The sequence below is a fragment of the Gobius niger genome, assembly GCF_951799975.1.
Source record: "Gobius niger genome assembly, chromosome: 4".
Classification (NCBI taxonomy): Eukaryota; Metazoa; Chordata; class Actinopteri; order Gobiiformes; family Gobiidae; genus Gobius; species Gobius niger.
The window spans coordinates 10,912,003-11,038,785 of NC_136855.1; the positions used below are offsets into that span (position 1 = coordinate 10,912,003).

The 126,783-nt window shown below is 41.3% G+C and overlaps 4 protein-coding genes across 7 annotated transcripts in view; 3 read left to right on the top strand and 1 right to left on the bottom strand.

Annotated features, from left to right (window-relative positions):
• hdgfl3 (HDGF like 3) overlaps window positions 1-3,233 on the top strand; it is a 6,403-nt gene extending 3,170 nt beyond the window's left edge. Inside the window, exons 3-6 of one of the 2 annotated variants that reach the window (XM_079555735.1) lie at window positions 13-151; window positions 326-481; window positions 2,110-2,229; window positions 2,473-3,233. In XM_079555735.1, coding sequence (XP_079411861.1) covers window positions 13-151; window positions 326-481; window positions 2,110-2,229; window positions 2,473-2,499 — 442 coding nt within the window. In that variant the 3' untranslated portion in view covers window positions 2,500-3,233. Of the gene's footprint in view, window positions 1-12; window positions 152-325; window positions 482-2,106; window positions 2,230-2,472 lie in introns of both variants that reach the window. The other variant, XM_079555734.1, reaches the window with a different exon arrangement.
• Window positions 3,234-6,997: 3,764 nt separating this feature from the next.
• rbbp7 (RB binding protein 7, chromatin remodeling factor) lies at window positions 6,998-14,089 on the top strand. Of its 3 annotated transcripts, none has more exons than XM_079555627.1 (12): window positions 6,998-7,168; window positions 7,711-7,855; window positions 7,962-8,107; window positions 9,172-9,348; window positions 9,508-9,623; window positions 9,701-9,861; window positions 10,827-10,953; window positions 11,073-11,150; window positions 11,805-11,881; window positions 11,973-12,030; window positions 12,106-12,216; window positions 13,484-14,089. In XM_079555627.1, exons 1-12 carry the CDS (start codon window positions 7,153-7,155, stop codon window positions 13,550-13,552), a joined length of 1,281 nt encoding a protein of 426 aa, XP_079411753.1. In that variant the 5' UTR covers window positions 6,998-7,152; the 3' UTR covers window positions 13,553-14,089. The 3 variants fall into 3 exon arrangements, with proteins under 3 accessions (XP_079411753.1, XP_079411754.1, XP_079411752.1); XM_079555628.1 differs by having other exon boundaries at window positions 9,175-9,348; XM_079555626.1 differs by having other exon boundaries at window positions 9,175-9,348; window positions 11,973-12,216.
• Window positions 14,090-16,530: 2,441 nt separating this feature from the next.
• Window positions 16,531-23,243, bottom strand: txlng (taxilin gamma). Its single transcript, XM_079555759.1, has 11 exons — window positions 23,170-23,243; window positions 21,969-22,077; window positions 21,704-21,812; window positions 21,307-21,398; window positions 20,871-21,041; window positions 20,228-20,422; window positions 19,778-19,897; window positions 19,288-19,362; window positions 19,071-19,163; window positions 18,893-18,988; window positions 16,531-17,426 (listed from the first exon to the last, which is right to left on the bottom strand). Exons 2-11 carry the CDS (start codon window positions 22,059-22,061, stop codon window positions 17,088-17,090), a joined length of 1,383 nt encoding a protein of 460 aa, XP_079411885.1. The 5' UTR covers window positions 22,062-22,077; window positions 23,170-23,243; the 3' UTR covers window positions 16,531-17,087.
• Window positions 23,244-50,617: 27,374 nt separating this feature from the next.
• ccdc102a (coiled-coil domain containing 102A) lies at window positions 50,618-112,084 on the top strand. Its single transcript, XM_079555038.1, has 10 exons — window positions 50,618-50,760; window positions 69,044-69,488; window positions 70,888-71,256; window positions 76,979-77,181; window positions 78,941-79,049; window positions 87,022-87,138; window positions 87,629-87,838; window positions 103,616-103,786; window positions 104,845-104,948; window positions 111,762-112,084. The coding sequence occupies exons 2-10, from the start codon at window positions 69,129-69,131 to the stop codon at window positions 111,886-111,888; spliced, it is 1,770 nt and encodes a 589-aa protein (XP_079411164.1). The 5' UTR covers window positions 50,618-50,760; window positions 69,044-69,128; the 3' UTR covers window positions 111,889-112,084.
• Window positions 112,085-126,783: the final 14,699 nt, after the last annotated feature.

The following is a 126,783-nucleotide window of genomic DNA, read 5'->3' on the forward strand; positions in this document are numbered from 1 at the left end:
ATTTTTCCACAGTGCCTTTCTGGGCCCGAAGGATCTGCTCCCGTACAAAGACTACAAAGACAAATTTGGCAAGTCCAACAAGAGGAAAGGCTTCAACGAGGGCCTCTGGGAGATCGAGAACAACCCCGGAGTCAAGTTCTCGGGATATCAGGTCGGTCTAATGAGTCCGAGCTGCACGGGAGAGGGGCAGAGTCAATACACAGAGCGCATTATGTCTGACAGGGTGAAGTCTATGTTTAGCATGTACTTCTCTGACTCCTAGACACCGAGGGTTCACAAACTTTATGGAGCTGGGATTTTTTTACTGTAACTCCTGGCCCCACAGGTGATGCAGAGTTCATCAGAGCCAGAGGACGGAGGACACGCCGCAGACGGCAGCAGTGAGGGAGAGGACGGCGACTCGGTGGAGGAGGAGGAGGATTCAGAGAAGATCAAGTCCGACAAGAGCGGATCCAAGCGGAAAAAGACCGGCTCGTCTAAGGTTCGCATACGTTTATATCAGATGACATTGTATCACACCCACCGCACCGCGCAAGGTAGTAGAGCCATGTCACAAAAGCAACTGAAGTGTCTTATAACTCAAAAAACAAACAAACCAGCGCAGCCAAACTAATGTGTTTCAACTTTTTGCTTATGCCAGCGACATCTCGAGCTGGCGATGCCCCACTCCCAGCAAAGTTAATAGATTGACTGATGTATTTAGTTCAAATTTTTGCAGACATATTTACATCAAACAAAGTTCAACTAGTTTATGAAGAAAAAACAATATGCAAAATTACCAGTCAGGACTGATGAAAGACTGCAAGAGTCAATGTAGATATAAATAAAAAACTCTATAATAAGAGTATTAATAGATAGAATAACATATGAATATAAAATAACATCTGTCAAGAATTAAAAGCTTGTATACTTCACTATTCGTTGAGTGACATTTGTTCACTGTATGGTTTTAATGGTAGAAGGTGTAAGAGAATAAGCCACACGGCAGACCTCCTTTACCCCTAGAGGAATATTATTCATACAGTTTTAAAGCCTGGAGTATATTGGTCTCCAGGGGACAGTGCATCATACGGCTGAGTCGTGCCCTGGGGCTGTGAAAATGATGATCGAGTGCAGTCAGACCACCTCCACAAAGTCAAAACTATTTATTAATCATGTGCAATAAATACCGCCTCAAAGCTAACCCGACAGATGTACGTATGCATTCATTTAGCAGGTGCAGAGCCAGGAGCTATGATATATCTGATAGAATGTTCTAGTAACATAAGAGCCTCTCTGTGAACTCCATCTCTCTGTCACTTGCTCCTGTGCGTGTGTGTGTGTGTGTGTGTGTGTGTGTGTGTGTGTGTGTGTGTGTGTGTGTGTGTGTGTGTGTGTGTGTGTGTGTGTGTGTGTGTGTGTGTGTGTGTGTGTGTGTGTGCGTGCATGTGTGTGCGTGTGTGCGTGTGTGTGTGTGTGTTCTCCCATTGGTATGGCTCCATTAGTTTAGTAAGGACCCTTGTTCTGTGTGCGCTCATGATTCTCTGCAGAGTACTGTACCTCCTTTAGTGGAAGCACCGCGGCAGGTCGAAAAAGTCACATCTCACTCCTCTCCTAGCAACCACTGTTGCCTGGCAACTGGCTCCATTGCACACTGCACATGTGGTGCATTCAGGGACATGTGGCTGGAGCTGTACCATTCCAGTGCAGCGAGTTGAAGTGTCCCAGGAACTTGTGCCAGAGGGAGATGTTGGCCATTTTGAGTGTGAGACTTTACGACTCACATCCACAAAGCTTCCTCAGTTTGAAGCTGCATGGGTCAAAACTGGATGGTTTGAGGGTGGAGTGAAGGAAGTACGTAGGCCAACGTAATATTTGTTATAAAAGCGAATACTACATCAGATAAGACTGCAGATGTGGTGGAATACTGTATCAAGCATTGTGGGTTTGAGTCCTGGCTTCAACAATTTGCTGGATATGTTAAGCCTATGGGCCAAAAAGTTCTTTAAAAAAAAGTGAATACTATACTGTACATGCATTCATTACCTCCTACTGCACAGAGAGTCAGACCAACTCACACTTAAGGTAATTTGTGGATTTCTCCTAACGGTCACATGTGATTTACAGAAGTCGTTGAAGCAGTCGCGTCGCTCTGAGGAGGAGGATCTGGAAAAAGATGGTAAAGAGGACGAGCAGAAGAGCGGCTCAGACGGAGAGCAGGACAACGACCTGGAGAGCAAAGACAGTAAGGTCGGTGATTTATCGATTTAGTGATTTGATTTGATTTGATTGATTGATTGCTTATGGTACACTCCGCACAGGCCACACACTTCAACACAGTACATGACTCAAGAAGTCTTTATACAGGGGTTAATTAACAGGGATTAGAAGAGCACTGTTCTTTTGTATCCTCAGAAATCTACATTTATACATTTGCATTATAAACTTGATGACTTGTCTTTTCTTAATATATTGTTTCTCTCCCTCCCTCAGAACAAGCTGCTCCTAGAGGAACATTAGGGAAAGGATCTGGAGACTGAAACTTTGTGTAGCTCAACGGCACCTGCGTCACCTTCATCTGTCCAACTTTTTCTCTTTCTTTCTTTCCTGACAAGTGTCCAGTATCAGGTAAAAGCTCGTCACGTCCCTCCACATGTGCCGCACGTCACGGTGAAGCGAAGGGTAAAGACATTCAACATCACGTATTTCTTTTTTTATCTCTAGTTTCACTGAAAGTACATTTCCGTAAAAGCAGCTTATGTTTCTGAAAGTTACACCTTGGAAAGCTTCTCTTACAAACTTAACAAATTTGCACTGATGCCGTAAAGGAGAGGCGAGGGTAAATGTCATGTATTTTCTCACATCGCCCAGTGCTTACAGTTAATCCCATTCGTGCCAAATCCCCCTGAAACCATTTAGCTGCAATGAGAAAAGAGGAGAATGTCTTCAGTGGACAATAGAGATTTCATATTGAGGCATGTTAGGCCAGCACTTTGTTTTTGTGAGGGAAAAATTCTAATAGGTTTAGTCGTGTATCTGTTTCTGACACTGGAGTCACACAAGCTTCTGTGCAGGTCTACTGCCTTTTTAAATAAACTGCGATTTCTGTTTAAAGCTTTACAATGAATGTATTACCAAAAGCCTTTTTATGTGAGCAAAAACAACTGTTCTAAATTTCACAACACAACTGACCGCTGTGTCAACTATTATGAAAGTAGCAAAACTAATTTATCAGATTTTATCCTGTGGGTGACCTTTGACAAAGTTTTTTTTTTTTTTAGTTGAATGAAATGTGAATCAGAGATCTAAGCACAGGCCTGTCCCAGGTTGATAACATGCACTTTTGTTTCTTGAGTGGTTATTTCCCCCCTGAAGTCCTGCTGACAATGACCCAGTTTGTTTTTTCATTAGGCTTTGTGAAGTTGATCATTTAACATAATTCAGGATATTTGTATTTCCGTTCATATCCCAGGTGTCCCCCTCCACACAGTGTAGATATCATCAGTGTTTAACTGGTCTGTGCATTATAACTATTACCACAGTCATCACAGTGTCAGTGTAAACCGCTTTGATAACTCACAGTCATTCCCTATATACTCTACTGTCTATGATATATGTTGGTTATTGCAATGTACTGATCACTAGTTGTAGCTTGGATTGTTTTTATAATGATATCTATGGGAAGGTCTTATGGAAAATTACAAATACTCTTTTATGTAACCAGACAAATGGTAGATAATGTTGTGTTGTGCTCAATCGGGCTGTAACCCAGTATTAATACTGCATAAACGTAGGTTTACTGTAGAGAATAGAGTACTTTGGACTGCTGTAAACAGCTCATTTTATGGACACGTGATACTCATCCTCTGTGTATCTGTGAGAGGTGATTGTCTATTTCAGACTTTTAGTGGCATGTTCTTCCGCTGTGCCGACATTGGACAGTAGAGGTCACTGCAGTCCATGAACCTGCTCTATTTCTCATGTGAACATTTTGACCTTGCAGTAAAAAGATATATACGAATAACAGTGGTTCTGTATAAGAAGCACATTCTGTTCATTGTCCCCAAATGCAGTGGTTCCCAAAGTGCGGGTAGGGACCCCCTGGGTGAGTTGCAGGACACTGAAGATGATTTTGATTCTGACATTGAATTTGGTGTATTTTCCATTGAATGAAGCATATTTTAGTGAAATTAAACCAAATATCAAAATACATAAATCAGTATAAATGCTAACTACATTTTGCAGAAGAGGGTCCCGAGATGTTGGTTGAGTGATTTTGGGGGTCACGGCCTGAAAAGTTTGGGAACCCCTGCCCTAATGCAAAGAGTGAACGCTCAAAAACAGAACAATAATATCTCGGCGTTGCTTCTCTCTCTTCTTCACTGACCACAAAAGAAAAGCCTCTCCATCACCTGTATAGCCACGTTTTAATAATAACTTATGGCAGCTACATGTTCAGCAGGTCGATAGTGACGTCTACTCTTCAATGTCTGGCTCTGCACATTCTTTTAGTGGCATCCTTCATTTTTAAATTGCACAAAAATACAACTTGGTTACTCATGTTATGCCCCCATTTCTCCATGAACAGAAACAAGCACGAGCTGTTGAAGGTCTTTGGTATTAAATATTATAACCGAGGTACAAATTAAAACGTGGTATTGCATTTCCTTGATTCATTATGAAGAAAAGATGATGTGACATGGCTCTTTGGTTTTGTGCCAGTTGCCTTTACTTTGAGGCACACTGAAATTCATGAGATATAAATGTATTTTTAATGAAGTGTATCTAATAAATCATGTTTGTTCAGTTGAATTCTGCTTGTGGCCGATTCGAAACATGTTTTGCATTTTTAAAGTTTGTATTCAATGTAAACGGATTCTGATGTTTATGTACGAGACTTTTACTAATAAACTCACTGGAATGCATTTCTGTGGACATCACGATTCTTCGTACTAACATTCATTGTTTGCAGAGGCCCATGGTTTTATAATAGATCTGCAATTTGTATGTTGAATGAATGTATGTTTATGATTCATAATTTAGGGTAATGTTCCACTACAAGACGAAGTGGCCAATACAATTGATAATTTTGCCATTAGTCTTCTGGTGTATGGTAAATGCAAGCAGCAGGAATAAGTAAGCCTTTTTTCTCTGTTCCTTTTATTTGTTTTGTTTCTAGTGTGTTTGGTGACATCACAATGACGCAGCTACAATGTCCTTTGCTTGATTTCTGGACCAGGTGAGGCCTTTCTGTGTAGAGTTTGCATGTTCTCCCTCTATCTGTATAGCTTTCTTCCAAAGATGCATATTAGAGTCTTTAGTGGGATTCATTCAGAAGTGGTTATTAAAAGGCACACTGTAATATTTGGACTATACTGTTAACTTGCGACCAACACAAAACATGCTAGAAAACACTATTTTTTTCAGCGGGTTATCAAAGAATGGATTTGGCTGAGGACTTGCCTTACTTAAATTTCATATTTCATTGCCTTTTGTCAATATCCATGGAGATGTCCTCACACAAGTCAGCTCTATTTAATATGAAAATATCTGTAATACATTTATTAATTTTATTCATAGGGTGAAATGTTATGCAACGTGGCTTTAAATAAAAAATGTAAGTTACATGGGAATGTAATATAGTATCATAACATTTAAGATAAAGATGGTGATCATCACTAACAACTTGGACTTGGATTACTCAGCCTTTTGAGTAAAAGTTCCTGAGCACTGTGCAACTCAAACCTAATGTTGTCAGTCAATGACAGTCAGTTATTGCGCAAATGACACATTTTTTCACCAGTACATAATTAACAACTATATTTAAAGGAACAGGCCACCGTTTTAACATACTGAGATATGTTCTTACTTGAGCTTAGACGAGTTGATACGTACCTGCCTGATCTTTGTGCATGCCCCCAGTCACGCAAAACGACCAAAGCATTTGGCCTCTCCCAATGTATTCCTAGAGCTCCAAGCGGGGGTGAGATTAGAAGCTACCACGCTATTCCGAGGGCACGCACAAAGACGGTGGCCTGTTCCTTTAAGATTTTACTTTGTACTTTTGCCAGGTTGGACAGTTTTTATTATGCTTCACATAATCGGTCAAAAAACAACATGTCTCCATTGGGGAGGGTGTTGATATTATCAATCAATCAATCAAAGTTTATTTGTATAGCACCTTACAACAACACAAGGAAGACCAAAGTGCTTCACAGACAGATAAAACAATATTAAAAAATCAATCAATAAAACAAGTGCGATCTAAGTCTTAAAAGCTAGTTTGAAAAGATGTGTCTTCAATCTAGACTTAAAGAGGGACAGCTCAGTGAGAACACGCAGACTGAGGGGCAGGCTGTTCCACAGTTTTGGCGCTACAACCCTGAAAGAACGATCGCCCCACTGTTTGTACCGGGACCTGGGCACGTCCAGAACCATTTGATCGGCAGACCGGAGAGCTCTGCTGGGGCGATGTACGGTCACCAACTCAGTCAGATATAACGGAGCGAGACCATGAAGGGCTTTAAAAACAAACATTAAAATTTTGAAATCAATCCGAAAACGGACCGGGAGCCAGTGCAGGGAGGAGAGGACGGGAGTGATGTAGTGATATTAGCCTATCAACACACACCACTGATACCACTATGTCAATACCCTCCACAATGGCGACGTGTTGTTGTTTTTGCACAGGAACACTTCATCCCTATATACTAGATAATGAGAAATGAGGGAGTCAACTCAACTTTTCTTCATAAAATACCCACTTCACTGTAAAACTATGATTAGCAAAGGCATTAGCTATTATAATATAAGTTATTATTTGATTCGTATTATTGCTTCATGGCATTTGACGAGATATTGTCCCTATTCCCCCCTCTACACGCCATGCTACTCGCTCGTAAACCCGTCACCCGTGTGTTCCCCGTCCTCATTATCGGCTCATGAATATTCCCGCCCTCATTACCCGCTCGTGCATATTCAGCGCGCCGCTCCGGACGCCTTCCGCGCGCCTCCATCTGCGCATGCGCCCTCTGTGCCCACCGATTCCGCGCTGAAAAGGAAGAAAGGCTACGATTCAAACCGAGACGAAGGAGCAAGAAAACTGCTATATTCATCACCAGGGACGAGTTATACGGCTTTCGGACACCGTGCCCCAGCTGCCCGTACGGGAACATGGCCGACAAAGACGGTAGGGAAAGTTTTAAAGCGCTAAAAACTATGGCCTGGTTTTTCCTCGTGTGACAGGGCTAAGCGGTAACACTTCAGAGGCTAACAACACATTAGCCTCTGTCCGTGGAGCTGGGATTACGGATTACGATCACTGTTTTATGCTATAGATGCTCACGTACAAAGGGCCGTTGTGATCCTCTGTATGGCTCTCTTTAAAGCCATTACGACAGGCAATAAGAAGTAGCGGTAAATGTAGCAAGATCATCATCTATGTCCCATTGAAATAACATTGATACACATGCATGGTGAAGATACGGATGAAACACAAAGCTTTGTTTACATTTCACTGCACTATAGAGAGACTATGCATGTGCTGATGTAAAGAATATATATATAAATTTATTGCAGAACTTTGATAAAGGGATTAGGCCAGGGATTCACAATCAATTGTTGTTTCTTTCATAATATTTGGTCCTTGTTGTAATATGAAAAGCCATGCAGTTCCCAAGACAATGTGGGTGAACAATTATACCTGTTTTTCACTGCTCTTTCCCCCCTTAGTGTACGATGATGCGGTGGAGGAGCGCGTCATAAACGAGGAGTACAAGATCTGGAAGAAGAACACCCCGTTTCTGTACGACCTGGTGATGACCCACGCCCTGGAGTGGCCCAGTCTCACGGTGCAGTGGCTTCCAGACATCAACAGGTGCCGTGTTTTAACAGCGTGACAATACTCGGACGATATTCTCAATGAAACGTGCTTTTCTTTTGTTTTGCGTTCAATCCGCCGCCCCCGCTGCTGCTCCGTTCAGACCGGAGGGGAAGGACTACACGGTGCACAGGCTGGCCTTGGGGACCCACACCTCGGACGAGCAGAACCACTTGGTCATCGCCAGCGTGCAGATCCCGAACGACGACGCGCAGTTTGACGCCTCGCACTACGACAGCGAGAAAGGAGGTGAGGCGCAGGAGTTTACCTGGTTCTGTTGCTCATTCTTTGAAGCAACATTGAATCGATCAGTCATTAGTTGCTTTTTAAACCGGCTGCGATGTCAGATGAGAACCGGCTCAGGTTTTTGTTCAAGCCCATGTGGCAGGTCACCTTTTAAATCCCATTAGTTAGTGTGACTGATACAGCGTCAGTCAGTATAGTGCCTTTGCCTGTTTCATCTAATTCTCTTTCCTCTCTATTAATGAAATGTTTTCAAATCTTAAGAAATTAAAGCAGTACTAAGTAACTCTTCCCCCTAGAGGCCATAAGCGCAACTGCAGGTGTAGTAGCAAGTTCGTGATTCCATTAGTGTGTATTGGTGGCTCCGGACCGGTGGCAGTCAAGTTGCAAACATGGTTTTCTGGCCAGAGACACCAGGGGGAGATGAAAGACCCTCCAATCATCCCATAAACACTTGTATCACCCCCACAGGGACTACGAAAAGGATTTATGAAGGCAAACACGTTACTTAGTACTGCTTTAAATCTGTGCCCATTTCTTTCTCCGTTTGTAGCATTAAAGTATAGTGTTTGGGCATTAAAAAGGATTAAATTGGACATGCTTCAGCTTGTATAAACCCTGTAAATGCACCGAACTTGACTCACAAACATCTCATTACAATAATGTGTAAAGCCTTTTGGTTCCATTTTTCTTAACTACACAAACACGTGTGAAACGGCTCAAAGCTATGCAGGAATAATCTCGCTTAATCTTACCTGAATCCTAATCATTTTGTGTTTTCTCTTCCAGCAGGTATGTGGACGCCTCAACATCTACAGATTTCACGTTATTTGGATTGTTTTGTGGTGGTTCGTTTAAAAAATGTCTGCACAAAACAAGGTAATATCCAAGCAAAAAACAAACAAACACCAAAGCTCATCTGGACGAGCAGCCACATTCCTTTATCCTAGCGCCTCCTCGACAACATTACTCATGTTTCCTCACATTTCATCTGTCAGAATGCTCTCCTGATTGAGCCGCTGACACTTCATTCACAGCTGTAAACCGATCGCGTTTTTGTGTCTCCTCCTCAGAATTTGGAGGGTTCGGTTCGGTCAGCGGGAAAATAGAAATCGAGATCAAGATCAATCACGAGGGTGAGGTGAACAGGGCGCGGTACATGCCTCAGAACCCCTGCATCATCGCCACCAAGACGCCCACCTCAGACGTGCTGGTGTTCGACTACACCAAGCACCCGTCCAAACCAGGTACAGCCGCCCCTGCTCTGGGATGAACGGAGGACATTAACCCGCTCCATTCACTCATTTGAATATCGTCCCTTGGTATACTTAGAATCTCGTGAAAATCTTGAGGTGTTAGTAAAAATGTGGCGTAGACTGACGAAATGTTGGTCCTGTGTCTCTCAGACCCGAGTGGAGAGTGCAGTCCCGACCTGCGGCTGAAGGGGCATCAGAAGGAGGGCTACGGACTCTCCTGGAACTCCAACCTCAGCGGGAACCTCCTCAGCGCCTCAGACGATCACGTGAGTGCATGTTCTTCATTATCAGAGGGGATGAGGCCGTCATGACTCATCCTTTTTCCCCCCACTGTCCTCTACAGACCATCTGCCTGTGGGACATCGGCGCGGGTCCCAAAGAGGGGAAGGTGGTGGACGCCAAGACCATTTTCACGGGGCACACCGCGGTCGTGGAGGACGTGTCCTGGCACCTGCTGCACGAGTCGCTGTTCGGGTCCGTGGCCGACGACCAGAAACTAATGATGTGAGTGTTCCGGCGTTTAACGGCTTCTCCAAACTGGATAAATGCCAGAGATATTCTGTCCGAGGCCTTCACAGATGATTCACACAAACAGCAGGGACAAAACGGCGTCAGAGTTCATATAAATCATATAAATTACAGGAAAAACTGGGACGCTAAGAAAAGAAAAATAGCATAGTGCCTTATACTGACATTTGTCCACAATAAATCTGGCTAAAGATCTAATACCTGTTTTTTCTAGAAGTGGGATAAAATTGTCATCAGTGTGTTGTAAATATAGAAGTTTGTGGTAAAAGGCCTTTGTGCGGTGTGCGTCTGATTAGAAAGGACTTTTATCGATTATGAAATAGCAGCTAGATGTTTACATTACAACAGCTCCCAGAAAGTTGTACTTAAACCTCTGGGAAGAACTGGAGTGAAAGAAATGCCTTTTACAAATTTTAGAAGATTAACAATTTGAAATGTACGCTCCCAGTTTCATTTCATATTTCAGTTTCACATTTTATTTCATTTGTTTCACATGTATCATGAGTGAAAAGGAACAGAAAGAAGTAATAACTAATGTCTGTCTCATCAAGATAAGATGAGCCTTTATTGATCTCACAATGGAGAAATTTACTTCAGCTCTCAAGAACTCTCAGGGTGTGGAAAATAGACAGGAAATGTGTGAGGAAAGACAGGATAGTCTGCAAACAACTGGATAATAGAGGTATCTTGTGTATAATGAATAAAAAGCTTTAAGGGGCAGAAAGTATTAATCAAAACAAAATCATTAGCAGTCCAGTTTATTTTAGCTGTCCCAACAATTTCAAGACATTACACAACAGGATATTACTCAATAATAAACAATAAAACAGAAAGAAGTTGAAATTGTTCTTAAACACATAAATGGACTGGGAAGTTTTCATTTTACAATCGAGACTGTTGTATATTTTACAAACTTTATTCTAACCCTCTCCCCCCTGCAGTTGGGACACTCGGTCCAACAACACGTCCAAAGCGAGTCACGCTGTGGACGCTCACACGGCGGAGGTCAACTGCCTGAGCTTCAACCCTTACAGCGAGTTCATCCTGGCCACCGGCTCCGCGGACAAGGTACAGCCACACACTTCCTTACAGTTACAGTTCTTCACTTTGGGCCGTGTGGCCTCTGGAGACAAACGTCGATGATGCCATTGACGCTTGTTCATTTACCTTTCCCTTCCTGCTCATAGACCGTTGCATTGTGGGATCTGAGGAACCTCAAACTGAAGCTTCACTCGTTTGAATCGCACAAAGACGAAATCTTCCAGGTAACGAGTAACGAGGTTTGGGAATAATAGATTTGCCATAGATTCCTAAAAATGTTTGGAGAGGAAGAATGACAAAATGTTTCTCCTTATTTGTAGAATGTTATTGTCTTATTAACCTCTTACCACCCGCCTGAACCGAATGCATGCTGTCCTCTTTGGCTTGTGTAACACCTCATTTGAAAGCTAAGACCCACAAAACTGATCTTTTTCCTCGCGTTGTTGCTGTGTTGTGTCACCTTTTTTATGTTTTTGTTTTTTATTTATTTTTGAGTTTTTGTCATTTTATTGTTGTTTTTGTCACACAAAAAAATTGTCACTTGTTGGTTGACTTTTTGTCATATCTTTGTTGAATTTTTGTCACATTTTTGTTAAAATTTTGTCACTTTTTAGTTGAATTTTTGTCACATTTTCGTTGAATTCTTGTCACATTTATGTTTAATTTTTGTCACTTTTTGTCACATTTTTGTTGAGTTTACATCCTTGTTTTCTTCTAATTTTTTGTGGCTGTTTTGGTGCTTTTTTTCCCCAAGAAGCTTTGTGATTAGGGTAAAGCCAAACTGGGGAAAATGGGATCCGTTCAGATGAGAGTTAAGAGGTTAAACTTAAATATAAGTGAAATGTACATATCTAAAGTACAGATTTTTGTTTCATTAGGTCCAGTGGTCTCCTCATAATGAGACCATCCTGGCCTCTAGTGGCACCGACCGACGACTCAATGTCTGGGATCTCAGGTAAAAAAAAAGATTAAAAACTGTTGAAACGCCTACTAAATATGTAAAAGTAAAATGTCTAGGATACGACAATAAAAATACTTTTTTGTAGTAAAATTGGAGAGGAGCAGTCGGCGGAAGATGCGGAGGACGGGCCCCCCGAGCTCCTGGTACGTCACAAATACACTGTACGTAAAGTCGCGTGCATCCTTGTGCGGAATCTCATGGTGTCTCTTGTTTTTCAGTTCATTCACGGGGGACACACGGCGAAGATCTCCGATTTCTCCTGGAACCCGAACGAGCCGTGGATCATCTGCTCGGTGTCAGAGGACAACATCATGCAAGTCTGGCAAATGGTCAGTACCGCACACGGGTTCAGCAGAGCTCAGGCTGTCTGTCCCGCACTCGAATCTCAGGGTGGCGTACACTTCTTGAGGCTTTTCTGTGGTTTAAGGTCTACACACCCTCACCAAGCGTGTTCTGGTCCTGATTAAACTCTTACTTGAGCTGATAAGTGTGTCTGCAATGGGTAAAATGACACAGGCTTCGAAGCGCATTTCAAGCTAAAGTGGACCAGTGTTAATTTTGACAACATATTTTATTTTAGTTTTAGTCTTAGTCTTTTGTCTAAAATGTAATTTAATTTTAGTCAAGATTTAGTCCAAAAAAAAAAATGTCTAGTTTTAGTCGACTAAAATTGCATGTAAATGTAGTTGACTAAAATTAAGACTAATTTCGTTGACTTATATTAATAATATTCATTATAATCATATTAAATCGTGGTCCTCGACTTCATGGAGCTGCTTCACATGAACAAAGCTCAGACCTGTTCATTTGACAGTGAATTTAAATGACATGAGGCTTTTTCAGATTGTTTGGATGACTTTAGTCTCTCCCTTTCATTTTTATTTAGTCTTATTTTAGTCGACTGAAATATCTGGACATTTTAGTCATAGTTTTAGTCTCATGAGTAACTTGTAGTTTAGTTTTAGTCCAATTTTAGTCGTCAAAAATATCACTTTGACTAAAATTAAGACTAAATATTTTAGTCGACGAAATTAACACTGAAGTGGACGGAACTTGCGATTCATGATGTGGAACCAGGCCAATGGTCAGAAGCTATTGCACATGTTTTAGTGGTAGGGGAAACGGGGTACCCGGAGGAAACCTACGCAGACACAGGGAGAACATCCAGAGTCCACAAATTAAGGCCTTGCCCAGGGATTGATCCCGGGACCTTCTAGCTCTGGAGCACGGGCACTAACCGCTGCACCACTGTGCCTAAACTTTGAAAGGATGTTCTCATAACCTCCAAACACATAGTACACATAGCACGTACTATATTTCTACAGGAAAGTAAACTCACTTTATTTATTATAATACATTGAAATCAGCAGCAGATGGCACTATAGAGCGAGGCTTCAGTTTTGATCAACTTACTGACACGGTATCCAAATATCCACTTATTCTTCTTTAAAACATTGCATCTGGAAATTGAAATAGTATTAAAAGAGCACTGTCTCCAGGTCATTGTTGTTGAGCCATGTCTTGCAAAACAAAAAGGAAAAAAACGTAAACAAACATCTTCTGATCCTCACCTCATCCATCTGCGTTCCCTTCCAGGCCGAGAACATCTACAACGACGAGGAGCCGGACACGCCCGCCTCAGAGCTGGAGGCGCAGGGCTCGTAAAACCCCCCTCTTTCCTCGGAGCAAATATTTACCCTCTGCATCTACAACACGACTCGATCTCCTCCGCGGCTTCAGCTGAACTGCAAAGAAAAAGACAAGCTACTCTGTTGACGTTAGCAGCATGGACTCAGCCCCCCAAAAAAACAAATCAAATCCCAGAGACTTCGAAGCGCTGGTCTCCAATTCACAGCGGATGAAAAGTGGACGTTTTTAATCCCGGTATGAAGTACAAGAGGGCGGGCGGGGGGGGGAAGCAGTTTGCTGGTGTGTAGGAAAGTGTTTTTAAGAAATTGTTCAAGGCTAAATTAAATGGTATTTTCTTATTGGCAATTGCTATAAAAATGCTACAATAAATAAACTATTTAAACATCTAAGTTGCTGTTCACCACACACATTTCCTGCTGTATTTTTCTGTGCATTTTTTTTAAACACTGAAAAAGATTAGTGGTTTGAGACGAATTACACGACTAAGCAATCATCTTGCCATTTATTCGTAAGTGCTACGATTGTGAGTTTGACAGCTGATTCGGGGGAGGTTCAAAGACACTTCACAAAATACGCGGAAAATCTCGTATTAGTCATTTAGAAAAGATGACCAATTTGCGATTCTTGGTGCACAAAACTCTAAATTGAAGCTAAACATTTTCCAACTCATGCCCGTGTGCATCACCGGCCCTGAGACATCTATACTTTCGGCCGTAAAGTGCGAAGCTGATACAAAAAATTGGACGTTTCGTGAGTGTGGGGGTGTGTGCTTAAAGAAAACATTCCCGCCGTTTTCAGGTACACATTTTGTCAGTATTTTTTCAGTTTGAGTTTGGGCAAACACTCGGGAAAATAATTCAACTTTTTTTCTGATGTTACGTGATGTAAAATTAAGTTCCTCAACGGCATTAAGTCAAAACTGCAATAAAATTTTAACTTTTCAGTAAATTCAGGTTGTGTGTCTTTTGTGATTTGAAGAATGTGGCTGTTCAGAGCCTCATGATGCTGAGGTGGATGGAATGAGAGGGAAAGACTGATGGTACATTATACTGCACTTTGGTAATCCCATACCTTACCTTTTGTGTTGAAGTGTGGGGGATCACTTACCAGAACACAAGTAATCCTTTTAGCCATATTACAGAAGGATCATTCACAAGGTTTGTTTTCTGGAGCACACCTGTTTCAGTCTGAGTTGCTAAAATGAAATGATCCTGTCAACAAGCTACGGCAGTTGAAATAAATGTAGTTTTTGTTTATATACTTTATTCTTCAGAACAGGTTGGTAGGTCTATATTTATCCTAGGAGGTCATGGGAGAGCTCTCCAAAATCCAAACCAATCCATAACTTCATACTGATATGGCTTTACATTGTCAGAAAACAGAACTCCAAAACAATAAACCCCTAAATTGGAAAGATAAAGCGAAAATGTCTGAAAGTCAATGTCTCAATTTACTAACAGCTCATGCATATTGAGAAAGGTAAACTGAATCTCCAAAGTAATAGGCCGACCATAAGACCTGGGACCTCTTTTTCCATTACATCATTTTTTTCATTTATTTTTTATTTAATTAGTTTATTTGGTCTTGGGCTAATTTCCATCCGTTGTCCCACATTCGCATTCTCAAACACACGTTCATTCATCCCGGTCTAATGTACATGTTTTTACTGGAAACCTACGCAGACAGACAGGCCTGGGAGACCATTCAAGCCCCTCTCAGACAGTACAGAGTCATCGGCAATGGTGGGGTCCCAGAGAAGAACCACACTCTCAGCTCTGAGGCTTTCCAATTTTGTAAAGGAGGTTTTATGGTTCTCCAATCACAACAAAGAGACCTCCACACAAAGAAACAGCATTTAGAACCGGCATTTTGGGAGGTTTAAGGCGACAATCCGACTCAAGCGTTTTGAGAAAGTTGTCAACACTGGCTTGTAAAAGTTCACTTCAAGTGTCTTAGCTTTCACTGTAAGCAATCAAGTCAAGAAGCTTCTAGATTTGGGTAAAGCCTGGAACTGGAGAACATTTGTTTTAATATATATTGATTAGGCATGGCTCTGGTGAAAAACTGGGACAAAGTTTGTGTGAAACAGGGACAGATTGGTGGTTTTGGAGATAAACTCTTGGAGACATGGGACAGATTGCTCAAAACTGGGACGTCTGGTCACCCTTTAAGTGACTCACTGAAGTCAAGTTTCTTTGTCCTGGTTTAGACACTTATACTGTACATTCACCTGGGCCTTTGCGGTTCTTCAAAGGTCAAATATCTCATGAAGTAGTACTTAATGAGAAATGTTTGCGTATCGCTGATAATCCCGTGTTCTGGAGCATCTTCTTAGCCCCGCCTTTTGGTCACGCTGCAACATTTCGCAAAGGTCTACTATATATAGATTCCAGTAGCTTATTTATTTGAAATACTTTATTGTTGTAAATTAAATAATAAAAATATACATAGAAAACTGAACTGCCCCTTTAAATCGGAAAGACAATCCGAGGAATGTGTTGATCGGACAAACAATTATGAGCAACAAAGCACCAGAATAAATGATCCTATACATTCAGTTTAACACAGATCTTTAATCGACTGTAGCGTTTCCTATAATGAGAAAAAAAAATAAACCGTTTGTTGAACAGATCAAGTTAATTTTCACATTCGGGCGTAAAACAAAGAAATGTCATATTAGTATTTGCTCGATCATGATCTTTCAATGCTTTACCGAAACAAAAAGGGTGAAATCGTCAAAGTGGCATCATGTTTGAAACTGGATGAGCAGCAGCAAGCGATAAAACAAACATGATTCCCGTTTACAATCAACATTACAGTATTCGCAGTCCTGATTTTAAGTTTCATAATATTTTAGTACTTTTGCCAACATTTAGGTCAATAGTTTTGTCTTTAAACTGCTTTTTTTTTTTCTTTGGGTTTGTCTTTATTTAGCCTTGGTTTGATGAAGTAGCCACTGACAAGAACTTATACTGAGAAATGTTAGGAGGGAAAGGCACATTTCTCAACTTAAGGGAGGAGTTTGCGATTCTATGAAAAAGGAAGAAAAGGGAAAGAATAGTTAAGTGCTCACCGTGAAGCCAATAAGTTGAAAAGAGCAAAACACCAACTTGACCGTCTGAAATCTTTCATAAAGATCTGTGTAGAAATAGAAACTACAGACTATAGAAATTATGCAAATATGAATGCAACTCCTATTTTTGCTCTTTGAAAAAAAAAAAGTATGATAAATGACCTTCAAAAATTAAACTTCCAAATATTTTACTCAAACTGATCGCAATCTAGACACGTTTTTCTTAAGTGTCAAATGTTACAATATATAAACAAGTTTTTTTCCCCATTTTTGTTTCTTAAATGCGCCCCTAAATTAGCAAAGAATAATCTGTGTATTACAATTCCAGCCAACTAAAAGAGCACATTTTCATTTTATCCAATACGTCTGACCTTTTTTACTTTAACAAAATGGAAGCAGAAATAGTGCTGCATTCATATTTATTTCAAGTAGAAAAAATAGATCCCGCTCCTGTGGGGATGTTTGACTATGAAGGTTTCAGTCCTGCGTCGGGTCCGTCGTCTCCTCTGGTGTCGACGTAGCGCTCGCTGTGGTCGACGCCTCTTCGCTCTGATCTTCTGTCATCGTAACGTGCTCTGTTTCCGGGGGTCTGGGCGCTTCGTGGATCTCCAGGCCGGTCCCCTCCTCGTCCTGCGGCTCTTCCTGAGCGGAGGGCTCTTCCGGCTGGGCTGCGGGCGGCTGCTCTGGGCTCTGCTCCTGGAGAACACTGAGGCGGTTGTTCAGGTCATTTCGTTCCTTCTGCAGAGCTCGACACAGACGCTCCAACAGCTCCAGTTTACCCTGCAGCGCCTTAAAGTGACCGTCACGTAACGTTTTCTGGAATCAGAGAATATATACACAACGTTAATGAGGGGCGTTCTTAGCAACAAAGTGTAGCAGCTATGAAGTCTCTGAGCTGCTTCATTCTGTCTGAACACTGACCTCTTGTGGACAAATTTTAGAATCGCGACTTCGCCTAAACAAAACTGAAGCACCAACACAATCATGTGCAAGAGAAGTTTCAATCGTGACGTGTGGTGGTTTTGTTATTTGCAGCCTGATATTGATGTTTGAATGTTCAAATCAATCATAGGATGATAAATAAGAGTCATTTTCTTTGTAACCCGGGTCTGTGCTTCACAGAGCTCCAGTGGGCGGGGCCTCAGTCACCTGCGGCTCTGCTGCTCCAAGGCAGGACATCAATGCGCGATCTTTATATTTCATTCAGTCAGTGGTACTTATTTGCTGCTGATGCCACGCCTTACGTTTCCCTCGCCTGGTCAGCCGTAAACGCCTGCTTTTGTCTCTCTTCAAAAGCAGGACTTTGTAAAGAATAGGAAAAGCATTTATTTTGGCTGGCCCACAGCCACTTTCGCCACATGAACGCAGAAATGTTTTTATTCATCACTAATGATTTACATTGCAATTTTGACCAGAAAACACCCGTGGTTTAGCACCACATCACTCAGGTAGAGTAGTGAAACGCTCTGACCCGATGACCTGCTTTGACACACCAGTACGCAACTCACAGAATGAAGCCGTTTTTGAGACAGTCGCGTGACCAGCTGTTACTGAAACAGGCTCCGACGCAGTGTTTCGAAGCAATCTGCTTCAGGAAGAGCAATACAAGCGCCGGAGCACCGAGTCTTGTGCCGTTCACTACACAGCGCTTTTAGATTTAAGAATGACGACTAAGCCCAAATCTAAAAGCCTAAACCTAAATCTCCCCTATACTAGAGAAGAAATCTAATTTGTTGAGCCCGATCATTCACATTGGTGATGGCAAAGATCATAATTCCGTTATTTTCATTAAATCACGCCACAATTAATGATTGTAAGTTCTGAAACTCCTGGATTGAGGTTCGGCTGTGACTTGCATTTAAAAGAGCAGTCTGGTGGAACATCCAGAATGCTCCAGTTATGAACAAGTCTTTACTGTTGCACTGCAGCTTGGCCCAAAAGGTCACACAGAGACCAGAGGGGTTCAAAGGCAGTGCCCAGATCTGGGAAAGATATTCCTCTTTGACTCTTTTACATTATGTTACAATCCAGCCAACACTACACCCAAACTCTCTGAAGCTGCCTTTTGGACTGCGCTCATTTTTCTCCATGGAACACTGTTTTTCTGCCACATTCCTGACTGTAGTGTTGCAATATTTACTTAAAAACCTTTCACAATGTTTTAAACGCTATGTCTCTCCTGCCAACTTTTCTCCTCCCACCGAAAGCAAATCCAAGCGCAAAGTCCAAATCACAAAATGACATAACTTCAGATCAAAACTATCTAGCAAAGCAGAAGTCACCTCCTCAGCCATCTGCAGCAGCGCCTGGTTGTTGCTCTCCCATTTGGTCCTCCACTGAGTTGTCTCCTTCTCCAACTTCTTGATCTTCTTGGTCATCTGCAATCGAACATGAACATTCACCCATTAAGTAAAAAGTACTTCATATGTTAAAATCTAACATAAAAATCATTTGACGAACCTTCTCCATCTCTTGTCTGAACGTGGTGAAGACCTCATTGCTCTTGGCCAGAGTCGTCTGAAACTCCTCGAACTTGTCCATGTACAGAGAGAGCTGAAACGGGAAACAGTCAGTCCTCTCACTCACGTTCAAGTTTGCTGAACAAGGAAATCTAAACTCTTACAAAAGGCCTGTAAAAAGGCCTGAGATATGGAAGACGGAGTAAAGCATTTCCCACCTGTTGCTTGAGCTGCGTCTCCTGCTCTCGCATTTGTTCACATTTTCGTCTCGAGTCCGTCGCGTCTTTCAGCAGCTGTAACACAGTCAGAAGACGGCAAGGCTCATAATCCCGCTAGTTAAAACCACACCACAATTAATGATTGTAAGTTCTTAAACTCCTGAATTCAGGTTCGGCTGTGACTTGCATTTAAAAGAGCAGTCTGGTGGAACATCCAGAATGCTCCAGTTATGAACAAGTCTTTACTGTTGCACTGCAGCTTGGCCCAAAAGGTCACACAGAGACCAGAGGGGTTCAAAGGCAGTGCCCAGATCTGGGAAAGATATTCCTCTTTTTATATTATGTTACAAACCAGCCAACACTACCCAAACTGTCTGAAGCTGCCTTCTGGACTGCGCTCATTCTTCTCCGTGGAACACTGTTTTTCTGCCTCCTTTATGTCTAGTTCCTGTGTGGCTTTAACGTTCTTTCTCCCGTGTGTTGTACTGACCGCGTCCCGCTCCATCTGCTGCTTCTCCTCCACCTCCTTCATCATCTCTGTGATCCTCTGGAGCTTGGCGTCCATCAGCTGCTGCTGGAGCTCCTTGTGCTTAAACACTTTGTCCATGTGCTGCAGGAGCAAGACGTGGTGGCAATTAGACATGACCTCTGTAACTGTAAATACCTACTGTGTGAAATGGTTCTTTTTATTGAGTTTTTTTTTATTCATTCATTACTTTTGTGAGAGAATGGGGAGACCATGAAAAGCATTTATCTTTGAATTAGACCCATATTTGAGAATTTAGCCTTTGTAAAACCATCAGTGCCTTGGCTGAAGGATATGCCTCCTGAATGTTTCCACTTGTACCATTTTCTACCATTTAGCATCTTGGATTCATTTGGTCTCGGAAATTGTCTTCCACTGTTGTAACGTGCTCATTATACGTCCCTCCCCACATACCTCCTCCCTGAGCTCGTACTGCTCGATGAGTTTCTTGAGTTTCTCCACCAGCTCCATGTTTTCCTGCCGCAGCTCTGTGTTTCTGGAGCTGTGCTGCTCCATCTGAGCCTCGATGTCACTGAGGGTCGTCTGGAAGTACAGCATGGCCTCCTTCCTCTGCTCGTCGTACTCCCGCGACCGCTGCGCATTCTCCTCCTGGTCCCAACCGTGTGGAATTAGAAACATTTTTAAAACACGCAATCAAGATCTTTGGAAAATATTTGAAAATTCTTGTTGATTTTACCAGTTTCATTTCAGGCTTTTGAAAGTTTTGAATCAGATTACCATTAAAATGAAAAGAGTTAAAAATGTATAGAATAGTAAGTGTGACAATCTGGATATATGCAGTCTTATGTTTTGCAACTGTTAAACATTTTACTCTCCCTACATAACATCCAATGAGACAAAATTGGAGCACAGCATGACATTCAAAGTCACAGCAAGGTAACCCACATTGTCACAAGGTTAGATCCTCAACCCAGGTCTATTTTTACAACAAATCTAGCTCAGATAAAGCAAGCAGTCTGTATAAACCTCTGCAGTTTGAAGTCATAAAGTGAGATAAGTGACAGTTCTGGAGAGAAAATAAACTGTTATGTCGTACCTTGAGCGTCTTGTTGTGCCGCTGCTGCTCGCGGCACAGACTCTCCAGTTTGCTGCGGGCGAGGATGGCCTTGCTGTGCTCGGCCTGGAGGTGGATCTTCTCCTTTACAATCTGAGCCTGCTTCTTCTGCAGGGCCTTAAGACGCTTCTGCATGCACCGGCTCTCCTCCAGCTACGGAGAAGCACAAGCACTCGTCTACATAGAGCTCCTGTAGGCACGGTGGGGTAAAAAGTATTTGGCCGAAATCCAACTGGAAGTCTATGGGGAACTGACCAAATACTTTTTCACCCCATTGTCCGTGAGTCAACAAAAGTACAGAACTTCTGGTACTGAAGGGAAACATATTACATAAAACCACTGGCCTTAAAATGGACTTGGATGAAATTTTAGAACAACGCTCTTGATAGCTTTAAAAAGAATAAGTGCTTGTTCTCACCAGATCAGCATATTTCTTGCACAAAGCGGCCAGTTTCTCTTCCGGAGTGTCCAGCGAGTTCAGAGCCTGCATCAACAAGACCACCTCCTTTCCTAAAAACAGAATCAATGAATGAGAGGCAAGTTCAGATAGACACCAGCTGATTTACTCGAGATAAAAATGTATGCTATTTGCAAGGCCTTTTAACATGTACTAACGCCACATACAAAATACAAACACACAACACAAAGCCGGACAGACACATTTGAACGAATGGCCCAAATGTGGGTTGCCTAGATCGGTTATCGAGCATGGACAGTTTGGAAAGCCATTTACACTCCTCATTTGGCCACATGCCACTCAATCCAGTACAGTAAGAGTAGAAGCCTCATATCCTCCAGCCCTGCTAGGTCCTCACCTCCAGGGTCCAGCTCAGTCTCGCCCAGCTCCGTGGGGCTGTCCTCTCGCCCCGGAGTCTCCCCTCTCTCCTCCTCAGCGCAGCATGACCCAAAGTCTGCATCCACCTCCTGAAAACACCACAAACAAATCAGTTAACTTGTGAATTGTGAATCAGGTGCATCTCTATTGTCCCATTGGAGAATTTGTGTGACACAGAGATCAGGATGGGCTTCGGTATAAAATGGAAACAACTGCTGGTGTGCGAGAGAGCAAAATGTATTCACCTGGCAAGGGCTGTCGAGTTCCGGAGGAGAATTACTTCCTCCAACTATTCTCCTCGCCTCCACGTCCAACTTACAAACTGCAGAGGTCTCCATCAGAAAAGGTCAAACGCTACAAATGCAAAACACAAGCAAACAGACAAGGCACATGTGTTTAATAGAAAATTCCGCCCAAAATCACGATACATCGATCACATTGTTTAAGCTGAGTATTGGATTACAAACACAAACTTCTTTTTGGCTTTTATAAATCACTAGAATAAGCCGGTGTGCCACTTGATGCTATAGAATGAGTGACTAGACAAGCAGGGGACAGATGCGGACCACGTGCGTAAAGTCTCACGCCACGCGCTTGAGTGTTCCAACAACTCAATAATATCACTTCAACATATCAACATGTGTAATTGGTTGGGTGATGATGGGAACTATTTGTGTCCAACATTGTGTGGTCGATCAAAATATGACTATCATTCTTTATGAATGCCACAGGGCGGAAATACAGTGACCAAAAGTGACACCCGTTTCTCTTTTTAAAATGAGATATTTTATTTATCTGATATTTGACATAACACATTCTGACTTTAAATGCTTGATGCGTCAGGCCAGTGTTGAAATCGAAACTATTATGGAACATACAGTCGACAACTTATACCAACTTCGTAAAAGTTCACCAAGGGATATTTCCAAAAGTGATAGAACTACATGACTTTAAATCCACAGTTGACGCATGTCCAGCTCTAATGTGAAGGGTCACGTTTCCAATAAGGATAATGTATGTTGGAGGCTCGTAAAGATTGTCATGAGCCGTGTCTCCTCTGCATTTCGTGTTCTCTTCAAAAGCTCGGCGCGAACAGGTTCTGGAGCTCCGTGCACAGTATTTGACAGACAAAAACAAACATCTGCTCTTATGACATTGCATGCTATATGTGCCGTATCGAACTGTTTAAACGTATTCTGTGACACATCAATAAAATAAAAAATAAAATAAAAACATCACAGCTGCGGTGCTAATCTCGTGTAAGATGCTAAGCTACGTTATGGCTAACGGTAGAGGAACTTTTCTTCGTTAAATTCAAGTTTTAAAACAACAAACACAGCATGCACTTCGTCTGGGTGATAGCGACATACTTCACAATCCACTAAGTACATACACATTTCCTGTCGTCAAACAACACTCCTGTCTTACGGACATAAACTCCCTTACCTGTGTGTTGTTTTCACTCTCGTGAACGGGTCAGCTAGCATTAGCATTAGCATCAGGAATAAACGTAACTTCCGGTTTAATCGTTTCAAAATACAGCTCTGCGCATGCGTGCGCGAATGTCGCATTCTCTTGTTGAGGCTCGAGGTGAAAGAAAAGTAAAGGTCAAAGGATTGTGTAAAACATGGAGCTCCCAATTTTTTGGGGTCATGTTGTGTGAAAAAGTTTTGTGTAAATAAAACATTGGCTTTGTTGTCTGCGTTCATTTCATTAATGCTCTCTGCCACCAGAGGGAGACAGTGTTCCATATTATTCACCCTTACCATGGATGGACATATTTATTCGTTCTGCATTAGTTGTAAGGTTTCAACAATATTAGCTATTAAAAATGTGGTAACATTTAAAAACAACTTTTGTCAAGATTCACTGTCACTGTAAAGTTCAAGTTGGGACTGAAAGGTGCTTTATTTTCTACACATATTTGTTAAGTATTGTATTTATTGATGTTTTATTAATTTCATGAACTGGGCTGTGTACACAGTACAGTTCACACAGATTTTCCTCTGGTGCTGTGCCCAATTTTAATTGGTAGGGCCTTTCCCCCTCCAGCCAATCAACGCTGACACATGAGTAAAGTCCGGGGCATGATTGGTTGGCTGTGGATGGTAGTGGTCGCTGATTGGTGACATGCGAGGTCTCCAAATCATCTGCACCCGCCCCTTTTCTTTGGCTGTGGTCGACGCTTCATCCACACAGTTCACACAATTGAGAAAACCCCAGCACTGGACTCTACCGAGACCTGGCCAGGAATTTGGGATTTTCTGCTGCTTTTCCTGGATTAAAACTCTTCACCATTGGCAAAGATACTCAGGATTTCCACGCTGAGGGTACGTACACCCCGTTTTTCCCTAGTTGGCTGACAGTGGGATTGAGACAGTGCTTTGAGACTACGGGTGTCTTAAAATGACCCTTTCTTCTCTTCAGCCCTACTATACCGTTTTATCTAGCTCTGTATTCATGCATACTTTTTCTTATCATGGGGTCGTTTCATTGCTGTAACATGTTGTTGCTATGCGTTTATGAAGTTTACCGGAGGCGTTGTCTTTCTCAACAGTGTCCTCCTCTCTTTCTGAATGTTTCTGAGTTCTACCTGCAAAACTAATGATTTCCAGATAACCGCCTGTAGCATCTGTATTGACATACAATCTCCCACTTAAATGAGGCATTGTACAAATTTTATGAACACATATGCAGAAATCCAACCTTTTTTGCATAGTTGTCTTGATTTAGTCAGCCTCAATAAGCATGACATCAGTGTCATCCATATCTGATTGTCTCAGCTCAGAAGTTAATGAGAAGTACAAGAGAGATGGGGGATGGTTAGATGAAGCCGACTTTTAAATGTAATTAAAATGATAAGACTAGGAGTGGTCCCTGGCGTCTTGGAAGACTTCTTATCCTGAGGGCTTAATGAAGTTGTAAAACAAGTCTCTTTCCATAACATAGTAAGAAGTTGATTCAAGATTGTTGTTTTGGAATCTCCTGCATTTCCCAGAAACTTTTGCCTGCATTAATTGTTTTGTCAAGTATTTTATTATGATCAGGTCCACAACAGTAAATGTATCATTTGATTTGGCATAATGTGCTTTAAGCCAGGTGCCCTTACTGACCCCATTGTTGAGTTTGTATCGACTCAGTTATAACAAGTAGTTACAAGGACTATTAGCTTCTTCGCCTACTACGGCTACTATGAGCACTCATTGATGCACATCATAAACAAAACCAAAAAAAATTTAATAGTTGCAAGCAATATTTAGCCTGTGTGGGTGGCACGGTGGCACAGCGGTTGGTGCTTGTGCTTCACAATCCCCGGCCGGACGGGGTCTTTTTTTGTTTGGAGTTTGCATGTTCGCCCTGTGTCTGCGTAGGTTTCCTCCAACTACAGTTTCCACTAAAACATGTACAACAGGCCAGGTTGAATTAGTGTGTGAGTGAATGGTTGGTGGTAGGCAGAGGGGCCGATGGCACAGATTGGCAGCCTCACATCCATCAGTCTGCCACAGTGGCAACATCCGCCGAGTGAATGAATAAAGACAGAAACTTGGTAGCACACGTGTAGAGCTCAATACTAGTGTGAGCCATTATCAGTATTTATGTGGGTCTTGTTGTGTCTCAAACCTGCTAACCCTATACCTTTGAAGGCACTGCGTAACATTTTGGATTATACTGTTGCCGGCAATACACAACTTGCTCCTAATGACCAATTAGAAAATGTATTTTTTGCAGTGGGTATTCCAAGAATGGCTTTAGATGAGGACCTAATATGTAAATCTCATATTTGGCTGCCTTAAGTCAACATCTTCTCCATGGAGACATAACTGCTCCCAGTAAAGTTTACAGTCAGGTCTGAGAAGAGGTGAGCCGCTCACAGCAAACACACATGTTGGTTCATATTTGTAGGAATTTTTCAGTGATAGAAAATATCTGTGCTGATACGTGTATTGTATTTTCTTCTACTTTTTGGGTAAAATCTTGCACACACAAAAACATATTTCAAAACGCATGATTCTTGCAACAGTTTAGCGTTTCTATTCCTGTCTTCTCACCTGCAAATATATCAAATCTGCGTGCGCTGGATCTTGATTTTTAAAGTTAAATTGCAAATTGAATCTTAATACTTGCCTGTAATTATGTAGCTTCTTTTTTACCACTACTTCTATTACTCAAAGACTCTTAGACCAAGGACTGTGAGGGGAAAATGACGGCTTTAAGTCAAAACAACCCAATGCGAGGTCTAATCTTATTCAAGTAATGGAAGGTGGCTTTGGGCTGCCCGGTTGTGTCGTTATTATTCTCTTGTGAGTTCTAAATGCTGATTGAATGAAGTGATATTGATTTTGTGTTTGCTCCGTTGCGCCCTCGTTCTTGGCCTTCAACTTGTTCCTATTTGTGCATAACCAAAGACATAAACGTCGCTATGAGACCCTGTTTGTTGTAATTATGAGAATGCAACTGTGCTCAATGTCACGGTTTGACCTATTAATACAGTATAGCTGCTACGTTGCATTATACTCAAAGAGCAGGTGGAGCAGGACAGAAGGACAGGCAAAATGTCACTATAAGGTCTCTTAGTAACGGTCTTAGTCTTAGTCTTTAGTCTTTAGTCTTAGTCTTAGTCTTAATCTTTAGTCTTAGTCTTTAGTCTTAGTCTTTAGTCTTAGTCTTTAGTCTTAGTCTTAATCTTTAGTCTTAGTCTTTAGTCTTAGTCTTTAGTCTTAGTCTTAATCTTTAGTCTTAGTCTTTAGTCTTAGTCTTAGTCTTAGTCTTAGTCTTTAGTCTTAGTCTTTAGTCTTAGTCTTAGTCTTAGTCTTAGTCTTAGTCTTTAGTCTTAGTCTTAGTCTTCTTTGCTTTGAAATGTTACATCTCCTGTGATGTGTTAATAGTGTGCACGTTAAATGAATCCCACATTTTCAGAGTGGACACATATATAGACTTAAACATGATTTTGGACGCCTCAGCATTGATATTTTATGTCTTATCATTTTAAATTATGTCTCTGTATAGAATTAACCTCTTATTCCCCACCTGAACTGAGCACTTGATGAAAACGCAACAAAAAAGTGACAAAAAAAACGTACTGGAAAAGCAACAATAACACAATAATAAAGCGACAAAAAAACAATAACATATGAATGACAAAAGAGCGACAAACACCGGACAAAAAAGCAACAAAAAGATACGAAAGCGCAAGAAAAAAGACAAAAGAGCGACAAAAAAAGAGACACGGAAACACGACAAAAGAGCGATGTAAAAAAACGATGAAAAACCAACAAAAGAAACAAACCTACGAAAACACGACAGAAAAGAGACAAAAAAACAAAACAAAAACGCTTCAAAATCGTGACGACAATGCAACATAAAAGTTACAATCAGTTTTGTATGTCTTAGCTTTCAAATGAGGCATTACACTGCTGCTCTCCAGTCTCATAACCCTAAGCCTCAGAAGCTATTAGATTTGGGTAAAGCCGAACTGGAGAAAATGCGCTCGGTTAAGGGGTTCAATAGCAACAATGGATTACAAGGCTAGAGCTGGTGAAGACTTTGACTGGGGCTCCTCCTGCTGGCAGCTGTGGGAATAACTTAGTACAAAAAAAACTAGCTTTCAGTTTCCATTGACAGCGTGGTTCACAGCTTCAGCACATCACTAATACGCTTTAAGCAGAGCGGCTCAGAATTGTGAGTTTTAGCAATGTCGCGATTGCAACCAGGAAGTACAAAAGGAGGCGTTGGATCTGTAGAAGAGGAAACGGCTAGATTAAACCGGATCACACGAGAATTGTACTCAAAACTGCGTGGATGTAGTGAAATCCTACTCCAGGTATGTTTTTGACAAGGGAACAACATTGTTACAGGTCAAAAAAGTTGCATGATATGTCTCCTTTAAAACCTATACTCTAGATAATCACACTACTGTCAGGGAGTTCTTCTCTCAGTGGGTGCTGCTAGTTTCCCTTCAGTCGTCATCACCGCAGATCTCCAGCCCCCAATGTTGATCTCCCATCAGATTTACCACTGATTGAAACCAATATAAAGAATCCCCTTTTGACAGTGGTGAATCGCTGTATCCTTTCTTGCCTTTCCCAAACTGCATAACACTGATAATATATTGGGCCATAAATTTTCGAATATGAAAGTATTTGGACTCCACCATTGCCTGCTTGCCAGCTAATGCAAAGCAGACCTCTTTTCTTCATCCGTCAAGAGGTTTCTGCGCTATATTTTCGAGTAAACAATCACTACGCCAGCATTGTCAAACACTCCGGCAGAGGTCACAAACTCTTCTTGCCGGAGTCAAATAAACAAGGCGCTCCTAAAGGTTGCCTCCGGGGAGAGACTGGTCTGAAAATGCCTGGATTTTTTGGTTTTTAATTTGTCTACAAATCCGTCTGGGTGGTCTTAACAGATGGGGGCGAGTTCGGGAAAAAGGACTGTTTGGGAAAGTTGAGCAAAAGAAAATAAGGGACTTTCTGTGGAGTCCGTTTCAACGTAGTCAGTCATCGATGTCGTGGTTTCAACCCAGGTCGCCCGCTAATGTGCGTCTAACCTGTTTCATTGAACGCAATTTGGTGAACATTTTTCAGCCCATATTCCTTTCAGCTGCTCCCATTTTCAGTAGGGCGACCGCGGCAATCTATTCTCAATCCATCAATCCAGGATTTTTGGTATGTTTAAGGCGAGACACTGCAGGTGAATAGGGAAAAAATGTATATTTACAGGTGTCAATTTGAAACTGTTGCTGTAGTTTACTGGCATAAATGTGAGAAAAAAATACACTGCAAGTCTTCTGTCCTTTTATCTTTTCATATAAGAACAAGGTGTTTTATGCCTAAAAATGCCCCAAATTTCCCATCTTTTCGGCGATGAAATCTGAATAATGGATAGAGCTACATTCAAATTTATGGTTTCATTTTATTGATGAATGAGTTACCAAGACTTTCTCAGAGGGGATTTTGGATATTGTTGTTGTTGTCTTGTTTAGTTTTAAAATAAGCTGTTTTTTAGTGGAAAAAATTGTAAAAATGTAATTTTCGCCCTTATTTTTTGACATTCAAAACTCAATAAATCAGGCTAGGGATTAAATAATAAAAAAATCCCTCTGAAAAAATCTTCCAAATATTGTTCAGTCCAAGGCTGGAAAATTTGAAGTCTTTAGGTCCGACTGACGTGGACATAGTGTCGCCACAATGACAGAAAAATGTGTTTTGAGAAAAAGGCCCTTGAAATTGCATTGTCCCACATAAGTCTATGGGGGAACATTGAATCAGCGCAATATTTAAACATGTTATTGTGAAGATTAGGCATATTTTCTGTTTCCGGGTGAAAGCTTATATGTTCAGAGACCAATTTGGTCCAAAACCTGAAAACTGAAAACATTGAGTTTTGCCTGTAGTGTCTCCCCTTAAATCTTTCCGAATGCAACCACTTTGTTTTTTATTATATCAACAAGTACCTTAAGTGACACATTTTATTCGGGTTTTAGATAGTGAAATTGCAAAACGTATGGCTTATGGTTAACATCCTTTCACCAATATATTATCAGTTGCTCATATACAGAAGGAAGGAGGAAGGAAACTACTATGGCACCAGTGGAGTATGCATATGTACTGCTAAGACCACATTTTTGCATATAACTAAATCAAACACAATACATGAAGTCAGAAAAGTCTCCTGTCATCATGATTTTCCCTCCGCACAGTCGTCTTACGAACCATCAGAGAGCCAGGATGATCGATCGGGCGAAGGCTGCCTGTGCTGTGTGTGAATATTCATCGTGGCGGCCTCCCGGAGCGCCCGCCTGTCTAACGGCACGCTGTATCTCAGTCAAGACGGCCCCATCTGTTGGCCCCGTGCACAGCTGTCTGCTCCTCCGCCGGTCTGCGCCCCTTTCACCCATTCACCCCCAGCCACTTCACCCTCGGCGCTCGATTTATGGGCTGTGAATGGTCAAATCTGTCTCCACCGCAAACATGTGTGGCGGACTGACGGGAGAGAGGAGCGCGCGGAGTTGGGGTTGAAGGCAGAGGTTGCCATGGAAACAGGTCCAAAGAGAGGCCCAGCCCGAGTGCTCAAGGTCCAACAGCCGTGCAACATGCTTGGAGGCTTTGTCAGGAGCGAGGGGTTTTATTTATAATGAGGAAAACTAGATCTTTTAAACCAGGGATCTGATGGAAGTCAGTGAGCGCCTGTCCGGTCAGCATGCTCCTGTTTAGGGCTGCACAATACTTCAATTATTGTCATCGTAATTGTTGGGTGAGGCAATATCGCAAAATCAGAGAGGTCATTTGAGGTAATTTGACAGATTTTTTTCCCAATACGTCATAAGTATAAGTCTAAGTATGGCACTATTAAATTATGTCATTCAGCCCTATTCTATCCATGGGTTTGAAGTGATGGAACTCTCCTAGCACTGGGGGTGAGCCGAGACAGAAACTCCATGAGAACGTGACATATTATGTAATAACATATACGATGGAATATGGTTTTACTTAAAGGAATAGTTCACCGTTTTTCCATACTGAGATATGTTCTTACCTGAGCTTAGACGAGTTGATGCGTACCTGTCTGGTCTTTGTGCGTGCGCTCAGTCACGCAAAAAGACGAAAGATGTTGTGAGCATTTGGCCTCTCCCAATGTATTCCATCCATCCATCCATCCATTTTCCTCCGCTTTATCCGGGGCCGGGTCGCGGAGGCAGCAGTCTCAGCAGAGATGCCCAAACTTTCCGATCCACACACACCTCCTCCAGCTGTTCTGGGGGGACCCCGAGGCGACACCAGGCCAGCTCGGAGACATAGTCCCACCACCGTGTCCTGGGTCTTCCACGAGACCTTGTCCCACTAGGACATGCCTGGAACACCTCCCGCGGGAGGCGACCAGGAGGCATTCGGAACAGATGCCCGAGCCACCTCAGCTGGCTCCTTTCGACGTGAAGGAGGAGCGACTCTACTCCGAGCTCCTCCCGGGTAACTGAGCTCCTCACCCGATCTCGGAGGGTGTGGCTCTCCCCAGCCACCCTGCGAAGGAAACTCATTTCGGCCGCTTGTATTCGCGATCTTGTCCTTTCGGTCATGACCCAAATCTCATGACCATAGGTGAGAGTGGGAACGTAGATCGATCGGTAAATCGAGAGCTTTGCCCCGACTCAGCTCCCTCTTCACCACGACAGACCGATACAGCGACCGCATTACTGCTGACGCCGCACCGATCCGTCTATCGACCTCACGCTCCATCCGTCCCTCACTCGTGAACAAGATCCCGAGATACTTGAACTCCTCCACTTGAGGTAAGGACTCCCCACCGACCTGAAGAGGGGTCCCCAATGTATTCCTATAGCTCCAAACGGGGTGAAGTTAGAAGCGACCAAGCTCTTCCACGGGCACCCGCAAAGACCAGACAGGTACGTATCAACTCGTCTAAGCTCAGGTAAGAACATATCTCAGCGTGTAAAAACGGTGAACTATTCCTTTAACAGTTTAACAAAACGACAATAAATTGTGCTATAACCAATATATCATGTAAACATTGGGCAACTAATAACCTCTTAACCCCCACCAAAACTGAGCAGATTTACTCCAGTTTGGTTTTACTCAAATCTAAAAGCTTCTCGACTGGAGCTCACAGCCACAGTTTGGGAAATTCCACAGTTACCAGGGGGATCCGCCATCTTTGCTGCCGTTAGCATTTCATTTGACTAACATTAGCTAAAAACAGTATAAAAAGTGGAGAAAAAAGCCGTGGAACAACTCCATTATCTGCTGAGTTACTGCTGTTAAATACATCGAACTCACAGTGGTGTCCAAGTGTTTTAATGTGAACAATAACTCCAGTATTTTAACTTTTAAAATCTCCATCAGTTTACAATGGCTGCTAATCCCATCATGCTTAGCGACATGACATCACATTCCCGAACTCTATAGGCCAGAGTAACACCTCATTTGAAAGCCAAGACCTACGAAACTGATTGTGTTTTTGTCCGGGTTTTTCTTTGTCTTTGTCGCTTTATTGACACTTTTTCCAAGAAGCTTTTAGATATGGGTAAAGCGAAACTGGAGAAAATGTGCTTGTTTAAGGCGGGGGTTAAGAGGTTAACTAGTGGCACGAGATCTTGACCCATCGCTAACAAGCACTGAACAAAATAGCGCTCTGGGTGCAAATTCCTTCCGAAAATACTTAATTCTTATCTGTAAAGCCACAGCCAATTTCTATCAGTGACTCGACTGTGAATGCGGGGGCCGCATGAGACTAGAATTACGCTTCGGTAAAACTAAATTTACCTTAGGACATCAGCAATTTTTCTATAGGCATTCGCACTGCATCTGCAAAGTCAGTAATTCACTCTTTTTTCCCCCAGAAGTGATAGGCAGATAAGAACGCTGGATGATTTAAAAATTGATGCTACTGTGGTGAGTGCTCTTGGGCATTTTTGTTAAAGAGTAAAGAATATAACCTTTTCTTTTCACATTTTCAACAGTGCAGAAAGATTGCAAACCCCTGAAACTGACAGTCTTCTTAATATTGCAATCACGGCATTTCTTTAAGCACTAAACCCTCTTCCCGACATGCTTTAGAATGGTAAAATGTAGTGACCTATATGTGGCTGAATGGATTCACATTGCACAAAACCCAGACTGAGTTATGGTCTCCTCTATATCGCCGTTTCTGCTTGGTTGTATCGTTCTTTGAAGCTATAAGCATATTCCCAGATTCACCGTAACGCAAAGGGCATCGCCAGGAAGAGAATGGACCCAAATGTCAGAGCGAGCGCCGGGTTTATCCCTCTTCCTGTTCGGCCGCCAAACAGAAAGACACATGTGGACAATGGCTGGATTTCACAAAAACCTACTTTCTGTCTAAATCCAGCATGCCCTAAAACAACACATCCAGCCAGAACGAACCTGCGTATTTGTTGCATTGTGATATTTTCCCAAAGTCTTTCAGCACGCTTTGCCAACGCGCTGAGAGAATGTGACCCGAGTGCATCCTGCTGACCTTTTTGTTTGTGTGACTTCCTGCGTGGAATAGCAACATCCTCTTGAATTTACCGGTCCACTCTGAAAAGCTCAGCTCAGACCGGGCTGTGTCCCATTCCCCAAACCTAGACCCTCAGCGTCATGTGTTTAGTCTGTGAGAGAAAAGATGCACTTACTTCAACTGTGTCATCGCTTTAAATGTTGCTAAAATGCAAAGGGAGAAATGATGTTCAATGCAAAGTCTGCAATAATGTGCATTGACACAGAATACTCAAGACTTGTCTTAGTTAAAGGAACAGGCTACCGTTTTTCCATACTGTGATATGTTCTTACCTGAGCTTAGACGAGTTGACATGTACCTGTCTGGTCTTCGTGCGTGCCCGTGGAAGAGCCTGGTAGCTTCTAACTTCACTCCCGTTTGGAGCTATAGGAATACATTGGGAGAGGCCAAATGCTAACAACATCTTTGTTCGTTTTGCGTGACTGAGGGCACACAGTTCTTCCATACTGCAATATGTTCTTACCAGAGCTTAGACGAGTTGATATGTACCTGTCTGGTCTTTGTGCGTGCCGTGGAAGAGCGTGGCAGCTTCTAACTTCACTCCCGTTTGGAGCTATAGGAATATGCTGGGAGAGGCCAAATGCTAACAACATCTTTGGTCGTTGTGCGTGACTGACCAGACGCACAAAGACCAGACAGGTATGTATCAAGTCGTCTAAGCTCAGGTAAGAACATATCTCAGCATGGAAAAACGGTGGCCTGTACCTTTAACTTCATAACAATAGTGGCCTCTCACAGGTCTCTGTGCATCAAGGCAGGCGACACATGACTCCCATTATTTTTCTGTTAGGGATGAACCCATTGTGCTAATTAATAAATGAATAAAGATTACGTAGCATGACATGTTAAAAACGTCAAGTTAGTGTAAAGACTTGATCATTTTTCCCTGCATGCCTGGTATCTCGCAATCTGCTCTCCGTTTTGGGTGATCCGAGGCGTCCTCTGGTGACATCGGCGACCCGTGTGTCTTCTCTGGTGGCATCCATCCAGCCCATTTTGTACCGACCTCTGATTCGTTGCGGTCCAGTCTGATGGCTGTCTTTGCCACTGATTTATTAGCACTTATCATGATATGATCAAAGAAAATCAAGACAATGAAAGAAAGAAATGTTGAGTCTGCGTGTTCATGAGGTTTTATCTCAGAGCTAATGTTAAAATTAAAAAAAAAATCTAAAAAAATAATGCACTGGTTTTATATAGCGGTTTTCTGGACACTCAAAGATGCTTCACATTGCAATATTCATCCATGCGATACTTATAGTAAGCTGCTGCCCTGAGGTACACTAACAAAAGCAAGACTGCTGGAGCTGGGATTTCGAACCGCCAACCCCTCCGGGCTTTTTCACTGAAGACAGTGTTTATTTATTTGAGTGAGACATGGCTAATCTCCCGTAGGAAAGACCGGCCTCTTCAGAAAGTCCAGTCCTGTCGCTTCTGTGCATATGTAGCACGTCATGAAGGTGTAAAACATACCTTTCCAATTTGCAGTTCGTATGTTAGTGGAGCCACGGTTGAGTCAGTAACTCACAGTGAGCTTTTAAACCGCTATTTTGCCTATTATTTCAGTTTAGTGCAGCACATTTCACCTTGTGTCAAAAATCCATCACCGTAATTTTGTTGTTTTGTCTCGTAAAAAAAAACCGTCCCCGTTCCGAAACAGGGACTGTAGCCTGTCACAGGAATCCCATTATTTACCCTGGTTAAGGCCTGTTTTATTTGCTCGGGTGTATCCACAGTCGGCTCATGTGCCGCTGTCAGATCGGCAGCTCAAACACATTCCAGTGCCCACTCCGTGTTTACCTTCCTCAAGAAACCTCCCCTTCTCTTCTCTTCCTGCTAAAGCCCATTGTTATTTCTATCACTCTTCTCTCAAACGTCTGCTGAAAAACTATGGGAACACAAACAATCCTAAATAACTTCAATATTGTTTTTGGAAATTACAATTTGGAGTAAAAATGTCAATTATTGCCTGTATATTTACTTTTAAAAGTCTGTCTTTTTGATTAGAGTAGTGTGATTATACATGTTTCTGATCCTTTAAGAAGCAAAGAAGCCTCTCTTCCAACATTTTCTCTCTCTCCACTAAGTGACGGTAAATATCCAGGTCCCACCCCGGCTCTCGTCAGTAGTGGTGGGGTGTCCGGGGGCTGCTCTCTGAATGATGTCACGTTTTATCTCGCATTCCTTTTGGCTTAAAGCACACTTCAAAAGGCAGACAAAAACAGCAAGACCTCACCACAATCTGATTACAGTCATTTTGACAAGCACAGTCATAAGTGCGTTGTAGCAGTACCGAGCATTCACCGGCTACATAAAGTTTACTCAAGCTTCCCTCAGATGTGGTGGTTTTGTATTAGGGCTGCACAAGCAAACCGAAATTGCAGTTTGGCTGGTTGCAAATGCATGGTAGTTTCATTATCCCACCGATGATGGGAGGATGCTCGTTCTTACAGCGTTCCTGCCTATAGTACTTTGGAAGGAATCAGGCTCAAAACCACTTTGCTTGGAGCGTGAGAAAAAAAGAGTTCTCATATGATTGTGTTGGTTCTTCTTGGTCACGTTAGGCCTGACGACATCATCCAAAGTTCAGTAAATTGAGGCAGGAAACTGGTGTGATAAATAAACTATTTTATATAATGACATAAAACCTTTGTTCGCAAAGTGTTTAAAGGCTTCCTGCGTAAAATTTTGGACTATACTGTTGCCATCAGTTCAAAACCTCCTCCTAAGGACCAGCTCAACACAGAAAATGCTTTAACTGCAGTGGGTAATCAAAGAGTGGATCTGGATGAGGACCTATTTAACCTATGTAAATCCCAAATTCTGCTGACTTTCTACATCTCCATGGAGACAAGCTGGAGACGTACCCACTCCTGTTAAAGCTACTGCATGTATTGTATTTCAGTTTTATTTATAGAGTAAAAACCTACAGTGTGGCTTTAACACAATTTGCAATATACATAAAACACAATGAAACACAATTTTGTTCAGTGTACTGAGTATTTGTCAACAAAAAACGGAAACTTAAACTGCGACATAAGAAAACTTCAAATAAACACTTAGACGCACCCTGGGTTTTTTGGGTTTATGCAGCATTCAAAAGAGAACAATGTCCAAACAAACTTAAAGGTTCAAAAAGGGTTTATTTTCCTCAACTTGCTGCCTCTCCGACTTGACTGGTAAAAAAACATTAGCCCACCCAGGTGCGTGTTGGACAATGTGCGCTACTCCCCTATATCCCCTAGGTGCGCAATAAGACTAACCAAGTAAAATAAAACAAAAAGTAAGAAAATTAGACTTAACTTAGCATATTGAAAACGACATAACAAAAAAGAAAACATACTTATGTGTAACTAATAAACAAAAAGTGACATTTTAGCTTTAAATAAAAAAACTGAAAAAATAGCTCCTACGTTCAGTTAAAATGTGCAAACAAATATACAGACAATAAATATTGTAACCCAAAAATATATTGTCTGTCATTTATTGAAGTCGACATCGACATAGTAATTGTGGTATAACGGTCCTAAACACGCTGCCGTCGCGGAACTCGCTTAAGTTCAGATGGTGGCACAATATCCAAGAGCTGTGAACTAGCGAGTTGTAGGCCGTGTTCTCAGCACTGTACAATATCACAAAAAATATTGCAATATTAGACGATACAGTATACGTATCACAAGAAGCAGACACATTTTTTTGCAAACTCAGCCTGAAAGTTTGAAACCAAACATCCATGGCTAGGTATATTTTAATTTAGCTCCATTTTAGTCTTGTTTTGGTGCTGATATAATGAAGTCCTGTTTTGACACAATTTACTAAAAAAACTATTTACTTATGATTTGTGCTTAAACTGAATTGAACTGAAATGGTCTTGGGAAATATCTTGTATAATATACAAGATATTGTTATGACAATACTACATTAGTTTTTTGAATATCTTGCAGCCCTACTCCCACTATAGGTGACTGCTAAAATACATGACTAAATACATTTGCCAGTTGCGCACGCTTAAGTGGATCAAAAACAGAGTCATTTGTGATTTTCTTGTCTTTTTTACACTGCATTTTGTCATTGACATATCTGATTTGGAACCTTAATTCTGCACTACATGTAATAGTTTACAAGGTGCAACATGCCTACAATAATCTATATTCTTTCTTCCAGCTTGCACTCGCTTTTTAGCACTTGTCTTGTGAGGCGCTGAGATTGGGGTATAGTATATATACAGTACACTTGGATGTATTGACGGACATCAGCTTTGGAATTATCTAAATATGGTCATGTTCAAAGCAGCCAGAGCGGGAAAACAAAATACTTTCTTCCATTGAGCCACCACAACTGAATATATTTCTTTACTGACTAAAGATACAGAGACATGGTGAGGAGCAAAGTGATTCAACAGCCCATAAATACGGACAGGTATCTAACATTAGCTTCATGCTACATGATGCTAACGTTAGCAACAAGTGCCGTTTTTCACTTCTATTGGACAATTTTCCTGTGAAATATACATTCAGAATATACCCGATTTTGGCTTGACTGTATTGTCTGATAATTTTGAATGTATTGCCATGAATCCCAGCACCTTGTTCATGTGTTTACCTGTAGACTTGCATGTTTCAAATTAAACAAAATCAATTCTTTCTGGAGTTTAACGGCTGGTGTGAACCTTCAGTTCCTGGGCATGTGTCTCACTGTCTCAGGGAGTGTTTCCATTGCTATTGCTCGGGAGAAGCTGTGGGCCTATGTTTAGCTCTGTTTGTTTAGCGCTGGATAATTATGGCCGCAGATTCAAAATGGAGCGGGCGAGGAATGCCTTTGGTCGGCTCCTGTCACTACAACCCACCCGTGACACTGCAATGACTTTGAGCAACGTGACTTTTTTCTTTTTCCGTGCAAAAATCCATATGGTGTTAAAAGAAATGTATTGAATGCACCGCCGCAGTTGACCCCACCGTTGACCTCTGCTGTGTTTTTGGATACATACCAACGCCTGCATTGCTTTTCCAGCCTAAACTCGCCCTGTCCCGTCCAAAGCAGTCCCACATATAAAATAGGTTTATGTGAAATTTCAGGAAAACCACATGAGAAGCTGCAATTTGAAGGAAGGATTAAGCTGCCAATTCCGAAATAAACAGTGTGGTGGTTTGGGGATTTTGTAATAGTAAAAAAATGGAAATAAATCAAAGTGGGAAGTAGCATAAACGGCCTTTGCTTTTTAAAATGGCCATTCTCTTGACTAAACCTAATTGCTGTAAGCTTACAGGATGATTTAGGTTGAAAGGAAACCCACACAGTCACAAGGAGAACATGCAAACTCCACAAACAATGGCCGAGTCCAGTCTTGGAAACTTTAGGCTTTGTTCTGTCAGCAGAAAGTGCAAAATACTATGAAGATGGAGAAATGTATGGTCTCCCACGTTATGTCGCAATGTTTTGGTAAATTGCCTTGTATTGTATTTTCTTTAAGATTGCGTCAACTCCAGAAATCTATTCCAAACTGGCCAGTCCGTCATCTGCTGGAATAATGTGTTCTCTCTGCTTTACACTTTACTTATACCGAGAAATTCTGGTCACATAGTGTGCTAAATTTCACTTTTAATTACATGATTAATTAAATGACAGCACAGTGTACACTAAAGGCCAAAAAATCTTTGTTTCAAACTTTAGTCTTGGCGCTAGTGGAGTTAACCGTGGACTATGAGATTGTTGTGGTATTAAAAAACATCTCGTGCTACCTCCACAGATCCACAAAATTATGTTGCCTGTTTTTATTTGGTTATTATGGGTAATTACGGCAACTCATTGGTGCCAGATTGATTGAAACATTTTTGACTGCGCTTTCTCGTTTGTACGTAGAGCCAAGTTGTTCTAACGTAGATGACAACTCGTTTTAACGTGTCGCCAAAGTCGTTGGAATCAATGACGGGAATTGTTCAAAATAAATAAATAACGACAATGTCAATTAATACTATATGTTTTACTTGCTTTATTTTCACGTCGGTGAGCCTTTGGTCGACTGCAGTACCGTGCGTGCCCGGGGACCCATTTCCATGATGTGGAGCCAGGCTGATGGTCAGAATCACCTGGCTGGAGGAATCACCTATTGCACATGTTTTTAGTGGTGGGGGAAACCTACGCAGACACGGGGAGAACGTGCAAACTCCACACAGAAAAGCCCCGTCCAGGTGGGAATCAAACCCGGAAACTTCTAGCTGTGAAGCGGAGGCGCTAACCGCTGCGCCACCGTGCTGCCCTTTTCATATCATGTTGTCATTAGCAAGTGCGTATGCTCATACCCTGAGGTATTATGGGGAAAAGGCAATGTTTTTAGTGCTTAGCCTACGCTCTAAGAAGTCCTTCAAACAACTTTTCAAGATGTCAAAACGACTTTGGCAACACGTTAGAATGAGTTGGTATGACATTCAAATGAGAAAGCACATTCAGAAATGTTTCATGCAGCTCAGAGAGTCTGTAGGTAATAGCAGTTCATAGTATTTTTGTTCTTATGAAAAAAAGAAATGACTTGCTGAGTTTCTTTGATCTTAACATTTCAGAGCCCGATTTACTAAGTCAAATGCCAAATTGAGTTGTGGAATTTCTGTGAGAAAAATGTCAACTGTACCTGTTCTTTTGCGCCACTTAAAAACGTACTATCTTGCATGTGTGCCAACGTTTAGTAAATCATCCCCTGTGTGCTGTACAATGTCATTTACTAAGCCTCGATCAGCAGTCAAACAATTTGTATTTTTAACATACTTAGCATTCTTTACATTTGGGGCCCACATGATGTACTGGCAGTTTCAACGCATGGACATTTGGTGCAACATGCCAAACACAAAAACATATTTGCTCATTTCCAGCTTGCACTCACTATTTTTCACCTCTCTTGATAAATAAACGTATCCCTAAATATCAGACTGAAATGCCTGTCTTTGTTCACCTCCGCTCTTCGGCTTGATAGTTTGCCAGACAATTGTGCAGTCAAAAACCGTTGGACCACAAGTCGCTTTTACCCAGACTTTGCTCGCCGCGCGTCCCCGCTGAGTGACTCTGCTGTGGCTGACGTCAGTGCGTGCGGTGGCCTCCTCTGGATGTGTCTTCCAGATGGAGGATATTGGTGGACTGAATGGGAGCAGCAGATGCTTCGGGGCGGGGTCTAAATGTGGGACCTCGTGGATCTCACCGGGGCTGGACTTTTTTGTTTATCAGCCTGAATTTTAGCTCTGAAATATGTGAGACAAAGGACCTGGGGGGATTGGGGGAGCACATTGGTGAGTCATACTTTGAAGAAGAATCTTTGGGAAATATCTGAAGTCTTGTAAAATGAACTGAACTTTGAACGCTGTTCTTAAGGACATGTCTCTACAAACATGTCCATGCATTTTGTAGAGATATGTCAGCTGGTTTTCTACACAGGACATATTTAGTTCATTTAAAATCATTTTATAAGGGACCCTATTGTGTTTGTTTTCAATTGTCTCCGCCTCCAGAAACGAGCCTTGAGAATAGTCTTTTGTGCAGATTGCAGGCACCCCTCAAGGTCCCTGTGATAAAGTGGGTTTGTCCCATTATGTATTTTGGTTATTTTGCTTTGTTTGTTTCATTTGCAATATACACCAGCTAACAATAACCCCGATTCATTTTATTAATTAATAATTACTTCACGTTGTCCATTTAAAACTTTGTTTATTCATTTACTCAGTAGACATTTACCTGTACCACCTGGTGAGAAAGGAAGGGGCGTGGTCTTTGTCGGCCATTTTGAAATCTTAGGCTGGACCATGTGAAAGGGGGAAACCGATTTAACTTTGCTTTGTGTTTCCTTTTGTGCATGATTTTTATTTTTTTTTGTATTTTGTCTTTGGTTTTGATTTGAACACTTATCATTTCATTTTATGTAAAATGTTAAAAACTTACCTGCTGAACTTTCATGTGGAACTTACCCATTGAGCTAATGGTACTTTCCGGTGGGAGGTCCTTACCCATTAGGGGGAAGTATAAAACCTGACTGCTTCTAGTCACTGGGGGCCATTTTGTATGTGACATGTGGGTCACTGAGAAATTTGTCTTGCAAAATAAATGTCTGGTAAGATCTACTTGTTGTCAGTCTCCCTGCCCATTTCGACCCCTCGTGGCCAGCTTCCTCACAGTCCCTCATAGTGTGCTTAGTGTTTACCAAATCTACCAATTCAAAATGTGTTTATGGTTCAGTTAAAGGGCTACTGCCACAGCACCTCAATAATATTTTTCCTCTAACAATGACAGGTTTCCCACTCATCACAACCTGATTAGAGCAGCTTTTGCTCTCTGCAGTCACTTCTGTACAGAAGACCCAAAATATGTATTATTCTGCCAACTCCTTTCACAGAGCTTTCACCAGTTTCGAAAATCTTTGAAATCTCTTCTCCTGAATGAATGCAATTTTCCTCATGGGATCCATTTCTAAACATGGCATTGTACTTCTGTAAATTTAGTTTGACGACAATGTTATTTTATTGACTATTACATGTCCTTAACCTCAATTTATGGAGGTTGGCACCTGTTAAGCCCCTTGAATGTTTTTGGTAACCTGCTGTCACATTTTTTAAACCTGATGCAAATATTTTTACTTACTCAAATCAAATACAGGGAGAACATGGCAAGCTCCACAAAGAAAACCCTGCAATGGCAAAACAAAAATAAAGGCAGAAAAAAACTGTGCCAAAAACATTATATAGATTTCCTTTCAAAGCTTTTGCTCATTCATGGTAAGTGGTCTCAACTTATATAGTGCTTTTCCGCATTTATCAGCCCAAAGCGCGTTACAGCAAGGAGCCACTCACCCGTTCACACTCATTCATGCACCGATGTACACAGACAACAAAGTGTAGAGGTGAACGAAGGTAGAAAATCCATCACATTTTGGAAACCAGATGTAAAATCATGCATATATTTTTACTTACCGGACTCAAATCAAATATGGGGAGAACATGCAAACTCCACACTGAAAGGCTCCACCTGGTCGGGGAGTTAAACCCAGGACGTTCCTGTTGGAGAGAGTGCACCATCTCCAGGTCATTGCAGCGTTTGTGATGCATTTTGCAGCCCATTGAGCAAAAGCTTTGGAAAAGGAAACTAATAATGTTTTCGCTGAACGGATTTGTCTTGCCATGGCAGTTTTTTTTTTTTTTTTCCTTTTCAGGTTTGAACGCTGAGATAGTTTGGCTTAAGGTGTCCTTTCCTTCTTTGCTAATACCGTTCCGGGCAAAGAAAACTTCTGCACCGTGTTGGTTATCCATTGGAAACAACAAAGGGAGACATTCGTTTTAATCGTTCCTCCATGGCTTTAAGTGTCAAGCTGTCGCTGTAAAATGATTGGGCTCACACTTTTCCACAGTAATGTCCAGTTATGCCTGACTGGATGATCTAAAAGGTTCCCATTTAAGGCGGTTCAGTTTTGATAAGTGTGAGTTCAGATATGGCTCTCTTCCAACACACTCTCTTGAGCTCATGCAAGTTTGCCAGCATTTCATGAGTGTTTCTGGCTCTAAACAGAGGGCGTAGAACAAAACAAAGTAGAAGTAAAACGTGATGAAAGCCACTCCAAGAAAAAGTACCTACCGTTACTTAAAACTACTTTTTCTCAAGTACAAGTTCATTAAATGTAATTAACTCTGAATGTGTTGGAATAACATAGGCACGATCTGTTTCTTCACAGTGGCCACGTCTCACCGCCACTATTGCACCGCTGGCTTCAGTTTTGGCTGCAGTCGTAGATTCACGCTGTGCCTAAAGAAACAAAATAAACTAAACTGGACAGCTTGACCAAAATAGAAAAAGCACTCTCCCAGCCGAGACGCACGCACATCGCATTGTTGGCTCATTTGTCGTGTTCGATGGGGATGTTTGGCGCCGGTGGGACCAGCTCGGCCTGTGAAAGGGCTAAATCTGCCGCGCTCATATTTACATCACACTGCACGGCGCCGCGTTCGCTGCAAACGCGTGTCACGGGGCGAGTATTTAAAAACACAGCAGGTGCCGGCCTGCTTCTCATTCACTCAAACTCCTTCAGCTAGTGATAGAAATATGCTTTATGAGCTATTTGTGTGGCTGTGTTTGGCAAGATATTGTTCCTTAAACTTCTTTCTTTGATTGTATAATAGAAGTAATTTAAAGGGAAAAAAAGGGATGGGCATCGTTTTTATTGTTGCATTCATCAAATGGCAACACTGTAGTTATTTAGGTAAAGTAATGATATTTTGCAACTGGTATTTTGATCATCTTTCGACCTCTTTTGGATGTGGCTAGCATTTGCACTGTGGATTGAATGTTGGCCTTAAAGCAGAACTTTTATGCTTAGAGGCCACAAGCGCCACTGCAGCTGTCGTGGCATGTTACGTTGTTTTTAACATATTAATTGTCCGTGAGAGTAAATAATACACTGACAGAAAAGACAAATGGAGAGAGGGATATTGTACATTGTGCCACAACCCAATAAGACAATGGAGATATTGTTTTCTGCTCAAAACTGGCTGTAAATACTGCTAAAATGGTGCTAGCCCACAGTTAGCTTTGCCCGTTCGCCTGTTAGCTTCTTCTGACAAACCAAATAACAGCATTTTGCAAAACGTTCATCAACAAACCGAAAGCTGTAGACAGAATACCGTCAGGACTTACCTGTACCATGTCATAAACCTCGGAAATGCGAGCCAAAAGTGATTTTGTAGACAACTGAGAACAGCGAGGGAGATGTTTTCCATTAGTGTGTATTGGGGCTGCCAGGTCGGAGGCACGGAAAGTTGCAAGTGTGGTTTTCTGGCCAGAGACACTGGGGAGAGATGAAAACCCCCCTAATCGTCCCATTAACACTTGTATTACCCTCAGAGAGACTATAAAAAGGATTGTAAAAAAGTTACTTAGTTCTGCTTTAAAATGAAAATCACTTCTCCCACAATCCCAATACTTGCCAGAAAAATTACATTTAGTTACTTTATTTTGTAGGGATTTTCCTAGAATGTCGCATGCACTTTGGTGGATGCGACATTCTAGGCAAGCGAGGGCAAGCTGAAACACAAAATATACTAGTTTGTGGGCATGTTGTGCCTAATTGAGCATGTGTGTATTGTGTAAATGAGAGAGTGTTGCGTGAGTCAAAAATGTGCCAGTGACTCTGCTTCTGCTGACCCACTTTTTGCACATGATACTCAATTTGCACCTGAGCAAACACTCACAGTTTCAAAGTCGTTTGCTTAGTGCTTAGCCTTCTTGCCTCACAGCAAGAAGATCCAGGGTTCGAATCCTAAACCCTTGAAAAACTTGTACAACATACGCTGCCTGACCAAAAACGTGTCACCATCTGGATTTAGCAAACTGTTCTGATCTGGGGTCGCTGCAGTTGGTCAGGTCGAGCTCAGCAGCATCACGTGCCCAAAGAATGAGATCAGCTGACAATCGACCGAGTCCAGATCTGAATCCCATTGAGAATCCTTGAGACGTGCTGGAGAAGGCTTTGCGCAGCGATCACACTCTCCCATCATCAGACTGTGTTTATGTATATAAAAGTATTCTAATACAGGATGTAATCGAACAAAACCACCCTCAAAAGAATGAAATATAACCTACATACACCTGCAAATACAATCTAGGATATAACATAGTATGCAGTATAGTACACAGTGAGGCAGGGTGTGCAGACTGCAGTCACGTTAAAGCCCAGAGCTCAGTAGTTTGATGGCGTCTGGCAGGAATGGTTTCCTGTTTCTCTCAGTGGAGCAGCGTCATAAACAGGCTGAATCAGGTTTTGCAGCTGACCAGCACAAAAATCCTACGTACAACACTATCTTTAACGTCTCAGTAAAACAGATCCCGCCTCGGTGTTTGAATGCAAGCCACATACGCTTGAGCGACCTGTCAATCACTTCAGAGACGCACTTTATATTGTCATCGCAGCCTTATTTGATCTAAACTCAGCCAGACGTCGTATTTTGACAGGTATCTCTCTCCCACGCTCCGAGCACAGACAGGTTTCACTTTAACGCTCCATTGCCCCTGTGATGTTGCCTCCTCACTCCTCTGTATGTCCCAGGACCTCCCCTCTCTCTCCGTATCAGCCGCACACATCACCAAACAAGGGTCATATCAGGTCTCGATCCATTTCTCCACCAAAACACTCCTCTCAGAGTCAACGGGCCGTGTCACGATCCACACGGAGACTCACAACAAGAAGTGTTTAGAAAAGATAGAGAGTTCTAGCAATAGAGGCACTGAACTAAAAGTGCATATGGGGTGCTCAACACCACAATCTGAACTACTTTGCCTGATAAACAATTGGCTCTCTCTTTATTTTAAAAACAGGAACAGGAAACAGTTATGAGAAGAGCTGGGTATCGTTAAAATGACGGCAATATGGTATCGAAAAAAAGTTTGGGTAATAAAGGTATTGAAGAAATGAAAAAAAAAACATGTTTATCTTCAGATTGTATCTCTATAGATCCAAGTTTTGATGTTGTTGGTCCAGGGACAAGGCAGTGGGAACCCAGGGTGCTGAGGGTGCTACAGCAACCTCTGGTGGATTGTTTATGCATTACAGGCAATATTAAATAAACAGCACAGAAATGGCCTTTTTGGGGGCAATCTTGTCTTTCAGCACCCCCTAGCCAAAATATCTTCCCATGGACCTGTCCTGGGACAGCATTAAAGAACTTATTTTCAATAAAATAATAATAATAAGTATTTTTCCCTATTTTTGCCCAATTCCTTTTCCCCATTTTTCCCCATTTCCCCAATTTTTAAACACAATTTTATTTCATTTTATTTTGCCCCAATTTTTTTCAAATTTTCCCAATTATTCCCCTAATTTTTGCTCATTTTCCCTATTTCCCCAAATTCATTTTTGTCTCTTTTTTTTTTTCCTCATCTGTGCTACAATCTCCTTCCAAAATCTCATCTAAAGCGCTTTGTGACCATGTCTGTGAAAGGCGCTATATAAATAAAGATTTTCTTCTTCTTCTTCTTCTTCAAAATGATTCCCCATTTTTCACACATTTCTTGAACCCAATATTGTAAATTTGCAGATCTTCCAAACAATTATTGTTCTGTTTTCTGGTTCTAGATGCCAAATATTTTAGTACAGGTATCGGAAAGAAATGCAACAGCACCCAGTCCTTTTATGAGCTCGCCGAACGTTTGCAACAGATCTGCTACCATGATATGTTGCCTGTTAATCTCACAAGCTCATGTTTTGAGACATGACATAACCCTATTAAGTTTGTTATTACACCCTTGTTGAACACGCTGCCCTCATGTTCAGCGGAAATGAAATCTGGGTGATGGAGCTGTAATTATTGGACGCTGAAAGATCATGTTTGTATAAAGTGCAGGTCGTGCGCTCCTGTCACTCCCGCTCTCGCCCCATCCGTCTCTATCCAACAGTAAATGTTAGTGAAAGAGAAGGAGCCAAAGGCCAAATGCAAATACCCCCATCCTCTCTGGGACCTGACATTTCCTTCGCCTCATGAATAATAAGAGCTTTGTGTTCAAGATCCCACTGACCAAGGCCTAGTCATGGATGAGCTGATTAAAAGAATCTGGCGGCGGGTAATTCACAATTTTGCACGATCATCTTAAATGTACTGATGCCTTATTAAACATTTAATACATTACTTGGGGCAGTAAAAGCCAACACATTCACTTTATGAGCTTTTACTGAAATGAAATGCTTGTGCCAAGAGATTTATGTGCAAAAAGTACTAGCCCGAGTTTTGTTAAATATTGGAAATTGGTGTATTTTATTTTGTACCCATGATCCAAACCAATGTAGGGTAATACGTATACCTGTCTGTAATTTATACCTCAGGTTTTAAATCATCTCAAACATTTTCCCTCAAATACCAGAATGAAATAGTGTAGCCTGTCCCCTTAAGAGCAGGTGTGTGGCTGTATATTTCTTGTTGATGTACGGCTTCCGCTCCGGCCTCTGTGATTCATTTGGCTCAGAGTGCAGTGAAATTAACAGCTCTTCGGGGTCTTCCTCTGCTCTGCACCGTCAGCGCCACGACAGGCTTTACATTCACACCTTTGGGTTTTGTATGTCAGCCAGATAACAAATAGTTGCAACTCTTGTAGCCTAATAGGTTCAATTTAAGGGTGTGTTGTGATACGCGTTGTCCTAATGTCCCGAAGCGTGTGTGAAGGATGGCACATTTTTACAGATCGCTAATGCCGACTAAAGGACCTATATCACCGGAGGAGACGTCGGTGCAACTGCTGGGACTGACACTCTTGTTAGGTTAATCCTCCAACCAGGCGTTTCTGACCTTTAGCCCGGCTCCACATCTGGAGATGGGTCCCCGAGCGCCGGCCGACAATGGCTACACTGCTCCTTACAGGTTGCCCCTCAAATGCAGAGAACGAATTTCCCTAATAAAGTATACCTTACCTTACCTCAACCTCTTAACCCCAACCTGAACCGAGCACATTTTCTCCTGTTTGGCTTTACCCAAATCGAAAAGCTGCAACAACAAAAAAAGCATCAAAATAGCGATGAAAACGCAACAAAAACATGAAAAAAATGCTTCCAAAATGTGGCTAAAAACGTGGTGACAACCTGACAAAAAAGTCAATTTTGGAGGTCTTAGCTTTCAAATTGCTCTCCAGTCGAGAAATTTAAGATTTGGGTCTGCTCAGGTGGGGGGTGAGAGGTTAAAGTCCTGGTAAAGTTTTGGAGTAAAATCCATACTGTGTGCCATTTTGAAACACAGGACCCAGAGAATTAAATTGCTGAGTTAGTTTTAACCCCCACAATTGTATTTTTGATCGGCGTGCAAAATGCCACGGCTAGCAACAGTATAGAGTTCGGGAATGTCCACAGTTACCATGGAGGTCCGCCATCTTTCCATAGACTAACATTAGCTAAAAACAGTACAAAAAGTGGAGAAAAAACCAGTGGAGCGACTCCGTTAGCTGCTGAGATACTGCTGGTAAATACATCTAACACACTGTGGTCTCCAAGTATTTTAATGTGAACAATAACTCCAGTATTTTAACTTTTAAAATCTCCATTAGTTTACAATGGCTGCTAATCCCATAATGCTTAGCGATATGACGTCACATTCCCGAACTCTATTCTAATGCTTACGGCTGCTCATCAGAGCTGGGACAGGAACTATTAATGAGTCACCTAATAAAGTAGCTGCTGGAATGGCCAAGTATTTATGTTTTTACAGGATTCGAAAAATCGGCCTAAAATATCGATTATAAATATCGGCCCAGCATATCGGCCGATGAGCTCCAACTGAAACACGCAGCTAAATAACGTTTTTTGGGAGCTTAATTGGGCAGCAGTTCAGAGATTGCACAGGTTTTTGTTCTAAGCTCACGGTAACTATTCAAAGTGCCGTGACACTTGCCTCGATGTGTTGGTACATATCCAGCTACCCAGTTTGCCCCGCCCACGGCCCCACACGCAGCGGCAGGAAGTGCAAAACAACACGCTATAGCCCCGGCGACCACTACTGGTGCCAATGGTCGACAGCAGAGCCGCAAAGGCCAGTAGTGTCTGTTTAGATGAAGAACGAGAGGAGCATGTGACACTGAATGTTGAAGTAAATTGACATTTGCGTACCGTCTCTGTCTAAAAGCTGTTTTTTCCAGCAGTTTGCACTTTGATTTATTAAATAAAAGCAGCTGGATTAATGTACCCTGACCAATACACCAGTCCAGAACGACTCTATAACTAAAGCAGACAGAAGAGGGACAGATAAAAATGCATTGTTTTAAATGCTTTTCACTTTTCCAGTCATGGGCCATTTGATTCGTCCCAACTTTCCCCCCATTTTACGACCCCCCTGTGACTGGAAAATAAAAAAATCCGGAAAGAGAAGAGCTTTGAGAAGGAGATGTCCCGAACAAATTGTCCCACGTCTGACTGGACTGGACTCAAAACACAGTGAATCCAAGAGCAGCGAGGATGACAGATATTGAAGGAGCTGGACTGCTGGATGAAAGATGACCAATGGGCAATAGAAGTCAAGCTTTAGATTAGAAAACTTACTCTGCCATTTTTTTTTGTGTAGACTGTATTGGCTGTATTAAATGACTTTCTTGATTTTCGCAGTAACAACAGTATTGCACAGTATTGCACAGTATTGCACAGTGTCACTAAACCACATTAATAAAGTATGCTCCAGTTTTTTTTCCTAGTGGTGGAACAAAATTAGTTTTTTTCCTCTTTTAGTTATAAACTCAGACGTTTATGGAAATAACATTGTGCATTTCATTATAAAGCATTTTGCCGGCCAGTTTTCCAGCCTTTCTGTGAAAGTGACTGAAAAAAAATGACCAAGCTGTGAAACCTGATTATAAACTCGTCCTTGTGAAGAATTAGGAAGCTACAAATATATTAGGAATGAGTTTGGACATTTTGATTTTGTGACTTCCTCTTTCATTGTGTTTTATTTTTTCCAAGCTGCGTTTGGAAAAATTGTAGAAATGGACTTTGTGATACATTGCTATTGTTGCGTCGCCTAATATTGTGAGAGCAGGCATAGACTTTTTTAAGAGATCTGTAGGATTAATCTTTGAGCAATTTCTTTCCCCCAGACGCACGCTTCGTTCCAGTAGTTGCATAAACCTCTCTCCTCCTCCTCCTCCTCGCTCATCCTTTGGTCGATTCTCATTTCGACTCTGCTTCTAACGAACGACTGGAATAATTTACAGAAAACTCAATTTCTACAATATTCCAGGATCAGTGCGCAGGTTTTTAATGTTTTCATTGTTACCTCATTTCGTTTGTTCGGGTTTGAGCACCCGAATAATCCTCGGAGCTATATTGACGGGGGCTTTGTGCCCATGGTAGGGTCTCCCATGACAAACAGGTCCGAGGTGATGGGTCAGACAAAGAGCAGTTCAGAAGCCTCTTATGAGAGACCAACAGGCCCGGTTAAAATCATGAGGCCGTCCACCTGCAGGAGGAGCCATAAGGGGCTGGTGCTATGTGATTTGGGCAGCTCCACCAGCTGCCCCTACGACCCAGAAACGGACAAGTGGAAGAAAATGGATGGATGGATGGTTTATGCTTTGTACTGCTTTCTAATGCACCTTGGCCAGGTCGTCAAGAATTGGCTCTTCCTTGACTTACCTGGTAAAATAAATAATAATAATCAAAAAGATTCTAGATTCAAGATTTCTTTATTTTTCTGAAGGAAATTTGTCTTGAACACTCACTAAACAAAGCACAGAAAGCATGTAGAAATCGTGATATTTACAAAGAAAATTCCAAGAAAATGGACAGAACTACAAAATAATTCTAAATAAGAGTACAGATACCTCATTATAATTTTACTAAAGTAGCATGCCATGTGACGAAACTACTCTAAGAAGTATAATATCTTCAGAAAGTTCAATGTACCTTGGTACCACCCGTCTCTGGCAATGGAATATGCAATTTTGTACCATGGGAATAGACCACCAGTGTATGTTATGTGCAGGTTTTAAGTTGACTTACACTTGCATCCTCTACCACCAGTCTCCACTTTCTCCAGTGAAACCCCGTTGGTTCTTTTGTAGCAGCGTCCCTCTCCCCTGACATGGGCTTGTTCTGCTCCGGTCCGTCCAAGTGTTGAATAAATGATGGAAATGCGATCCTGCTGCAGTCTGTGCTGAGCTGGACTCGGGGGCAGGAATAACCTTGTGTTTTGGCACAGAGCTTCTGCCTCTGTGCCCCCCCCCACCCCCCACCCTCACTGTTGTTAAATCAGGTGGAAGAGCGACACTACACAGAGGACTTTTAACTGAAGGTTTTAAGTGGTTGTTATTAGTTTTCCTTACGCTTTTTGACAGATAGCACTCTGGAATAACGCTGATGTCTTTTTCTTGTTGCAGAATTACACGCCTGGTTTATGGAGACACACGATGGAAGCGTAAAGCTCGCTGTTGGAAATCCAAATCCAGATAGGATTTCTCTGTGAAGCTGAGGGCACATTTATATGAAACAGACCGGACCGGCGGAGCTTCTATCAACAGGTGAGGTGCCATCGGTGCGATTTGGTGCATTTATCCTATTTGTTTGCAGTCCATGGTTTGAAACTAACACTAAAGCCAACTGGTAGAGTTCTGTTTTGGCTCTGGAAACTCTTCTACTGTTAATAAATCGACTTTGGTTACTCCGATATATTGCGTTTCAATCTCCTCATGCAATGTTAAAGGTGCATAATGCAACTTTTTATGCGGAAGAAAAAAAAAAACAAGTGAGTGTAATTTACCTTTCGGTGACCCAATAGCTGTAAGGGTTAGTATGGTGCCTTTACTTTCCATGACAGCGGTCTCTAAAACGCTCCAGGATCAATGGTTTTGTAGGTTTTCTGGCGAGAGGGTGCGTCAGCTGCCAAAACCTACAAGAAACTCTAAAAGCAATAGATCCTGGAGCGTCATAGAGGCCACTGTGATGGAAGATAAAGGCTGCTGGGTCACTGAAAGGTCAAAGACGTACAAGTAACCCCTTTTTTTTCACGTTAAAAGTTGCATAGTGCACCTTTAATCTGTTTGTCTTTATCGTGCCCCCCTATGATTAGAGGTGGAAAAGAATAAAGCAATAAATAGATGCATGCTACACATTTAAAGGACAAAATGAAGTCCACAAGCAAGAAACAGATGCTCAGGATTCAAGTGTGCTGCAAGAAATCTTACAGAAAGGTCAGGTGCAACGACTATAGTCATCATTTTGCAAAGGCATAAATAATCTGCTTATCTCGCTGTGTTGGTTTAGCTTTTAGTATAGTAAAAAGGCTGATTTTCTTGAAAAAAAAACAAAAAAAAACCTCTTTCCTCTCGTGTGTTGTCATGTTAAATTATCAGATTAGTGTAGCGGCGAGAGCCCGTGACCCGTAGACTTGGGTGCAGATCCGAGCAGAGGTTTTTTTGGCCGGAGATCGCAGAGAATCCCGGGACTTGTGTGAGAAAGTGCGACTCACGGCTCAGGAATGCGGTGTGTGATTTGCAACTGCGGAGCCTCTGGCTGTAATAACACCTGCGGCCTCATGGGAGTTGGAATCTTTTTCTGGGCTGTGGCAGGTCGGAGACGGGGTTTTCATATAGTGGAGGTGAACGGTCTGTGCGCCAGGCCAAGGTACACAAGGCAAGGTCAGACGTGATTATGAATTTGTTTTTGATTTATCGAGTTTGTGAAATGGGACAAATTTCTCTGAGGATGCATCAATCTGGCCAACTCACTCCCAGTAACAATAGCCTAAGGTGGGGTTTGGGTACGCGCCAAGATATGATACAAACCGCGACTCGTGCAGAGACTGAAAGATTAGATTTCTTTCCTTACAAATTGCACATTAGGGCTGGGATGCTTTTGGCACGTATCATTCTCGATATGCATAGAAGCCGTTAAGATTTGTTTTGTGATATGGTGTTTTGATATGAAATTTTCAATACTAGCCTGAAATGAAAAGGAAAGAGTTTTAAACCAAATGTTAATCAGTCTTTAACATAAAAGTGCTGGGGCAGTTTTGTAAAGTGCAAATGTCGATAAAAAGTTTGGTTGGTTTGGTTCACTTCATACAATCATAGTCTCAGCTGGTATTAAGAGCCCTTAAAGTGATGGAAGTCTGGAAGTCTAAATGTATTACACATTTTATAAAATGTGCAAAATGGACCCCCTGGTCTAGCAGTTTGATGTAAAGTAAATAATAATACACACACACACACACACACATTATTTTTTGCAAAGCTCTTCCTTCGAGGATCTCAGCAACACTACAAAAAGTAATCTAGATTTGGTCAAAATATACTTGAAATAAGTGTATTTGCCCTTGATTTGAGTAGGTAAGCACAATGATCTGTATTTTGAAGTATTTGACATATAACAAGAAAAAATATCCTATTAATAATAATAATAATAATACTTCGGTTTTATATGGCGCTTTTCTGGACACTCAAAGACGCCTTACATTGCATTATTCATTCACTCCATACATACACCTTATTGCTCTGGAAATTACGTAATAAAACTATTTTACTTGAAATAGATGCTTTTGCTTATTTTAAGTGCATACAATACTCATTCCATTGGCAGATTTGGCTACTTGGCAAGACAAAGTTACTTTTACCTGACTACTTCACTTGCCAAGAAGCCAAATCTGCCAATCACTTGAATACAATTTATATAGATATTACTTTTTACATTGAACTAATTAGAGTCTAGTATTCTCCCGTGTTGACCAATGAGAAGAGCTTTTCCCATGAACCAGCCTGGTCCTTTCAGGAGGGAGGGGGAGGAGCTGGATCGTTTAAGTTTGAAAATTCTGTTCCTGCTCTCCTCATTTTGGAAACTAAGAAGGGCTTTCTGGTTGAAGAGGGGAAGAATCTGACTGTTTACTTTCAACTCTCTCTCTCTCTCCTCACTTTGCAACATACAGACAATCACTTTAACCCCTTGACACCTGAATTTATTTCCAATTATATAACAAAATATATTGTCAGTGTTTTTGCTTTCAAGCTGATGCTAGATTCAGTGGAATCTTTCAGGAAGCGGTATGTTGTGAATTAGCGACACACGGCGTCAACTTTTGATTTGGTTTGTGTCAAACCAGTCACTAACCACAAATTACACCAGTCAATTCATCATATTGAGAATTGAAATCCTACAACCCTCAAACCCTCGGTGCAAACTCTTTATGAAACTCTTCCTCCACTCGAGTCTACTGTCAAATGAATCCGCTCCTCTTCATTGAATGTTTAAAGGCAGCAGTTTATCTACGTGGCGCTGATAATGACCTCTTCACTGCAGACGTATTTCAGCCTCTAACCAGGTTCAGACCTTGGCAAACGTCCAGTCCAGGGATTTGTGTTCTCTTTAGTATCGAACAAAAAAAAAAAGTCCTTCCACGGCAGACGACTCGATCAGAGCTACGGCAGCGTCTGGGCCTACAGCTTTTTAACGTGCTATTAAACCCACCCGCTGTGTTGGTTTTGGGAAAGTGCCAAAATATTGCCAGCTGAGTCTTAAATGGTTCATATGTACAGTAAGCTGAACAAGCCTCTCACTGGTGGGACAGACATGTGGCCTCAGCTGTGAGGCACATACAGAGAATCAACACTGTATTACTCGCAAACCCATAGTGCATTAGTTATTAACATTATACATACTACAGACTGTTAAACTGTTAAAATTATGTACAATGTTGAGTAGCAGAGAGGGGGAAGGGGAGAGTTCAGCTTCCTGACAGCCTGGTGGATGGAGCTATTCAAGCTATTATTGATCAAAAAAGAGCGACTCCAACATTGGCCACTTCTTTATCGCATCTTAAAAAAAAAGGGTAAAGGTAAACCAGGCCTTAGTATGTAGTTGTTATTGCTGTACCTTCTCGTTGTATTTTGTAATGTTTGTTTTGTGTCTTGTCACCTGCTGAGGGATGGAAAATTCTAGCTAAAAAGCATTTTGGCTATAATCTGGCATAATTACACTCGCTTATGCACTGGCCCAATCATTGTGTTGTTGGGATTACTCCTTAAAGGAATAGGCCACCGTTTTTCCATACTGAGAGATGTTCTTACCTTAGCTTAGGCGAGTTCATTTGTACCTGTCTGGTCTTCACGCGTGCTCTCAGTCACGCAAACACAGCACAGATGGCGATTTTCTATAAGAACTATAAGGCGCAATAATACCAGGAGTACTTCGACATCCGCGCAGTAACATCTTCACTTTACTGTGACGCCGAAGTACTCCTGGTATTGTTACGCCTTACAATATAGCTCCCCTTTTTATTCCACAGTGTTTAACTTTGTGTAACTTTACTTGGATCATGTGACACTTCATGTAACCATATTTAAATAGGGAAAACGCGGAAGAGCTTGGTCGCTTCTATCTTGACCTTGTTTGGAGCTATAGTGGAGAGGAGGAGCGGCTAAATGCTAACGCCGTCTGTGCTGTGTTTACGTGACTGAGAGCACGCGTGAAGACCAGACAGGTCCTAAAGAACTCATCTAAGGTAAGGTAAGAACACATCTCAGTATGGAAAAACGGTGGCCTATTCCTTTAAAAGTAATCCAACTACTGATTACTGATTACTCCGTAGTTACTGTTTAGGTCTGCCCCAGTTAGTTTTTTCCGCTGTTGAAAATGTCTCGTTTCCCACAGGGCCAACTTTGCTTTAGTCGAGATAAACCAAAAGTAACGTCTGTGTTTCCATTTTTCTAAATTTCAGACAATTTCTGAGTAATAAGATGTTTTCAGCTGTCAGAATATTTTGAAAAGTAATCAACAGTGGCTTGATAAAGTAATTCTAATCTAATTACCGGTATATTACTCTATTACCTAAATTGGTATCAAATTACAGTAGGGGTATAGTGGGAAAATCAATCAATTAGTAATTCTTCAGTCAGTTGGACTTGGCATGGATTGAGACTTTGCGGTCTTCTCCCTGATGGCAGGACTGAAGATCTCCCCGTCCACTCCATCACACACGCACAACATTGTGTGAAGGACACAATGACGGGACAGAAAGCCCTGGGCGGAGCTAAAAATGAAACGATCAAACCTCACTTTTAAGACACTGACAGTCGTGTAGTTCAGCAACGACCAGATCCAGATCTCTGCGACTCTCCCGATCCTGTCATATCTTGGTTTCAGTAATTAAGCTAACACCGAGGCGGACGTGGCAGATGAAGCGGGCAGTTAGCGAGCCTTGCAGATATAGATTTCTTTTCTCGTGAATCATCTTTGTGTCTTTGTTCGCTTCACAAAAAAGAAAAAAAATCCCAGCTCAGGTTTGCCTTTGATGTCGGGAACATCCCCCCTGGCACAGATTCATTGACTCCACTCAGAACAGGCCTGATGTAAGAAGTCTGGAGCCAGCGCAGAAATAATTAGCTTTATATGAGAAGCAGAGAAGCATGAAGTCAGCCATTTTTAACGAGCAAGAGCTGTGTTTAAAACCATGCCGTTAGATATGATAAAAAAGTGCTCAAGCATTCACTGGCAAATGTGGGCATGACGCGCATTTAAATCAACACTAGTAACTTCGCTTGGATTTCGCGTAACAGAAGGACCATCTGTCTGAAAGCAATAAGTGACAAACTATAAAGCCGTGTATGCTTTTCATCGGAATCAACAGTGAAAATGCCAGGCAAAACCGACCTCCTCCAAACTACAAACTGTTACTGCCACAAGAGGCTTTAGATTTCCAAGAAAAAAACATGAGCACAAATACAGCATACATGAAATCATCTCTAATTAACCTCTTAAAGCAGTACTAAGTAACGTGTTTACCTTAATAAATCCTTGTCGTCGTCCCTGTGGGGGTAATACAAGTGTTTATGGGATGATTGGAGGGTCTTTTATCCCCCCTGGTGTCTCGGACCAGAAAACCATGTCTGCAACTTGACTGCTACCGGTCCGGAGAAAGCAATACACACTAATGGAATCACGAAGAAGAAGCTAACAGGCTAACGGGCAAAGCTAACTGCAGGCTGACGTCACTTTAAACAGTATTTACAGCCAAGTGTGAGTGAAAAAAAATATTTCCATTGTATAATTGGATGCACAGTAACCCTCTGTCCCTTCGCCTTTCCTGTCAGTGTAGTATTTACTCTCCAAGACAATTAAAAAGTTAAAAAATCGTAACTTGCTACGACACCTGCAGTTGCGCTTATGGCCTCTAGGGGTAAGAGTTACTTTGTACTGCTTTAACCCCCCCTGAACCGAGCACATTTTCTCCAGTTCGGCTTTACCCAAAACTAAAAGCTTCAAAGCTCATTTGAAAGCTAAGACCTACAAAACTGATCTTTCTGAACTTTTCTGTTGCGTTGTGGCCACATTTTTGGCACATTTTTGAAGCGGTTTTGTCATATTGTAGTTGCATTTTTGTTGTGTTTTCTTAGGTTTTTTTGTTGCTTTTTTGTTTAGTTTTCGTCGCTTTTCATCACGTTTTCAACAGGCTTTTCTGACGTTTTTTGGCTGTTCACTCATTTGTTACTTTTTTGTGGGTTTTTCATTGTTTTTTTCACCGCTATATTAACGCGGCTTTGTTGCTCTTTTGTCACCTTTTTGTGGCTTTTTTGTTGTTGCTTTTTCGTTGCGTTTTCATGTTGCATGAAGTTTTTTTGTTGCTCTTTTGTCACTTTTGATATATTGACACTTTTTTCAAGGAGCTTTTCGATTTGGGTAAAGTCAAACTGGAGAAAATGTGTTTGGTTCAGGCAGGGGTTAACCCATATTTGGGCTACATGGTGTTTTCCTTATAATCCAACAGTTCTGTTCAAACAATGTCCACCCGCAGGGGACTGATCACTGTGCCTGATCAAATAAAAATAAAATTAAAAGGAGACTGTACCGTCTGCCAGTGTGGTGGTAAAATGTGAAGAGTATCTGGCGTCCGGATCTGTACTAGTGTGTGTATACACGTCCTCAAGCAGAACCTGGATCTGACCGTGATCAGTACCAGCCTGGAAAATGCAAAGAAATGATGAAGAAAAGGATGTATTTGTAAACTTCATGAAACCAGACAGAGAAAAAAAAAAATCCTGGCCCCCAGAAAACTGCCAAGACCAGTGTTGGGGCCATTTCACCCTGTTCTTTGTGCTGCGGAAGTACCTTTGATGATCCACCATACTGGCAGACAGTACAAGCTGCAGAAGGAGATGTATACAATTTATACAAGTGAGTATTTTTAGTCTATTTCTTCATCACAATAGATGGACACAAGCTGAAATAGTTGGTATTTTTCTCATTTCAATGTTATTGTCCTGTCATTTTTATAACAGTAATGGCTCCATCACTCTTGCACATTCCCGGGTCAGATAAAGTCAGCTTTTGAATAGACTTCACTGAGAGGCAGGTGTCCGTGACCCCCCCTTCACTTCTACACAAAGCCGGCCAGCTTCAGCCTCTGCAAACCCTGTCCACTCCTTTTTTATTGTGAGTGCTTTAAACATTAGTCAAAGTGGGGCCCGAGCAGCATATGGTTCCGGCAGCACAATGGGTTTATACAGCCCTGGGTTTTGGCTGTCAGGAGGAACAACAGAGCGTTTTACTGGCCAAGAAATGGCAGGGGGCGGGGTCAAGCAGAGGTTTAGGAGTGAGAAATGGAACTGGGGGAGCACGAAGATTAAAGGATGGTTAAAGTGGTTACAAAGTACAGTAACGTGGGCTTTTGGGACGCCATAGATACAGGTTAAGTAGTATTTTGCTGAAAGTTGTGACTGTTAAAGAATATGATCAGTCTTGATGTGCCTTGTGTTGTGTATCACACTTTACAAGCTTGACATGGTTCTCAAGGTGCTACAGTGGACCATTATACATTCACTCCTCTGACAGAAACAAACCTCTCACTCACACTGCATTATGTCGACAAGGTGGGTTCAGTGTCTTTCTCACTGACATAGGCCGACACAATACGAAAAGGCAAAAATCGCAAGTTGCTTTTCATCAAATTGCGTCAAAACAAGACTTGATAGTTAAAACCTCTGCCAGATAGTCAGATATATTGTGGCTGGCTATTTGCTGAATGCTATTGCCTCACTATAAGAGATAAAAGAGAGAGATTTTATATGTAGTCCGACCTTGCTCCAAACACTGAGCCACTGGCGCCCCAAGTTTCTTATATTTCTTATATAACATCAAATACTAATTTCTATATAGGTTTGATTCAGTTTCAAGTTTTGGTAACGCTTTATATTAAGGTGTGCTTGTTCAGTATTACTAAGGTATTAAAGGAACAGTCCACCGCTTTTCCATGCTGAGATATGTTCTTACCTGAGCTTAGACGAGTTGATGCGTACCTGTCTGGTCTTGGTGTGTGCCCTCAGTTGTGCAAAACGATCCTCGGGCACGCACAAAGACCAGACAGGTACGCATCAACTCATGTAAGCTCAGGTAAGAAGGAATATCTTGGTATGGAAAAACGGTGGCCTGTTCCTTTAATAAGCATTAATAATTAATAGGTATGAATAATATTGTATAGATATTAATTGTCTATTAACATACTAATAGGCCATGAATAAGCATATTATTCATGGCCTATTAGTATGTTACCCTAATCCCTAACGTTCAGAAAATTACGAATTGCTTATAAATATATTTTTAATACGTAACGAGCACACCTTAATATAAAGCAATACCCAATACTTTTTTTCCTTCCCTGAGGCAAAACCGTGCTTTCAGAGCTCTGCCAAATCCAGATCTTACACATCACTGCAGTTCCTCTCTTTATTCTTAAAGTTTGATTCAAATCCAATTCCCCCCTGTAAGATGTGTAGATGAACAGCCAACTGGCTACAGAACTGAACCTCCGCACCTGCGTGACCTTGAGGTTGCTGTAGTTTGATGACTAGGCTCTCTGGAGTCTCACTTCACAGCGAGAATGTCCTTAGGCTTTACTGTGTGGGGTTTGGTTTTGCCTCATCAACCCACAAAACAGGCACAGAAGGCTAGAGGTAGTTAGGACCGAGCCTATAGCTCAAGATCTGGAGACTGGTCCCGCCCTGGTTACTCCACTGACAAATGAAATGGATGTAATGCTAATGACTACGGCTAAAGCTTTCAGTTTTTTAGGGGATAGCAGGTCTGTTAAGTCCCTACCCCTGGTGTCAGCTACAAATATCTGATACTGAACCAATACCAGTTTTGTCTCTCACCGCTTTAAAAACACAACTTTCACCAACTAAATCTAAGTGATATTTTAAAACTAATAAAGTGGAGAATGCAGTCGCTGAGTCACTTAGTTTTAACCTCCGCAAATGTATTTTTGATGGCAAATGTATTATGCCGTGGCTCGCAACAGCATGCTAGACTTGTAATGGAAACTAATCAAGGCTGGGTCAGAAACTACAAAAGAAAAGAGGACCAACTTTTTCACTCACAGCAATTACTTTTAAGAAAGTCTCTTGGTATCGGTTAATATACTCAAACCCCCAATATCGGTATCGGAAGATCTGGATCAGTGCATCTCTAATCGTGACTGCATTGCTCCCTGAAAGTTGTAAAACGTGCTTATAAACTCATCCTTGTGAAATATTGGGAACGGTAGAAGTTAAGAATGAGTTTGTTCGCATTCTCTTTTGTTCTTTATGAGGACAAAAATGAAATAAATAACAGTAAATGTATATATTGGTTTTAATTCCTATATCAGTATTCTTAATTCTTGATCCATTAAACAAAAAAATAATGTTTGCTTTTTGGTGTAAGACATGATCACCAGGCACCACAAACATTTGCCTGTGAACTCACATCTTTATAGTGGTTGTAGAACCTTAACTTTTCCCCCCTACTTCTTACCCAGCCCTGCAGAAGACACATGTCTGCCAATAAAAGTCTACCTTATGGCATATTTCCAGTAATTACGTTGTTAAATGTTATCGCACTTACCCAGAGCATGAGTCATAGTTACCACCTCGTCTGTAAATAATCTTTTGGAAATCCCTTGAAAGGAAATATCAGTCATCTCTTAACCATAGTGTTGTTTGTGTAGAAAGCTTTATTTGTGAAGGCAATCATTTGTGCGTGTTTAAACAGACGCTGACAGTCTAAAAAGATCTTTAGACTGTCCACACATTCCTATAGAGTTGTATATAGCCACCCAAGCTTTAAGTAAGGCTTTCTTTGCTTCTCTTTGCAACCCTTGTGAAGAGTGCAGGAATTTGTCTCTGGGGTCATGCATAATGCACAGTGTTTGCACATTAGCATTGACGACATGTTTGGAAAGTGCTCATGGATTATCTTTTGACAAGTATTGAGCTCATTTCTGGACAAATCATCTTATTTTCAGGTAAATAATACATGTGATTATGCCAGATAAGTCCATTATTGTTTTTAACTAATCAAAAAACTAGTCAAAATGGATCCGTTTTGCTGTGTCTCAAAAAGCTCTGTTCAAAACTGATGATGTGGGTGATTGGGATTTATTGGTCAATAATTGGACAATCACAGCAGAATAATGACAGCAGTTTAGAGCAGTCCCCGGAGATTCTCGAGCCTCCTCAGTCAGCCTTTAAATTAAATCATGATTGATTTTTGTTCATTAACGGGGTCTCTGTGGGGTCAAGTTATACACGATGCAGTGAATATAATATAAACATCTGAATAGCCGTCTCCTTGTGCTTTGGATAATTACTAATAGGGCTGTGTGTTAAAGAACCTGACAATGAAATGTATTGTTTTTCACAGTGCATCATTCTGAAATACTGGAGCTGTATTTCACAACAAATGTATGTTCAGCAGCACTTGCGCCAGCGGAAATAATCAATTTTAAGTTATGCTTAACGCCTTGTTATCTGGTTGGGCTGCAAGGTTTGTCGATATCGGATCGCAATGGAGGTTTTGACTACTGCAATAACCTAACCTAAGATTCTTTTCTTTTGACATTTGAGAGATTCTGTCTTTGACATTTGAGTGGTAGATGTCACCAATCAGAACTGAGCCTTGGGATTCGCTATGTGATTCCACCCTGGACTTATTTTAGTCACGTGGCTGTCCCCCAGAGGTACTCTGAATGTCAGGGAAAGGCGGACGCCTAAGTAAATTATTATGTATTGTTCTAATGTGGGGCAATTTGAGCAAGAATATGTTGTCTGGCAGTATTAAAGTAACATGACCTCCGAGCAGTTTATGCACTTAAAGGTATTAAATATAAAGATTGGGAATCAAATCGCGCTAAATCGGTATTACGTTTTTGGTGAAAATCAGCCCAATACAAGGGATCCAAGTAATTTAATTGCTTGTATTTGACACTCCACGTGGCGGAGTACACTGGACACCACAGCACAATGCCCAGGGGCCCTCCTCCTTCCTCCCGTACTTTTAACCCTGTTATAACGTTGTACCCTTCAGTTGTCAAAATCCGGAGTATTATTTTTACTTCATTCACACCGGCCAATTCAATATCCTCTCATACCTCACAGACCTATATTTACATAGACATTATTTAAAGTTCAAAAAGAAGTCCTACTGCAGTGTTTTGTTTCTGTGCTGATGTGTTGAGGAGATATAAAGCCAGGTATGGAGTGTTCCCAACTACACTGCCTGACAGAAGAAAAGGGCGCCACCTGGAACTTAACTAATAATTCTGATCTGAGGCTGCTGCAGTTGGACAGGTCTAAGTGCAGCGACACTGTGTGCCCAAAGAATGAGATCAGCTGGCATCATGAACATCCTGAATGACCAGGTTATTTCATCAATGGAGTTCTTCTTCCCTGTCACCACGGGCACAGTCCAAGATGGCAATGCCAGGATTCGTCAGGGGCAGTATCTAGCCAAACCTGTGATATTCTCTCTTTACCTGCTGCTACTTTTAAAAGCTTCCTTAATGCATGGCAGACAAGAGGCAGACAACATTTGTAATTGTTTGTATCTGCGTTTCTCTGTCTTGTTTCTCTCCGCCTACAGACACTGGCAGAAATAGGCCAATCCTTCTTCCCCTAATGCAGCGTAAACTTATCAGCCTTCTCCCAAAATGAAAAAAAAAAAAAAAAAAAGCCCTCATTCTCTGCCAGAGGAACCCCCCGTCAGCTCTAATTCACTTTCCCCCAAAATACCGCGCCCCAATGCGAGCGCAAGCCTGTGGTTTTCTCATACGCGACAGGCTCAGACACATGGAGCTGGTTTGGAAAGGAGGAAGCCGAGGAGTGTTTAATTTCTGGTTGGCGAGGCGTAACGTTTCTCCCCTGATTGTGCTGAAAGGCCGTAACACAAGATTTCTCATTTCTGCGGTGAACAAGGTATTCGCTCCCCATTTAAAATAGGATGCAGGAAGTTGTAGTATTGGTAAAATAGAGTTACTTGTGTAGGAGGAAAAAGGTTGTGGTATGTCAAGATGAAATGACTATCAGAAGCACATTTTGCAGTTTGATATTGCGACTGTGGCCATTCAACGCCCTGTTTGGATGAGTCTGTCTGCTCTCAATAAAATGTATTCCTTTCATTTGGCAGCCTTGTCATTTTTTGGTGATCTTGAGGGATTGGTCTCTGGATGTGTGGACCGTCGGTGCGTCTGAGTGACAGTGATTGGGGAGCAGGAGGGAGCGGTCTGTGTGTGGTGAGCTGGTGGAAAGAATAGATTTGAAATGCAGCTTTTTTCTTGTGGCACAGATTAAGACTTGGCTGCTACAGTGTTTGCCTGCAGTATGTTTCGGTGTCGGGAAAAGGACCCCGTTTGGTTTCTTGCATTGAACATTTTAATTGGGTCATGTTTAATGAGATATTTTTGCTTCATGATTTGTTTTGCTTTATCTAAAAGAACATGTCTGGGAGTCATGATTTAAGCCGTTACTTATACGTACACTGCCCGACCAAGAGAAAAGCTGCCACCTGGATTTATTTAACTAACTGTTCAGCAACACTATGTGCCCAAAGAATCAGATCAGCTGATGGATTTCTTCTTCCCTGATGGCACGGGCATATTCCAATATGACAATGCCTGGATTCATAGGGCTCACATTGTTTCACACAAGTCCAGATCTTCACCCTGTTGAGAATTGTTGGGATGGGATGTGCTGGAGAAGGGCTTTGCTCAGTGGTCACATAGGGCTGGGCGATGTGGATCACAAGTCATATCCCGATATATTTAGGTTGAATGTCGATATACGTAGGCCTGTCATGATAATTACTATCGACTGATTGTTCAATAAATAACAGATACATTTTTGGGCTCAATATTTATCGTCTGTATTTATTAGCATTTTCCCTTTGATTTCAGAACAGAAGCAAATTGAGTTACATTATATTTCATGTTTATTGCAGCTTGTGTGGGATTTTTGGATATGATAATGCACTTTTAGAACAAAGGTTTACTGTCATATTTATGAGTTGACAGTATTGAGTATCGTTGGAGTCAATAATATCGTTTATCGCGATACTTTCCTTCCTCATTATATCGAACTTCAAATTTGTTATGGTGACAGGCCTAGATATACGATATATATCCCGATATTTTCCCTGCAAAGTGAGAGCTGTGAAAGGAAATGTTAAGTCAAAGTCAAATACGAGTAGTTTTATTGAAAACTCACAATAAAATGTAAACATAAACACTGTATAACAAAGCTCCGTAAGGTCACATTTAAATAAAAAAATATCTTGAATAAAAATAGCCCATTAAAAGAGTATTGCAGCGCAAATTTGAACTAGGGCTGCACGATATTGAAGTGAATTGCGATATGCAATACTGCTGTGCAATATCGCGATAACGATATTATTGCGATATTTCACTAAACACGTTTTTTTTCCCCAGCAAATTGTGTCAAAAGAAGACTTAGAAAGCACCCAATCAGGACCAAAACAAGGGTAGAATTTAACAAAGCTATTGAATGTTAAACTTAAACTGAACTTTTACACATGACTTCAATGCATGAGTTTCGAGTTTGCAAAAAAAATGGGTCGATCTTAGTCAGATGAAGGCTATGGTGATGTTGCGATATATTGTGGCTTCTCGCGATACGGATATTGCATCAGCTAATATCGCGATACGATATTTTTCGCGATATATTGTGCAGCCCTAATTTGAACTATATCGATATATGCAATATGATCCAATTCCATATCTCATTAAAAGTATATATCGATATATCGCCCAGCGCTATGGTCACATCAATTCAAGATCTCGGTGAAAAATGAATGCGACACTGGATCTTTGGACAATGCAGAAGCTTATTGAAACAATGCCACAGTGAATGTATGCTGTGATCAAAGCTAAAGGCGCCACAACAAAATCATAGCACGAGTGACTTTTTTTTTAACCCCAAAGCTTCACCACCAAAGCTTCTTATTGCACCGGAGAGAAACTTTCAACACACACTCATCTAAAGACACCACGGCGGATTGTTGCGATGAGCTTATTTCCATCCGTTTTCCCATGTTTGCACATTCAAAACGTGGTGGAGTGTCGTGGCCAAGGACACGTCAATACTGATATGGGATCGAACCACGAAACCATCAGCGGGCGAGTCACTCAAGCTCCTAATCTACATCGTCTTAGTTAACTCTTGGTTAATGATCATTGCCTGCTCTGTGTGTGTGTGCTTCCTTCATTTCTTATTCATTACATCCTCTGCATGTCTTTAATTATAAATGTTTCAACAACTCCATGCACCAATTTCAACTCTCAAATCGCCTCACTTGTTTCTGTCAGGGAGAGACGACTTTCCAAATCAATCCGAACCACCATCCGAACCACCATCTGTAAATTAACTGGGCAATTAAAGATCTTCACACTTTTACTCCAAGAATATATATTAAACACTGTCATTTTATTATGTCATTTATTAATAGCACATATGTAGCGTCTACGTGAAAAACACATAATAAAACAAATCTGTTGAAAGCCCCATGTGTGCTGTTCTTGTGAGAACAAGACTAATGTAATCTCAAGTTTCTGCAAAATGCTTTGCTTTGAGTCTTTGTCTTGGGTTTAAATCCATTTGGTTTGTGTTTGTCATTTCTGCTTCTCATTTCGCCACAGAAGAATGATCCCAGTCATGTGCAGCAGCTGTCAAAGTCTCTGCTGTTAACTGTCGTATTGAGTTGCACTGGGGGCTTTCCTTTTAATGACACCGTTTTTCTCTGACCGGTTTACGTTTCATAAAAAAAAGGAGTTAGTCTGCCTTGGATTTGGTTTTGGCCTACCTTCTGTCAGGTTTTTGACGTTCGCTTTGCTTTGGCCCATATCAGTGATGGAGCACAATAGCTGATTTCCTCCATTGAGTCGACGATCAAAAGAAGCTGCAAAGGGAAAGCTAAACTACTGAGCTAACTCGATTAAGGCTGGATTACGGGATGAAACGATGTCTGCTTTTGGGGCTTTTTGTTGTCTTGTTTTACTCCATTGTCAGAGCAACAACACCAGGACAAACTTATTAGGCTACATGAGTTCGATTCAATGGTTGGATTAACATTTGCTGGAGTTCTGTCCTTTTTACCAGTGGAAATTATTGTAAACAAAGCTCTGCGGATTACTGCGCCATACCTCAGTTTTACTTTAGGTGACTGTTATGGTCTGGGGTTGCTGAAGTTGGTCAGGTCTAGGTTCAGCAACACTATGTGCCCAAACAATGGTTCTTCCATCGGTGTATTTCTTCTTCCCTGATGGCGTGGGCATATTCCAAGATGACAATTCCACAGAGTCTGGATTGAGTTTGAGGATCTTTGGAATGTGCTGGAGTAGGCTTTGCACAGTGGTCACACTCTCCCGTCATCAACACTGGATCTTTTGACATTGCAGAAGCTTATTGCAACAATGCCACAGCGAATGCTGTAATCAAAGCTAAAGGCGGTCCAACAAAGCTGTAGAGCAGGGGTCGGCAACACCAGGCCCAGGGGCAAAATTTGTCCCTCTATCATAGAACCTCTGGCCCTCAAGATGATTTAGAGAAATATTGTCACACACATCAGTGAGCAAATACCTAAACTACTCTTAAAAATGCTGAAAATATTGTAAATACCTTTAAATTTGCTCGGGGTCTCATAACATATACAACCCCTTTACTTTGGACTATTATCGGGAGGCTCAGCCCTTGGTGTTTGGACAGGGAAGAAACTCAACTGTCCACAAAGCAACCTTGCTTCATCAGTCAGTGTATTTTGTAAATGTGTGTTTTATTTTACTGCCATTGTTCTGGAATTATGAAGAGCTGGCTGGTTAGCAAGCGACAGTAATTGTATAATCTCACTTATTTTTTGATAAAAAATGGCTCATGTGAGTCCAGTGTCTAAAGCATTTATTCCAAATTTAGATGTGTTATCATCCACATACCCTCCCCTCCAAAATATACTATTCCACCTGCTGATGACATGAGGAGTTGCTCCTCTGTTTAGAACTCAAATTGCCTCCATGACGATGGTTTTCTTATATATCTTAGATATCAGATATTGTTTTATCTTTCCCCTCTAGCCAAGAAGAAGATACATTTGCATGTGAGTCTGAAATTAGGTCCAAAGGTAACCTGAATTAAGCTGGATGTTGGAGCTAAGAGGACTTTAAATATTGCATGGATTATACATCCACTCCCTTTAGGTAAAACCAATTCCTTTGAAGTAACATTATCTAGACGAGAATCAATGTAAAATTTATCAACAGCAAATGTACAGAACAGCTGGACGGACAATAGTGTTTTACATTTTGCAGGTTTTAGCCTGTCCCAATTCTCGAGGGTCGAATAAATCAACAACAAAGGACCGTCACATGTGGTTATAGTTTATCCAAAAGCCCAAATAAACCTGGGTTTGATTTTTGCTGATGAGAACCAACAGTGGTGAGGCATGTTTCTGGGCTCTCTGTAAATACACTTTACCGTGAAACCTGCGCCTTGTTTTAAGTTTTTACCCAAACACTACAGAGATAATATACACATTCTTCAATTACCTTTTCTGCATAACAAAGTAGGCTGGGGGAAAATATGCATAGTGTTGTTTCAGCCGCATTGTAACGGGAGTACAAAGGCCATTTTCTCCATTTCAGCGACAGCAACATTAAGACATTATTACAAATCCTAATGGTTTCAAATAAGGGGCTTGACTCTTTTGCTCGGTGGCCAGTGTGCTTTTTTGTATTCCTTTTTATATTGCATAATAAAGTCATGCACATTCACAAAGAAGACGATTTTACAGCCTTCCTAGACCTTGATCAAAGAGGCAGACACATTTATTCAGAAACATAATAGATTTTATTACCATTGTCTGGGAAAGGAATCGCAAACTAGGAATTTTCTGCCGTGCGATGGTGCAACATGAAACATAAACTAGTACTGATGAATAATAACACTTTAAAACTCTCAAACTACTAGCAATAAACATATCGACGATGAAAACAGAACAAGATTGTAAAATTATCTAAACTCTGAAACTCTAAAAGCAAAAATACTCCTGTACAAGTGTGTAATAAGCGGCAGATGTGTAGATTTAACCATGTATTGCAAATCTATGAGCATTTGGTTCGTAGCAAATGTTAAAAAAGGAACTACAACTACAACTGTACTAGTGTATCCTTCACTAGAAAGCTATAAACCTTTAGGATTCAATCACCAAGCTTTAACTACCGGAGGCTGCACTAGCACAAATTAGGAATTGATTTGGAACAGCTGTTGTACTTGTTGTAGCAAGTTGCGATTTATTAACTTATTAATTGTCTGTGAGAGTAAATACTACACTGACAGAAAATGCGAAGGGAGAGAGGAATATTGTACATCCAATTACACAATGGAGATCATTTTCTTCTTCTTCGTGATTCTATTAGAGTGTATTGGTTGCACCGGTTCGGTGGCAGTCAAGTTGCAATTGTGGTTTTCTGGCCTGAGACACCAGGGGGAGATTAAAGACCCTCCAATCATCCCATTAACACTTGTATTACCCCCAGGGGGACTACAAAAAGGATTTATTAAGGTAAACAAGTTACTTAGTACTGCTTTATTTGTGGGGCTTTTTCTACTCTCTGATCCGATAATACGCTTGAGAACAACTTTTACATCGTGCACAATGTTTTTGCAATAATTAATGAATCAAATTTACAATGGGTTGTGTTCATGCTAGAATGTTGTGTCATAATTTCAGTTAGAGCAGTTGTCTATCTATACAATCAATGGCAAAGACACAGCTTTGGGAAGAAATCTACAAACTGATCATTATTTTGGAATGGATCTAGGGCTGATCGATATTGAAGTAATGATTGCGATATGGCTGTGCAATATGGCGATAACAATATTATTGCGATTTTTCACTAAACCATTTCAACACGATATGTTCCATTCTCATTTAACACAAATTGTAAATAACTAGCTTTTCAGCACATTGTGTCAAAGAAGACTAAATTGAACTAAGTTAGTAAAGGTTTAATTAAAACTGAACTTCCACACATTTATAAGTTCATTGCATTGTTTGTTGAATTGAGTTTGCAAAATTGTCTGTCGATCTACGTCAGATGAAAACTTTAGTCCTGTTGTATCATATTGTAGCTTCTTGCGATAAGGATATTGCATCCCCTAATATTGCGATACGATATTTTTTGCGATGAATTGGATCCACAAACCTGCCACATTCACCTTGCGGCTGAAAGTCCTCTCGTCTGACCAACATCAAGCACATCACTTTGAATATTGTCACCACTTTTGGACGCCTTTAGAGACAGTAATTTGACCTTGGTTCATATGTGCTGAGAGAGAAGACGTTGAACTTTGTGATATTAACCATAATGTCGAAACTTCAGCATTTTGACAGTCACTATAGTTCTCACAATGAATTCTTTCCCAGCACCAACTCCATTTCAAATTAAAGGCTGTTTACAGCTTACTGATCCCAGGCCTGTTTTGTGTTTATTTCCTGCAGACTGACCAGCGCCTAAACAAGATAATGCTCCGTTAAATCCACCCTTCCAACACCGTCCCATACTGCGATCGCCCTCCCCTCCACCATGAACCACACCCCCAGCCCCCACCTGTCCGAGGGGGGCAAATCCCCGGGGGGCAGTCTGCTCTGCGCCCTGGGTCTCACCACCGGAGGCGACCGGGGCATCCGCTCGCCGGACAGCCTGGCCCACACCCCCAGCCCGTCGGGGGGGACTCCGAGCTCCAGCCCCCCTCTGCTCCTGTCCCCCGGCTCGCTTGGGTCTCTGGGCTTAGGCTTCGGGGACGGGTCGGGAGGCGACTGGGAGACCAGGGAGGAGCTGAGGCTGCGCGAGCTGGAGGAGGCCCGGGCCAGAGCCGCTCAGATGGAGAAGACCATGAGGTGGTGGTCGGACTGCACGGCCAACTGGAGGGAGAAGTGGAGCAAGGTGAGGAGTAATATTTATCTGCAGAAAAGCTCTTAACAGTTATGGAATGATATCTAATTGCAATTTTTGTGATTTACGTGCAGATGCAATAATATTTGAGAGAAGTCTTTAATTTTAATGGCGGCACTTGCATTTCAGAAAATGTCCATGGTGGTTTAATCAACTGGTTTAGCAGATTTTATACACAGGGTTTTGTGAGTCAAAGACGCCACCCACCGCCATATTGGATAATGTTTTGGAATGCAAATAATGTCAAACTGAATTGAAATCACAAAACTACCAACTGCTCATCATAACTGTCTACTTTAAGTCCATGGAAAGCTGTCTGTTATCCCCCACTATGTCTGGCTCAGATCCCCACTGTTCCAAAGTGTGCTTGTGAATCACTGAGTCTAAGTCGCGTAAAACAGGGGTGTCATCTGATTTGGAGCAGCAGCCAAAAATGTAAACATGCTGTTGGTGGGGGGGGGGGGGGGGGGGGGGGGGGGGGGGGGGGCGAAACAGACAAATCTCTTCTGATAGAAGATTTTATTTGACATTATTTGATGTAGCTAATAGTTCAGTGTTCATCATTTAAATATTTCCTCCTTATCAGTGCAACGTACTGAACAGTGAACTGTCTGTTGTTCGTAACTTTGCTCTCGATGTTGAGAGCAAATGAGTGCTTTATGACGCTCTGGGAGAGAGATGGAGCCGGAGGGAGAAATGGGCGTTTGTCAGATGCAGCACACGAAACACGATCCACATCTCCTCGCTTCACACTTACGACCTTTTACACACGGATTTGGATATTCTTGTAAGAGACAGTACTTGAACTTGGGGCTTGAAACTTTATTTCATTCGATTTTCATCCATTTATTTATTTATTTAATATGGACATAGCAATTACATTGGACGAATCAGATGCATTGTTTACAGTGTTACAGCACATGTGCTCATTTTCAACACCTGTCCATAGGGGGCATTTAGGTTACAAAAATAAAACACATTATTAAACAAGGTTACAATAAAACACATTATTAAACAAGATAAGGCACATGTTACACATGGGAACAACTTTGGCCCGATTTGAGCCACTGTTTGAGCTCTCTGGTAAAGACGTGGGACCGGCACATGATCAGCTGAACAAAGAAAGTTTTCCTCCTCGTCTTCAGTCAGTCTCTCCCACCTGTTTCAGAAGCATCCACGCTCTCTGTCCTGTGGCCTTCTGTCCATTTCTTGAATAGATGATGGACCAGACGTAGGCTGAATTGTTTTGAATGATTCAGAGAGGCGAGCTCACTCACAGTATTTTTCACACCCATAATAAAATATTGACTTCAGTTTCATACTATCTATCGTATCGAAATGTTACACAGTACGGCTTTAAAAGTATTAAACTCTCTCATACTCTGGTCAGGTGCGCGCAGAGCGGAACCGCGCCCGGGACGAGGTGCGCCAGCTCAGACAGAGACTGGACACTCTGACCAAAGAGCTGACGGGCGTCCGGAGGGAGAGGCAGGAGCTGACCTCAGAGAACGAGGCCCTCAAGCAGGAAGTGGCCCGCCTCCACGGCGACCCCCCGCCCCCGAACGGCACGTCCACCGCCTCCTGTTCGCCCTCGCTCCCCTCGGCAGCTCGCCCGTCGTCCTGCTCCTCCGGCTCCATACCCCCCTCGCCCGCCTCCTCTGCCTCCTCCGCTCAGCCCCATCCCGCGGAGGGCAGGGCCGCGGGGTCTCCGGAGCCCGAGCCGGTCCGGGACGTGGATCTGGAGATGGTCCAACAGAAGGTGAGGACAATGACCTTTATATCTGGGTTCTCGCAGTTATTTTGTGTCCGGTCGTGCTTAATTTCCTTTAAAATATCCAACTTTTACTTACATTTCTCTGTTCACTGGAATTGTCTAGATTATTTTTGTATTTTTTCCATAACAAATATAGTATTTTTGGCAATGAAAGGGCATCAAAATGCATTAAATTAGTTTCTGCCGCTGCCTGGATAAACCTTGAATATTCATCATGCTTTATTAGTTCAAGTAAAAGAAGTGGAGATAGTGGAATAAATGTCAGTCCATATTTGATTCGATTTACTGTGTGAAATGCTAAACATGATATGACTTTCACAAGGCCTGAAGCTCCATCTGTTACAAATAGTTATTTTATAAGTCATATTGCTCTACCATAACCAAATCTTTTAAGCTCGTACGTCTCTCCACCCGTGCTCCGTCCAAAACCACTTTTTCCTCCAATTCCCCAACTGTCACCAAAATAAACAATTTCACAAGTCTTGCAAACCCCCCACCTGCTTCAAATCCTGCCATAAATCTTTCCTCTTCCCCGTACCCCACATTACGATAACCCAATTGTAGCTGGTGTTCCATTTTGACCCAAATCCACAACTTGAAAACCCCCATAGTATCTTCTTACACTGTAGTCTGCCTCTCTAAAGGGGATATTTCTATTTTGGGGAGCCATCCTCTTGCCTCCCCATGTACACAGAGCGTTTTATCATCTCCTGTCCCGGGGGCTCGTAGATACTGCAGCACTCCCTCTCTGTCAGGTGGACCCACTTTTGTCGCCCCGCACAGCTGCACAGTCCGGGAGACGAATGCTGAGCTTAGCCACATTACAAAATACTTACATGACTCGATGTTGTTATTAGAACTAGACTTGTTCAGCCGCTTGGGACATAAGTAGTGTGTGTAGTTTGTCGCCCTATAGTTTGGGCTGAAAATGAAAGATTAATGACGTGGCTGTTTATGGAATATGTGGGTTTCTAAGTTATTTTTGTCCCTTTCCTTCATTGATTTGGGATTTGCACAATGAGCTAGGGGCAATTGTATTCAACATTTTACTCTATTTTGGGTTAGGGACCTCACTTAGCTCACCTAATTCTGATATTGCATAGATAGGAGCAACATCTATATCACTAAGAAGGTTTACCGGACCCTAATGGGGGTCTCAAGCTCTCGTCCATTGAAATGAATGGGCAGCGATGGGCTGAGAACTTGTAATTTACATTTGAAAAAAAGTTTTGTTTGGTATTTGTTAAAGGGGCTGGAAGCAAGTTCGCCATTTTATACTCACTACTGCCACCTCAGGCCGTATGTGTAACTGCAGCTTCTATATTAAGCTTGTGCATGACGGCAATTCGGGCCGAAGTGACACATTTTTGAGTGACCGTACAGGATTTTAGAGGCAGTTGTGGTGAACAGGTCTGAGCTCATTCTACACATTAGGACATGGCTGGAACATGTAGGGGGAGGAAAATACTTAATTTTAACATTTTTAAACTCCTTATAGTCCCTTTAAATACTCAAAGGAAGTGATCTGTTGCTTCAGATAATTCATAGAGAAGATGGTTGCAGCCTGCAATGTAGTTTTCCAGATTTTGAGAGCAAATACATGGTTCATTCAGTAGCTAGCCTACTAACGCTGAGCACGTTTAATAAGCCTGAATATTAACAGATTATAGAGGTCACGATGGGCATGATACATAGCTACTTTTAGAGCTAGTTCCTGGGCTGGGTTTAATTAATTGATTTGAATCCTTTGAATAGCCCGATATCAATTAAATAGATTCTTTTAATACGTCTTTTTCCCATAATAATGCCATGTGACTTCTTGCATTTTTGTTTTGGTCGGGCACAACTAAGTAACATTTGCCCCTTGGGGCCATTAAGCGCCACTGCAGCTGTTGTGGCATGTTCAGTTTTTTTACCTATTAATTGTCCGTGAGAGTAAATACTACGCTGAGAAAAGACAAAGAAGGATATCGTACATTGTGCCACAACTATTATAATTACACAATCAATGGAGATATTTTTTTTTCTCTCTCAAACTTGGCAGTAAACACTGCTTAAGTGGCGCTAGCCCACAGCTAGCTTTGCCAGTTAGCCTGTTAGCTTCTTTTGATCGTGATGAGCCAAATAACAACTTTTTGCAAAATGTTCAGCAACAAACCGAAAGCTGTAGACAGAATACAGTCAGGTCTTACCTGTACCATGTCATAAACCTAAAAGTAAAAAGAGATTTTGTGGACAGCTGAGAGCAGTCTGGGAGATGTTTTCCATTAGTGTGTATTGGGGCTGCTGGGTCGGCGCAGGGAAAGCTGCAAGTGTGGTTTTCTGGCCAGAGACACCAGGGAGAGATGAAAGACCCACAATCATCCCATTAACACTTGTAGTACCCTCAGAGGCACTATGGAATGGATTTATTAAGGTAAAAAAGTTACTTCTGCTTCGAATATAAAGTATATGACTGATGTAACTGAATTGGGTTCAGTTCTTAATGTAAATATTCATATTTTCACTAATGAACAAAGTTTGAGTTAGTTTGTACTATTTGCAGCGTTAATTCGATACGCAGTCCTCCTAACAGATGGTAGCAATCGCTTAATTTTTTTTTTTTTAATTTCTCAACCAAAAAAGGCTCCCTTCTCTATCTGTTTGATGACACTTTCTCTTTTCTCGTGGGCTTCCATAACGCATAATCTGGGCCTGATGCAACCGTCAGCGGACCGTTCTATGCAAATGAAAGGTATTTTATTTATCCACTTTTTACCAACGGGCTGCTGGATAATGAATAATGTTGAATAGGTATCAGAAAAGCATGTAGTGCATTGTTCAGTTACCGGCATCATGTACGGGTGAAAAGTCACTGTTGCCTAAAACATTTCGACACAGACGCAAATTCATCTTTAAATTCTTACGGCACATTTTTTAGACAGAAGTTCCCAGAAGTGACTCTATCAATAGCTTGAACCCCTGACAGTGTTCAGTCAAAGTGGCAGGTCTCTGGATGAGGCTATGATAATATGCTATAATGAGCGCTCCGTGGTCTCCTCAGATCGGAGCTGCTGTCCGTCAACCCAGTTTCTATGGCGACACAATAACCTCAAACCCGGGAATACAGCCTCACTGCGACGATTGTGAGAAAAAAAAACAAAAAAACTTGTGACTTAAGATCTGGACTCTATGGTTGGCCAATCCATGCGTGAAAGTGATGCCTCGTGCTCCCTGAACCGCTCTTTCACTATGTGAGCTCGGGCATTGTCATTTTGGAATATGCCTGTGCCATCAGGGAAGAGGAAACTGTTTTGTACATGTCACCCCTGCCTCTTAGCCAGGTCTTCCTCGAAAATGCAACCCCAGATCATATTTAGTTTAAGTTTTCAGCTAATTTTGCACCTGTAATTTGGACGGCCTGTCACAGTTTTTACTATATTGACTTATCGTTCAATAAATGACACATAAACAATACATTTTTGAATATTTATTGTCAAAGCATTCAGTTTCATTTGATTTATCCTAATGGTAACTCTTGTCTTGCTGAGGATATGTAATGTAACAAGAGTTTACAGTGATTTCCTTTGTTCTGTGGTCTTCAATAATATAATTGGTTATCGCTTTACTTTCCTCCCTCATCATATCGAACTACAATTGCAGTCATCGTGACAGGCCTGTTATTATTTGGTGATATATATATATGAGGCCAGTCTATTTGGCAAGTTACTAAAAGCCACAGCATCTACTGTCAAGGCCTTTGGTTTAACAGTGATAGAATGAAAATGCCTCTCTCTCGGTGGCAGCTGAGGTGGTCCTGGACTTTTGGAGGGCAGCTTTCACAGCGGGTTCGCTTCCTGTCTCCTTCTATTGTTCTGACTCTTGAGTATTTCCACATGTGGCTCATTTAGGGCTCATTTTACACACACCTGCTGCACTCTGGCTCCATCTGTTGGTGTCTTTCTGCAATGACACATTCATACACAAATGGGACTGAGTTGATGTCGGGATTTTGAATTTGGGATAAACCTGGAGGCCTGCTAACCTTGCCATTTCATTAATACATAATCTATTGTCCGAGGTCTTTAAAATGGTTCTTGACACTGGTCCACATCATAAAACATCCGTGAGCATAAAGGGAGTCCAAGAATATTTGCCTCGTAATGCACAAACCATCTGTTTTTTGCTTAATGTGGCACAAACGCCTGCGAGTTTATAATCTCTTTGGGTCTATCACATTTTGTTGAGTAACCACAGATTTCCCCGTTTCAAATTCAGCTATTTTTATTCGGAAATCCCAGAGCCAGTGCAATGAATCCTAAAACAACAGGCCGTATTATTTAACCAATGGGAGGCACAAGATCATATGAAGCTTTTGGCAGGCATTGCAGGGGATTTTTGAGCGGTGAAATACTATACATATTATCGATGCTTTATCACGAAGATTGATTGTAGCTCAAAGAAAAGAGAACACTCCTAAGTGTTCATTTTACTTCTGTTCAATTTGGCAGGAACAAGACATTTTTCAGGAAAGGAAATGATTTATTTTGCTGGACACAGACAAAAGCAGCAGACTTAAAATCCCCGTTAATAAACTGCACTGTAAAAATAATCCGTAAATTTAACTGTAAGAAAAACAACAGCTGGAGTTTTATACCGTAAATTTTACAGTAAACTGCCTACTCAGCTGCCATTCTTTACTCTAAACAATATTACTGTAAAAGGTACAGTTTATAGAGCAGTGAACTCGATAACGTGATAATGTTTGGAGAATGTATGATAAATTATACAGTAATAATTGCGGTTGCAGAATGTCAACTCATTATCTAAATTTCTAAATGACTTAAAAATGTACATTTTCCTTTATGTACTGTAACTGTGAAGATTGTATTCTCTTAACTGTTAATAATATTACAGAATCGATCTGTAAAAACTACAGTTTATCTACTATTAAAATGAATCTGTAATTACAGCAAATTTATATAAAATGTCCAATTCTGTCTTAGATTTTAAAACAAAACCAAAAACAGGTAATTACTGTAAAATGAACAATAATTTGCTGTAAACCTATTAACAAAATTTTTTTGTAAGTACTGTGTAATTTACAGACTTTTCTTACAGTGTTTTTCAAGTGCATGTGAGGCCTCAAATCCAGGAAGAAAAGAGTTATTTTTTATTTTGACAACTGAAAGTATTTGATCGGCACTCTTTGCTTTTACTGGAAATAATGTTTTAATACATTTTGCTGTTTTATGGCTTGGTTTTATCGGTCTGCTTTTAGTTTTATGTAATTGTGCAGCACATTGCCTTGTGGATGAATTGTGCTCTACGAATAAGCTTGCTTTGCCTTGATAGAACCCTCTGCAAGGGTTTGTGAATTTCTCCGTTGTGAGATCAATAAAGGATTATCTTATCTTAAAAGACATTCCCAGACTTGTAGTTCTCTAACTTTTCACACCAATTACTACCTCACAAAATAGCTGACATTTCCAAGTATCACCAAGCCTAGATCAAGATCAAATCAGGACGAAACCGGATCTAAAAAGGGTCTAACTATATTGGTCTATAATCGGACTGAACTGGGTTTAAATCATGTCTAAACCAGCCAAACAATCAGACGCATTACTAAAGCATCAATGAAACTATATTAAGGAGCGTATTAAATCGTTTTCTTGACATTATTTGAAACGTAATGTACTAATGTAACAATGTGTCTGTGTCTCTTCAGGAAATGGAGCTGTTGGAGTCGGCGATGCGCTCCGGGCCTCCAGGGGGCGACACACCTGAGTCATGGGACAGAAAGCCGAACAGAGCGGAGCGCAGCCGGCAGCTGTGGGACGAGCTCAGCGCCCCAGAAGAAGACCAGAGCAAACTCAACGCGCTGCAGCTCAGACTGGACGAGTCCCAGAAAGTCCTGCTCAAGGAGAGAGAGTGAGTCAAGAAGTACAATCCCCGGCGCTCACAGAAAGTGCTACCATTCACCGGGAATTATTTTTAACCGCAAAAGTGGGAGGGGCTGAATGACTTGAATAAACTAATTATCCGACGCTATTAGTAACTTCCTACATTAGCTGTGTCAGAAACAGGTACAATGTCCAGCAGGGGGCAACAAAGTGCAGTTCTGTATGATATTTGCAGCATTAAAGAGACTAGGTGCAAGTTGGTCATTTTATGCTCACTACTGCCACCTCAGGTCTTACACATAACTGCAGGTTCTATATTAAAGGGGCTGGAAGCAAGTTCGCCATTTTATACTCACTACTGCCACCTCAGGCCATATGTGTAACTGCACCTTCTATATTAAGCTCGTGCATGACTCTAATTCGGGCCGAAGTGACACATTTTTGAGTGACAGTACAGGATTTTAGAGGCAGTTATGGTGAACAGGTCTGAGCTCATTCTACACATTAGAACATGGCTGGAACATGTAGGGGGAGGAAAATACTTAATTTTAACATTTTTAAACTCCTTATAGTCCCTTTAAGCTCATGCATAACGGCACTTCAGACCGTATTTCCTTTTTTCCCATATTTTTTTACTATTTCCGTGCGAGTTAATCTCAACAAATCCCTTTGAAATTCGTGAAAGGAGCTTATGAACTCATCCCTGTGACAAATCGGGGTGTTAGAAAGAAATTAGGAAAGTTAGGAAGGAGTTTGAACCACAATTAGCAAGCGAAACGTAACCATAGCTCGTCTTTTCGCTGCTTGAAAGTGTGAAAAATTGGGTGCATGTTCTTTAAAGGCGCGTTACGCAACTTTTTATGTGGAAAAAAAAGTAGATATTTGTGCGTGTATGACCCGGTGGCTGTATGAGTGGTCGGCATGGGGCCTTTACTTTTGATCACGATCAATTGTTTGGAAGGTTTTCGCTGCTGACGGAGCCTCTCACCAGAAAACCTACAAAACAATTGATCCTGGAGTGTTGTAGAGACCACTGTGATCAAAAGTAAAGGAGCTGACCACTCAAACAGCCACTGGGTCACTACAAAGTCAGATACGCATAGATATCAACCTTTTTTTTCCACATAAAAAGTTGCATAATGCACCTTTAAAGGACATGCACCCAGTTTTTCACACTGTCAAGCTGTGAGAAGTCGAGCTATGGTTACGTTTCGCTTGCTAATTGTGGTTCAAACTCATTCCTAACTTTCCTAATTTCTTTCTAACACCCCGATTTGTCACAGGGATGAGTTCATAAGCTCATTTCACAAATTTCAAAGGGATTTGTTGAGATTAACTTGCACGGACAAAGTAAAACCCACGAGTTTACTAAAAATAGTTCATAATGCGCTACAGAGACGACGTAGTGGTCTCTATTTTTGTCTGCAAATGCAACATAACTTCAATAAGGATGTCTACACTATGACAAAAACAGGTACAGTGTCTTTAAGAAATAAATACTTTCTCTTCTGTAATACTTTGCAACATCTACTATGTAATATATGAATAAAATTAAATGAGAACAGGCTGAATATGAAGGATTTCCTGTTTGGCCACTCAAAATGTAATACTCAAGCGCTTTATGTCCATAGTTCAGTCAGAATTAGAATGAAAAGAAGTTATTTATTCTAATCTTCAGATTTCACACGGCTATAGGAACCTTTTATGCCTGTGTCGATCGGATCCGTTGGAGCAGAATGGCCGGCGTTAAAAGTCTCTAATGTCCTGTGTTTCTGTTTGGTCCCCAGAGACAAGCTGGCCCTGAGTAAAAGCATCGAGCGACTGGAGGCCGAGCTCAGTCAGTGGAAACTTAAATACGAGGAGCTGAGCAAGACCAAGCAAGAGACGCTCAAACAGGTGAGACCAGCACAACAGCGCGGGGGGGCAGAGGGCGCACACCGGGGAACATGTAAGTGTGGTTTCAAATAACACAACCTTCAGTACAAGGATAAAAAACATTCTCCTGCAGGTGAGACGTGACGAGTCAACATGGAGGGTTAAAAGGACTTCAGCACATGTGGGGAAATAGAGCAGAAAATTCAAACTAAACACTTTTGTGAAATATAGGAAAATGAGAATCCAAGGAGGGTTTGAATAGTGCCTAAATGACGGCCTTAAAAAACATTAAAGGTGCTATGCGCAACTCTAAATGTTAAAAATAACCGTTTTCTCACCCATACATGTTTAAACAATTGCCTTATGTGCTGATTGAGCTCCTCTCTGATCACTGCACTCGCCCCTATAATCCTGTGCAGTAAAATAAATAAGACAGATTCGGGACGGAATCTTAAGGTTTTGAGCTTGGGCGTGACGTCATGCGCGTTCACGCGCACCTGGCTCTGGAGAGTTTGTTGATTCGCCGCCATTATCCGCATCTGCGAAGACAACTCCGCCACTTTTGCGAAAGTAGAGGATGGATTGTAAGAGACCGGACCCTTGTTGATCCCGAACCCAAACGCAAACTCAACGTACGATAAAGAAGATAAAAACTTTTTCTAGTGTGACCGAAAAGGGGCAGTTTGGAGTCAAACAGGCGCCGCAGAGACGAGTCAACATCGGACAAACTACCTCCGGTCCGCTCTCGGGCTCACCCGGACCTCAACTGGCTTTCTTCTTACTACAAGGGTAAGACACGTCTCTAATGTCTAATACATGTCTGATATGGTAAATCTATGTCAACAAATGACGATGCGTAATACGTGTAATGCTACGTCTTTGCGTTAGCTAAATGTACGATCAGAATTGGTTTTATTGCCATTGTCAATGAGCAGGTTCACAAACTTGGAGTTTTCTTCAGATCAATCGTACAACATGAAACATAACATAAAAGATGAACACTATGTTGTAGTGCCTTTTACGTTTCGCTCACATCTTCAAAATGATGCTAATGCTAAACTGTGCTCATGTCCTTGACCAACACACTGACTTAGACTCAACTTTGTCTGATATGTTTTCTTTTGGGGGAAAATCAGTCAATTGTTCCCAGAAACGTGGTACAAAAATGTTCCTTGACAGGCTAACGTGGCTGTTGCTGTGTACACGATTCTGATAAATTATTTGTGAAGAGCGCACGCCACCCATATAAATGTTAGTCATTGTTTACTCCTACTTTGGACCTGGTTTATGTCTAGACCTAGTTCAGACCTGGTGTAGTCCTGAGTTGGTCCTGGTTTAGATGGTGTGTAAATTGCTAATGAATAAATATTAATTATATTGTAATAATGATAATCTCTTCCAATCTTTACTTGCTTTGGGGTCAATAATTTATTGATGTGCATTTTTTTGGCTAAGATATTGTATGTTTTCTTGTGCACAGGACAGAGTTTGAGCGAGAACTGGCCACAGACACACATGTCTCTGATTATGTCGCCCTGTGTCTTTGTGGTATGTTTGTAATGCAGTTCCCACTGTCTTTTCCTTGTAAAGGTGTGAATAAAGTGTGTATGTGTTTGTTACACAGCCCTGGTGGTTCAGTGCGGAATCAATTGGATGAACTTCCCATCATGGGGCTTGAGGAAGCCTCATGGACTGCAGTTATAGTCGACTTGGTGAGGACTAAATGTCTGTAGTGTTTTTAAAAAAGTCATGAACAGGATGTAATGTAATATAATGTAGGTGCATTTGTAATACTTCTGCATATATAGTTTGCCCACGCGGACACAAGATGTGGATGTGGAACAGCCATAACCTCTTCAAATAATAAACATGAGAATGGTGCATCTTCTACTATGGGATACATCATTTCTACTGCGTACCAGCTGTAAGGGAGTTGTGGACAGAGAAGAGGCCTGCCATTATAAAACGATTAAAGACTAAAAACAGTGTTGTTGGCCTTGGTAAGTTATAAACTGCAGATATTTGCAAATTCTCTAATAACTGACATGCATCTGTGTTTCTATTTTAGCTGACGGACAAATTGACTCCCCAGGTAATTCCGTGGTTTATGTGCTTTGTCTCTGGCCTTTTTTGTTTCATTTGTAAATCAGAATATTTTCTGTATTTGAGATAGTGATGGGCATTTTCTAATGTAGTGTTTGTGTTTTATAGCAAGGAGAGAATCCACGAGAGGGCGTTTCCCATTCCCTCCACGTCTGGCTGCAAAGCATCTCACTAAGAGACTTTATGCTGTAAGTGACATGGTTTTCATGTGAGAGTGACATGTAGTAATGAAACATGAATTTAAAATTTGAACTTGTTCAACAGGCCTGGGTGATGTCGCGACATAAAACAATGCTTGGCTGGATAAAAGATATTGTAATTGTATTGCTTGTCAACATGTAAGCAACAGAGGAGTTTATGGTGAGTCTGATCATTCAAAATGTATGTAAAGTAGCTATACTACTATAGTACTATTACATTATAGAGGTTCATTTTTGTATTTTAGGGTGTGTGGTGAGGTGTACTCCACTGACATGGTGGAGTCCATGGGTCTTTGGGTGATAAAGTAAGGAAAGAGAGGTCCTACGCCCGGGATCTGCCTCTTCATATGAAGCCGGGACAGACGACGGCCACGACCACCATGACCACCGACCAGTGCATGTCAACAACAAAGGCCATGTGTCGTAAGTGATCGCTTTATGGCTTTCCTATATAACGCATGTTTTGAGAAATTATGTCATTTAAATTGTTGTGCAGGCAAAAACGACTGTACTGTAAGAGGTCACAGACCGGGCAAAAGAAACAGTTACATCCCTGACCTGCAGACAAAAACTCTACGAATACGACTTCAGTCTGCAGGACTCCCCCAAGAAAACGAAGCTTCAGAACATATGACCCCTGTCTGGCCTTGTGCCCCCTCCTACAGCTGATCTGGTGCAGTTATGTGTCCACAGAGGGCAGGTATGTTCGTTTTTCATTGTTTTACAATGCATGTCTGTTATCTGTTCCATAAAAACATATTTGTTCTAATTGCAAAACATCATGTTTCGTTTTTCTAGATGCCATCAGCTCCCTGAACAAACTCCAAGTGAAACATAAGCAGTGCATATATATTTATTTTTACAAACATGGAACAAAATATTTACAATAAAGCCTTTTCTTCCCTAATTTGTGGACATATTTTCTCATGTGCTCACAGCTTGTTTATTGCCTGAATGGTGCTTCTTTACAGTCAACATAAATGTCAAAAGGGTCAGGATCATTTTCTGTCCTCACTGATCAATCTTGCACATGATTGAGCAAGATTCTTCTGCCTCCCCCCTTGGTCGTCCTCGTGGTCTCCCCGTCTGCTCTGCCCCTTCCACTGCTGCCACTTCTCTCCACAAGAACATCAAAATGAGCCGAGCTGGAATTCTAAAGGGAAAACAATATTTTGTTATTGTGATAACATACATGCTGTATTCTACACATTGCAGGAAAGAAATACAGTGATGAAGGGGTTATTTTACTTCCCTCATATTGTACAGCAGGCTGACTTTTTCCAAAACAAATAACTATTCGTCTGCATCACTACCGGCCCATGCACTTTCTATTTCCCAGCTAATATGATCTTGTACTGTGTGAATTAATTCCATGTTATGTGTATAGGGAGCCTTTTTTTCTCTTCTAAATGTATAAACTAGTGACTTTTGGCCGCTACATACCCTGCCCTGGTTCAGTAGTTGAAAAGTATTAGCACATTTCACAGATAAATGTATATCAAATTACTGTCTAATAAGGATATATTGCTGTTGGAATATGCTACCAAGCAGATCAATAAAACAAGCTAAACCCCCACAAATATTCGGAGGATTAGGCTGTTTTAGCTGAGATGGTAGCATTATATTTCAGTCTACTTTGTTGACTAATAAGGTATTTGGTGTGTCACTCACAGATTATTATTTTTTAGCTTATACAAAGTAATAATTTATATTATTCATGAACGCAGTGAACACACAAAACGGGTAGAAATTGGATTTTTTTTTTTTTTTTTTTTTGCCTTTCTCCTAACCCCGTTTTTCCTCTCAAAAATTAATGTTTACTGAAGTGCAAAATCCTTTCACATAATTCAAAATAACTTTCTTACCTCTGAACGACTCTCAACAAAAGATTTGTGCAATCACGAATGACGCTCCTTTGGTTCTGATCGGCTCGTGCTCGTGCAAGCGTGCGTGTGGTCCAGGAGCGTGCACAACTCTGAGTGCAGTTCCGCTTTTCGCCAAAGGGGGCATAGTTCTGCGAAAACTCAGAGACTTGCGTTGTGCACCTTTAAATTCAACTGAAACTGGCATTAAATCTCAATTTAGGGTGAAAATAATGACAGTTGTGAACTATTTTTATTGCATAAGTTGGTTGAAAATCCAATTGTTATGGTCAAAGCCGCATAAAGCTGCAATTTTGGCTGAAATTGTTCACAGTCTGTGTCTGATTTGCTTTTGAATATCAAAATTTCCTCTCATTCCTCTGTGATGGAGGGTTTGCCAATCTCGAGAAATGAAGTATGCACATATTGTTTGCATTGAAGATATAGTATTTGTGCAAAAAAAAAAAATGCATATGACACATTAGACACATTTTTTCCTAAAACATAGTTAACAGAATTATATCTCAGCTTTCTTTAGTTTGACATTTTTGTGACGTTTATAGTTTTACTTCCTTTTTTGGACACAGACAGGAAGTGACATGGATGAAGGCAAACCATTTTAAACTGTTGCCGTGCCAACCACGTTAAGTCAGTGGGAAATGAGTCGCACTGCTCTGGAATTTAACCTCTGTATATGTCACTTCCTGTCAGCAGCTTAAGAATGTAAATAAAAGTGTATTGTTTGAAAAATGGAGCACGATGGAGCAGTGCAAGCCAAATGTTTGTAAATGCGCGTATGCCAAGCTGCTCTGCTGTACTGCGAAATCTCATGTACAGGTGCATGTGCAGGCTTTCAAACTCTGTGAACTATATTATATTATAGTTTATATTATATTGTATATTGTACATCACTGCATTGACCAACCCTGGACTAAGCTCAGTGCGATATTCTTCTCTTGTATGGACTCACTGGCTGCTGAGCCTATACAGGAGATAAATGCATTGTTTTTATGTGTGTCTGTTCTTTTAATATGGACCATATTCTAGTGTCCAGAATAAAGTCAATAATGATTACAAAAAATAAATAAAATACAACGAAAAACAGAAAAAAATGTGCATAAGTGGGTTTGCTCACCAACTTTTTATTTGCTTCACCACAGTGACGTTTTGGCCATGAGGAGATTGAAGCTCAAACCCGAAACGTCACTGTGGTGAAGCAAATAAAACGTCTGTGAGCACAAGAAAATTCTTAACCCTCAAAGACCCACAGTGAACGAGTGGAGACCGTAATACCAACTCGTTTTAACGCGTCGCCAATGTCGATTGAACGATTTCTTAGAGCGTAGGCTAAAAGCTAAAAACACAACCTTTTCCCCAAAACACCACAGGATATGAGCGACCGACGTGAAAGTAAAGCAAGTGAAATGTATTTATTAATTGATGTCATTGTTATTTATTTATTTATTAATTAAACAATTCTCATCATTCATTCCAACGACTTTGGCAACACGCTAAAACGAGTTGTCATCTACGTTCTCTCGACTCGGTATTACGTTCGGACGAGAAAACGCAGTCAAAAATGAGATTACAATAGAATACAATAAATAATAGTCTGGGTATTTTTCATCCGTCAGACCAGACTTTGTATACAAATGTAGTTTCTATTATTTAATGTGAAATGATTGGCTCACCCCAAGGTCTATTTGTGTTATTGTTTTTGAAAAATGTATAAAATAGTGAAGAAGAAAAAAAAGGCCAGTGAGCAAAACCATGTTGTGCGGATGAAGGCCCTGTAGCTGATGTCGTTCTTGTAGTTGAATAACATTTGTTTTTTTCCTTCAGTATCATGTCAAGCAGACATTTGTGACAGAAACCTACAACACGGTGACAGACAGTATTGCCCCCTCAAAGTTCCCACCCCCCGGGGAATTGAGACGTTACAAATCAATACTGGCTCTAGGAATAATTGGAAAGTTAGGAATATATTAAATTCAAAAGGAAATTATGTAAATCTAGAATTATGCTTGCGTTTTACAGTATATTACAAAAAGCTGTTTTGGTTTGGTCTCACATTTGTTGCATTATTTGTCCACATCACATGGGGGCAGTGCTGCTTTGTGAAACGCTCCCGCGCCTGTGTCTTCCCCCTGAAACAGAAGCCACATTTATTACAGTGACCCGTAATCAGATTAGACCCAATGAAAGCAAAGGGCAGTGGGTCGGAGAGATACCGGGGCGAACGTCCTTTGGAGATAAACCGGGCGCTAAACCGAAGATGAAAAGACGATTCGTCCCCTCCCTGATCGAGGAGGCCAGAGGGTGGGGGAGATGATGCCTTCAGATAACGCTACATACGGGGCACACGGGACAGTGGGGCGTCCTTATCTGGTCCCGATACTCCACATCAGAGGAAGCATGTGGGTCGGAAAATATCAGCGTTGGAAAGAGCGGCCAGCGTGTCTTCAGAGTCCGAGGCGAGGGGGGGGAAATGTCAAGCAATTACAGGCAGGGAGATGCTGAGATTTGTAATCGCAGGTCAAAGGAGGGATGACTTTGAGGTGGACAAAATTGAGGAATTAATTAGATGTTCGGATATGAGACGAGGAATCACCGACTCAAAGTATTGTCAACTTTTTGTTAACTTTTATCTATTCACAAACAATTTGAATAACTATTATGGGGATTACAATATCCTTTACTACAGCAGGCTGTCCCGTCTCCATGAGGACTTCTGCCGTATAAAACCTGCCAAACCTGTAGACCTCTGCCACCAACATGTTTAAAATGCATGTGGTTCTTGCAATAGATTCAGTCCTTTCTTAAATAATAAAGTCTGCACAAGAAGCTTAATCTTTATTTTGAAACATGAATTGCTTTTCTGATCACAGTATAATAGAAGTCACTATTACACCATTATCGTTCTGCTTTATGGTTCTAGATGACAAATAATTAAACGTAGGTATCAAAAAAGTTAAGATATAAAAATGTCACTGAAGTACTGGTGTCTAAGTGTAGCAGTACCCAGCACTGGTCGTGAAAGTTGCACTAAATATTAGAGATTCATCATTTAAACTGATTAAAATGTGAATCAATGTAAAAGAAAAAAAAAAAAAAATCAACGTTAAAGCCACACCGTGTAACATTTCACCCAATACATGGAATAAGATACAAGCATTTATTTTATTACAGATATTGTTGAAAAATACCTAAAATTTAACAAACACGTTTCTTTGCTGACCCGGCTGTAGCTTTACTGGGAGGCGGGGCGTCTCCAGCTCGTCTCCATGGAGATGTTAACAAAATGCAGCCAAATCTGAGATTGAAATATTTGAAATCCTCATCCAAATGAATTCTTTAGTTATCCACTACCTTTTCTGTGAATAGCTGGTCGTGAGTAGCATGTTTTGTATAATCCAAAATGTTGCGCGGTGTGCCTTTAAATAAAAGCAATCAAAAATAATTAGCTCACTCTCATGTCTTTTTTGTAATGTAAGGTTTTCTTACTGAGACAACAGTTACAGTTAGACATAGTCATTTTGTTAAAAAAAAAAAATGAAATTGGGAACTTGGGGTTTGAGTGCATTGTTACAGCCCAATCAAATTTTTATGACGAAAGGAGATTAGCTGCAATCGTCAACAGTCCAACTAAATGTCGAGGTGTTGATTATTTCAATTGATAGTTAAACTTCGTTAAACTTTGTACGTGTCCATATCAGTCCATAAAAGCAGCATCCTTCATCATTGTTTAGACATCCCTCCAGGAGATGCTTCAGGTCCATGGTTCTGTGGTTAAAGCTGTCCTTTTCTGTCTGCCCTGCTTCGACACAGTTGAACCTCCTGAAGGAGATGCATCAGGATGAACTGGGCCGTATATCGGAGGACCTGGAGGATGAACTCGGAGCACGGACCAGCATGGACAGGAAACTGGCCGAGCTACGAGCCGAGGTCAGGAACAAACAACAGTTCTCCCACACTGCTCTGAAATAGGACCAAGATTAAATCAAACAGGTTTTTTTTTCCCGACATTCGGGTTGATAAATAAACTAAAGTTTGATCAATCGATAGATCTGGACATTCTGTTGATGCAGACGGCCGACGTTTCATGATTAATCACTTCTTCAGGGCCAAGTTTTTTCTTGATATTGTCTATACTATAAAGAAAAATGTTTACAATGGGGGTCCCAGATTGTTTGCACGGTCATATTAAAGGATCGTGGCCAGAAACGTTAAGAACCCCTGTTGTAGTGTGCAGTAAAACATTACAGCTCTGAATCTGCTTGGATCTGTTCTGGGCCTCAGTTGCAGTGACTCAGGTTAGTTAGAAAGTCTACAAAACAGCAACACAAATTTAGCTGAAGCAGCGCTAGTTCATTAGGGTTCCAGAATAAACTGAGGGCACTGCCTTTCATTGGGTTGTTTTTTTGGGTGTTGTTAGATGGAGCGTCTTCAGGTGGAGAATGCGGCGGAGTGGGGCCGACGGGAGCGACTGGAGACGGATAAACTGGCTCTGGAGCGGGACAATAAGAAGCTGCGGGCTCAGGCTGAAGACCTGGAGGAACAACTGGCCAAGAAACGGCGACAGGCCGCCTCCGCCCTGGACTCGGACCTCAAAGCCATACAGACCGAGCTGTTCGAGAGGAACAAGGTAAGATCATGCACCTCATTTATACATGCAAAGCTACTTTTTAGGCTGTTAACCAAGTCCTTCAATGTTGTTCTGTTTACTGGTTCTACTGCAGAACATGTAAAATTAAGAATGGAAGTAAGGCTTCCCCTGTTTAGCGCAGGCTCGCTGAAGCTCGTCCAGGCTAGTAATTTGACTGTTTTGGAACCTTACCGCTCTGCCATTTTCCCACCCAAATATGGCCATCTATCTCAGTTCCAGTTGAAAACAAACCACTTTAACAGATCAATGTTTACCTCAAAATTCCATATCATTCAGTGTATAGTACAACTAAAAGCCGGTCCGAAACCCGCATTACCTGTTTGACTTGGCGCTCCTAGGTTTTTCAATCATTTCTTATTATAAATCCTTCCTCTGCACTGGGCCTGACTGCTGTGATATATTGTTCTACCTGCTCTCACATCTTCAGTTTGTATTTCACCGGTGTCTTGCGGGCTCTTAAAGCGGCCGCTGCTGCAGTCAGGGCTAGATTGATAGTGTTTTGTGTTGTGTTGAAACCGTCGTATCGATCCGTCCCAAAATGAGAAGCAGTGCAGCGGCTGAGACTCCAAACAAACGCTTTTCTCTGTGTCTTTGTGGGGACTTCGGTCGCTGACCCCAAGTATAACCTATCGGAGATTTAGCCTGGACTTGGATAGATTTACAGACTTCCACACCTAGGAGCAAATGTCTAAAGGTCACTTCACTGTCCTCGCAAAGACGGAGGGTAAAAAAGTTTGGTCATTCTGTGGACCAAAAACTTTTTTCTTTTTTTTTGCAGAACTGGATTCCTTCAATTATTTGACATTGTTGAGCAGGCTAAGTTTATTTGTTGATTTTGATCCATATAATCATTGTAAAAGCAAAAAGTGCATGCCAGCATGGCCGACGGAGGTGATGCAATATCAATGGAGGCAGACTCAAAAATTATATCAAATAGGGCTTCTCTTTATTGCATTCTTGAAAACACAAACAAGGAACAAATGCAGCAGCCTCTTAAATAGCTGGGACTAAGGTCAGACTAAACTAATAAAAGGGGAGAACCAATGGAAAAGAAGAGCCGATTTACCAAAATCAAAAACCCCAATGAAATACAACCATAAAATATTGACGGGCCGATCAGTGCTGGTGAAAGTTTGATCAGGACAGCATTTGGTTGGATCTTAACAAGGTTCCAAGTAAATCTTCAATATGCAACAAGAAGAAATGGGAGTGAGACAAAAAAAAAGACCACATGCCTTTAAAAGGCCAAATCTGTGCAAAAATGTGGATTTATTGTCATTTTCTGTCAGGTATTCACACTGTCATGATGTCCTAATGGCAAAGGAAAACGTTTTGAATGTGTTGGGGTTGTTGAGCTGCATAAGCAGAGCCTCTCACAGGGAGGCCTTAACATAGTCATTTCTCATGTCTTAAAAGATCCTGAGGGTTATGGAACAAAGTGGCCCAACGATCACAACAAATGTCACCAGCAATGAGCCAGAGGACCCGATAGGCTGCCAGTCAAGACACTGGATAATCCTCAACCCAAATATGTCTGATATGTATATATGATCTTTACTGTACTCAACACGTTTAGACAGTCGTCATCCTGGTGAAGTAACACAGCTGTGAAAGCGCATTATTTATTTACATGTAAAAGCTTTAGCGCAGGGGTTGGCAAGTTTTCTTGTCAGTATATGGGCTGAGCCTCCCCACAAGGAGCACAATTCAAGGATCAATTTTTACTGCTACTGATATTACTACAAAAAAATGGCTCCTGACCTCCCCTTGTTCTAGCATCTATAATCAAATACAGACATTTAAGGCTGTTAAAGTGAAGGTTATTAAGTACAATCTAGCTTCCAATTGACATTGTTCAGTTTGTTCATTATTGTTTTGAAATGTACTTTGTACGTGTTTGTGTTGCTGCACCAGAGTTTGGGAAACAGTGGTCTAAGGTTTAAACAGCGAGTTTGTCTTTGATTTATGTTGGAATCATCTTTGGGCACAGACAGGGCTCTGGGCAGCTCCTGTTTTTAGATAAATGCTCTCTGTCTCCCAGTGGACAGCACAGAGCCCTGGGACTCTTACATAGCAATTATATAAAGTTTTAGTGAAGATGTGCGGGGCCAATGACTGCAAAGTTAAAGTTTGGACAAGTAATTACAAGTTCTCACTTTGTTGTATGAACCCAGACTATAACAATACCTGCTAAATTGCTTTATGGGTCATTATGTAAATTATAGCCTGGCAGGCCCTGGGAGTTGATTTTTCCTTCAATTTAGTTCTCCTCAAGGTTACGCTTTTGCCCCACTGGGACTTTTGAGCTCTTCCTTTTTCCATGAAGGAGGATGTAAGGACGGGGGACGCCTAGGGACTATCCATCTGCTGCATCACTGCTGACTGTTCATTTGGACATCACATTTGTCTGTTTCACTGATTGATAGCTCACTGGTAATTCCCACAATGTTCTTCTCTTCGATCAAATCAGCAATATTTGGACATATTGGGCTATAGAAAGTAAATTGATGACTGATGCAACAAATTGGCAGCCATCAAACTGCTCTCCTTGCCCCATAAACTCATTACTGCCTCAGTTTGGCTTCACATTATATTCATTCCAGAGCCTTGCTGCTAAAAACTTAATACCTAATCATTTTTGACATATGTTTTACACTGTATCATCCACCCGTCATCACACCGCACGCCTGGATCTAAAATGTGACGGCTTTTTCACTCTTCGTGCTTTGATTCATTCAGTGATACACAGCGGTTCTTCTAAACCTGCAACATCTCAAAGCTCCCCTCAGCTACTCCATTTTGACAGACCGGCATGGTTGCATTCCCACATTGCATCGCTAGATGAGCCAACTATTCCTTGAAGAGGCAGAGACAAGTTCCACACTTCCCTCACACACGCTTCACCCTCACCTGCCCCTCACCACGTAAACACAAACATGTGCAGAGATCGCAAATGTCTGAAACGCAAACATCTGACCGATCTGCTCTGATGCAGCTGAAATCCTCATCAAATGTTTGTTTCACTATCCAATATGGTCTCAGCTTACACAGTGCTTTTCCACCTTTACATTAGGCTCAAAGCGCTTTACAGCAAGGAAACACTCACCCATTCACACACCAGTGTACGAAAGGTGAAGTGTCTTGCTCAAGGAGAGACCAACAGTGTGCACCTGAGGGCAGCTTTAAGTAGAATAGCTAGATAATACATTAAATCATGCAAAATGTTTTAATATCCCTTGTCAAAAAACATGCAGTACCTTGTATTTCACGTCATTCATGTTTTGAGTACCACATACTTTGGTCATTTCTTCTTTTACTGCTGAAGTGCGTCAAAGGCACTCCCTGCATTTAAATGATACATTATTTTCTGTTATGCATCCACACCGCCAGCGCAGTAAACTCAATTCTCCCAAAGAAACGCGTCGCACTCAGCCCGATGAATGCAGTTAATCTACAATAACAGGCGGCGTAGGGCAAATGATGTCGTCTCCTTGTCTGCCTTGGATTTCTCAATAGACCCCAGACATCCAGTTTGGTGATATTTCTTCTCACAATAAAAGCTGTTTTCTCGAAGCTATAAATTTTAAACGCGTTTGTCGCCGTGATTTGCCGTCTGTGGTTTGGCCTTTCATTTTGTTCTCGTCTTGTAAAAACAGGTTATTGTCGCATTGTGGCCGCTCGGAGCCCAAATTGTGAGGCCTGTCTTGTCTTGTGGCGTTTCATATAAGCCGTTTCAATTGGTGAGCGAGACTTTGAAAAGCTAAATAGTAGCGTTAACTGTGTAAAATAGCCATTCATTTGCTTTTCATTTGCTATTATTCAAAGCCCGGCATCGACCATTCGTACAGGGAAAGGAAATAACGTTGTTCTAAATCCCACGGTGCAGACAGAGTAGAGCCGAATCTAAGGGACGACCGCTCAGTGTCCTTGAAGGCCTGGATTGAACCGCAGTTAGTGAATGCAGATGGAAGCGGGAGGGAGAGCAGGGAAGGGAGAAAGTTCAGCCTCACAGCCTAGAAAAATGTTTTTGCAATACAATATAGCTCCACTTTGGAACAAGTGCTACAGATGAAACTTCTGGGAGTTACAGTGGATCACCATCTTTCATGGTCGCCTCATGTGGATCATGTGATCAGTAAAATGGATAAAGCTGTGGTCACAAGGTGCTCTTATTACATAACTCTTGCTATTAAAAAACTAGTAGTTCAGTCTTTTGTGTTAGCACATCTGGAATATTGCTCCGTTATATGGTCCGCTGCGAATAAAACTGACATAGCAAAGCTTCAGGTGGTTCAGAACAGAGGTGTCCATACTCCACCAGTGTTCAGAAAATGTATTGCCTTAAACTGGCCTTTGCTCCAAAATAAATTCCACTATAATGTATTATTTCTAAAGAAGATAATTTTGACTGGCAAACCAATTGCACTATTTGAAAACGTTAAATATGTGAAGCAGACACACTCGACATGGTCATAAATCAACCTAGAACAAGTCTGCTACTAAAAACTGTTGAATTTAGATTGTCACAATTGTGGAATAAGCTGCCTAGGAATTTAAGGGATTCATCCAATTTACATGTTTCCAAAAATACGCTAAAATCTTTGGTATGGTTTGAGTAATTATATCTTGTCATGTATTACTGTTGAGCCTTGTTTGTTTTTAATGTGTGGTATTTTATTGTAAATGCCTTTAATCCTGGACCCCAGCAAGACAAGCATCGTATCGGGCCGTCAGTATCGTGGTACAATATTGGATCACAACAAAATCGTCCCAGTCCTGTTGGATATGGACTGTTAAATCTATGAATAAACTTGTTATTGATAGTCATTACCAGGACAAAATATCAGATTGGATTGCAATACTTTTTGCTGCAATACCGAGTATCAACACTTTGTCAAGTATCAATACTTGTGTTTGGAGGCATTTTCATCACACACTCCCTTGTTTTCAGTAACAGTAACAGCACTTTGTTACATTTTATGTGAATGCACGTTTTTCGATCTTAACACTTCAATGAATGTCAAATGTCATTTGGTTTATAAACTTTGGACACATGTTTTCTGTTTTAACGGGACTATACGGAGTTTAAAAATGTTAAAATTATATATTTTCCTCCCCCTACATGTTCTAGCAATGTCCTAATGTTTAGAATGAGCCCAGACCTGTTCACCACAACTGCCTCTAAAATCCTGCACTGTCACTCAAAAAGTTTTACTTCGGGTCAGAATTGCCGTCATGCATGAGCTTGATATAGAACGTGCAGTTACACATATGACCTGACATGGCAGTAGTGAGTATAAAATGGCCAACTTGCATCTAGCCTCTTTAAGGTGAATATTACTCTTTTCTCTTTTTATAAATACTTACTGTATCACAATACGTATCGGATCATGACAAAAGTGTATGGTCCCCCAGCCCTTTTAACTATTGGGTTTTTTGTGCCAAGACTTTGAGAGAGTGACACACTTTTCAAAGTGTGTCACTCTCGCTCTGAATGAAAGTTGGGGCTTTGGCCTGGAAAACATTGAGGATCCCCGAGCTCAATCCTCCAGTGTGTTCTCCTGACCGAGATCCTTGCTCTTGAGGCAGGTTCCTCCACAGCGGTCGCCCTCGGCCTCTGAAGTTGTAACTGAACGATAGGTGAAATCCAGAGCTGTCTACGAAAGGTCAAGTTTATTTAAAAAGCGCATTTACTAAACAGTCGTCACTGCCCCAAAGTGCTGCACAGGCTCAGAGTGAATAGTACAAAAAACACTGGCTTTCATTAAAGAAAACCAGAATAAACACAACAATATATAAAACAAGAGAAAGCTCTCGACTGAAGCATCCTGTCTAACGTTCTCACAGGTCCTGCTACTACAAAAGCTCTATCTCCGTTACTTTTTAAATTAGATCTTGGGCGCCAGTCTAGCAAACAGTGGCCCGAGGATCGCAGTGCTCCGACCGGGGCGTGAAAAGACAACCGTTCAGGTTAATAAAGTGAAGCCAGTCCATGGATGGATTTAAGAACAAGCATTTTGGCATAATTTCTAAAAGCAACAGGTAACTAGTGAAGAAAAGACAGAACTGGAGTGAAAAAATATATTTGCTTCATGTTACTAAGCACATTAAAGTCTTTCCCATTGATAACCTTTTTTTATTTTTCAATCACAGCATTTAAAAAGCATGTTCCTTTCTGCCTTTCTGTCTCAGTAAATTTATTGCATTTAACCTCAGCGTGAATGGATGTTGCTCTGCGCAAACAGCTCATTAAAGTGTCACGGGGAGTAACCTGCGAAACGCCGGGCCTTTTGGCTTCTTAACGACTGCACCGTTACTTCATTAACTCTGGATCAATGAAGCCGCCATTAGTCACAGCACAAATACCTCCACTGATATGAATCCCGCGATTCGGCAGCACAATTATGGGAGGAAAACGCACTGGAGTGAAGCACTTTGAATAAGGCTACAAACAATGGCCGGTAGCTATTTGCAAGACATGTCCGTGTGCGGTGAGTGGTGGTGAAATGATGAAGGCGAAGCATCTTTTTAAAGCACGTCCTGAAGAAAAGCATTAAAAGTCTCATTATCAAGGAACCGCAAACCAATACATGGCAAAATCAGAGCGAACTAAAACCAAACTTTATAAGTGATAAAACATTTTAGGCATTGCATTTCATTTTCTGCCAGATGAAAAACTGCCGCTGTGAGGAATTAGCGTTGGCTGATGCTGCGATAACCGTCAGTTTTGCATAATATTCAGCAAGAATGAAAAGTGAAACTATTGTTTTATGATCAGGGCGAGTGATTTTAGGGGTGGGATGATTTACAATGAAAGAGTGTTTGAATCTTATGTGGTTCATCTCGGAGCAAGAAAGACTAATATGTCTTCTAAAAATGAAACAATACAAGATTATGTTATGGAAAAGGAATGGGCTGGACTGAAAAAGATATTCCTCCCTAATAATCTGTAAATAAACCTGAAAGAAAATTGCCGGGTGGATTGTGATGGAGTCTGTGAGTTTGTAATATAAAGTGAAGACTGGGGGGAAAAGGGCTGGAGCTAGAGAGGCCCCACTTTATTAAATATGAAGCAAACTCAAAACTCAAGAGTGAAGGCATCAAAACATTTCAAAATGCTCCGCGTTTTTGAATAAATGACTTAGATGTATGAGGTGATTAATACAGTTTTGATAGGGAATATCCGTAATGCTCAACAACACCGCATCTGTCGCTGCTAACACGTGAAAAGTGGATTCATTTTTCATGATATGGGCATGTTATGGAGCCTTGAGGGGAGACGGCAGGCGCAGGCAGGGGAAGGTGCATAAATCCCAGGATAATGATGCATCAACAAGGCACAATGAATAAATAAACTGCATTCCCCGTTTCAAATCAGGTCAAAATCTTGCAAAGCCAAAACATGGAATGTTTTAATACACCAGTCTTAGCAAAGACAGTGTAAAGGATGCGGATGAAGCACACATTTAGCTTTATCTTTCAATTCTACCTCGTCTGTTTAGTCCCAGTTGATTTGATTCTCGTAACTTCATTAGTAGAACCACCTCTAATGGGCATGTTATGGTTTGTTGCCAGTGAAACCATCAGTTTCTCGAGTTCTTTTTAAAACGATTGGTTCTGTTTTTAATCCGAGTCCGTCCACTTCATTGGAGATGACAAGTGAAACTTGTGAAAAATTCCTCTCCTTTTTTAATGACAAGGTTGCTGCTATTAGGGCCAACATATGTCCCTCTTCATTGTGGAGTTCTGTATCCACTCAATGCTCAGCTGTTTTTTGTCAGTTTGAGTCTGTGTCATTGTCTGTGCTCACCGGGATAGTTAAAAAACTTAAACCCTCCTCCTGTCCCACAGACCCGGTCCCTCCTCGCTTTTTTAAAGAGGTTTGGGACACCATTGGCTCTTCTGTTAGGGACATCATCAACAGCAGCTTAGCTTCTGGCATTGTCCCCCCCTTTTGTAAGACAGCTGTTGTTGAGCCTTTGATTAAAAAGCCTAGCCTCGACCCTGCAAATCTGGCAAATTATCGCCCAATCTCCAAACTACCCCTGGTATCGAAAATCTTAGAGAAATGCGTTTTTGCACAGTTGCAACCTTTTTTAGATGAAAATGGCACTTTAGACCGATATCAGTCAGGCTACAAAGCTTTGCACAGTACTGAATCTGCACTTTTAAAGGTTTTTAATGACCTGTTTTTAATGACTGATTCTGGAGGCTCTGCCATTTTAGTGCTTTTAGACCTGACGGCTGCTTTTGACACAGTCGACCACACAGTTCTTTTAGATCGCCTAAGAGATCGTGTGGGTGTCAGGGGGACCGCGTTGGAGTGGTTTAGGTCCTACCTGTCGGAGAGGTCATTCTCCGTCAGGCTGGGGGACTCCACTTCATCTTCTGCCCCGCTTCACTGTGGAGTCCCCCAGGGATCTATCCTGGGACCCATTCTTTTTGCTCTTTACCTCCTCCCACTTGGAGAGATTTTCAAGAAGCATGGCATGTCTTACCACCTTTACGCAGATGACTGTCAAATTTACATGCCCATTACCAAGAATGACCACAGCCCCCTGACACCCCTGCTCGACTGTCTAGGTGACGTCAAGGCTTGGCTAGCCCAGAATTTTTTTAAAACTGAATGAGGGGAAAACAGAAATCATAACATTTGGATCTACCCTCACGGACTTGGGATCTCTACAAAATTATTTGCGTCCCAAAGTCACCAGCCTTGGCGTCATCCTAGACAGTGATTTTAAATTTGATAAACAGATCAATGGCGTTTTAAAATCGGGTTTTTATCATCTTCGTCTTTTATCCAAAGTTAAGCCGTTTTTATCTTTTAATCTTTTTGAGCAAGTCGTGCACGCTTTTATTTCAAGCCGTCTGGACTACTGCAACGCACTTTACTCGGGCATCAGCCATAAAGCACTTTCCCGATTGCAGTTAGTCCAGAACTCCGCGGCACGACTTTTAACAGGGACCAAAAAGCGTGAACATATCACCCCAATCCTCGCGTCTTTGCACTGGCTCCCTGTTAATTTTAGAATTGATTTTAAAATTTTGTTGTTTGTTTTTAAAGCTCTAAATGGACTGGCCCCGCAGTACATCACAGACCTCATCCAAATTTACCGCCCCCCACGCGCTTTGAGGTCTGAGGGCCAGCTCCAGCTCGTTGTTCCGAAGACGAACCGAAAAACCAGAGGGGACAGAGCGTTCGCCGTTGTCGGCCCTAAGCTGTGGAACGCTCTGCCCCTTCACGTCCGTACGGCCCCCACCCTGGAGTGTTTTAAATCTCGTCTTAAGACTCACTTTTATTCTCTGGCTTTTAGCACCGCGTAAGTTGTGTGGTCCTCTGTGTCTTTTTATTTATTTTTATATATATATATATTTTTTTTTATTGAGTTTTATTCTTATTTATAGTTTTTAATGTGTTTTTATTTATATTTATTCTTTTAACCTGTTTTATTTATATCTATTGTTTTACACTCATAGCGGTAGAGCTCATTTGCATTGTTTTGGTTTTATTGATTTTGTTGCATGTGCAGCACTTTGGAAACGTTTTGTTGTTTAAATGTGCTATATAAATAAAGTGGATTGGATTGGATTGGATCAGGCCCAACACAAACCCACCCAAATCCAGGGAGAGCTTGCAAACTAAAGCCCATAAATAACCATTTGAATCCAGAACTTGCAATATTAAAATAAATAAAATTAGATCTATACCGCGTTCCAAATTATTATGCAAATTGTATTTCAGTGCCATAAAGGTAAAAAATAAAAGTTTTTCAATGAAACTCATGGATGGTATTGTGTCGCAGGGTTCTTTGAATCACTGACATTAATCTCAGACGCCTGTGATGATTAGTTGTCAGTTAAGTCCAGTTAAGGGAAAAACTACTGAAAAAGGATGTTCCACTTTATTATACAGATCATCATTTTCAAGCAATATGGGAAAGAAAAAAGAACCTCTCTGCTGATGAAAAGCGTGAAATAGTTGAATGCCTTGGACTAGGTATGAAAACTTTCAATAAATCATGAAAGATTAAGCTTAATCATCGTACTGATAAGAGATTTGTGGCTGATTCAGACACACTCGGGTTTGTGCAGATTAAGGCACAATAAGGACGGTTTCTGCCAGACAAACACATCAGATTAAGAGAACAGATGCTTCAAAGCACCAGACAGGTATTTGAAGCTGCTGGTGCCTCTGGAGTCTCCTGAACATCAAGGTGTAGGACCCTCCAGAGGCTGCCGTTGCGCTATCCGGGCCTCCCCTAAACTGTTAGTTGAATGCTGATGAACAGAGATGGTTGCTGTGGCTCAGAAATACATGAAAACTCATTTTCAGACAGTCTTGTTCCCTGATGAGGCTGTGTAACCCTGGATGGTCAAATCAATGGAGTAGTGGATGGTTGGTGAATGGCCACAATGTCCCAACAAGGCTGTGTCGTCAGTAAGGAGGGGGCGGAGTCATGTTTTGGGCTACAGTTATGGGGAGAGCCAAAAATCTTAGAAAAATGTTCGCATAATAATTTGGAACGCGGTGTAGAGTAATCATTTTAGCCACAAAATCTGAAGCAAATGTATCCGTTTTCAAAGCTGTGTTTTTGTTTTGTCGGAAATACAGATCTATAGTGTTGGGTCAAGACTATAAGCAGTGTCTTTTGCTGGAGAGGACTGTGTTTTCCACATTTCTCTCGCTCTCCTTCTCTGTCGTTTGTAATCCTCGCTTCATGTTTGAGCCAAAGGAAAGTGCGAATCCTGTGTCAGGCCTCACCTTGTCTAATTAAAGTCAGTGTCAGAAACAGCAGCGCCTCAGAAGACGAGCTGCTTTGGAAAGTGTGATGCACCTGCAAATCCAATGAAATATTCAGCATTCAACTTTTCACTCGCGATGGAAATGTTTTTTTGACTGTAACTTGATGTTATGAAAAGTGCATTTTTGTCAAGTATTGTTCTTGCACATCTTGTTCTTAGCCACGGTTTTGGAGAGTTTGCTGAAGGTCTTTCCTGGCTGTTCAACCAATTTCACACTTGGTCCTGTCCAGTATAATTTAGAAAAAACTTTAAAAAATGCACTTTCGATTTATATTGATTTATAAGTTTTAGCTCAAGTTAGGAGCCATTGACACTAAATACTTAAAGAGAATAGATGCAAGTTGGTCATTTTATACTCACTACTGCCACCTCAGGTCTTAGGCGTAACAGCAGTCTCTATATTAAAGGGGCTACATGCAAGTTAGCCCTTTTATACTCATTACTGCCACCTCAGGTCATACATGTAACTGCACCTTCAACAACAAATTCCAAATTATTATGCAAATGACATTTTTCTCTGATTTTGCAAAGTTCTAATGATTGGTTAATTAAGTTCATAACAGACAGGTAACGGAATACATTCAAAGCCAATATTAGGTATTCTGTAACTAAATGCAATTTCAAAGTATTCTCCCCAACACTGCCCGCCGGGAAAGTTGTCCTCTGCATTTGACCCATCACCTGTAAGGTGCAGTGGGCGACCGCAGTACCATGCCCAGAGGCCCATCTCCAGATGTGGAGCCAGGCTAAAGGTTAGAATCAGCTGGAAGGAGGACTGTCCTATTATGCATGTTTTTGGTTGATGGGGGGAACCGGAGCACGCGGATGAAACCAACCCAGGCACGTGGAGAACATGCAAACTGCGCACAGAAAGGCCTGCACGGTCCGCTAACCGCTCAGCCACTGTGCCAACTTCAAGATCTTCATGTTTAGTGGTAAGACAAACTGGAGTGACCGAAGAAAGAAAAATTCTCCAAATGTAAGCTATTCATTTATGCATGCATTTACCACATTAGAAAAAACATAGTCGTCATATCTCTATTCGATACAGACATACACCCGACCCTGTGGCACATGCTCATAATGACTGTAGCTGTAGCGTTGCTGAGCATTACTGTGGCTCGCTAAGTCGACCTGACAGGGCTGTGACGGGCTGAATTGGATCCACATTAGAAATCAATAGTCATTTTGTGAAAGGGACACGTCTCGATGGATTAGAGATTTTCTGCTTTGTTTACGGGCTCTGACATTATATCCACGGACAAATAAGAAATGTGCGTATTACTGTATGAAAGAACTGTGTAAGTTGTTTCTCAGGGCCTTGTTTAACACATATTTATTCCATACATGATCATTATGAACGTACGCTATGTAGCAGGCGCACTTACTCGTTTATATTTGACATTACAATCGCAGCTCTGTCTACTTAATCTCAGTGAACTGTGCCTCCTCTGAAACCTGGAGGCCTGAGCTGGTGTGAATTAGGACTTGATTGGAGATGATGTTTATTGGTTCATTTATTTTTTATGATCATTTACAGATAATTGTATTATGTGAAATCGACTTTTTTAGAGAGTTTTTGATGGGGCTCAATAAAGCATTGTTTAATAATCCACAATATCAAATTCCCTTTTACAATTAATATTAATATTAAAAATTCCTATTGTATGTGTGACTTGATATACGCCGACGCTTGACTTTACTAGTAATTGCTTCTGAACGTGTAAATTACTGTCTACTAATGTCCATCTCCACTGCGTCAGCTCACCATAATTACTAGTTTTATGGCCTAAACCAAGGCGCTTTACGGCTTTTTTTTTTGTTCAGTGCACCTTTGTTCTCCACATTCTCATTGTCCTATAATATCCACCTCCCCTCACCCCCCCTCACCCACATTTCTTTCTTTGCCTAAGCCAGTTCTTCTTCCTTTTTTTTAATGAACCACTGTCTTTGTTTAAGGCGATCTGAAGTGTTTTTCCACTAATGATATGGATACGGTGGGGGAGGGCAGTCCGCCGCCAAAATCTGAAGGAATGTAGATGAGCCATGAATATGTAAGAGCCCGTGTTATCGCATTATCTGTGGTAAACTAGTTAATATCTCAAGATGTGAATAATAGATGAAGGGTGTTGTTGTTTTGTTCCGCTCTTCACACCCCTCATACTTCAGTTTCCGAAACACAAAGTCCTATGGTGTATTTTCTCCCTCTAATTAGGTGTAGTTGTCTATCATTTGCTCCACTTAAAGCTCATAAAACAGTTGAAAATGTTTTCTTCATTGGGTGAGCGGGAGAGCCCATTAGAGCACATTGGCAGCTATTTCTCTATTAGTCTTTTAAAGTGCTTTTGCTTGTCATTATACAATTGTACAATGAAATTGTGTAGATCAGATGTAGGGCTAGATCAGACGTAGGTTTAGATCAGACGTAGGGTTTGTTCAGATGTAGAGGTAGATCAGATGTAGGGTTAGATCAGATGGAGGGTTAGTTCAGACGTAGGGTTAGATCAGACGTAGGTTTAGATCAGACGTAGGGTTAGATCAGATGGAGGGTTAGATCAGACGTAGGGTTAGATCAGATGGAGGGTTAGATCAGACGTAGGGCTAGATCAGATGGAGGGTTAGTTCAGACGTAGGGTTAGATCAGACGTAGAGTTAGATCAGATGTAGGGTTAGATCAGACGTGTGAGCCAACCTGCATGTTTTTGGAAGTAGGGGAAACAGGAGTTCCCCAGAGGAAACCCGGCTGGCCGGCTTAACAAACAATAGTATGGAGATTGTATGAATACTGTTAAGTTTCTAAACCTATGACATATTCTTTTTGAAAGCTGGGATAGGCGGGTTTTTCGACAAAACCCCAATGGCTGCATCTCTCAGTTGTAGTCCAAAGGAAACCACACTTTCTACAAATGCCAATGTTGTACATCATATAATTATTTTTAATTTATTTGACCATTAGCTAACCATTGGCTCCAGAGCGGAACATAATGTGCATATTTTTAGTGGTAGGGGAAACCGAAGCACCCATAGGAAACCTATGCAGACAGGCAAACTTTACGCACCCTGCACCATGGTCATAGATGACCTAATGAGGTGTTTAACACATTTTAGTACATAGTACGTTAGAGTATGTTTTGATTTGTGTAGTAATATTTCTCAAAATCATCTTGAGGGCCAGAGGCTCAATGATGGGGGGCCGAATTTGGCCCCATGGGCCTGATGTTGCCTCCCCCTTTTTTATTTAGCTTTTTAGCATGTTACAATGATGTTCATATACATGAAGCCATGCAATTCTTTGAATCTTCTCCAAAGGATATTCTGCAGTATGGTCCCAAACCGCTCTGAAGAGAAACTACTGGATATTTGGTTTCAGTTTTTGATCAATCTCGCATTTTCTAAACAACATTTTGTAAGATAGTGCTTAAGATGTGGTTGAAATTAATACCAAATACCTGCAGAAAGCATAGTCCCCCTCCCCCCTAAAAGTCTCAGCAGTAAAGCGTTGCAGGCCTTGACATTAGCATTTGCTAAAGTGGCTAGTAACATTTGACAGTCAAGCTTTTGTTTCCCCTCCAGCCCCATCTTCGCTAATGTCTTTAAGCCCTCGCACATGCCTCTTTACACTTAAGGGCAGACCTACAGAGAACAGAGCGGTATCAATAAATAAAGTGTCTATATCGACCGGACGTTAACGGGCGGGCGCGTCCCATTTCACCCACGGCTTCGCTTTATCGCTCCCGTTCCTCTTTCCCAGACGCCTGAAGGAGGAATGAAGGAGGAGAGGGCAGATTTCTTGGAAGCCGGCGAGAGTCCGGGGAGCTGAAGGTGTGAGCCAGGGCCAAATCAGAGTTACATTTTAAGTGCACTGAATGACAATGGTGCATTATTGATGATGCTATTAGCTCCAAGTGCAGCGCCTTTTCACTCAAAAGCCTGGGATGAGCCGGGAGGGAGTCGATTACTTGTAAATGGGAAAACCGCAACAGCAAAGCACTGAATAGATTTTTTTTTTAAGCTCATGAACAACGAGTTTTGAATAAGAAATGTACTGGAATTGACCTGATTCTAGAAAATTAGCGATAAGGCACAACATGAGAGGTGACAGACCACCTCTTCATATTGACTGTGTGTTTGGCAGCAAGTTAAATGGCAGATATGTCTTTGGGATCAACATTTAACGTCTATGTGTTTCCAGATTTTTCTTTTTTGTAATACCTCAAACTTTTCCGTGAACGAGACTGTGCTTCATTGTCCTTAATGTTTATTGCATGTGCTAACTGGGAAGTGGTTCAGCGCTTTAAAATAAAAAGGGTTTAATGCGATATTTAACTTACTCAATAACTTTTTTCACATTTTTTGTTTTTGTGACAGGCCTACAATTGAACTTGGTTGATGTGTTAGAAGAATGAAGAATTTTTAGAGCTTTTTGCCATGTTACAAAGTTGTTCTCTCATCCCAAACAGACTTGAAGCTGTGTTTTGACCCACACGCACATCTTTGTGTAATCTTTGAATCTTTACCGGTGGCTATTCTTAACTCTCGCCAATTTTCACTACAGCCAAACAATTTGCACCGACTATTTCTTTTCTCTCTTTTCTCTTTATTGAAACAGCTGCGCAGCAAACGGGAACATGAGGAGGGGAAGTGGGAGGGGCTTATGTTGCGACCGTGTGGAAACCAGGAAGTGAAACGACTGGATATTTAGTTTGAGCTGTTTCAGATCAATAATGCATTTTCAACAAAGGTTAGACCATGGAGGTCATTGGTGTTATTTTCCAGCTTCTCTTTATCATTCGGGCAAGTCCAACGGACAATCATCATCTCTCACAGGGGACTCTATTGTACATGTTTTGAATGGTTGATGAAAACAGAAAGAAACCTATGCAATTGAACTAGCATATTGAACTATTAGTCTTCATCATGCTCATCCACGTCCCTTCTCTTCTCTCTCAGGAGCTGGCAGACCTGCGACACGTCCACACGAAGTTGAAGAAGCAGTTCCAGGAGAAGACGGTGGAGTTGGCTCACGCGAACAGACGAGTGGAGAGCCACGAGGCGGAGGTGAAGAAGCTGCGGCTCCGGGTGGAGGAGCTGAAGAAGGAGCTGGGACAGGCCGAGGACGAGGTACAAACGTGACACCCACTGTTTTCTTTTGTTGTGTGTGTGTCTCTAGGGGGTATTTCTATTTGTTTTTGTTTTGTTTTGTTTTCTCTGTGGGACGGCTCAGGCTGTAAGTCGGCCATTACTATTTGGGGCTCAGATGTGGGTTGTCTTGTAATCAGAAGGTTGAAGGTTCGACTACTGGCTCCCTCACTTCACCCACCTTACTGTTGTTACTGTAAGTTGTAGCTTATTATAACAAAATATGGAGTGAATGAACTTTTTGTTCTTTTATTCGGATACCCATTAGCTGCTGTACAGTTTTTATTGTACATTACAATAAAAAAAGAGAGAAAAAACAGACAGTAATAATCAAGAAAACATGATGAAGCGCATCAGTTTGAGTAGAATATACAGTACAGAAATACCCTGACGTGGAAAGTAGGTTTCTGACTTTCACGTACTGTAGTCACCTGAAGTCATTCTTGATATATTGTTTTGTACTCTGCGTGTGGATTCCAGTTAAATATTCCTCCGTAAAAGCACAGTGAACTTACAAAAACATTTTCAGTGGCGAGAAAGTTTTATGCTGCCACCTAGTTCCCATCTGGCTGCTTTCTACAAAGGCTAGCCGCTCAGAGAAGAAGTTTACTGCTTTGAGAAACCTGTCAAGCTTGTAAAGCAGGGGTAGGCAACGACAGGCCCGGGGGCCAAATCCTCTGGCCCCTAAGATGATTTTGAGAAATGTTATCATGCTAATAAGAGATCAAATACCTCTCTTAGAAGCATATTTACTGCTTGTTCAATGAAAAAAATTGGTTCAAAATACAATATTTTATACGATATATGACAAATTACAGTTGTATTTGGGTCGTGGCTTGTCATTCGAGGGTAATCGTGGGTCAAGCCAAAACCACTTGAGAACCACTTGGCATTTGCATAAAAAAAGTTCTTTACTTCAGGCTTTAATGGTGAGGTTCGGCCCTTGGTGTTTTGGCAATGTTGAAAATCGGCCCACCACAAAGCAAACTTGCCTACCCCTGTTGTAAAGCAATGCCACCCATTATTGTATTTGTTTGCAGTTGGACGAGGCCCATAACCAGTCGAGGAAGCTGCAGAGGTCTCTGGACGAGCAGGTGGAGCAGACGGAGAACCTGCAGGTGCAGCTGGAACATCTACAGTCCAGGTGAGGGCTCATGACTCCCGTTTAGTGTATATATTGAAATTGATTTTCCACAGACTGTAATATTATGTAAAAAAGTAAAGTTAAATCCGACATAAATCCCCTGTCTGTCATCTGTAGCTTCTTCATTTCCAAATTGCCGTTTCCACAAAGCCTGGTCTGACAGCCACAGCCAGAGCGCGTCACTTTTATCTGAATAAGCTGCAGAGAAACGCGGAGTCAAACTGTGGCGACAAACTGAGTTCTGACACAATATTTAACACCTGTCACTGCAGCTGCGGACGACTGAGTGACGCACACAGACTTTTGATTCAGCCACTAAATACTGGAGTTGGTAAAACCGCTTACATTAAAATGACTTCAGAAGCAATAAGTCTGTGAGAGGACTTGTATCAGCGGTGGCAAATGGCAAGGCAGTCTGTGTAAACATTTCCAACTTCATTCAGTTTGTGTGTGAATGTTTAGCTCTCACTGATGCATTTAATTGAAGTGGCAGATTCATACAAACCCAATACAGTGCTGTCCTTAAGCATTTTAATATATTAAAGGGGGGGTATTATGCAAAATCGACTTTTTCAAGCTTTACATCAAGTTATTATGTCATTCCCTCATTAAAAACATGCCTGAAGTGTTGCCTTGGCACATTCACGTGTTTTTGAGTAATCTGTAAAAACTCTGATGGCGGCCATTTTAGGGATAGGTTTGCCTGAGTCCTCCTAGGAACGCCCCCACCTCCTGGAGACGCCTCCGAGCTTTTATCACCAGCCGAGTAACCAACCACTGCTCCTCAGCAGAACCCCCTCCCCACTGATGCCACAGACAGCGTGTGGAGGGGGCGTGTCGGAAAGAGTCAGAGGTTCTTAAAGAGACAGAGGCCTATTTCAAGACATTCACTACAGCCATTTTGAAAGAGCAATTTTATACAAGGCAGTTATTCTAATTTACTGCATTTACAGACCAACAGAAGGTTTCGTTATCATTGTAGTGTGATATAGACTGGTGCTATGTGATTGAAAAAAGCACAGTACCCCCTCTTTAAGATTAGCATCAGAAGGTTCCTCTTCACGCAGCCGAGTGTCTATCCTCTATTAAACCCACAATCAGAATAGGTTTTATTGCCATTGTTGATGAAGGTACTGGTATATTCACAAAGTAAGATTGTTTTTCAGTGAAATTGTGCTACATAAAACAAAGATGAGCAATAAAGTAAAGTCTATAAGAGCATGCAAAAATACATGTTAAAAAAGCCTAGGATAAAAACAAAATGAGATATGGTCAAATCAGTAATATACAAAATATGCACATTATACACATTATACACATTATACACGTACCGGCCAACTAAAAGGCAGCAGATGTGAATGTGAATACCACATAGTGCTAATATAACAAATGGCAGGTAAAAGGTGGGTCTGGAGTAAAAAGCTGTTCATGTGGAGGGAGGCTCTGATCTGTATGGGCCGTAGCCTCCTGGCTGAAGGGAAAGGGTCAAACAGTTCATGTCTGGGGTGAACAAACAGCAAACAGCGAGGCTATTTACGCATTCTTCTTGTATTAGGAGAGCTGGTGACTCAAACCTGCCCCGTCTCCAGGTTATCCATGTGACTAATGGGTCTCCACGGGGAAGAGGAAAGGATTATTAATTGTGTCGCGTTTTTTCATACAAGGCAAAGCGTCTTGAAGTGCTTCTTTCCATCCACTTCATACTTGGTTGTGGTACATATGTAGCCACAGATGCCCTCGGGTAGACGGACAGAATCTGCACCAGTGGACCCTCTGACCACCACCAATTACTCAGACTTAGTGTTCCAATCCAAATGTATTATATATTGCACATTTTAACAGTTTCCAAAGTGCTGCACAGAATAGAAAAAGTATTCACCTTCAAAAGTCATCAGTAAAGCAATAAAAACTGGTGAAACCAAATAAAAGCAATGCAATAAAATAACAATCTATCAATCAATAAAAAAAACCTAATATAAACACAAAGGGCCACACAACACAACAAAGCATAAAAGTGTTTCTTCAGAATGGGGTTCAGAACGTTCCCCCTGGTTTTCAGTCATGTCTTAGGCACCACGAGCTAAGTCTGAATTCAGCGAACTTCCTGGAATCCCAGTTTATGTGTAAAACTCAGCCCCCCCTGTGTGTGTGATGTGAGAGCAGCATTATTTTACAGTGAGAGTCTGAGAGCTCACATTTAGAGGTGTCAGAGCTAAAGACGGCAGCAGTGACAGAAACAGTGCCGCCCCAGGGAACAACATGTGTCAGTGAAAACACCTGCTCTGGGGAAATGGAGTGTGACAGGGCTGGAGCACAGCGCAGGTGGAAAATGGTTTGGTGTGGCTCATTTCCTCCTGGTGTGTCTTAGTTGTTGAACAGTAACACAACATCTGGAAAGTCTTTTCTTTTTTTTTTTTACTTTCATAGAACGTTTTCAGTTGCTGTATCTCTACACATCAGAGCCTTGACGTCTAAACTACAGGATATGTGAACAAATTTGCCAATATCTGCTTTTTTAACTATTCTTTTCGTGAACATGAATAAAATATTACTTGAAAATTGAAAGGAAGACAGAATGTATGTGTTAATTAGTGAGTCTAAAGTTTAAAACTTTTTTGCCATGTTTATAGTCCGTCATTTTTGTATTCCCATACATCATCAATGATTTTGGTTCTATTGGTATTTAAATTAACAATCTATGTAGAAATATAGTTTAAAAATAATCATCTTGTTTTTTTGTCAGTTTCTTGTTTAAAAAAGCACATTTTCAGCTGCCTCTCACTCTCTCTCACTCTCTCTCCTTCATTTCTTCCTGATTATCGTTGCCCTTGGCGTCCAGCAGCCAATCGGAGCACTCTGTGCCCCAGGTTTCCATAGTGACAGGATCCCTTGCATTACAGCACTGTGTGAGAGAGGGTTATATGCCACAGATGTATATAATAATTTGACTTTTATATACTATATGTGTGCCCAATCTGACATCCATGTTCAAACATACAAGTGTGGAAGTATTTTTCTGTTTTTTGGCAGCAAGAATAAAAGTCAGAGTAAATTAAAGCAGTACTAAGTAACGTGTTTACCTTAATAAATCATTTTCGTAGTCCCTGTGGGGGTAATACAAGTGTTTATGGGATGATTGGAGGGTCTTTCATCTCCCCCTGGTGTCTCTGACCAGAAAACCATGTTTGCAACTTGACTGCCACCGGTGCGGAGAAAGCAATACACACTAATGTAATCACGAAGAAGAAGCTAACATGCTAACGGGCAAAGCTAACTGTGGGCTAACGTCACTTTAAACAGTATTTACAGCCAGGTTTGAGTGAAAAAAATATTTCTATTGTATAATTGGATGTACAATATCCGTCTCTCCCTTCGCCTTTCCTGTCAGCGTAGGATTTACTCTCCAAGACAATTAATAAGTAAAAAAAATCGTAACTTGCTACTACACCTGCAGTTGCGCTTATGGCCTCTAGGGGGAAGAGTTACTTAGTACTGCTTTAAATTAATTATCAAATACAGACTGCAACGCATCAGCTTATGTGGGCATTCCCACTGTAACAGACGGCTTTACATGGACAAAAAATAGGTGGAAACCGATCAATATCTAGCTATAAAAGTTACTAATTACATAACCAAATAGCCTTTTCGCCATCATCACCACTTCCACTTTTTATGTTGTAGGTGGTGTTTTTTTTATGTGACTCACAAGAAAAATGGAACTGAATCAGTGCAGAGTTTGGACTTTCATGTTTATACTAAAATAAGTCCCCACAAAGACACTCCTTTTACTTTTATTCAGTGAATATTTGCCCATCTCTTCTTACTTTGCTTTCAGTAAGAATTTGGATGTTTCACACCAAGTACAGCCTCATAAAATATTTGATCTTCCAAGTACCACCAGACTGAGATCAAGATCAAATCAGGACAAACAAAGACTGCAGCCCACGTTCCTCAGTTTGAGAACCTCTGCTGTATGCGGCACTGGGCATTGTTTGATTGCATTTAGCTTTGCCATGTCACATCTCACTTTGTCCTAAACCCACAGACGGACTCTCTCTCCGCAGCGCTGGTCCTGTTAGCTGCGAGGTGTGTCCAGTTTCAGTTTGTGGTGAAGAGAAATCTGATCTTGAGCGTCAGGATGTGGCTCCAGCCGTGTTTATCGACCCGCTCCTCTGCTCCGTCCAGACACTGACCACAACTATACAGGCTTTAGCTCAATAACAGCAGGCATGTTTTCATTCCTTCCACCAGTCAGCTCATCATAAGCGCCTATAGCAGGAGTTCTAAAGCATTGCACTTGATCAGAACATTAAATCTAGATTTCATTGTAAATAGGGACATTACTTGACTTTTTGCAAAACAAGTTTATCGAAAAACAAATAAAAATGATCAAAACACATGCAGTTGCAGGATTTCCTGAAATGTTCTGTGCTCAATAGTTTCCCGTTGTGTGTTTGCTAGTGATGGACGGGTGAAGCATTGTAACACTTTGAGGGTTTCCTGGCAAAAAGTATTGTAAGCTTCGAAGTCTCAGAGCTGTTTCATTCTGTTTGAACACTAAACTCTTGTGGACAAACTTATTATTGTGACTTCTCATAAAAGCACCTACACAATCATGTGCAAGAGAAGATTCAAACAAATGTGTGGCGGTTTTATTATTTGCAGCCTGATATTGATGTTTGAATGATCAAATCAATCACAGGCTGATAAATAAGAGTCATTTTCTTCGTAACGTGGTCTGTGCTTCACGGAGCTCCAGTGGGCGGGGCCTCACCTGAGGCTCTGCTGCTCCGAAGCAACACATCAATGCTCGACCTTTTTATTTCATTCAGTCAGCGCTAATTTAGCCACTATTTGCTGTACATGGCGCTCCTTACGTTTCCCTCGCCCCCCAGGCCTGCTTTATTATCTCTTCAAACACAGGACTTTGTAAAGAATAGGAAAACCGTTTATGAAAGCTTTTTCTATTCATAAGTCCTGCTTGTCTGGCAGGCAGACCCACTGCCTGGCACAGACACTTTCACCACATACACATGAAATGGGGGAAATGCAGCACATTTATCACTAATGATTTTCATGACTCTATAGACCAGAAAACATCCGTGGTTTAGCGCCTCGCCGCTCAAGGCAACACAGTGAAACGCTCTGAGCCGATGACTTTGCCGCTTTGAGACATTGATACGCAACTCACTGAATGAAGCATTTTTCGAGACAGTTACGTGACCAGCTGTCACTGAAACAGGCTCCGACAGTGTTTCGAAGCAATCTGCTTCAGGAAGAGCAACACACGCTCCGGAGCGCTGGGTTTTTTGGCCGTCACTAGTGTTTGCTTTTAAATATCCAAATTATCGCCAATATGCTTTGTTTACTGTGGTGGACATAAATATTCAGATGGTATGAATGCACAGATGAAAAGCATTAAATGTGACTTGCTGTAGTTGGTTCATTTCTTAATCTGACTTGGCATTTTGCATGTTGCATGAATTTAATTATTAATCCACCGTACAGGACAATAGTAATGGAGAGACAAACAATTCCTGTGCCAAGTCTTTTGCTGCATTTTACCACTTTGCAACTATTTTCACTCAATATACTGCCCTCTGTCTACATGTACATACAAGTAGATACTGTATTCTATCTCCTTTGAGAGACTTCATTTGCCCGTCCTAAAAAGTTAGGCCTATATGATAATTGTATATCTTGCCCAAGGACACCAGGCCGTACACACTGGCTAGACAGCCACATGACCCCCACGTGTTCAGCACTGTTGACATCGTCATGCTGTGCTTAAATAGTTGGCATTTAGAAGTAATTTAAAGTGCCATCTTTGCATCAAATGTTTGTGAGAAAAAAAGCAAAGCGGCCCAAGTTGTGCCCAAATAACTTCACACAGTCGGCCCGAAACAAGAATGACACGTTTTAATAGATATTGAAAAATCAATAGCCATAGCCTTTTTCTATCAGCCTTGAATTAAAATGGATCAGGGCGAGACGAGATCTTGATCACCAAAGGACCATCTCTCAAAATGACTTTTAGCTCAGGCTCTGAATTGGTTGGGCTCGGACTCAAAGTGCAGATGAAAGTTTTGACGACATTTATATATTGGAGATTTTGCTTGACATTTTTATTTTTACCTGGTTTGGCTTTTTTTATTTCTATATCTATGTTCATTTTATCAAGGACATTGTTTTTGGTATTTATAGAAGAAGACAGTTAAATCAAAAATGTATAAAATGTTAATGATGAAATACTTGTACAGGGCCGTCAACACACTTGCTTGGGGCCCTGGGCAAGAAGGTTTAACACGGGCCCTAACCCTTTTCTATTATCTTTAATAGAAATTGGTCTCCTTCATGCCCCCCCCCCCCCCCCCCCCCCCCTGGTCCCATTGCCACAATTGTTCTAAACTTAAATAAAAAATACACTTCAAATCAATTACTTTTTTGGGGGAACTAAAAAAACTGACTAATCTATTTAATTATCAGAAAAACATGAAAACCAGCCATAAGAGCCCCCTTTAAGAGTTTGCAGAGGCCAGTCGACTAACAACACCACGTCTTCTAACTTTCTTTTATCACACCGTTATATTGATCCATGGAGCAGTTTCTAAAGGTGAAGTGTGGAGCCCTTTGACCTGGTGAGTGGACCCTTGCTGGGGCGCTGGGCTTTGCTGCTGATGTGGCACTTCTTTTACCACTTTCACAAAGTCACATCATGTTCTCTGTTTAAGTATACATCTATAATGCCGCATTGTTTTCTATTCCAATGTTGGTGCATTATCAGTAAATACAATTATCTCGTTTATCTTTCAGACTGAGACGACAGCAGCAGACTCCAGGACTTTTTGGGAAAATCAGACGTTTTGGCTCGGAAAATCCCGACGGTCCGTCCAGTGACTTGGATGAAGAGGAGGAGGACCTGCCTCTTCAAATACCATAACATTCACTCACCATTATAAACTATAGACCACTTTTATTACAATACGAACAGTGCGATGTCTGAGGACTTTCTTCACGTCTTCACGATTGATCCACTTGAAGCAAATCCTGGTGTATTTCCTGCGAGCTGATGAACACACTCTCTCTCTGGTGCGCAACAACAATTCTGAAAAACAAAAAACTAGAATAGAAATAAATCACTGTCTTTGAGGGAGATATAAAAAGATGGTCCATAAACACATGCATCTAACAGGAGCATTTAGGCCCTAAAGTGGACAAATCATGCATATGGGGCTCAAAAATCTGGTTCAAAACATAATTTGCCTTAGCATTGATATTATACATTTTTAATTTGAAATGATGTCTCTGTAAGAATTAAATCCAGGCGTTGGAGCTGGGGAAGACTTTGACTGCGGCTCCTCCTGCTCCTGCTTTCAGTTTCAATTTAAGGCGTGGTTTACAGCTTCAGTTTCTGGTTTCGACAATGACACAATTGTGTTTAGGAAGTACAGAACGAAGTGCAGACACATTCAAAGAAGAAGGGCTAAGCTAAACAGGTTTACCCCAGGATTACTCAAAAGGGCATTAACATATTGAAATACTATCCAGGTCTGTCTTTGACGAGAGAACAACGTCATAACATGGTTTAAAGCTCAATAAGGTGGATTTTGCATGATATGTCCACTTTAAGGCTTGATTATTTGATGTTAGCGTCCACTTTCATGTTTCTCCCCAACATTGACATTCTGCCTCCTGCTGGCCAGTGCCGTTACTGCGCCCTATGATAAACCAAGCAGACGCGCCTTTGACTGAAGCTCGTGGACACTGTTGTTTTTAATGAGTGAATGGAGGCTAAAAAGACTGACACTTTTCCTACGTGGACTTTTTAATGAACTTTGTCAAAATCTATAAACTTAATTATTTCATTGTATCGTTCAGGCTTTTACCTCATATTGTCAAGTTGGAAGTACATATGCTACTGTTTTCAAGCCCAGCATTCATTTCTATACAAACATGAGCTGTGCTAACAATGCCCAAAAAGTATTTAATTTGTACCACTTTGTACCACTACTTCAATACTGCCTACTATATATGTGTATTTTATCAGCCATTTCGTAGTGCGAGGTGAACTCTACCTTGTCCTGGCTTTAGATAAAAATAGACGTATTATGCAAGGACCAGCGGGACCAAGACACTTTTACTGAATATGTTAATTTATGTTTAGTTTTTATGAAATATCAGTATCACAGTGTTTTTGTATTCTGTCAATTGTACATAATAAATCAACATGCTTTACTGCTTTATTTTGCATCCAACACTTGGCCTAGACTTTTTCAGAGAAGATGAGCTTAGTTGTCAGGAGTGTCAGCCCTACGAGTGCAAGTAGACTGAGGAGGCTGAGTTTGTTTGTCTTTTCTTCTGTCTCTTGCATTTGAGTGATAGATGTTCACAATCAGAATTGCGGAGCCTCTGACCTCAGGTCCAACTACAACAGAAAAAAAGGTTTGAGTTTCGATGAAGCAGATTCTAAAGTGTTTAAATAGACATGTTTTGATTCCATCCCAGACTTATTTTACTCACGTGGCTGTCCCCCAGGGTTACTCTGAATGCTGGGGGGTAAAGGGGGAAGCCAAACTCCACCAGGAGAGGGCGATGTCCACAAAATAACAAATATTTTTGAAAGTAGATTATTGTGTGTTGTTCTAATGTGGTCAAGAATATGTTGTTCAACAGTCTAATAGTAACATGACATATTATTATTATGAGACACATTCCAACCTCCAGAACAGAGTTGCCATAATTAGAATTCACTTCCTATTGGACATAGGCACGATGCAATATAAGAAAAGGTTACTTTCCATAACTGTTGCGGTGCAAACTTTTATTGAGATGCCAGCCAGAAAACTCATATTATCTAAGAGCTTATCGCTAACCCTAACCCTTTTTTTATTCAAATTCATTTTCATATTACCCAAAATTTCGATTGGACAGTATGTCCCTTTTGAAAAACGTGCATTTGAATAAACCTTTGTGTCACAGTTAATGAAAAGGTCTGACATAGAGTTTTTTACTTATCTTTCTCTTGTGTTGCCTGCTCCGTTGTTGGACTGTTTCAAGAGTTAGTTCAGGGTAAATCTGCAAGATTGAATGAAAGATCGAGATCTGGTCCGACGAAGAGAAAAAAAGACGATTCGGTCACATCCCTTATTCCACAAGGCCATGTTCAATCATATCCCAGTTTAAGCCGTGGAATATGGAACTCTCCTTCCTCCTATGTCTACAATGTGTCATGAAAACGTCAGAATTAGAATAGAAACAGCCATTATGATTATACTAACCACAGGCCACAATTCTAAACAACCCAGTAACGATGATGGCTTAAACTTTTTCCTATGGTTTTAAAATGGCGCATCACAGGAGGTCAAAGACACTTGTAACTGTGCAGACGTACGTGTGTATGTGTATGAAAAACCGTCCATTGTTGAACTGTAGAGTTAATTTTCTCTCCTCCATCGCAGCCCTTAAACCCCAGGCCTGGCTGCTGGGGCTTAATATCCTTATTACAGCAATAGACTCCAACAGCAGGACGCCGCACATAACATTGATCCTGTTTAATTGTTCCTCTGACACTGCGCACCGGGCCTGTGTTTGCAAACAGCTCCCGTCTCCGCCCCAAAACAAGCTTTAATGTGGAAAATGGAGGAGAGAGACATCACTAGGAAGTTTATGTGCACGGTTTGAGCACACAGGCCGGTTTTATGGTGCTTTTTGTATTAAAATGTCGCTGCAGTGCGGCCTTATAATGGACATGCACGGATCATTAATGTTACACCCAGGAATTTTAAATAGGCTGGGATGGTGAACGCATATAGGAGGCAGGCTTCAAAATGTCAAAATATCCAATAGTGAGCAGTAAAGGAATATTTTATGAGGAATCCATTGATTGCATACAATGGCATGTTGACATTTCAGGGAAAGGCATGTTAACAAGGAAAAGGCCAGCTTATTTTGAGCACAATTATACATGTAACACAAAGTCCTTTGCAGACAGAAGGAAGCATGAGGAACATTAAACTATACTTACATAAAGTGTTATAATCTTTACCTTTAAATTAAGTTAAAAGCGACATGTTGAGATAACATTCTTTGTTGTCATGTGCACAGCTAAATTTGAGCATTGATCAGAGTTGAGGTCTGTCTCTCATCTTCAGGAAGACAGCTCGAGGTTTCTCTGGGGCCACCATAGACATACATAGACGATACCATAGCAAGTTAGATTTGTACTTTTGTGCCAGACCACGAAGAGACTCATACACAGGCAGAGCTGTTTTAAAGGAACAGGCCACCGTTTTTACATGCTGAGATATGTTCTTACCTGAGCTTAGACGAGTTGATGCGTGCCTGTCTGGTCTTTGTGTGTGCGCTCAGTCACGCAAAAAGACCAAAGACGTTGTTAGCATTTAGCCTCTCCCAGCATATTCCTATAGTTCCAAACTGGGGTGAAGTTAGAAGCTTTTCCCTATTTAAATACATTTACGTGAAAAGTGACATGATACAAGTATAGTTACACAAAATTAAACACACTTACTATATTGTAATACCTTAGGAGCACTTCGACTTTACTGCACAGACGTCAAACAAGCTCAGGTAGGAACATATCTCGGTATGTAAAAACGGTGGCCTGTTCCTTTAAAGCATGTTATCTGAGCAACACAAACACAATCCTGTAGAGCTCCTCTGATTCACTTTGGTGAGATGTGATATTGGTTGGCAGTCGATGTAAAATGGCAGCAAATTTATAAAAACATTTTTTTACACCAGCTGTCCAAAAGTTGCCTCCTGTGGCTGCAAAAAGTGTGTGCTAACCAGACAGCACACATCAGTCCTCTTCTCAAAATGAAAATATAACATTTTTTGTTGCATTACATCATGGTTTTCAAGTTGTAAGCCCAGACTGAATGTGTGTAACTGTGAAACTAACAACTAACAAGCCAACTAAACCAAGCAATACAGTAACCAAACAACTAACCAACTACTAAACAACCAACTACCTTCTAACAAACCAATTAACCAAGCAATACACTAACCAAACAACTAACCAACTACTTACTAACAAACCAACTAAACCAAGCAATACAGTAACCAAACAACTAACCAACTACTTACTAACAAACCAACTAAACCAAGCAATACAGTAACCAAACAACTAACCAACTATAAACCAAGTAACTACTAACCAACCAACTACTTACTAACCAAATATCTAACCAAGCAAAAAACTAACCAAATTAACCAACTCCAACAAACTAACTGACTAACCAACCAACTAACCAACTCCTGTCTAACCGACTGACCAAGCGACTGACTAACTAACCAACCAGCTCACTGATTAACCAACTAACTAACCAATTAACAAACTGACTAACTAACCATTTAGGCAAACTAACTAACCTACCATCGGACCAGCCAACAGGAATATTAGTATGTAAATCAAAATGTAGTATTTTCTCAGTTCCTTATAGATCCAAGTCTTCACCGAACGCCTCAATATCCAAAAAGTTCATTTTCACCATCGCTTTTGGCAGAAACACACCTCTAACTGTCCCGTGAGAACTGGCACTTTCGGCAACCGACCTGTCCCATATCGTACCAGGCTGAACCCCATAACAACCACATCCCTCAAATCCTAATGACCGTCCATAGATACACATAAATATAGGGCACTGTCAGAGCTAAATGGAGTTTTATGGGATTTTGAGCCACTATCTGTCTCCTAAACTAACCCATCTGTTGACACAAGAGACTCAAAATATGCCCATAAATCACCATCATGTAACAGACCCCATACTGGAGGAGGCCCGCTCAAAGGCAGGCTGAGGGAGAGTAATTGTCCCTTAGTGGAGCCGTGCAGGGGGAACGACTGTCAGCGCCATATGACGAGTAACAACAAAACACCGCGCACTTTCGGAAAGCTCACAGCAGAGGTAAAAAAAAAATAACAAGCAATGGTGTTCAGACACTTGTCACATAAAGAGGGCGTACATTTAAAAATAACAATAATTTCCAAAACCGCCGCATATTTATAGAGACCAGTGGATCACAAAGTTTTCCCAAAAAGTACCATAATATTTGAACTTCCGAGAACCACCAGGCCCAGATCGAGTTCCAATCAATTTAAGCTGGGTCAAAAAGACGCTAAAACGGACCTGAATTGCACAAAAATAATCTACAATACATCATGATTTTTTTGAAACTTGCGATTTTTAACATTCTACATATTATTCATCATATACATGTGTTTTGTACCCCTTTTTCTTCAATAAATAAATGAACAAATCTTCTGGGGTGCCACAGGGATCCATCCTTGGCCCGGTCCTGTTCTGTCCGTGACTTCTTTTACATTTCAATAAAGAAGAAACCAGTTCTTTTCTTTTTGTTCAAGCAGAATATAAACATTTTGAAACAAGCAGGACAACGATCTTGTTCAAGGCCAATTCAGCAGGAATGTTAAAATGATTTGTACTATGTTTCAAGTGACCTTTCAAGTATCACCGGGTCAAGATCAAATCAAGGCTTGACTGGAATCTAACAGGACTTCTAACACCGTGGCGGCTGATGGTCTTTCAAACAGAGGAAGCCCATGATATTTTCTCTCTCTTTCTCTCGTTCATCACTCGGCCGTTTCCCAACTGTGCTGCGACCCTCCTCCGCCCCTCATCCGCCTGGCCTCTTCTCGACTTCGCTCGCCATTGTCAACTGGCCGCACTAGGTCTCATCCTTTACCCCCACCAGTGTCCGAACATTCATCATCATCATTAATTTCATATCATTAATGCAATCTTCTGTATCGTAATTGGGGTCCGAGTCCTAAATACAATTCATGTCCAATAAAACTTCCTAACGCCACTCTGTTTCTGTGAGTCTTTTGAGGTTTAATTGAATTCGGCCTAATCTTAAGGGGCCAAATTCAACTGAACCAAGTACAAAAACTAACAGGGTTTAAATTGGAACAATACAAAAATTTGGACTAAACAAAGACAATCTGGGACTAAACTAGACCGAAACTAGGTCACATTTGGGCTAGCTCTGATCTTGTGTTGTGATGATGAAGCTGAATGTGGCAGCTTCCATTACAAAAGCATCAATACTGTACAACTACCTCTAATTAAAATGAAAGTATAAAACTGAAGACCACCTCCAGTTCAAAGAATACTGAGACACTGTTACTGCCCTGAAACTGGCCACTCTCCGGAAAGGCTAAAAGCTTCAACATTAGGCTGCATATAAATAGCACAGCGTCAGGAGAGAACCAAAACAAAAGTGAAAAAAAAAGCCTTGTTTACAGGATCGAAAAACACAGTTTACTTTTATGCCTGGGAACAAACGGTGAATAAAAACCAAGCCAGGCCCTATAATTGGACGCCGCACACCTTTATGTTCAAATATATTGGTAATAACAGCTTGCCTCAGCCTTATATTCAGCTGCTGTTGTATGTGGACCAATGGGAGAGCGCTTCGGGGCTGGAGACGTCAGGGTGTCCCGACGCGAGGGGTGAAATTACAGACTGCGTCACCTGGAAGAGCTAACCTGCTATTAGCACGCTCTGAGCTAACAATGGCACCAGGAGCAGGGCTATACTTTCCCCCTTACACTGTTATCAGGAGGGCTTTGTCATTTAGAGGCAGACAGTTGCACAACAGCACGCGCAGGACAGGAGGGGAGGGGTGTAACAGTGTGTGTTAATGTATAAATATCCAAAAGTAAAATCATACTCATCTGTACTGCAAAAAGAAATATAGAGATATGTAAAATAAATGAAAAAGTAAGGCAATTTGAGATCTGTCCATGGGGCGTGTTTTTACAGATGCCTCTAAATGAATTTCTCAAATCATGGGCAACTGTGCCTATTCCAGGATAAAACGGTACTCATTTCCAGATTACATTTTGCAGTTTGAAGCTACTACTTAGTAATACTGATAGCAGATATAGTACGTGCAGTGTGTCATTTACCTCCAGTGATTAGACACTTAATTGCATTGTCTGCGCCCAGCCGCCAACTGACTGCACACATTTCTCAAAAACAGGATGCTGCTGTCAAAACGTTGAACATGATTCTTGGTTTGAGCATAATTCCCAAAACTCCTGCAAAACTTATTTCAGAGACACATTATTACTCATTTGAACACGCTTTTCACTCATAGTGCACATTATGGAAAAGGTGAACAGTGTGAGGCAGAATTAGGACACTGCTCCTCCAACACAGTAATCAAAATGAAGACACACGCACTCAAAACTCTGAACACGTTTAAAGGGACTATACAGAGTTTTAAGATGTTAAAATGATGTATTTTCCTCCCCCTATATGTTCCAGCCATGTCCTGAGGTGTAGATTGACTGTCACCAAAAAGTTGTTACTTCGGGTCAGAAGTCTGAAGTGCCGTCAAGCTCGAGCTTAAAGGGATATTTCAAGATTTTTGACATAGGGACTCATTTCCTAGTTATCCAGAGTGTTGCTGATTTCTGGAGATATTTTTTGTGTGTAATTCATGCAGTTCTTATATTTGAAGAGTTACGTGGTGCTAGGCTAGTGCTAGGCTAGCGCATTTCTATGGTATCAGCTAGCCTGCATTAAAAACAGTCTGACCCACTGACCCACCTGAGGCAAATCACGTAAAACACCAGCCTAACCATATAAATGTCTGTGTCGATAGAATATTTTTCGGAATATAACTGACCTTGCATCACATGAATGATTGCATTTTAAGGGACTATTTTCAAGCAGATCACTCCGCCGCTGCGTAGCTTATACAAACACGAAGCTGATGCTGCTCAAATATAAGGTATTTTAAATGCAAAATGGTTAAAATTATTCTATCAACACAGACATTTATATGGTTAGTCTGGTGTTATAAGTGATTTGCCTCAGGTGCTCCGTGGAGTGAGTCAGACTATTTTTAATGCAGGCTAGCTGATACCATAGAAATGCGCTAGCCTTGCATTAGCCTAGCGCCACAAAACTCTAAAAACAAAAGAACTGCTTGAATTACAAAAAAAATATCTCCAGAAATCAGCAACACTCTGGAAAACTAGAAAATGAGGCCCTATGTCAAAAATCCTGAAATATCCCTTTAATATAGAGACTGCAGTTACGCGTAAGACCTGCGGTGGCAGTAGTGAGTATAAAAGGACCAACTTTTCTTTTTCTTTTTAAATGACCAACTTGTATCTTGCCCCTTTAACAATTGGTTCTGCACAGAGATGTAGTTCTTAAAATGCTATAAGACGCACCAAATAATCAGAAAAGAACAATAAGCAAATCCTTTTCAGATTCAGATTGATTTATTCAGACATTTAAACATTTAACAGATAGACACAAACATAAAGTCTGAAATGGAATAGGCAGAAGCTAAATCTTATTACGCCTATCCCAGTGTGTATCCCAATTTTTTTGTTGATATTGAGTGGTTTATGTGATGTCACTTGCAAACACTCATTCACTCTGAGATACATAATTCTTAAAACTCTCAGCCAAATGCAACCTTTGGCCACCCCTGCACACATTTATTTTTAATTTTTTTCTAAATCTCAAACGATTGCCACCACAAATTTGTAAAACTGCTCTGAAGCAACATGGACAAAGTGCAGGGGCCCAACTTGATTTCTATACTACTGAGGCAGAGAGTTATTTTATTAACAGCATGTCAGTGTTAATAAAATAACTCTTTGCAAATCCAGAGTGCCTCAACCCGCTCTCACTCGCTTCAAAGTATGCTTGGCCCCGCAGCCTGAAGAGCCTGTTTTGTAAGTTTGTTTGCTACTATGGTGATCCAGCGAGCCCTCTGCCTCTCCTCTTCTTGATTTCTATGCTGTTGATATCTATGAATGCTGAATCTACTGTAGAATCATATTTTTTGATTGAACAGAGTTTTGACAATAAAGATCACAACTGAGCCCTAATAACGAAAACAATGTGCAGTGTTGAGGGAAATGTGTGTCAGGAACAGTCTCTTCAATCAACTGTAAAGTGCAACATTTTACCCAGATCTATGGCCGTTTCTATCACTTCCCCATAGCTTTGCACTCCATAGTTATTCAGAAACTGTTCATTAAAATCCGGTGCTTAGTTTGCAGACAATTTGCTGACTGCCTCATGCTCTTTGCCCCCTTCTCGTGCTGAACTGCGAGCCAGAAGAGAAAAAAATGTTTTCGTCATCGCTGCGCTGCAACCGCCCGGCCCTGTAATGTATTCAGCACATGTCCGATTGACTTAGGGCCATTGTAAAGCTATTGCTCAGGGTAAATAACTTGACGCAGACTCGTGAGGCGCCACTGAACGACGCAATTAGGATCATAATGTACGATCACACGGTCATGAATTACTGATGACAATGACTGGGGCAGGCTCCTATTATCCGGCCCTAATGGAGGGAGTGCCTTACACACACAAGACCGTAATGTTGCATGGGAGAGTGAGAGGTGAGCGTGTTACCGGGAGATAGGAGGTCTGCTGTTCTATGGACTGTACGTGATAAATTGAGCGGCTGGGACCCAACACGCTGGGGTTAATGCGGTCCGGTTTAGTCCTGGTTTAGGGGTTGGTCTTGGTTTTAGTCCGAAAGGTTGATGAAAATTGTATTTGCAGTGGATCAATCCTGGGTTTGAGATTTGGTTTGCACTTTGTTTTGGTCCAGGGTGTGACGTCCTGGTTCATGTTTAAAGGGGCTAGATGCAAGTTTGTTCTATTTGTGCTCACTACTGCCACCTCAGGTCTTACGTGTAACTGCAGGTTCTATATTAAACCCGTGCATGACGGCATTTCAGACCCGAATGACCTTTTTGAGTGACAGTGCAGGATTTTAGAGGCAGTTAAATCTGATACTGTATTAATCTCTGTAGAGAAATCTGGTGAACAGGTCTGGGCTCATTCTACGGAAAATACTTAATTTTAACATTTTTAAACTCTGTATATTCCCTTTAATCCTTGTCTTTTTTTTATCTATTCTAATCTATTTATTCTTTATTCTCCCCCCATTTTTAGTACCGAATGAGACTTGAGTCTTGATTGAGTTAAAAGTATCTGTATATTGTAATTTTTATTGCTGTTTTCTGGCAAGAGATGACTATACGGATGTAAATTAGCATTGTGGCTATAATCTCATATAGTCTGTTACTGTTGTCTCAATGCAGAGGTTCATTAATGTCCTATTAAGAATTTTTAGTTTTTACTTACAGGAATTAAGAATATTTGACCTCATTTGAGTAATTCTGACTAAGCCAAGTGAAAAAAAATCATGTAAAATAAGATTTATGAGCTAACTTTTAAGTACAGCAAGATAATTATTTATACAGTTGCCTATTTTAGGTGCTATAATATATTTTTCTTATTTCAAAACTCCAGGAAAAATGCCATTTTAACTTAAAATATGCAAGAATTTTGACAATTAATGCTGATTTTGAGCATTGTAATGTCTTTGAAATGGAACAAGCATTAATTCACATAAAAGAAAGAACAGACGGAATGAGACAGAAAAGGTAGATAAGAAAAATCCTTCTTGTTCTATTGGCAATAAGATGGCAAGAAGAAAGTCCAAAATATTCTCAATCAGCACAAATTCTGATAAAGCAATGATTTTTAAGTAATTTTTTCAAATCTAAGATGGCATTTTTTTCTCATGGGCAAAAACAATGATTCCACTGGCAGATGAACTTACTGAAATCAAGGAACTATTCATATTTAAATTAAGACCTATCTTTATGTGGCCAGCTGGGTGGTTGGCATATTTCTAACAAAAGGTTCATAGTAGCTAAAATAAACCAATTAAATGAAATGTCACCAACTTGAAGGATTATATAAAAAAAAAAGCGTTGCCTCAAACCTACCATCAGACACGGGGCGAACTCTCGGATGTGGAGCCATGACAGTGTAGTTTGGACCTGGTTGTGATATAGAACTGGATTAGACCTAGTTCAGCTCTTGTAGTTAAGCAGCAAAGCCACCAGTATTACCCAGAGTCAGACATGCGCTCTAGATGAATCTACAGTACGTACATGAACTCCATTATGGAACACGATCATCGCCGTCGTCCGGAGACAACATGTGGATACCGGCTCCATAAGAGCGCAGGGCCGCTGAGGGCTTGTGAGGCCTCATTCCCCGCCCTGAAAAACATCCATAATGTCTTTGTTTTATTCTGGCTTTAGTGGATAATGATCAGCGTGCCTCAGGGTTTGTAAACATTTAGTTCATGAGCTCGTGTCGGCCCTAAAGTTGAGGCGGATCCCGGAGCAGCTGCTGAGGAGTCGGAGGATATAACTGTAGTAACGGCGTGCATAATGAGCAGCATAAAGTACGCACTTTTTTTGTATTATGTACTTTTTCATTGTGCAAGACTTTCATACAACCCAATGGCTGTATAAGTGGTTAGCATGGCGCCTTTACTTTTCTGGTGAAAGAGTCAGCAGTGAAAACCAACCAGAAACTAAAAACAATTGATCCAGGAGCATCATAGAGGCCATGATGGAAAGTAAAGGCATCATACTAACCACTCATACCACCGCTGGGTCACTAGAATCAGAATTGTTTTTATTGGCTGGCCATTGTTGGTGAACATGAAAGACTGTTACTGCGTAACATTTCGGACTTCACTTGCCGTCAGTACAAAACATGCTCCTAATGCTATCACTGCAGCGGGTAATCAACAAATGGATTTGGATGAGGATCTAACCTGTTTAAATATCAAATTCTGCTGACTTTCAACATCTCCACGGAGACGAGCTGGAGACGTACTCGCTCGCGGTAAAGTTACAGTCATGTCTGAGACCTGAGCCACTCACAGCAAAGGCACGTGTGTGTACATTTATAAGGTACTTTTCAATGACGAAAATATCTGTCATAAAATAAATGCTTGTATTTCAATTTTCTTGATTGGGTAAAATTCTACACATTATTTGTTTTTATATACAAACTTAAAGACCCTATACCTGTTGTTTTTTTTGCAACCAATGAAAGAGGAGGCCACTACATTAATGCACTAGCGGTGGTCTAAATGAGAGTATTTGTGTTGAGAACGTTCTACTTTCTGCTCCACTACATTTCTATAAAGGCTCCAAAGTAAAACGTAAACTTGGCCTTGTGTTTTGTCACATTTAAAAGACTAATAGTGCACACTATATGACCAGTAGGTGGCGCTGTGTTGATTTTCTGTTAAATGCTACTGACCCACAACAAGGAAGAAGGTTTTATCCCGTCGTGTTGCCATAAAAAAAAAAGTGAATTTGAGTGTGAATTTTGTGTTTTTGGACACTAATTTCTCAAACGGAAAACTTTCTGCTTTGAATACTTAAAGGTGCATTATGCAACTTTTTAAGCATTTTATTTGAGCATATTCAAGTGGGCTATTGTGGCTATATAAGTGGCTAGCATGGCGCCATAACTTTCAATCCCGGAGGCCTCTATGACGCTCCAGAATCAATTGTGGCCACGGTGATGGAAAGTAACGGCGCCATGCCACTCATACAGCCATTAGTTCACAAAAGCACAAATACAGTATCAAGTTTTGTTGGAGTTTTTTTTTTTGCATAAAAAGTTGCATAAGTAGCAAACACTTTAGTAATTTCACTTCAGTAAAAATTTCACAGAGACCTTTTACTTATATTGGAGTAAAACAGCTAGCTTATGAGCAAAAACAGCTAGCCTATGAGTTAAAGACATGTGAGACCTACACATTTCTTCTTCTAAAACACTGAAAAGGCACCAAGGACCCTCCCCCCACACACCTGCAGTACAGTGAAGGCGTCACAATAGGAGCTACAGGAAACAAAGAAAGGGACAGACAAGGAAAGGATGGCAAAAGACTGTTGTGGAGCGGAGGGAGCTGCGCAGGAGAAAGAGGAAGGAGGAGGTGGATGAGCTGACCAGTGTGGGGCTGGCAGGCAGGTTTCCTCCTTATGCTGGTCAGGTTGGCCCCAAATGGCGGCGCGCTCAGTCGCAGCAGCTCAGGACTAATTCCCAACAAACAAAGCGCTTCCTTACTTCCTTAAATAATATATATTTGACCAGTAGAATCTGTACTTTTACTCGAGTAATGAAATCAGGTACTTAGACCCCCGCTGACAGGAACATGGAAGTCTTGGCACCTCTGCTCGTTCAGCTGCCTCCACGACACGATAGATGAAGATGGATTGATGGACAGTACCTGAATCTGAAGATTTTACGCAAAAAAAAGGAAACACCATGTTCTCCATTCGAACAGCCAAACGTTCTATCGACCATAATGCACTTTACTTTTGCTCATACTTCAAGACAGCGGTGAAACGACTGGAACGCCGAGTGCGGTATCTCCGCTCTTGTTTCGACTGCGTACACACACAGCCTCGCGCGCTAGCTTTGGGGGCCATTATGTCGGGGCCAGGGGTGCCATCGCTCCCGTTTTCTCTGCGTGTCAGCACAGTGTGTCCCAGGCCATTACGACAGATGGAGCTGACGGCTACGAGCGCGGCCGTTTGTAACTCGAAATATATAAATAACGCGGAGATGGTCGCCGCGAGAGCCGGGCTGCGTTTAGCGCCGTTCAGAGGGTTAGTGGGAGGAGGGAGAGAGAGGGATATAGAAGATGGAGATAAAGGGGGGCTGGTGATGGAAACAGCATGTGGGCAAAGGATAATGGCTACACCGAGGGTAAAACACGCAGAGCCGACAACTATATGCGATAATAAGAAGTGGGGGGGGGGGAGGCTGTAGGCTAGTCAAAATCTCAGCGTGAGCAAAAGTGCTGTTCATCCAAAGGCAGCGCTTCTCAACTGGTGGGTCGGGACTCAAAAGTGGGACACCTTTTTCAGTGGGCGTACAGGGCTGACTTATTCAGGACATTTACGTTTAGTAGGAACAACGAAGCTAAGCAAAAGTCTGCCACAAAAATGTCTAAAATACGATCCGAGTCGTACAAACTTGTGGCCGATTTTTACCGCGATCTCGGTTTCATTTTAAGGCCCCGACCGAGCTCTTTCCACTGCAGCAAATGGGAAGTCTCTGCACTACAAAGAGTTAATATCAAGCATGGGGGGAAGAAGAAGAAGAAGAAGAAGAAGAAGAAGAAGAAGAAGAAGAAGAAGAAGAAGAAGAAGAAGAAGAAGAAGAAGAAGAAGAAGAATTGTGCAACATATCCAGATAAAAATACGCTGTGAAAGCTTTAAAACTACAAGGGCATGCATAAAGAATATTAAAATAAATAATAAAAAGTAAAACATGATAGGACAACAACAATTTGACACAGCGATATTGTATTAATAGATGTGTAGGTGTATTAAGTGTTAGCAGCAGATATGAGTGTGCACATACCACATAGTGTAATAGCAGCACAAATGACTGGAACAGGTCATGACGACTCAATTCAAGATGACTTGATTGAGATTATTTATCTTGTTTTGAGTTGTTTTCACTCATTTAGACTTTTTTCCTGATCGGACCTAGCCTAACCACACCTCCGTACCCATTTCAGTTCGTACAACTTCTCAATTGAGCTACGTTATCAGCTGGGAGGGGTGAACTCCTTTGAAACGATTGGATCTGATTTTCGCTGGGGTTTGGTCGTGATGTAATGCCCCTGAGTGAGTGAAGCAGCTGTCATCACTCTATCATAACTCTATCATAACTCTATCATAACTCTTGGGGACATTCCTTGCACATTCCAAGGCTTCAATTTTAATTTCTGGATATCTGAGAGCCGAGCCAGAACGGATTGAAGAGCTTCCTTTACTTTCGTATCCGCCGCCTTTGCCAAACTACAACCAGCAAATCCAGCACAAATGCTTGACGTCACCTACAACACCCGTTTCTCCCGCTCGCTGAATGGTCGGTTGAAATTCCACCGATGTAACGCGGCCACTGAGATCAGA

Coding starts and splice junctions, on each gene's coding strand:
- ccdc102a (XM_079555038.1), top strand. CDS start 69,129: ATGAACCACACCCCCAGCCCCCACCTGTCCGAGGGGGGCAAATCCCCG. Junction 77,182..78,940: donor GTCCTGCTCAAGGAGAGAGA/GTGAGTCAAGAA, acceptor TTTGGTCCCCAG/AGACAAGCTGGCCCTGAGTA. Junction 87,839..103,615: donor AGCTGTTCGAGAGGAACAAG/GTAAGATCATGC, acceptor CTTCTCTCTCAG/GAGCTGGCAGACCTGCGACA.
- txlng (XM_079555759.1), bottom strand. CDS start 22,061: ATGGAGACCTCTGCAGTTTGTAAGTTGGACGTGGAGGCGAGGAGAATA. Junction 21,813..21,968: donor AACTCGACAGCCCTTGCCAG/GTGAATACATTT, acceptor TGGTGTTTTCAG/GAGGTGGATGCAGACTTTGG. Junction 17,427..18,892: donor TGCTGCAGATGGCTGAGGAG/GTGACTTCTGCT, acceptor CTCTGATTCCAG/AAAACGTTACGTGACGGTCA.
- rbbp7 (XM_079555626.1), top strand. Junction 7,856..7,961: donor TGGCTTCCAGACATCAACAG/GTGCCGTGTTTT, acceptor TGCTCCGTTCAG/ACCGGAGGGGAAGGACTACA. Junction 8,108..9,174: donor CTACGACAGCGAGAAAGGAG/GTGAGGCGCAGG, acceptor TCTCCTCCTCAG/AATTTGGAGGGTTCGGTTCG.